The 104,190-nt window shown below is 40.8% G+C and overlaps 6 protein-coding genes and 1 long non-coding RNA gene across 13 annotated transcripts; 3 read left to right on the forward strand and 4 right to left on the reverse strand.

Annotated features, from left to right (window-relative positions):
• The first annotated feature begins 9,953 nt into the window (after positions 1-9,953).
• On the forward strand, positions 9,954-14,008 carry LOC121911320 (homeodomain-interacting protein kinase 2-like). Of its 2 annotated transcripts, XM_042432679.1 has the most exons (10): positions 9,954-10,315; positions 10,853-11,043; positions 11,151-11,336; positions 11,478-11,659; positions 11,891-12,014; positions 12,124-12,243; positions 12,348-12,440; positions 12,558-12,721; positions 12,858-13,042; positions 13,208-14,008. In XM_042432679.1, the coding sequence occupies exons 1-10, from the start codon at positions 10,252-10,254 to the stop codon at positions 13,948-13,950; spliced, it is 2,052 nt and encodes a 683-aa protein (XP_042288613.1). In that variant the 5' UTR covers positions 9,954-10,251; the 3' UTR covers positions 13,951-14,008. The 2 variants fall into 2 exon arrangements, with proteins under 2 accessions (XP_042288613.1, XP_042288612.1); XM_042432678.1 differs by having other exon boundaries at positions 9,966-10,315; positions 12,858-14,008.
• A 1,684-nt stretch (positions 14,009-15,692) lies between these two features.
• Positions 15,693-18,907, forward strand: prop1 (PROP paired-like homeobox 1). The gene is made up of 3 exons (XM_042432680.1): positions 15,693-15,786; positions 16,713-16,942; positions 18,120-18,907. Exons 1-3 carry the CDS (start codon positions 15,693-15,695, stop codon positions 18,486-18,488), a joined length of 693 nt encoding a protein of 230 aa, XP_042288614.1. The 3' UTR covers positions 18,489-18,907.
• Positions 18,908-19,006: 99 nt separating this feature from the next.
• On the reverse strand, positions 19,007-23,643 carry mcfd2 (multiple coagulation factor deficiency 2, ER cargo receptor complex subunit). Of its 3 annotated transcripts, none has more exons than XM_042434020.1 (4): positions 23,539-23,643; positions 22,415-22,591; positions 22,081-22,240; positions 19,007-20,651 (listed from the first exon to the last, which is right to left on the reverse strand). In XM_042434020.1, the coding sequence occupies exons 2-4, from the start codon at positions 22,588-22,590 to the stop codon at positions 20,520-20,522; spliced, it is 468 nt and encodes a 155-aa protein (XP_042289954.1). In that variant the 5' UTR covers position 22,591; positions 23,539-23,643; the 3' UTR covers positions 19,007-20,519. The 3 variants fall into 3 exon arrangements, with proteins under 3 accessions (XP_042289954.1, XP_042289956.1, XP_042289955.1); XM_042434022.1 differs by having other exon boundaries at positions 23,562-23,628; XM_042434021.1 differs by having other exon boundaries at positions 23,535-23,620.
• Positions 23,644-23,669: 26 nt separating this feature from the next.
• ttc7a (tetratricopeptide repeat domain 7A) lies at positions 23,670-81,420 on the forward strand. 4 transcript variants are annotated; one of them, XM_042434017.1, is made up of 21 exons: positions 23,670-24,018; positions 25,498-25,684; positions 28,836-28,999; positions 29,209-29,377; positions 35,372-35,502; positions 36,079-36,203; positions 37,384-37,462; positions 37,819-37,988; positions 39,783-39,846; positions 40,035-40,172; positions 42,876-42,959; positions 43,846-43,950; positions 46,911-47,028; positions 47,784-47,841; positions 48,258-48,330; positions 48,413-48,573; positions 55,121-55,237; positions 56,846-56,958; positions 57,586-57,720; positions 61,217-61,419; positions 79,929-81,420. In XM_042434017.1, exons 2-21 carry the CDS (start codon positions 25,555-25,557, stop codon positions 80,145-80,147), a joined length of 2,556 nt encoding a protein of 851 aa, XP_042289951.1. In that variant the 5' UTR covers positions 23,670-24,018; positions 25,498-25,554; the 3' UTR covers positions 80,148-81,420. The 4 variants fall into 4 exon arrangements, with proteins under 4 accessions (XP_042289951.1, XP_042289949.1, XP_042289952.1 ...); XM_042434015.1 differs by lacking the exon at positions 23,670-24,018 and adding an exon at positions 24,211-24,394; XM_042434018.1 differs by lacking the exons at positions 23,670-24,018; positions 25,498-25,684; positions 28,836-28,999; ... (2 more) ...; positions 36,079-36,203; positions 37,384-37,462 and having other exon boundaries at positions 37,878-37,988; positions 39,995-40,172.
• On the reverse strand, positions 35,331-39,811 carry LOC121912007. Its single transcript, XR_006099997.1, has 3 exons — positions 39,759-39,811; positions 37,406-37,467; positions 35,331-35,418 (listed from the first exon to the last, which is right to left on the reverse strand). It is a non-coding gene; the product is annotated as an uncharacterized LOC121912007 (long non-coding RNA).
• Positions 81,421-88,243: 6,823 nt separating the features above from the next.
• Positions 88,244-97,453, reverse strand: stpg4 (sperm-tail PG-rich repeat containing 4). The gene is made up of 7 exons (XM_042433861.1): positions 97,203-97,453; positions 96,972-97,028; positions 95,850-96,104; positions 94,722-94,786; positions 94,374-94,419; positions 91,173-91,277; positions 88,244-88,583 (listed from the first exon to the last, which is right to left on the reverse strand). Exons 1-7 carry the CDS (start codon positions 97,290-97,292, stop codon positions 88,473-88,475), a joined length of 729 nt encoding a protein of 242 aa, XP_042289795.1. The 5' UTR covers positions 97,293-97,453; the 3' UTR covers positions 88,244-88,472.
• A 1,750-nt stretch (positions 97,454-99,203) lies between these two features.
• calm2a (calmodulin 2a (phosphorylase kinase, delta)) lies at positions 99,204-103,011 on the reverse strand. Its single transcript, XM_042433862.1, has 6 exons — positions 102,907-103,011; positions 101,938-101,968; positions 100,394-100,537; positions 100,192-100,298; positions 99,978-100,113; positions 99,204-99,864 (listed from the first exon to the last, which is right to left on the reverse strand). Exons 1-6 carry the CDS (start codon positions 102,907-102,909, stop codon positions 99,836-99,838), a joined length of 450 nt encoding a protein of 149 aa, XP_042289796.1. The 5' UTR covers positions 102,910-103,011; the 3' UTR covers positions 99,204-99,835.
• Positions 103,012-104,190: the final 1,179 nt, after the last annotated feature.

A 104,190-nucleotide genomic window follows, 5' to 3' on the forward strand; every position in this document is an offset into this window, starting at 1 on the left:
GTAACAGCAGTAGAAATCCTATACTAGTCTAGAGGTCATGCAGTGTGCATGCAAGTGCTGATCTGAGCTGAGAACGCGCACACATGAGTTTGCAGGGCAAAATATAGCCAACATGTGTGTTAAGTCGGCAAGCATGCATGTATACATAAGTATAAGTATGTGCTTGTGTGGTCTTACAGTATATGATTGGCTGCTGATGAATAGGAATCTGCTCAGCGAGGCTAGTGTAGCATGCCAGGGGTCAGAGCAGGGCTTAGCGCCGATGACCATGATATAACACACAACAGTGTAACACAGACAGCAGAGGCAGCAAGCAGCACTTTCAGACCAGCTGCCATCACCATGGTTACAACCACCAAGATGCTGACACACCCTGCCTATGAAAAGTAAGTTGTTGCACAAGAGGAAGTGCTTAACAATCAATGCAAATAGATGCACATAAACAGGGTTACACAAGCAAAAAAGACATAACCATGAGGGTTGTGGAGGAATCTCGTTTAGGGGGTGGAGAGTCCAAAACAATCTTATCAGTAACATAAAGATCATTTTAATCAAAGATCAGATCAGATCAAAGATCATTTTAATGAATCAAGTCATTTATTCTATATCCCAATTCAGATATCAGGTGATCATTTCAGCCCAGTAACCCTCAGCATTACTAACCTGACCCGCCAGATGATTTGATACACTGAACTGTGATCTTGTGAATCCAGCTGCCTTGTAGGTAAAGGAATTATTATTATATTATTATATTGGGCGCATTCGCAACTTACAATTCACATCTAGTGCCAACATTCTGTGCTAATGTAGTGGTTTGCTCTTTAAGTAGCAAGGTGGATTGTATGTGTGTGGAGTTCGGTGTAGTGAAAGAATGTGTACATCTTCGTGTCTGATCACAGACCTGAAAATGCTTAATGCTTACCTTTTTATTAACCGTAATGATCTTTCTCTGACTTTAAAGCAATAGTTTACCATTTTGAGAAATACATTTATCAGTTGTCTTGCCAAGAGTGAGATGAGAAGATATATACCACTGTGGGAGGGTGGTGTCCATCTTCTCATCTAATTGTCTGCAATACAATGGATTACCCAAAATGTCAAACTCTTCCTTTAACAAAGTGTTTTAGTTGCTAATCATAATCATCGTTAATCATATTTTATTTGCCATAACCTTGATCTTTCTCTAACCATAACCATACCGTGGTTTTGCGTGCACAGAATTTTAAAATGCTGTTGTTACATTTTCTTGGTTTTGCAGAATCGTCCAACATGGCTGTTCTTGTCTGGTGATAGTGTTGAGCACTCTTAGCCGCTATTTTCGGGAACTACGTCTAATTATAGCAGCAGCTGAGTAATAATGTCCTGTCAATCAGTCATTGCTTTCATTTGTCCACAGATAATTTGATACAAGCTACATCTTTGCCATAGCCTAGAGTTTAGTGAGTTGATGACCCTATTAAGTATACAGACCCTGTTGAAGGTGTGAAGTTGAGCCAGATAGCTATCATGAAAGGTGTCGTGAGGAAACCAAAGTGAAGAAAGAGATGTACAAAGAAGATAATGATACTGTGCCACTTTCTAGCCCCTCTATGCCATTTCCTCCCCTGTGGCAACAGATAAGGGCAGGGGTGAGGTGGCAGGGTTGGGGGCAGAGTATCATGTTAGAGTTCGGGGAGTGCCTTTGAGGACCACAGGAGGCCCGCAGAGCCAATAAAAGGCCATTGGGGGGTGGGGGTGGGGGGGGACATCACCAAGGGAGTCTGGAGCAGAAAGAGGCATCCAGACATCAGCTCTGCAAATCCACTGGCCCTCCCTGCCAAACAGCTGAACCTCGAAAACCTCACTCAGGGCAGGCTGCCACACGCCACCATTATTTCAATCGCTCTACAATAAAGCTGACAGTTTAATGGAAGTACGACAGAAACAGCAAATTTTTATTTGTAGAATTACATTTAAAGCTACTTTCAAAAAAGGACTTCATTTTTGCAATATTTGTGGTTATAGAATCAAACCTGCATTGTATAACTTGCTGAATGGGACATTTTTGCAGGACAACCTGTCCAGTTGAAACTTGACATTCTTGGCTTTTATATCTGTAGCTTGGAAAGATGAGATTCCCACGGCGCAGGCTAATATGACGGCCTAGATGAGTTAAATGTCATTAGAGAACACAGCGTACTGCTGCAGGCACATGGGCAGTGAGAGGGTGGTGCTGCATACCGCACCATCTGCTGAGTCATAAGGGCCGCAATGGTTCTCACTTGACCCTGCAGACTGGCCCAGTGGTCAGAGAGACAGACCTATAACCAGAATGATTCAGGTTCAAACTGCATCATGATTAACGGCCACATTGTGCTTCAATAACCACGTGTACCGTCCAAGTGTAATAAACTGTAAATCAGTCTGAACAAAATGGAAAGTTATGACAGTTTAAGCTGAAACGCTTTCAAAGAAGACTAAAAGCAGGCTACTAAAAAGCCTACACTAAGAAGGCTGTAATGATCCGAAAACAAAACTGAGAGACTTCGCTACACTAAGATACCACTTGGGAGGCAAAAACATTCTAAAGTTTGGCCTGAGGGTGGTGCCAAACTGAAAGGCCATGTTGTTACCTATATACCTTAATCAGATCAGCTGTATTTTGTCTGTATTGCATTGGTGTTGTGGGATGAAGGGCAGTGATGATAAGGACTCCCATGACAAGCATTCACAGCACCGGACACCTCAAAATGACCAGTATTACAAATGAGTGTAACACTCTCAACGGTTATCTGGTTGGTTATATGGCAGTAAAAAAGTACATTTCAATCTGAATCAATGGTATTTTTGGCCATCTGGGAGCTTTTAAACTGATATATTTATGAGGTGATATATAAATACCTTTAGACTCGCTGAGGCAAACTTCTTAGCAAACAATAGCCAGTTTAGACATCCAGCAGACGCAGAGCATCATTAGCATTTATTTGGAGTCATGTTTTGTCTACCTTGCAAATGTAAGTCCAATATTCACTCTGCTTTTAGTTACTGTATATTTTGGTCTCCACCAACACTGGAGAAAAATATCTAATCTTTTTAGCTGCCAAATGCTCTCCTGTGTTCACCAGCCAGTCGCTAACTTTGTCTGCCGCGGTTTAACAGAGCTTTTACGCTGCTGCAGCTTGGAAACGACACTGATGAGAGTGGTGAGAGCGAACCTAAACAGTAAAGTTGTGGGCTGTGATACCAAAACAATGAGCTAAAAGATGGTAAAACACTCCTTACAGCTGAGGGAAACAGCAGAGCCAGGTGGTAATTTTCTGTGATCTTGTCACTACAAGCAACCCCTTTCACATTATAACTAGCATAGTCATTAAGTTAATATAAAAATATCGATTAGAGCAGCTTTAAATATTAATTTCCAGTTCAAAAGTGAATTTCTTGCTGCAGAGATGCAAGCCGAGAATGAATAGTTACCGTGCATTAAGCTATGACAGGCAGAGTCGAGCGTGTTGGTAAAAATAGTGTCTGTTTATTAGATTATCTTTACATTAGGGTATAGTTTCATCATTTAAGGCTAATTAAAGCTTGTAGTAGTAATTACTTCTTGGATGATGCTGTCAGAGGTATTTACAACTTAACTGGTTTATAGAATCACTTTCATTGGATGTAAACACATCATTAGGCTTTAACATTAGCTTTGTTTTGAGCTTAATATTAATATTAACATTCTGTAATTGTTTCTGCTGTAGTTTATTGTTGTTATGGAGTTGTTGTGGAGTTATGGATGATTATGTGGTTGCTTATGTTTCTGTTGTTTCTACTGCGTCTTGTTATTACTTTCATATTACACTTTGTCCGTTCTTAATGTCGTTTTTGCTGTTGTTGTGACACATATCGGTCTTAGTTATATTGTTGTTGTTGCATGCACAGTGAGAAATTTCATGAATTGGTAAGAGATAAAAGACAACATCCTGCTCACCCTATATTTCTCTCTTTTCCTCTCTGTCCTCACACAGCTGGGCCAGCAGACTGCTAGATGGAGGGGAGGGGGGGAGGAGGGGGGGTGTTTGGGGTGAGGCGGAGGGAGTTGAGTTACATTCCTTCCATCGGGGCTGTGTGTCTGCCAACCAGGTCACTCCCAGTTCAGTCCCGGGAAATTGGGAGGGAAGAATTTCCTCAATGTGTCCATACTGGACACGGCCACAACCACATAGAGGGCTGTGTGCACCCGGGGCACGTGTGTGTGTGTGTGTGTGTGTGTGTGTGTGTGTGTGTGTGTGTTTGTGTGTGTGTATGTGTGTGTGTGAGATGATTGAAACTGAGCACCCAGTGTTGTATGACTTGCATGCTATTTGCTCATGAGAACATTGTAGGAGAAGTCGGGGGTTGTATGTGGTGTGTAAGTGTGTGCATACTGTATCTCACTATGAGGGCATACGTGCACATTACTGCTGATGTATGTGTGTACATGTAAGTGAGACAGAGAGTGAAACTGAGATGGAGAGCCACAATGCAGAAAGCCTCCAGAGTTCTTGAACTCAATGTACAATATGTTGGGCATTTGTAGTGACACTTATGCAAATCGATTCACAAAGTGCAAGAAGATATTCAGACAATTCAATGGGACATGCTGGCTGCTACAATGATCAAACCTGTGACCTCTAGTGGTCCCTGTAATCACTAGAACTCTTTGTGTCAGTGAAGAAACCAAGACAAATTGCTGCATACTGTATTTATTGCACTTTGTTGTAGCAGTGGTTTAGCCTTCCCCCAGATATCCCTGCATCTCCTGTCGTGTCCAGCACAGCAACACACTGATGATAGATGCTTCCAGAAGATTCCAGGTCCTCTGGCCCTCGCTGCAGCCTAATAATAGACAGATACACTTAAGGGAGCAGAAAAGGGGTGAAGTTTATTCTTTGTGTGCTGTTGGTTGTACTACATTACACATATGTGACTATAGATAGCTCAGTGTGTGCATCCCTAGGGTTAAGATGGCAGTATATTGGCTGTGGAAATGTTTGCAGATAAAATAAGCTGCATTAGCGTCTTAAGTGTGCACTAGTTTCTAACCAAAACAGGCAAATAATTTCATAAACATGACTCTAAATACTGATCATCTGCACCTGCTTTACAATGTACGCGACTGTGTCGCCTTTTCGAAGCGCTGTCGAATTTTCCAACATTTTATGTATGCCTCAGTGCCATCAACAGTTCTCGTATGCTCCAAAGTAATGCCCACTGAGGATATTTGCATTGCACCTCTGTGGCTGATCAAGCAGGGATTTTAAAGAAAGTGGCATAAGTGGTATAAAGTGCTTGGTGTGAAATATCCAAGAAATGAGGTGTAGATGATCCTGATTTATGCAAGACCACTTAAAGAAATCTACACACAGTTTGTGAAAACCAACTGATGGGTAAGTGTGAAGATATACAGATGGGTGACAAATTTTAAAAAGAAAACCTGAATAAATGGGAACAAGGAGTCACTGAATAATTTGTTGAGAATGAAAATGATGTGAATCATGTGCTATGGTCACCAGATCTTAGCCCAGATTTTCAGCTGTCAACATCTTACTAAGACACTTAAATTTGATGGCAACGTCTGTTTATTGCTCACTCAGTCCACCACTTTGGTCCAGACTGAAATATCTCAACAACTCGGATGGATTGCCATGAAATTTGGTGCAGACGCTTATATCCCCTTGAAGATGAATTATAATAGCTTTGGTGATCACCTCACTTTTCATCTGGCGCCATCATCAGGTCAAAATTATATTCTTTCCCAATAGACTACTTTGGTTTATGATCAAATGCCTATAAAACAAATGACATTCCCATCAGCCTCACCTGCACTTAGTGCTGATTAGCAATGCTAGCATGCAAAAGTAAAATGGTGAACAAGGTAAACATTCTTTCTGAACATCACCATGTTAGCATTGTCAAGCATGTTAGCATGGTGATGTTAGCATTTAGGTCACAGCGGTGCTGTGCCTAAGTACAGCTGAGTTGCTAGCTGAGCTGCTAGCATCCATATGTAGGCTGTCATGAAATGTCCATCTGTCAGTTATAAAAAGTTTCAGTGAGAGAACAATTCAGAGCTGGAGAAAATATTCCTGAATTTATATTGTAGTATGTGGCAATGAGTTTGTGGTTTAAGTGGTCATTTAAGTTTGTCTTTGTTGTAAGGACACCGTGACCTTTAAGGAATCAATGCAATCACTGTTTTAAAGGAACTTTGGATTCAACTGGCTTTTTGAAGTTCACACTTCACATACTTCCATGTAAGTGCTGGTACTTCTGTTCTCAGAAGTACCAGCAAACAAATGAAGAGACGGGCAGGTGCAATGCTAAATTCTATTCTTGACAAGTCAATTAAAGTAAACGTGTGTAGCATTTTAACATCAATAAATCACTACCAGGTTAATTTAGAGACTGAAAGGTCATTGTAAGTACTGTTGCATGACAAAGAAGAATCACTTTATGGCACGGACACAGAAATGTGTTTTCCCAGCAACACTGATGGTAAATGCTTGTTTTATGCTTTTTGTGCTTTGAACCAAATTCCTGTGGACCAACATCAGGAGCAGAGACAAGGACATATGGTAACATACCCTTTGAGACAGGATGTCTGGGGTTTCTGGAAAATATGGTCTTGATTTTGAGATGTACAAGTTCAATACACTGAACCGACCTAGCAGCTCATTTTTTCTCAGACAAGTGCAAAAATCTTCCAGTTAAATTTCACAATCCTTCCAAACTGTTACTGAATCAAAATCAGAATCAAGCTTTAATATTATACAAAAAATATATAAGAAGATAATAAATTGTAGAACTGATAAGACTAAATGACTGACTTTTAGACAGACATTGTATTTATTAGGGAGACAAACTGGAGAAGAGGTGCAGACAGCAAACTCAGACAGACTCAGTGTGCTTTGCTGGGGGGAGGAGGGGGGGTTGTGGCTAAGTTGTTGTCTGAGACAGGAAACATGTGAGCTGAGTATGGGATCCGTGGAGGACTTGGCAGCCACGCACAAATACACACACACACACAATGCAGGGAAGTTCGAAGCTCTTCCAGGACACACAGGACTTGGCCCTCGCGGACGACATGTCACAAGGAATCAAATTAGATGTTGCTGTGCAGAGAGCCCAGAACAAGGCGAGGGACTTTCTCAAGGAATCTACAATAAATTGGTTCAATCTCAAGTGTAACTTATCAGTTCAAGCAGAGAATTCATGTAAAAGACGATCCTGTAGGCCTGCTTATCCAGCAGGTCATTCAATCACTGCATTTTGTGCAATACACTTTCTTGGCAAGCACACTGGAGCGAAGGAGGGAGGGGGGAGGGGGGGTACAATCTACTGTATCAGTATGACACATCACCAGTCTGCGTTTGAACTTCTGATTTACTGGTTCCTGGGAGTCACATGTATCACCCGGGTCAAATGGCTTATGACTGACATGTTATACAAGAGGGAGAGGGAATACTCAGAATTGAGCACTATCAAACACACATCTACTATAAGAAATTCTCTGCTACTAATCTGATATAGCAACTTGCCTTGCATAAACTGCCCAACACATGTAGTTTTCCAAGCACACATTACTGCCACTATATGGATATATATACACCCACACACACACACACACACACACACGCACACACACACGCACACACACACACACACACACACACACACACACACACACACAAGCAAATAACATTGTTCAACAAATATAGTCCATGATGAATTGCTGTCTTGTTCGAGCCCTGATAAAAAGCCAGCTGCTGCTCTCCAATAAGGGAGCTGCCTTCCATGCTGTCCTGTCATGACTCAGTGCTGAGTGGGACATTAGCGGGTCTCTTCCTAGTATCCAGCGTGGTCAGTGTGAGAGGGCCATTCCTCTGCGCTTGCCCTGGACTGAGTTTAGCATCATGGGAACTGCTGATAGCAGCTGGGGTCCCAGGAGGTTACACAGGAGTTCAACTGAGTTAATCCAGCCGGCGGGTTGCCCTGTCAGTCAAGTCACAGAGAACCAAAATACAGGAGTTGACCCAAGAGAGGTTTGTGTTTTTGGAAGACTGGGGAGTGCACTCTTAACCCGCACCCTCTGTATCAGTACAAATCCTTCTGCATATACAAGTTTTTTGTCATTCAGTTTCTATTCTGTCCCTGACATGACAGGGCCACCTGGTGGTCACATAGGCAGCTGCAACCAACTCCAACCAAATAAAGATAGTACAGTACAAATGATATACAAAACAATCTGCCAACTGATCAAAAAAAAATATATAAATACATAACTATTTTCACTCATCATCCTTTTCCCTTAAAGATCAGTTTAGAAAACTTTATTAATCCCCAGAGGGGAAACCTGGTCACTAAATTAACAAACAATATATTAACAAAATCCATCATTTAATTTTAAAAAAGAGCTGACCATGTGTGTGATTCACCTAAAAATCAATAAATATGAAATTAAACCTTAGAAATTAATAAAGGCCAATACAATATATATAACACAAGACCTTACAAATGATGTTAAAACACAACCCAGATCTCAAGAAACAAGCAAGTATAATTCGTCATTCAAAAGTTTCACAACTGTGACATAACCGCCCTAGCCAACTGCGGGGAGAAATATGTTATTAAAAAATATCTTTAAAAAATTACATTTTAACTGTGATAACTGCTGAAAAGAAGTTTAAAATGCTGTAGCTGCTGCCGGCTCCACCCGTCAATGGACACTTCAGCTGTGTTTAGACTAACTCCTTGACTGCTAACATTGACCGAAAATTGCCCCATTCACCAGTAACAGCAGATTATCCGAAGTGAATCCCGGTTGTGTCTGACGAAAGTGTGTAAAACTACCCAGTGTAAAAATAGTAACAATGAGTATGTGCACTCTAGTGTTTATGTAGTGGGGGAGGGTCACCCCTCTACGTCATAGAGCCACCATTTCAGGCCCGCCCAAAAAATCCTGAACACAGAAATAGTGAAAAACAGTTTAACACTGTAACTCCACAATTTAGTACTACATAGTTCACAGACTTCTCACGTTTTCAGGAATTATTTTCTGACGTATAATGTGTTTAAAAAGAAATCACTGATTTTCCTTTACACAGACTTTAAGTGCACTACGCTGTCTAATCACTATAGTTAATAGCACTGATCTTTGTATTAATGTGGTCAAGCAGGGATGTGTTGAGATGAAAAACTGTAAAACTCAAACTTCAAAAACTGTAAGGCGAGAGGAAAGAGCTTTGTGATGAAAAGTGGCATTATGAAACAGGCATTGAGAAAAAATGTTGCCATGAAATAAAAAGTGCTGGAATCAGGATGAAATAACATTTCATTATAATGAGCTTTACTTCTAAAATATAATGTACTATTTCACAAATTTAATGGTTAAATTAAATACAGTATTTTTATAACATAATGAAATCACAGTAAACACCGACATGCAGCAAAATACAAAAAAAATAGTCCTGAAACAATCAATTCAATGATTAATTTAGGGACAGAAAATTAATTGACAACATTTCTGATAACTCATTAATTATTTAAGTTTCACTGCCATTAGAAAGCACAAAATATTCACTGGTTTAAACTTCTTAAATGTGAGGATTTGTTTATTTTCTCTGTTTCATATGTTTATATGTGATGCTGGAAGTTTTGGGGTTTTGGACAGTTCAGTTGGTTTGACACGAAAGGCAATTTGGGAAGAAAAAAAAAGTCTTCTGGGAAATTGTGATGTGCTTTTTTTTTTTTATTTTCTGAAAGTGTAAAGACTAAAGAATAACTTACTTATTATTAGTTACTGGAAAAAAATCCTGAAAAAGTAATTCATGATGGCAATAATCATTATCTGAGCTGAAGCAGGGCTAAATGTTTTACTTATTTATTGGCATGTATGGCGGGATAAGTGACTTTACTTTTAGTCAAAATCACATTGATTTTCTTCCTGAAGAGGAAGTAGCACAGAGCCCCAACCAAACTCTGTATGCTTCAGTCTGTATGTGTTTCTCTTGTTTTCAGATAAACTTGTTGTTTTTTTATCACAGAACATTCTGACATTCCAGAAAATGACAGAGTTCTTCTACAGTATAACATCATAGAGCTGCATTCTATCAGAACAGGCTTATGAGTGAGAACTTCAGCCAGAAATCATTTCAGTATCATCTGTTCAGACAGGAGACACGAGAAACATAAAGTCAATCTGCGCTACGCTTCCTTTGAATTAGCAAAACTTGACATAGAAACATGCGAAAGCATAGAAACAGAAAACGGTCGTCAGCGACCTCAAGAAGAGAGGAAAAGAAAAGAGGTGAGAGACTAAACACACCAACATGTTCTCATATTAAACACTGGAAAAAGTCATGATACTACTGAATATGTTGACATATGGTGTCACATCTGTTTTTCAGGTATTATTTGTAATGAGGTTAATATTAAATTATATTAGTTGGTAAAAATCTCACAGTTAAGTGTAAATTTAAAGGAGCAGACCACATGCTCTGTTTTCATCTAAATTAGACCAAATACAGTTGTATAAGAAAGAAATCTACTTTTGAGCTTGATGTCAAAAGAGAAATTTTACTTTTACAAAAATGTACAATTCAGTGAAAACTGCAGAAAGGACTTGTGACCATTTATAACACAATATTAACACATTGATGATGTGCTGTGATTACAGAGTTGGTTTTGTACTCAGTTTAATGCTCTTAACTAATCTGTCATTCTTTGAGGAGGCTCGTCATTTAAATGGTCTGGAACTCGTCCTCTCCAGATAGTATAGTTGTGTGTTCGTACGTGATGTGTTGACTGAACGTAGTGATTTACATTTTCTCTCCATGTTTTGAAGCACCTGTTAACTCAGAGCTACAACCCAATGACGTGCTGAGAAGCAGTTGGAGTGAATACCTGCTTCAGCACTTCATGTTTGACGGGTTCTTCAGCAGAGTCGCTCGGTGTCAAGACAAAAACACCAAAGACACTGTGGCCCTCAAGATCTTCAAGAAGAGGAGCGATGACTCCCAGGAGCCCAACAGAGAGGTGGATCATCTGAGTCTTTCTGAGTCTTTGAGCAGCACATTACATTACATATTTAGCATTAACTGTTCGCTGTATCAACTGTCTAATTTCTCCTTGTTTCTCTCCAGCTGGCCATGCTGAAAATGATCCGTGGTCTTGATCCGCTCAACGTCGTTCGATTCTGTGAGAGTTTCGAACACATGGGGAAGATGTGTCTTGCATTTGAAATGCTGGACAAGAATCTCCACGAGCTGCTGAAGGAGAGACGCGGCAACCCGCTCTCTCTTCAGCAAATCAGATCTATCACAGAACAGGTGTGTGGCTCTGATCCTTCTCTCAAAAAGCAGTGATATATGTGCATCAATGGAAGCAGCGCACCAGCTTTTGAACAACAACTTTCAGAACCTTGCAGACTTCCAACTATGGCGTCTTTATTTCTTCTTCTGTCCCTTCAGCTGGTCTCTGCACTCGGAGCTTTGAAGACTGTTGGTGTGATTCATACAAATATCACACCACAAAACATCATGCTGGTTAACCAGAAAGAAACTCCCTTCAGAGTCAAACTCATTGACTTTAGTTCAGCCATCAAAGCTGCTGAAGTCAAGCGTGGCGTCATCATGCAGCCTGTCGCATACAGGTGAGATACAGATTTGTCTTTCTGATGGTTTACATCATTCTTTCATGACTGTAACTGATATATTTAATGTGACTGAACAATCACACTCATGTTACTTTACATACTTTGCATTATTTTAGTATCTTCTCATTAAGTTGTAACATCACAAACATGATTACTGCTGACTTGTCAAACTGTGCAGGAATTGTTTATAACATGTTCTAAAATGTGCTTCTCTTCTTCCTCCCTCAGGTCTCCTGAAGTGATTCTGGGTCTTCCCATCTCAGAGGCTGCAGATATGTGGTCTCTGGGTGGTGTTCTGGCAACCCTGTACCTTGGCAGTGTGCCGTTCCCTCAGCGGTGCCAGTATTACCTGGTGCGTAATCTAATACACCTGGATTTATTTGTGTGGCTCCATGTCCAAAAACTAACAGAAATATGGTGTATCTTGTTGGCTTATGTGATTTCATATATTCTTTCTCCAGATGAAGACTATGGTGCAGACACTGGGTCAGCCGGAGAACCAGGTCCTAGATGACGGCACCCACACGCTGCTCTATTTCAGCCAGAACCAGGACTCCACAAAGCCAGCATGGAGGCTAAAGGTATGAAAGTCTGTCCTGCAGCACTTAAAGCAGGTTGGATATTGTTCCCCTGATTTGGTATAAACTATGAAAAAGTACCTCACATATATTCTTTGTTGTTTTAGACGGCTGATGAGCACAAGGCTGTGACTGGCTTCCCGCCCCAAAATCACAGAGGCAGCTCAGCAAGGTTCAGCAGCCTGGATGACCTTGTGATGGTAGGTGGTCCTCACGTTACTGTACAAGTACAAATAAAATAAATACTGAATTAACAGCAATACTCTGGGAGTTATGAAGTTCATCTGAGCAACCAATGACTTTGTTTCCAAATGCAGCTGTACCCAGAGGGAGAGAAGATTGAGGAAAGGACAGAGTTTGTTTGCCTGCTGAAGCAGATGCTGTGTCTGAATCCTCACAAGAGAATAACCCCAAGTCAAGCTCTGGGTCACCTGTTTATAACCATGAGCCTACGGGGTGACGATGATGATGCCATCTCTCAGTAAGTGATTATGTGTTTGAGTTAATACAGTTACTAGATGAAATGTAATGTTGGATAGAAAATTTAGTGGATGGATTGATGGTAAATTGATTGAAGGATTCATTCATTCATTCCTTTGTCATCATGCTTCATCCAGTGAGACGGCCTCACCTGCTCTTACAAGTCATCAAGAGCCACAAGATGATGGTGGCTCAGCAGCAGTGGACACAGTTGCCATCCCGACTACAAGAGATGGAGACTCTGCTGTGACTGAATCAAGAGATAAAGATTCAGCTGAAAGTCGCTCAAATGGTAGAGATCCAGATGATGAGCCCTCAGATGGTGCAGCTGATGAAGCTGCAGTCACCTCTGCCTCCACAGATGAAGCATCTACTGCACCTGTACTGACTGACCTGTATGACGCTGGTTCAGCTGACAAAGGTCCAGTCACCACAACTCCTGGAGTTTCGACTGCATCTCCAACAGATGACTCTGTTGCTGCTGCTGGTGCAGCTGATGAAGCCTCAGTCACCTCTGTCTCTATTGATGAAGCTTCAACAGCATCTCTCAAGACTGACCTGTATGACACTGTTTCAGCTGACAAAGGTCCAGTCACTCCATCTGCAGCTGAAGAGGTTTCAGCTTCACCTCTGACTGCTGACTTGAATGACGCTGATTCAAGTGAAGAAGATTCAGCTGAAAGTCGCTCAAATGGTAGAGATCCAGATGATGAGCCCTCAGATGGCGCCGCTGGTGCAGCTGATGAAGCTGAAATCACCTCTGCCTCCACAGATGAAGTATCTATTGCACCTGTACCGACTGACCTGTATGACGCTGTTTCAGCTGACGAAGGTCCAGTCACCACATCTGCAAGTGATGGAGCTTTAACTGCACCTCCAAGAAATGACTCTGATGCTGCTGCTGGTGCAGCAGATGAAGCTGCAGTCAACTCTACCTCTATTGATGAAGCTTCAACAGCATCTCTCAAGACTGACCTGTATGACGCTGTTTCAGCCGACGAAGGTCCAGTCACTGCATCCTCAGCTGATGAAGCCTCAGCTACACTTCCAGAGACTGACAAAGATGAAGCTGGTCCAGCTGATAAACGTACAGTCATGGACTCTGATGGAGTCTCAGCCACCAGCTCTAGAAACATTCAGAGGAAGCCGCTTAAAAGGATCAAGAGATTCTTCGGCAGGATGTTTAGAGCCCTGTGCTGCTGTTGTTGCTCTGTACATGTTGAGGAATAATTCTATGTAACTTCATTTTCTGTGTAATTTGTCATTAAAACATAAATGCATAAACATATCATTTGAATTGAATCTGTGAGCTGTATGTAAGCAACTACAAGAGCCATCATAGTAGCAGCCACAGCAGTGGTCTCAATGGCAGCAGGAGCAGTGATGGTAGTAGCTAGTAACAGTAGTACTATAGTAGTAGTTTTATTAGCAATGATAGTGTACCACAAGGATAACATATTCTATAATCTATATAAATATTCCATAACATTGTATAAAGTTGATCAAGGTCCAAGGCTGGATGTTGCAGTAATGTGTTACTGCAACATCCAGCCTATAATGGATAATGATCTTTTACTAGTGCACAGACTGGGAGAACCTATATTAATGAATCATTAGATAATGATTAGTTCATGAACATCTGTGAATTGATCATACTGACCACTTTCCTCATGAGTAGCTCCTGATTAACTCTGAACCAGCTGCTGAGTGGCACAAAACTAGTAATGACTCATTCATTACTGATTAATTCAACATTAGTTACTCTGTTTGTGCACACAAAGTGGACACAAAGGACCTTCTAAATTCTTCTGTAGTGCATCTCGACATCCTAAACTATCACTCAACACACTTTTAGACAACACCTTTAAACTAAGGTCTGAACTCTTCTTCTTCTCCTTTCCTCCAAAATCATCTCTAATGAATCAGGAGTCAAACTAGATATAGAACCACCAACCATTTTAATTTAAAAGCTTGTTAATCCTGTTCCTATCGATGGCAGCAGTGCTGTTACCCCAGCATATGACAGCAGAAAACAAGGTGCTGGCCACAAAACTCTAATAGAAAAAAATATTGTACTGCACAAATACCACACTTCCACACTAACTGTATACAGTATGTCAGTGCAAACTCAGACATGTTCAGTACATACACATGCTTATAAATTCACATACAATTTAGCCGCCACTGTTGTTTTTAGCCTAAATCTGTTTTGTTTCTTAAAATGTTTAAACTGGATTTCAAAGCCTAACCAGGGACAGGGGATGTAACTTTATCCCTGTTAAACAAACAAACAATCACATAAATGAATAAATAAGATGTTTATATGTATATCTATATAATTAAACAGAGACAGTCTACTTTTAAATACCTGCTTACAGTATCTGACCTGCTCTTGAAGTGAATATCTACCCTAAAAGACTTTTTTAAAAGCAACTATTGATTATGTTTGGATCTACTATGTCACATGATATTTTTATTATGTTAAATGGAGAAAACAAAGATACAAGGCAAATAAAACATCCAAGTAAAGTCTCTCATAAAAAAAATAAGGGATGTTTTTTATGCCCATACTTACAAATTTTGTCTCTTCTCTGGGAGTTTTTCAAAACTTTTTAGAAATGTAGGAAATCTACTAAAGCAGATGTAAATTTAGGAAAAGTGCATTTGTAGTAAAAAATGATGTCAAATCTCAAAATAAGTTGTCAAATTAATTAAACTTAATAGCATGAAGATAAAGTATCACGTGATCAGACAGTGGAAGTCTCCTAATTGCCAATTTGTAAAGACAGAGGTAGCAAAGGTATAGTTAGGTGTTTGACCCTCAGAAATATGCAGTGCTTGTCACAGTCTGATGCACACCCACACAGGTAAAGGTAAACCAGATGGGTGGGACATGTGACTTTATAGTTAGGTATGTCTGTATGGGTGATCAGACAGCGCAGATTGTCCTGTTAGTGAGCAGAGCTGCAGTGATGGCCCAGGTAAAGGTAGTAGGAGACACAGTGAGGAGCCACCAGGACTGTGCAGATGTTTACTCTGACATGGCTACTGTCAGCTCCAGTGCAGGTGAGTCTGCAAAGCCTAGTTTATATGAAAATTTATATTCTTATATTTACTGTCATCAGACACCGATCGTCTCCAATGATGTAGATTCTTCTGTAACTGCAGTAACAGAATGACGATCAATGAAATTTTGGTTTCCTGCCAATTTTTATAAATCTTTTAGTCATGTTTCCTGTAAATTGTTTATTCAATGCAAGGACAGTTTCTTGCAATTCAACAAATAGAGTTATAATGTTAAGTGGTGGTATAAAAGTTGTTTAAGAGGGTTAAACAATAACAAAATGATCAAATTTTGGCTAAAAACCTATTTAGGGCTGATTGATCTGATCCTAATAGCATGTTTGTTGCTAAGGTGCAAGTTAGTAATATAAAATATTTATTTTATTCATAGTATGCAAAGCTTAATTGTTTTTTTACTATGTATTCCCATTAAATTCTTGTTTTTTTAGACACAGTTTGAATCAAGATAGCATGCTAAAATGGTAAGAAGAATTAGCAATAATACTATTTCAATATCATTTATCAAATCCGCCTCTTCTGACTCTCCTCCAGTACCCATAATGTGACAGGACAAGCTCAGCTCAGTCCACCAATTTGACAGATTAGTCACTTTGTTAGTGACTGTGGTAATAATCTTGGTCAAATCCCCCAGTTTCTGGTATCTCTTTCTCACGAGCTTGGGTTTGGCAGGTAAAGCTCTTTGGCTCTCAGGTTGCTTTAAGGCAGTGGGAACCGTAAAGTCAGTGTAATCCCTCTTTTTTCAGCTAGTCGTTGGTGAAATGCACCTTTACAAGCGTAGACCCCTTTTTTGTAAGATGCCAACCTGGGAAACACAAGGAAGTCAAGAAACAGGAGCTGGAAAATTGTCTCCAAAAAAAGTCAAGTTTCCACGCAAAGCCTCGAACTCTTTTTCTTTATTCTGAAAACAGATATTGGGGATTCAGTGGGGAAGGGGCCATTGTGTGAGACCTCCATGGCAGTTGGTCTTGGCCGGCGGAGCAGAGTCTACCCCTCTCCAGCCAGGAGACGCCACCGCACCACCTTCAGCCACAAGCAGCTGGAACAGCTGGAAGTGGCCTTTGGGCAAAACCAATATCCTGACATCTACTACAGAGAGGAGCTGGCCCGCATCACCAAGCTCAATGAGGCTCGCATACAGGTGGGACAGCCTCATAAACAACCTGCTCACAGCTGTGATGTGCAGCAAGAAGGACTTTATACTAAATAGAGGGGAGTCAGTCAGTTTCTGGACAATTTAACTTCATTCTGATATTCACAGAGATACAACACTACTCACTACATTTAATTGGTCATTTTCATATTTGGCAAAAGAAGTTATAAAACAATATCATATATCATATTATTAGTTTTTAAACAGTGTAGTTCACATCTTGCATTTGTTGTCAATGAAGGGACCCTTAAAGTGCTAGCACACTGACAATATGATGCAATCCATTGTACTGAAATTACTCAAGAATTAGTCAATCATCAAAAAATTAATTGTTCAATAGTTGAATTTAACCATTGTTTTTTGGTTAAATAATGTTTTAACATTATTTGCAACAAGAATAAGAGTCTACAGCCATGCTAGCAGCTCTGTGAGGTTGTACTTAGACATAGTGGCACTTTGAGCTAAATGCTAACAGCATGCTAACATGAATGCAATGACAATTCTAACATGCTGATGTCTAGCAGGTATAATTCACCATGTTCACCACTGTAATTTAGCATGTTAACATGCTAACATTCGCTAATTAGCACTAAACATAAAGTACAACTGAGGCTGATGGGAATGTCATTAGTTTTGCAGATATTTGTTCATAAACCAAAGTATTGGACATATTCAAATTTTGACCTGATTATTGCACTTCAATATTTTCCTTCCATTTTATAAATTAAACATTTAAATGGAAAAATTATTGATAGACTAATCGTTAATAAAAACGATTGTTAGTTGGAGTTTAACAGTCAAGAACGACAGCCTTGCAACAAAAAGTGCCTTTGTGTATCTTGTAATGTTCAGTTTTAGTGGAGACTTCAGGATGGTGTTGATTCAGACTCATTTTGGTGGCCATGGTGTCCACCCTCCCACCCTGTATCACCTTTACCAAAGATGCATTTGTCTTTCTGAATTATACAGATGATTGCTTTTCTTATTACTTTACTTGTCTTTTTAGATATTCAGTCTAATCTGATAGTAAAATCTTTCTTTCTAAAACTGATCAGACTGTGTGTAAAGCCATGGGGAGGTTTTTGTCTCATAAGTGCTCTTCATTACAACTAAGATGGTCTTGTGTATTTGTCCTCAGTTGTCTGACCTGTCCTTGTCTCAGCAGGTGTGGTTTCAGAACAGAAGAGCCAAACAGCGGAAGCAGGAGCGGGCCGCACAGAAAGTGCTCCCAGTAGGTGTGATGCCAGGCCACAGGGCTCTGCTGGGTGGCATGCGCGTCCAACCATCCATGGCTCGGCAATACTACACCCAGCCCCTGGCACACATTCCCCACCTCTCCCCCATGCTGCCCTCTGGAGTGTACCCCCGCCACCCAGGCCCGGTCAGCCAATGCCCCTGCCCCAGTGCCCCGCCACAGCCGGCCTCCCAGCGCCAGCATGAAGACTGGTACAGCCCACTGAGGGGAAACCTGACCTCACCCATGTTCTCACTGGCCCCTATGCAGCCCCTGGACCCCACGTCTCACTGGAACTAAGAAGTAACCAGGGAAATATATCTAATATTTTGAAATAAATTAGAATATAAATGTTTTTTTAAATATCTACTTTGCTGTGGAAAATCGAGGGATCATGCATGCCATATTTTCATCTATATCTTGTTCTTCACTTTCACAGTGAGTTTGCTATTTCACCCCTGCATTTACCTAAAAAGTCTGTAGATTCAAATTTGCAACTTTGTTGTAACAAATCTGCATCTGCTGTAACCTCTAAAGTACCACTGAAATACTTCATAGTTTGACATAAAATTCCTAACTCAAGGTCCCCTTACTAGATTTCGTCTGGAGCTTTCAGACAAATTTTGTGACCTTCATCAGCAGAGTTTTACACCCAGTAACATAAATACTTCTAAAATCTGGCAGTTTGTTACTTATTTTACTTTATTTCAAATGAAGCTATGTGGTCAGAATAAATAAATGAATAAAGTTTTTTTTGTGATGACTTCATTTTTGGTTTTAAAAATAAATAAATAAATAAAACATCACAAGACAAAGTCTGTAGATTACATATTTTAATATTTCACATTCCAGAGACAACACAGTTGCATCTGTTATGCTATTAAGTTTTTTTTTTTAAATATTTCCATTCAACAACCTGAATTGATTGAAGAATCAATACTGGATGGCAAAAAAATAGAGAATTCATCCATAAGAAATCGTACATTAGAAGAAATCACAGATGGATTCAACAAACTTTGATGCACAGAGACCTGACATTTCTTATCCAGATCTGTTTTAAAGGCAGCTAATATCTGAAGCAAACATTTGTTAATAAGAGTAAGTGCATTACTGGAAGTCAGCTTTTAAAAAACTTCAGCGTCAACCAGTATGCTTCAAGTCTAGCTTATCCAGTGATAACGAGTCAGCATCGCACAGTATGGGGCCGTTTTACATTCATTCTGTGACGACAGAGGCTGCCCGACTACAGTGAAGATCATGGTGATTGGCTCATGTAGGTTTAAACATCTTCATTAAGACGACAGCAAATATAGAAGAAGCAGGATGTGCCACTCTAACATGCTTCATGGAGCCTCTGCTGGCAGCATTCATTACTATGTGCATCTGCTTGCTTCTTGCCTTAACTTCAAAGTATTCTACTCTCTACAAACACTACATCATAGGCTATATATTGTACATCTGAGCAAATCAAGGCCACTTTCTGATGTCATGTCATGAGATCAAACTGTTTGTCTCAAAACAGCAAATGAAATGGATTCACAGAAGGAATCATTTGGTCCACATTTGGTGTGCTAGATAATGTTAATGACCAGCATGTACGCTGTTCAGAGTCTGCAATGGAAACTGTCGTCCATTTAAAGTGATGACGTTCAGTTTAGATGCTACCAGAGAGAATGACGTGTGGCACCACTCAAAGCAGAACACACAGTATAGTAATCCTGCTCTGAAAAAGGGTCAGTTTATCCAAATTACAAAAAACACATTCACCCACACACCCCTGCTGCTATCCAGCTGTGCAGACAGTTCTGGTTCATGTACAAGGCTGGTGGAATAAGTTTCCACAGAAGAGATCTCTAAACCTTGATAGAATAGAATTGAAAGTATGCCGTATGGCCATGATTAGATGCTACTAACTGCTAAGATGAGTTTGTCAGTGATTTGGATGAACTGGCCCTTAAAAAAAAAATGGCACAATTTCAATGAACCTACAAGAACAGACGGTGCAGATGTGTCCCTCAGCGAGGTGCAAGCATACACCAGAGTCAAGCAAAAAAAGAAGGGCAATTATTTATCGTCCTTTTGTTGTTATTTTAACTACTGCATAACCAGTTTTGCAGCTACCAGCTTGGAAAAAAAGATGTTCATCAATCATTTCACAAACTACATGTATTACCTACAACCCTGACTGAGAGAGAAGGTAAAGATTAAACTTCCAGACTATGGTGTCACTTTGACTCCATGTGCGCACTCACTGATGTTCTCTGCAGGTTTCTTTCTGTGGTGTTGTCAGACATGAGGAAACGAGGTCAGCGTTGGGCCGGGGGTGACACTCTACTCCAGTGATTTGGCGAACTCTGCGTAATCTATGTAACCGTCATTGTTTTTGTCATCGTCCTTCAGAACATCATCAATGAGACTAATAAGATCCTCCTCTCTCATTGGCTGGCTGTTTTCTCCTCTCTCCTAAAAAAAAAGGAGATAATTAAAGGAAAATTGTTAGACATGCATGTGGATGTATTATGTATTCCCATGTACAGATGTTGTTCATCTGACTTTATTTAAAGATGCACTATTTATATATTCATGCAGGTGTGTTACACCACAAACAGCAGAACATCATAGATTGGTAAACATGACCATGTGTGTAGTTTGCTGATGACATATTTATGTTTAAATTTTTCAGCCTGTTATCATCAGCTACACAGCTGCCAAATGCTGCTTTAAAGAAAGTCAAAAAAATCAAGTTTCTAACTGAGTTAACTGCTTCAGTGCTTCCTTTAAGAAAAGAGAAACTGCTATCTTACAATTCCTGACATTCTGTGTAAAAATGCATTCTGAGGTTTATCTGACACTAATATGAGTCAGTCAGTATTTTCCAAGTTTATTGTCTTTTTAGTGCAAAATTCCCCCTTTCTGTTTCCCCGGACAACGCTTCCTTGCTGAGCAGCTGGAATTTTGCACTAAAAAGACTCATTTTGAAAAATATGCAGCTATCTTTAATAGGTTGATTTAGCCAGTCTGATATTAGCTTCAGCTAAACTTTAGGATGCATTTTCACAATGAACCAGGACTTGTGTTTTGTCCCCCATCACTTACATTTGAATCATGTTAGAAAGGGATTTCCTCACAGCCAGAATGGAGAAGAGGAAATGATTACTGCAACCAATAACTCCTTAAATGTGCATATTGTCATGTGAGTACTTTATTATGATTAGGTTGAAAAAATGTGAACATATCCTTTAAGGTGAAGGTGAAGACAAATGTTTGGAAAAGAAAAAAAAAGTGACACTCTCAGACAATTTGGACCAATCATTGTTTTGGAAAGCATCTTGCCTCTGTAATGTGACCCAACCTTGACTCAAACAAGACGTCATATGTGAGTCATAACACAATGTGAGTCAATTCAACTGTGAAACACTTCTTGCAAAATCTTAAACTTTCTCAAATCTTGGATTCTCCAAAGTGAAGGAATTCCTGCTTCTGGAAATCGAACGTGGTATTTAAGGGAATGAAAAGAGGCTTTTGAGGAGTGACCACACAAAGATCTGTGTTGCAACTCATGTTACTGTGTAAATGTGCAGTTTCCGTTTACATGAGGACAGGGGCAGGAAGGATTTCTCAAAGAATCATGTGATCACATCAAAAGCAGAAATTTCAGGTGTGCAACTAAAATGTACTTTCCAGGAAGGTAAAAGCAATTCATTTGTGATAGAAAAAATATAAGTGGATAAAAGCATTTACTGTCATAAACTAATACATTAAACACACATGAGCTCTACACTCCATCCTTTAGCAGTCAGTAGCAAATGTTTACGGGTGCTTTAGATAAACAGGCATTATGTTCACACCTAAGAGAACAACAACAAACATATTCACAACCACACACCCCTACCTCTCTGTGTACATGTGAGATCGCTGTGGCTAGCTCCAGCCCGTCCAGCAGGTTGTTGCCGTCGTAATCGTGCATCTTGAAATAGTGAAGCTGAAGCTCCTGCGGTGACATGTCGTTCTCTGGTTTGTCGATCACTCCCTCCAAATGCTCCATGATGTGGCTGCAAGATAACACAGAAGTCCAAAACTACAGCTTTTGATTATATGTTGAGTGGGAACACTGCTGCTGACTGAGTTCAAAGATCACTAGTATGTGCAAATAAGGCCTGAATCATGACTCATGCTTCTGCAGTGCTGGTGTAGAGCACATTTTGAATGTATAAGGAATCACTCACTCTTTGTCCTGGATCATGTTTTTGTCAAGGCGACCATGGCCCGTTATGTGAGCTGCACTTTCTACGACAGGTGGCTGCTGCTGCTGCTGCTGCTGCTGCTGCGGATCCACATGAGAGTGAACACTCAGCAGACAGCAGGACAGGAGGAGGAGCACACCACACCTGCTGATCCTCATTCTGCAGGTGATAGACAAAGAGAAGCAGGCAGGCAAAGTTAGATTCAAGATTCAAAATTATTATTGTCACTCCGATTATAAGTAAATAAATAAGTAAAATCATGTAAAATACTATGGCTGGGAGGCCATTACAGAAAAACAGTAAATAAATATATATAAAAAGACAAAAAATATAATAACAAAATATAAAAAGCAATACATATGACGACATATAAAATGAAAAATATATACATTTTAAAAATATATATATAAAAAGAGACAGAATCAAGGCACAAAAAGGTTGCATATACAATCATTGGCATATGGTATATGCAAATTCAATACTTGTGTCCTGTATTCTATAAATCTATGATGGACATCACATTTAAGTATCCTATTTATATACATAAAGTTAAAATACATGATTATACTTTTCAACATTCTGTAATTCAGTTCTCACTCGCACTTTTCATTCATATTTCCAAGTGTTGAGCTCAAATAAGCATTAATAGATTCTTAATTCTAGGGGGCTCTACTGTCTGATTAGAGGCACAACAGCTTTAGACAAGACTTCAGAGAGCTGGCTCTATCAGACAACTACATCATGTTGCTAAAAAAAGAAGAAAAAATACCATAAAGTCACTACTGTGAATCACACTTGTGCACCATACGTTTAAAGGCATGTAAACATTGATAAGAGGAAAAGAAATTCAAAAAAACATCACACAAGCAATGCTTGTCTATGGGCTGTGAAAATATCAGATTGGACTAGTTATAAACGTTATGCAACTAATATGATGATAACTAGAGAGCAGAAGTGAAACATGCATTAACGTTAGCCACAGACAGCTGGTTCACAGCCCCAAGCTTCATTTAACACTACGTTGAAATGACAAAGCCCGTTCAGAGCGCAAACTACTGCATGGCTTACTGTGATATGAACTTAAAAAAGGCTATTTCCGTACCTACTTCAGAATAGTTTGTGTCTTCACCTGACTCCGTGGACAGTTGTGTTGTTTGCTGGCAACAATGAGCGGTGTCAGATTTTCGGACCAAGTGGCTCGCCGTAGTCCGACTTGGACACGACAGCTCATTACGATTGGTCAGAAGGATCAGAGAGTGCACAAGTGAGGCGAGAGGATTCCCTCTTTCACCGTCCATAAACTACAGGGTCACATTTAGCTTTCAACGACGGGGTTACATTTTTATTACACATTTACACATGTTTCAATATGTTGTTTAAGGTTATAGGAAGATTTTGATACTGCTACAACATTTAGAAATGTCTTCAATTAGGTGACAAATGCTTCCTTTTTTGTGCATGTGTCGCAGCTACAGGATGGATGGGCCGAAGGAACCATTATTGAAATTATCGCGAGATGTAACCCGAAATCTACCCGTAACCTCGCGAGAGTTCGTCCCCCCCGGCCCATCCAACCTTAAACAGAGGTTTGTATTGCACGTTGGGAAGTTGTGAAGTTTCTTGAGTAAATTATTATATGTTATTATCAAAAGCTAACATTTATCTGACAATATACTGAAATATGTGTTCACACTTTACGTGTGGCACTTTCCAACGGACAACGTATTTGACGACGTGAACTATCTTGACGGAGGAAACACCTTTGAGGTGACTCTATCACTGCGTCAGCAGGGGGAGTGAAGCACCAGCTGCTCAGCTGTCAAATCCACACCACAGACAGGAGCACGCTGTGTGTCTGTATGTGTGGTCTGCTGCGCCGGGGAAGCGTCGTTTTATGACAAGCAAATGTCAAGTTTCCAGAGAGAAAATGACGCTGCTAAATCTCTATTCAGAAGGCTTGAGGTTTCATTTTATGTCATAAAGTAGCTGCCCTTAGTAAAACCCCTCAGTAGCCAGTGACCCCTGTCTCCTTGTTCTAACCCTGTTGTGATTTAGAGCAAATGCAAATCTTTGTTTTTAATTGTAGTTTAATTTGTGTGAAAGTCTCCTTCTTCCCTCAGTTCAACAGTCTTTCCCAGATAAGGGCGCTGCACTATGTTAGTTTGTACCTTTTACTGTTGATACAGTGCAATAGCTGACAGATGTATCATTTTGTAACTGAGCCAGGAGGAAGTTAGCCAATGCTGCTGCAGCTGAACGCCCAGATCAGGGAGCAAGCCAAGCAATTAGGAATTGAATTTTTTTTCAATGAACTCATTAATGAAATGAACACTGAACGCAACAGCACCGTATATGCATGCATCCTGCCTTCTTTTGAGTGACACACACTATAGGAGATGCAGCTTTCTTTGCATTGCTGTTTCTTAAGCTCCACCTGATCCAGTTAAAGTGTTAACGGAAAAGATTAAGGACATGGATGTTAAGAAGAGGACGCCCTCCCTTTAACTTCCAACAGCTACAGATCAAGCCCTTTCAAAATGCCACACTCATTTCAAGCAAAACCCTCTACTGACAGAAGTCACTAATGCATACAGTAGACTGACCAAATGCCAAAAAAATGCCATTTATGCATAATAGTGTGCTCTGTATTAAATATGCATAGTAAAGTGCTGCAAGATGACACCAAAGACATAACAGAAGTTGAAGTTCACGGTGTAAAGGACGAGTTTGCTTTCTGAATACTGCAGAACCTTGTTAAATGGAAAAAAGACTCACAGTGGGCATACTGTCAAAAACAAATTAATGTTACAATAAAAGTAAACATGTTCCCACGTTGAAAAGCAAAAACAAACAAAAAAACAAAACAAAAACAAGACCTGTATATCAGAATATCTATATGATAAACAACTAATTATTTTTATGTATTTGTTGTTTGATCTGTTTTTTACATATCTGTTTAACTTGTGCGTTGTGGATTTTGTGTTTTATGACCTGTGTTTGTAGAAACCCACACCCCACCCCCACCGCTCCGCACTCAAAGATTACATATTTATTTCTCCTGGTAGTCTGCAGTTACTCCTATCGTGTCCGGGGAGTACAGTCACCACCGGGACAGAGCGACGATGGCATCCCGCGTCTCCTTCACTCAGCTCCGGCTGGAAGCGGAGCTGGAGCGATGCCGGGCCGAGTGCCAGTGGGATAAGATGCCGAATATCATCGACCAGATGCAGGCAGCGCGGATCCACGAGGACGGTGAGTGGTCTGGTCAACACCTGGAGGGTTTTAGTGGAGATGTCTCCTACTGCTTCCTGACTGTTTTCCCTGTTCACTGATCTGCACACTGCAAAAAAAAAAAAAAAAATATCAGCGCAAACATAAAAGTCAGACTGTCCCATATGAGTTTGGGAATCTTGTATCCTCTAGTGAGAGACGGATTCTGCCAAGAGTTAATTCCACTTGTTTTCATGGAAGTTTGACTTGTGGCAGGAAATTTTGACAAGAGTAAGGGTCAGAGTTTGTTCCAAGAAAATGCTGTATAGAAGAAATACTTTCAAACAAGTGTATTTGCACTGGGGACATGGAGATGTAATGTATCTCAACCCATATGAAGATTTTAAAAATTTGTGGAAAAACAGGATTTTAAGACTCAGTTAGAATTTAAAGAGTTTGTACAGGATGGTTATTTTTTGCAGTGCAGAGACTGCACTGTCCTACACAAGTTGGACTTTGGACTCTCAACAACATATAGTAGGTAGCAGTACTGCTGAGTGTACTTAAAAGTTTCATCAGCAAATGTATTCTACTAAAAAATAAGTTGCTTACATCTGTACCAGTGGGTCAGAACAGGGGTCACAGAGGGGTTAGTGGATGGCTCCAACAATAAAATGTCAACCCTGGAAGTTTACAGTGCACACAATGAGAGAGTCTGTACATGAATGACTGTTGAGATCAAAGAACTCTCCAAAACAGCCCACATACAGGATTGACAACTATATTTTATGCAAACCAAGACTGTCCAGTGGACTATTCACTGGCTGTCTTTGTCCTTGAAATCCTTCCACACTGAACATGTGCCCAAAGAAACGCAAACACACTTATCATCATCTGCCTCATAAAGCATTACTTTGGTAAGTCACTAATGCACCTGCCCCCATGTCTCACTGTAGCAGAGTAAATATGAGTTCAGGTGACTTGACTGAACCACACTGCAAGTCTGCTCTTATTGTGCCCATAACTGGCTGACAGTGCAGACCAGCTGTTTCTCCCTGCTTGCACATGCACTGAAGTGTTAAATCAATGCGGTATTATTGTGTGCACGCATGGTTCACATTTGCTGACAGTGAGTGTACATGGAAGGCGCGGTGCACGAGGAGAGTTAGATTTTGATTAGAGATAGAGGAACCTCATGACAGGTAAACAAGGAAGCACTTAAACTTGTGTATAAAATCCACCATAAACGGGTTAAAGGCAACCATTGGTGGTGTTCTCTGCAATCTTGTCCGTAGTGTGATTTGCAGTTTTACTTTGGATGATTATCCAAAGTTAGATAATGTTTTCATTTGGATGTAATAGTCAAATTTGATGTTGGTTAGACGGAAAGAGCAAAGATTACAGAATTTTGCCATTTTGTCACCAAAATCCAGCAACATAACAGTGAGAATTCAAAGGTAGAGGAGGCTAATATGATTCAGGCCTGTGGCTACCATTAAGGATATATGGGGTCATATCTGTTGTATTTCCTCTGGGAATTTAGGGGTTTTAGCAACTTTCTGGGAAAACATTTTACAATTAGAATACATGGTGGGTATTTCATAGGCTGATTCCAGTATTTTTAGACTCAGTATATTTAAAGATACTCTATGGCATTTTCTTGAAAAGTGTTTTCAGTGTTTCTCACCAAAAAGCATTGTGTGTGAGACCTGACAAACATGTTGAATACATTTCCTCCCTCATAAAACATTTGCAAAGCCTTTTTTTTTCATATTTTGAAAGCAGTGTAGTTAACTTCCTTATTTGCACAGTAGCTAGCAGTCTTCCTCCTCACTGCTTTTTATAGGCACATTGCTAACTTTCTTGGCGTCATTCTGCCACCAGCTGTCAATCAAAGTAATAGCCTGACACTGGCTGCTGGAAAGTGTTTTGCATCAACACGCATTTGTGTTCACAAGATACTAATAATTCAGGGACCGGCTTGCAAAAACATTGCTCCATTGTGCTACGAGTGGCGATAGTGGTGAAAAACTCCACAGGGTAGCTTTAAATTTGAAACAGAATTTAGGCCTTCATGTTGGTAAATAAAATGTATGTAAAAGATTATTGAACAGTTAAGTAAAAACATAACATAAAAAGCCCAAATAATTATGAGGGTTTTTTTTCTTTTGGTATCTGGTCTCATTTTCCGGAGGGTAGGGAACACTGTACAGTATGTGGTCAAACAGTAAATGTGTGTGTTTTGTATTTTGGTTAAAGGGCGTTTAACTTTATCTGGACTGTACATCTGCTCTCAACCATCATGATCGCTTTAATCCACCTTCACATTCAGTAAAATCCATCGCTAAGAGCAAGAAGTTCCTGCCTATTTTCTTCAAACATAATTCTGGGGAATTGAGGAAATCACCAGCTGAAGGCAGACCTAATAAGATTAGAGAAAATGTGTACACCAAAAAGTAAAATGACAACGATAATCACAAAATGACTCCTGGAGCACAATGAGATTGTTTTAGTCAAACTCAGGGATGGATTTTCTTTCATCACTTTATGAAGCCAAACATATTTCTTTTATTGAAGAACACTATCACCGCTTTCCAAAGACTAGGCTCCAACTTGTGTGAAATCATTAAATAGCTCTTGCTGTGGTTTTGGGCTGAGACATGTCCTGCTGTTTTTCCCTCACCTTCCCCCTCATTGATAGCTTTAGCCTTGGCTATGCTGATAAAACGAACTGGCAAACATGTCAAGTGTATCAGGACATAAACACTGCTCACAGAGCTGGCGTCAGAACACACACACACACGGAGGATGAAAAAGTTAAACAGGAAGGCTTTAATCGAGTGTGTGTGTACACAAAAACTGAGCTTTACTACAGAGTCAGTTTACTGTATGTGTAAACTTTAATCCGTAATTCATCATTTGATTCAGTGTAGGTAGACGTGGAGTGCTTATCATATGATTATGGTGTTACAGCTATTTATGGGGAGTATCAGGGAAATGGAAACTGTAGCTTTTAAATAGACTGCAGGCATATTTGAACTGCTCTCCTCAAGCCGGTGGGAAAAGCTGTTTTTAATGGACTGAGTGAGGTTTGCTTTGGCTACAGAAACAAATGACCTGTGACCCTGTGCTCAAACCTTTTCCAAAAAACTTTGTTCACTTTTAACTTTTTCAATCCCGCCCCCCCCCACAGATGATTACGGGACATTGCTGATGGCTGAGGTGCTGCTGGAGGAGTGCCTGCAGGAAAACATCGACCTATTACGGAGCTCCACACCTTTGATAGACAAGACACAGCCCAGACTGTGCCGGGCCAAAGGTCACCTCAACACCATCCTGAGCCGAGGCCGTCTCACAGTCAGTCACAGGGTTATTCAGGGTTCCTCCCATAATTATAGATTCCTCTCTGTCTCTGTGAAGTTTATTTTCTTTAATAAACTCTGTTAAACCAAATAAAGGAAGTGTTAAACCATCATGGCACAGAGCACAGGAAGCTTTTTACACAAATCTCTTCCTCTGTTTTGCTCCAGTTATTTCCAACCATTTGATTCCTTCTTGTCCTTCAGCCCAGGTACTTGAACGAGGCTCTGCTGCTGATGGCCAAAGTGAACTATGTGCAGGGTCGGTACCGGGATGCCCAGGGAATGTGTGCCAGGGTGGGACTGGAGGAGCTGACACAGGACGACCAACCGATCTACCACCTCCGACTGCTGGCTGAGGCTTTTGTCATTAAAGGTACCTGAGGTCTCTCAAAACTTAAAGGGAAAGCCAGGTTTCATAAAAATTTATTTTGATATCTTTGGCCATCATTCTTACTGGAAATGATGACATTATACTCAAGTTAATTGTTGAAGTCTGGGAATGCAACATCCCTAAAAGGAAGTCTGATGGGAAAGTAATAAAAGAGAAATAGAGGGTGAATGCTTAAATTACTGCCCAACCTGTCTGGCCCAGACTGCTCGTTTTTTTGTGATGTCTCTCCAGATCTCAGCAGTTACTTTGGTGAGAACGATGTTAAGAAAAAGACTTAAAAATGATTTCTTTCTATTTTAAAGTGGCGTCAATCAATATTTTTATTGTGTATGTATCAAATGTCAGAGGTGTCACTCATAGCGATGAACCTACATAAAACTATAACCCAACACTCTTTTAGGCCTTCAAGAACTTTATAGCAAGTTTACCGTTCATTGTTTACCTGTCTGGCCCACAACTTTACTGTTTTGGTTCATTCTCACTGCTTTTGTCGTCTGCAGCCAGTCAACTGTTTTCAGAGAAAAAGCTCTAAAAGCCCACTTTACACTACCTGCTCATATGTTAGTGTTGTGTTTGCAGTTTGTTTACATTGTCCACAACTGGCCAAAAAAGAGAGAGAGGGGTATGACATGCAATGAAGAGGTATACCACATAATCGTGGATGTTGCAGTTGCATCTGAGAAAAGCACAAGATCATTATAAGACTGTAAAAAAAGATAGTTAGCAATATTAACCAAGAAACTAGAATTTTCCTTTAAAGATGCTGCATGAATCAGTTTAACTTCCAAGTCATTATCACCTTTACAGACTTCATAATGATAACTATAACCAGATCAACTGACACTGACATTTACAGCTTTAAGAGGGTATTATATTCCAGCACCAATGGAGCTCAAGGTTTTAAAAGTAATTCAAATGTATCGATTAGGACAAAAACTGCTACGGCACTGCTCTCTATTAATTGAAACTTCCAAGCATTTTTCATGTCTAGCCACACACCAATCAATGATATGACATATTTTGCTATTCACATTTAAAGGAACATACTTGCTATGACATCACTAATTGAGTAGTGGCCAGAAGTTAAAATGCTTTGTAACAAATTGCCAAAACAGTGCAGCAGCAGTTATTAAATCTGTGAAATTCTGTGTTGTCACCCTGTAAAAGTGTTTTATGTTTGTAGATGGTGTAAGGCCAATGGAAAAAAAAGTGTAACGTGGTTGTTGGTTGTTCTGAATAAAGTCACGTACTCCCAGCGCCAGAGAGGGAGATAGGGCAGAGTTGCAATGACAGCAAGCAGTGGTGTTCATGGGAAGTGCAGTTTTAACCCTTAAGACCGCATGGCTGTTTGCCAAACATTCCTACATACCTCAAGTCGATTTATTGTTTATGGGACTCAGACTGTACTACAAATCAAAAAATATTGCTTGTAAACTTTTCAGAACATAGTATTAACAATAATCCCAGCTGTGATGTGACGGTGTTTATATCAAACAGCCCCCGCTGCACTCAGACACGGAGCTGAGCAGATTGCTGTTTGCTTGTTTATTTAAAGTTAATTAAACGTGTCACGTGCCCAAACAACTTCACACTTGACACTGCACTTCCCTGGGTCCTCAGCAGTACACCCGCCAAGTGTGAAGTCGAGTCACAACCCAGAAGCCCCGCCCCGCTGTGATGTGACAGTGTTTGTATCAAACACCCCCCGCTGCACTCAGACACAAAGCTGAGCGGCTTGCTGCGTTCAAAGTGTATTAATATTAAACATGTCTTTGTTTATTTGTGCTTTAGAATGTAACCGCCGTGAAACAATCAGAAAATAACGTTATATTTCTGTCATTCACAGGCTTTCTGTCTCTCAGAGAAAGCTTTCTTTCTCTCTGTCGCTCGCTTGCCCTCTCAGCTCACTCGCCTTCTCTCTCTTTTTCTCTTGTCTTTTTTAAAATTAGTCAAGAACCCGACAACAAAGCCAAACTTGTAACATTATCAAACGAAGAGAGATGCCGTCGACCATAGCAGAGCACAGAAGCCCTGCTGTTCACCTGTTTATTCCAAGTTTATTAATATTAAATGTGTCGTGTGTCCAAATTGCACCAAATTTTGACAATGCACTCCCTTGTATCCCCAACATTACACCCGCCAAGTGTGAAGTAGATCGGATGAACGGTTCTTGAGATATGCGAAGGACAAACATACAGACAGACAGACAAAGATTCCTTGCTTTATGTAGAGAGATAGTAATAACAAATCACAGAAACAGCTAAGCTGCTACCTATAGCTCAGGTATTTTAACATCTTAAAACCTTTTGGATTGAAATAGAATAACAATAAATTTCAACAATTTTGACCTTTTGACATCAGAAATTGTTAAAAATAAATAGTTTGAAAAATAGCAGGGACATGAGCGCTTAATTGCATAAAATGTATGAATTAGACGGGATGCAATATGTTCCCGATATGTTTAAGAGTTCATTTTGAGAAACACTAGCATAAACAACATCTCCAGTGTAAATAAAAATGAACTCATCTTTGGAATACTACATTAGACCAGAGTGTATCAGGTTGACAATGAAACTTGCTTGTATCTCGTACTCTAGTAGCACAATCACAATTTGTATCCACAAGCACGCTGGTGATGTGATCCACATTCCTGGTTTCACACTGTTCCACTGTCTGACAGATAGTGATGGTAGAAACGTAGCATTGAGCCAACAAAAGGCAGGGAAGAAGAACAATGTTAGCCAAGAAATATGGATGTTACCAGTTTCAAAATATTTTTAAAATATCTGCTCTCCAAGCATTTTATGAGGAAGGAAATTCAACATAGACCTCAAGGATACACAGAATATGTTCTGTTGAGAAACACTGAATGTAAACATAATTGTATTACAAAATTAGACAAAATTATGACAATAGAAGCTAACAAGCTTATTTACATTGTGTATGAAGAGTCTGGGTATAAATTGATTAATTGATTGACCATCAAAAATTCTTGATAAATCTACAGTATGTCAGCTGGATCATTGTGTTTCCTGTCACTGTGATTTTAGACTCTTTGGACATCCACTATAGTGCTGCACAGTTCACATTTATAGCAGATCTACCTGTCAGCCTTGGCCTTAAAGCAGAGGCTGCACTGAGGACTGGCATGTTTCCTTGAAAAACATCAAAGGCAGGATTGAACAGCTCCCCGCATACATTTCCTTGATGATTCCATTCCTAATCCCCGCAGAAGGACTTATTACAGCCCTAAAATCACAATGACCTTGTATGGGGTTTGGAAGTAGAAATGAGAGGGAGGGGCCTGGCTGGTGAAATCCAATCTGTGGAAATGAATGTAACACGGCTGGAAAACATCAGCTTGATTGGACAGATAGTTATGTCAGTAACCTCTGTGTATGTGTGTTTGTCTGGGCCTGAACCTCAGCTTATGATGACACTGATGATGTGAAATTTGGCCGCATAGTTTTGCTCAACAAAGACGACCTTTGTGTTTTCTCTCTCGCTGCCTGTCTTGAAGACACCTTTGGGAGTAATATGTGTAAAATGGAATAAATTGAGAGGAAAGTAATGCCTTAAGCTCTTCTGGGAACAGATTTACTGACAGATTTTTATACAGATGCTCTTTTGAAAACCTGATGATTGTGAGTCATAAAGAAAACATTTCCCATTAGTCATAGTCAGACATGCACACAAGCTGTCTAAAATCTAAAAAAACAATCTCGCTATAGCAGATTATTTTGGGGGTAACTATAAAAATAAACGCTTTATTCTGTAAGATCCAATCTTTGAGTATTTCTGCTTATTTTGACACATTGTATGTCAGCATTGTGAAAGGTCAAAGGTCACATCCACAGAACATTACACTGTCCATCGTCCTCAGAGCGCTGGGTAATCTTGTTACACTCATCATCATCATGATCATCATCATGTCATTACACTCCCGGTTTCCTGATAGTCGGACATGACCTCATGCTCATGAAAAGAGAATTATATTACAATAGCTGTCAGATTTTGATTCCACTTGATTGTTTTGAAATGATATTTACGGTAGATTATGATATCATGTCAAAGGCTACATGAGAAAGTAGACCAGATCCTGTGGGGGTTGCGTAGCTCCTTCCCATGGTTTTTTGTGGACATGGTGCATATTGTGGTGGGAATGAAGTCAGATCTGAATATTTGGTTGGTGATGTCTTCTCTATTGGCAGCTGTCTGTTTATTTGATTAGGCCTGGCGTCTGGCCTGAGGTTGCTGTCCGTCACAGGCTTCCTGTAGTCTTGAAAAGTTCCTGCTCTCTCTCGCTTATTTGTTCCAATAAGTCAACTAACGGACATCAGACCAGGCGTCTGGACCAGGACTGCCCTGCTCACTGCTTCCTCTGTATTCATGCATTGGCTGTGCATCTACCACTACTGCACAATACCAGAAAATGGGGAAAAGCGCATTAAAGAAATTTAGAACAAATTCAGACTCTGTTAGTGTGAAATTAATTCCTTTATTTGCATATGAAAATTAATTCACTTAAGAAAAGCTTTGAACTATCTTTAAAAAACAGATTGTTTCCTCTTTTCTGCTTTTTTCCCTCATTTATGCACTTTGACAATGAGGTGAGGGAGTCACTGTTTTGTTTTTTTGCTATGAAACCAAAATAAATATATTTATTTTCATATGATTATGTATGCAAACAACTAAAATAGCAGAGATTAAAACACGGAAGTATGTGGAGCCAAAACTTTTAAAAAAAAACACTACAGAGGAACTAACTAACTGAAGCAGCCATCTTATAATTTGTTTTTGTTTATTTGTTTCAGTTTTGACTTTTTTGCCCTCGTGAAGCTTATCTGTGTTTTTGCTCTTTTTTCAAGTGACTGAACTGTACTAATACTTTGTTTTATTTACGGGTTCACATTTTTTCAGGTCTTCTGTCTTAAAACAACAATCAGGAGCCCAAATGAACATTGAAACATGTTTTTCTTGCTGTAATCATCCCTCCTCTTCATATTGATATTAGAAGTTCCCTTCATAATGCACTTACAATGTAAGTGATGGGGGACAAAATCCACAGTCTGTGTTTTGGTACAGTCCTTTTTAGAGTCGTCTGCGGTGACAGAAAATGACATTGAAACTGAACCGATACAGTAAAGTCGCAGAGCGGAAAACCAAACCAATAAGCTTGAAGCTGTAGACTCTGTAGAGAGGGGAACTGCAGAGTCAGGTGTTAAGTTAACTGTTTGTGGGTTTCTCACTGAGCACCCTCTTTTACATAAGTCATTTGGTCCATTGTTATTACAAATATATGGATAGTTGCTTTAATTTCATATTTAAAATGTTACAATTCCAAGAAAAGCCTCTTTACAAAAGAGGTCCAACATAACCAAAAGAGCCCAGTAGTTGCAGAAGAAACATTTATTAATACACAATAAATGTGAGCATAAACCAACAACAAACAACAGAAGGCTGATGGGCCAGCCAACCCACAGTGGGTCATGGGATCTGGGTTCTTCCCTATAACCTAAGACAACATTAGAACTAAACCTAAAAGAAATAAAGCCGCAAAAACAGAACTGCTGGACCCATCAAAATACAAAGAACCAACAAAAGCAGAAATCTAAATCAAGTCGGTCACAAACACAAACTGCTGCTGCTGAGGCCAGAAGGTGAACAGACACTGAACCAAGGTTCCTGCCCCCTCTTTATTAGTTTTCCCTCAATCAGACCGGACCAGATACACTTGAAGGAAGAGCAGAAGGCATCATGAGTCGAAATCATACGCACATCATAACCAGCAGGGGGAGCATGTAACAAAAAAACTGTATGTTACATTGTACATAAGATTTTCTGCACTTGATGTTTTCACTGTTCAGCTTTACATTTGACAGGAAGAATGAGAAACAGCAATACACCAGTGTCATGTTGGTGGATGGTAATAGTTAGTGGTCAAATTCATTCCCATTGTCTCTCCTTGTGTTCTAGGTCTGTCTCTGGACCACCAGATAGTTTCTGCGGTGTCTCGTGTCCGCCTGTCAGAGAGAGAGGAGGAGAGTCTGTCCTGTTACCTCAGGGCCTGTGATGCAGCTCTGTCCTACCTGCAGGAGCTGGATAAGGTGGGCGTTTAAGCATGTATGCATGATATATGTGTGTTCGTGTGAGTCTTGTGTTTCTGCACTGTCACTATTTGAATATGAAAATCAATCTGTGTGTTTGCATGAGTTTAAGTACGGGGTATTATCAGAGGAGATTGCCTTTGTTCTCCCTGCTTCTGGGTCAGAGTCTACAATTAATCCAGTTTTGGTTTGTTTTTATTATTTATATTCACTGGTTTTCAGCAAGTATACGGTTTATTTTAGTATACATTTATTTTAGTTATTTAACATTTTCCAACTCTAATGTGTAGCAATTATTAGTTAGGGACAGTTTTTTTGTGATCCTGCACATATACTGAGTGGTTCTGTATTACTTATATACCATAACATACTGATTTTATCTCATTCATTCTGAGGGGACTGCTTTGCTGCTCCATTGACAAGATACTAAAGAAATGGTTAAAGCAAAGATGAAAATCAAAAGCATTAAAGGCTGACAATTTAATCATCATTAATTTACTTTTAGATTTTTTAATAATGGGTACCCTTGAGATTTTAATTTAGTGCATATTAACCTTGTTGTGGCTGCATTTTCAGATAGTAACAACGCCCCACAGCAAGACAGCCAAAGCCAGTCTGCTTCCTCCACCTGCGGACATCGACCTGGGATACTTCCTACAGGCTGCTTTACAGAGCGCGTACTTATGTCTGCTGCAGAGAGGGTGAGTCTACCAAACTTGCACACACACACCTAGCGTCTCCCCTCTGTTGTGTATATTCAAGTCCTTTGTTGCTCTCTAGAGTGCTCTTAAATATACTTGACCTTCGATCAAGTGTTAAAGTGAGACTATGTATCTTTTGCCAAACAGTGGCCACAAGTGCAAATATGGGATAATCCTAAATACTAAAACCTACTTTAACAGTAGCACGAGTGGAAAAGAGTCATAAAGTCAGTTAACTGACTCAGTAAAGTCAGTTATACAGCAATATTTACTTAAAGTTTAGCTGCCATAAGCTACTGGTCACACCACACCAAGTAAGGCTGTAGCAGCAAAACCCCAGAGTGTGTTGAAGTGAACAAAGTTGTGTTTTATTGCATTGCATTATTGCATTATTGCATTATTGCATTATTGCATTATTGCATTTTTCATGTGTAAAAGAAAGAATGTGTTATGTCTTTAAAAAGCCACATGGCCTCACTTATAAGAATGGTAATCAACAAAAAGCACTCACCTCTTAGCTGGAAAACCTATGACTCACATTAGCTGGAGAAGGTCAGCTGATTCAAGTCTAACAACTGTTACTGTTTTAAGAACCAGGGTCATTAAAAGAAATGCCTCTTAATCTAAGTGATCTTTGTTATATTTTTGGCCATAGTTTATTCAGCTGCACTGATATTACGTCACTGGTTATGCAGTATATTTAATGGCTGCCGTCTTTGCTGATTCATCCTTCCCTGTGATGGAGGGAACCTTGGACTTATTCAACTAGTTTTATTTTAGAAAGTGAGGAGGAGAAGAAATCAAAGAAAACGCTTTTAGCACCACTTGACCTCAGTGCAGCAGGGATGTTTTAAAATGTTTGACCAGCAGGTGTCAGTATTGCTCTTGGGATCACAAAAGCAGAGTAGTGTTGGAAAAACTGGGGGTGTCACATATTGCTTCAGTGGTTGCTGAACTTCTCTATGTGCTGTGACCCTGAGTTTGTGAATCAATGTGTGCTATGTGCTATGGTTCTACTGTACCACAGTGAGCATTATGAAGAACTGTGTGTTATTTGCTCTCTTTTCACTATCATCATTATATCGTTTCTTCATCTTCCTCTGCCTATTTATTTTTTCCATAAAACACCTTCGCAACGCATACATATTACTGATATACATCTGCTCTTTATGTGTGTTAGTCATCTGGCGCAGGGTGCTCACCAGTTGCGTAGGGTGCTCAGGGTGGTGGAGTCACGAGGGTCTCAGAGCTTCAGGAAGGTGAGCTGCCACACACACACACACACACACACACACACACACACACACACATACACACAATATACAAGGATAGACACCAAAGTTAGTCACTAAAAGTATTTCAGTAAGATCAATAGCTGCATGCCGCACTTTATCCAAGTTAACTATCTTACAGAGATTTTTTTGAATAAAGGATATTGGAAAAATAATACTGAGGACCAACTTCCTCGCTGATGGGGAAGTCTTAATTGCTAGAAATCATTAATCAGCTCTGTTAATATTTCTGCTCTATGATTAGTTAAAACAGTAATGTTGTATTACTTATAATGTAGATACTAGGGTTTAAAATATACAATTAATGATGTGATGGATCCTAGTCTGCAGCAAGGAAGCTAGCAGAGGTGCTGCTGAGCTCAGTGAGTGAGGACGGTTACTGGCCTCCACTGGGCCCCCCACCTTCAGCCTGGCTCCACAGAGAGGGAGCCGCCGCCTCCAAAGACGCCATCTACCCCACTGTTAAACCACCGCAACGTTACAGCACTGAGAGGTTTGGATTCTCTTAGTTTAATTTTCTTGTTGTAGTTGTCTTTTGTTTCTTTCTGCCTCTTTTCTCTCATCCATTCTACCAGCGTACTGAGTGCAACTGCTTTACCCAAGCTCGACATTTAAGAGCGGCACTGCTTCTTTCGATTTTGTTTTGTTACTTCATTGTGTGAGCTCATTATAGTGCAAATAGCTGTTATCTCTAGGTGTCAGTTTCCTTTGTCAAAGTTGTACTTTCAGCCCATGAGGTGTCAGTTATGTCCAAGATACTATCTTACCAGCGACTGTGGCACTTGGCAGTTGGTGCTAGTTCTCTTTGTCCAAGAATTTTTCTCTACTAAAGACCATGAGTCATCATTACCGAGGCGTGAATCTAAGCTATGTCTGTACAAAACACAAATACGGTCTTTCTTATGTAAAACCATGTAGTAATATGTAACAGACCTTCCAGGAGAGTGATCATAGGCTACCAGTTTGTACTGGGTCATTTAAGGTGAGGAATCCCACAGCACGGCCAAGTTATTTTACACACCTCTCCTTATCATTGTGGTCTAGAGCTGTATATAGAACTGCACACCAAAAATACCCAACAGGCACATGATTATGTAGCATTGAATGTTTACACTGATAAAAATGTTTTTTTCTAGGGGTTCAGCATTATTATGTGGTGATCCTCTGAATCACCTCTTTGGAGTTGAGCAACTTAGCATGCAGCTGTGTTTAAAACTCCAGAAAGTTCTGGTTTAGCTGAATCCTTTCTTACCCGCAGCTAAGATAAGTGACACAGCAACAGCTGTTTTATGTTGAAACTGGAAAACATGACATAACATGACAACATAACAAAATGACATAACACAATATAACATGACATGACATGAAATGATATGACATCACAACACAACAACACAACATGCCATAACCTGACATGACATGACAACATACCGTAACATAACAGCATAAAACATAACATAAGCTGACATAACTTGACATGACATAACAACATAAGATAACATGATATAATGTAATTTGACATATAATGATATAACATAACAACATGAAATGACATGAAATAATATAACATGATATAAGATGATATAACATGCAGTGACATATTCACAAGGGATGTAAATGCACTGCACAGTCCTGACATGACGAGTTGATTATCTGCATCAGTACACAAAATTGTATCACTGTTTGGATGCCTCGTCTCTGCTTTTCCCTCTTTGCAGGGATCCTGCGCTCGTTGCTCAGGCCCTGCGAGCCATACTTAGTCACTGCCACATGACTAATCCTGCCCACACTATCATAAGTGAAGATCTAAATCCATGTCTGAGATTAGAAGAAGAGGAGGAACAGAAGATTTCACCCTGAGGAATAGCTGTACTTTAGTATTGTTCATGGCTTTTGTCATCAGTTGCCTCTTTTGAAAAGGCCACGATGGCGTCTGGTAAATGTGTCCTTTAATAGGACACGGAACCGACCAGAGAGAGGCAAAGAAAGTGATGAATGAGGGAGATAGGAGAGGTGGAGATGGAAGAAATGAAGGTGTGTGTGTGTGTGTGTGTGTGAAAGAGAGAGAGAGAGAGACATGTGAGATGTGCAGTGTAGTGATACTCCTAGGGTGGTCCGTGTTGTGTTACAACACCAGGTGAGACAGAAACTGGACACTCCTGGCAATGTGGCAGACTGTGTGTGTGTATGTGTGTGTGTGTGTGTATGCGTGTGTGTGTGTGTGTCTGTGTGTGAAGGAGAGACTTCCTGTTATCTATATTACTTCCTGTTTCCTGTGTCCCTGCAGTTGCTTCTGTCCCCAGGACGTGGTGGAAGAGGCTGTGCTGCTGCTGCTCATCACAGAGTCAATGGTGAGACACACACACACACACACACACACACACACTCTGTCCTCTTTCGTGCTCCCTTTTCTCAGCCTCTTGGCTTTCAAAACACAAGTAAGGAATAGACTCTTCCTGCTGCTGAGACCATCAGTCCCACCACCTTTCTCTCCCTCAGTCTTCCTCCTCTTCCTCATTCAGAATCTCTGTTCATCCAGGCCAGCGGGGAGGCGGTGATCGGTCGTCTGCCAGACCAGACCGAGGCTCGCCAGGCCAGCCTGCAGGATGCCACCTCCGTCTACGACCTGCTCACCATCGGCATGGCCAGGAGGGGGCAGTACGCCATGCTGTCTGAGGTCTGCTGACACACACACGCACACACACACTCACACACACACACACACACTCACACACACCATTATGCTGGAGGTCTGAAGGGAGGAGAGCAAAAGAGTGAGAGATGAGATGTGTTAGTGAGAGCTTTGCCTTTGCCAAACTTTTTAATGAATGTCCTTATCACTTTGAGCAAAGGGGATTATGTGTCTTTTTCTCTCACTGTCTCTCAGTCTCCCCTCAGCATCCACCTCGCTGTCTGTCTTTTTCTGCTTCTTCCTCTGACACTCTCCTCTGCTTTTATCACTTTCACTTTATCCCCTCCCGCCCACTTACAGCCCCCATGCTCCCTTTTCTCCTGCTCCAAATCTCTCGCTTTTTTACGAGCTCAGTTACCCCTCTAATGTGACCTCTGCTCAGGTGTAGGAAGTTGGGGAGGCGGGGGTTGGAGGGGTCATCTCAAATTAGGTTTGTCCACCTGTCTGACTGACACATCACCAGCATCAGTCATCTTATAAAGGAGGACCACACACGCTGATGCAGTTCCAGCTAGACCAGTTGGCTGATATATGAGGCCAGTATGAGCCATTTATTAAAAATTAGATGTCAGCCAGTCAGTGCCATATATCTCTGATGTGATGAATAAGATTCACTTTGATTGATTACATACTTATTATAGCATTAATCAATCCACGAGGTGTCCTCTATTATCACATTTGATTACATAATACATAAGCATATCAAATATCATTACAATTCTGGATTTTGCAGATGAGTTCCTGTCCTTTGAAGAATAAAATTCAAGGGAATTACAGATTCAAAAGTATTAACAGCCTGTAGTTAAGTCAAAGTAGCAATACCGCTATTTAAAAATACTCCATCCTGAATGCAAAAATGTACTGAATTAAAAGTGCAAAAGTGTTATGAGCTGAATGTGCCTAACACATGAATGTGCCTGTCAAAAGTCTTGTATTATTATATATGTTATATTATTGGATTATTATTACCGGTGCATGAAATTGTAAGATTTTAAATTTGTTATGGACATTCATGATCCCCACAGGATGAATTAATATGTAATGTATTTAATAATGTAATTATTTTGGTGAGTGATCATCAGATCAGAATTTTGATACATTGAATATTTATGACTTAATGCATGTCAAATCCATGCTTGTTTATGTTCATTGGACTTAAAATACATAAAGGAGTCTGAACCGCAGAGTTTGAATGTATTAATTATCCTATATGTTTACACAAGTATAACCGTCATCGCTGCCAGCAGTTGCAGCACCAATAAACATCCGCTGCCTGTTTATTCAACCACTGACAGCACATTCGGGTTAAGTATATTAGCATTTGGATTGTTGTTTATTTGTATTTTGGAACTCAAGATGCTTCACAGAGGTGGGAGGGTTTTTTTTCTTTCTCTCTCAGGGACCTCAGTGTCTCGCTCCCATTTCATCTGTGACTGTTTTTTAAGGGGATGAGAGGAGACATGTGATTGGTCATTAGTGAAGCTCGCCCTGACTCCACCTGCTGATTCTGTATTCCTCTTGATAATAATGTATTCAGCCTCTCGTCCATATTGTGCTGAACTGCATCTGGCTGTGCTAAAATATGCTGGTCACACCCATGTGTGTCTGCGCCTGGAGATGGGCCTGTAGTCATGTTAACTATGTCTGCTGGGTAGTTATCTATAAAAATGATGAATAAGATGATCAGGTAAAGTCTTAATCAATATAATAATTAATAAGCAATATAATTATATCAAATCGAATAAATAAATGCAGTGGAGTAAAAAGTATAATATTTCCCTCTGAAATGTAGTGAGGTAGAAGTATAAATGAATATTATATGGAAATATTAGAAATAGTACTTAACTACAGTAGTTAATCTAGTGCACTTACTCAGTTTCAACCTCTGGCTGTTGGCTGTTTTCTCTCTCCTGCATTCCAGTTTGGCAGAACCGCATGTTAACCCCTTTAACGAGAGGTTAAATTGGGTTTTGTTATGGGTGGGGCAGGATTTAGCAAGGTTAATAAGGGTCAGCACTGTAATGTAGCAGCAACAGTGACAGTTGCAGCTTCATATACAATATAAGAGACTTAACAAGTGTTACATAATCATTTTAATTCATACACAGCTTAGTTCAGTAATTTAAGAAATATCCCAATTCAGTACTACAATCAGCTGCGGTCTACACTCTCAGTTTATCAGATCCCACAGAGGTTAATACTACATGTTGAGCTCTGTACAGCAGGATGTCTTTGTCTGCATGTGAAATGGTCAGTGAAGTTTCTGGTAAGTTTACATTATTTAATCAGAATATCAGGCAGGCCTTTTTTCCTGGTTTAGCTCACTTCTGTATGACTGACAACATCTGACTGAGCAGCTCTCCACGCCACCCTCTGCTCGTCCACACACACATCAATCACATCATTATGTACTGAAACAGCGCAAAGTGGGTGGTGAGTGGTGACTGACAGTCATTTCAAACTAGAAAATTGTAGCTAAGAAGAGTGGCAATTCACTTCAGTGACTATGTAAATGAGAAAAAAATTTGTGAATACATTGAATGCTTCTAACCACGGCTGTCCCGACTTCAAAATTTGACGCGTGAACACACATTTTTCATTTGGTTTTACCTGACCAGACTCTCTGCCTGAACCTGTATCTACATATCCTGCGCTAAAATATTTGTGCGTCTGCGTTTCTCCTCGCAGTGTCTGGAACGAGCCATGAAGTTTTCATTTAACGAGTTCCACCTCTGGCACCAGCTGGGCCTGTCACTCATGGCGGCCGGGAAGGTGAGCTCATTTCTCCTTATATACCAGCAGCAGCTCCTCACACATACCACGCCACACCCACAGGAGACATCCATCTTCTGCCATGCCTCTGTCCTGTAAACTGCAGCGCTCCCTCCTCACCCCCATGTCCAGACGTGCAACAAATAGTGTTCACAGATAAGTGATAAGTCTGCATGGAGTGCCAGTTGGTGAGTTATTAATTGCAAAAAATGACACTAAATACATCTTCAAATACCTGACGTGTCTAAACCATCTGGTAGGGAATGTATTATCCCACAAGGCAAACTCATTAATTAATACTATAGATTCTATTTTCTGCTAAATGAAGCTGAATATGATTGTTTTTCTGGAATAAACATTAATGTTTAAAAACTGGGCATTCTTCAAATGGGAGTCCTCAGAAGGAGCTGGAATAGCTTACATTTCCCTCTCTCTCTCTCTCTCCTTATGTCTCCCTCTATCCCTCTGAGTGTGTGTGTGCGCCCATGTGTGTGACAGAAAAATTGATCTGGGTTGCAGGATAAAGTGACACTGCAGATCAATGGAGAGCTCTAGAAATAGGCTGCTCCCTAGAAGGAGAAGGGGCCGCCTCAGTGTCGTCAGATCCGCTTCTATTTAGGGCCAGCAGGGTGTGTGCATGTGTGTGAGCGCATGTGCGCGTGCACAAGCACGTGGTCCATTAATGATTGACCTACATGTATTAAGTGACTGTGTGTCTAAATGGGTCTATTAGGGCTTTGCAAGGACAGTTGATGTGTGTTTGATACACTTGTTTAAAAGCGATCCATGTCATCTGTGGTTGCATGATAACTGGCTGCTGCATTCACATGAATCACAATTTGTCATTGACATTTGTTTTGTGTGTTTGTGTGTGTGTATGTTCCAGGATGTTGGTGCTGTATCTGTATTTAAAGAGTGTGCCAGGATGAGACCAGAGGATCCTTCATTGCCCCTGTTGGCTGCTAAAGTCTGCATTGGTCAACTGCACTGGGTGAATACAAACACAACATTCACATACACTTATATACAGCATAATACACACACATGCACATGGACTCAAACACACACATATGCAGAGTCAGACCTGTGAGTCAAGGCATTTACAGCTATTAAGAGTATCTTTTTTGTCTATAAATCTTTTTTGCTGTTAGTGCTCTTGCTTTGATGTTTTTGAACTGCATTTCCCAGAGATACTTGTTGCTGTGATGTTTCACAGTTTGGTATGGATAAGTTTCTGTAGGTGGAGCTGTTTTCCTTGTCTGTTCAGCCATGTTGTGGCTTTTACTGCTCTTGCTCACTCCTCTATTCAGTGAGCAGATAGCAGCAGATCTGTACATCAGTGGTTCACAACTCGGAGGTTCTATAATAGAAAAATATGTTAATTTTTCAAACCTTTCTCGAATTAGCCACACAAGCAGCATGGCTCTGTGTCTGGCAATGATGGTCGCAAAGACAGTTGATCCACCACTTTGGTCCAGACTGAAATACTTCAACAAGTATAGGATGACTTGCCATAAAACTCTCCAGAGGATTAATCCTAATGACTTGATCCCTTGAATTTTGTTTTACCATCAGGTTGACATTTGTGGTTTTGAGTGGAATGTCTCAACAACTATTAGATGGATTGCCATTTAAGGTTCCCTACAGGGTGAATTGTAAAAAGGTTTGGTGATCCCTAGATGATTCAGGTCTACATTTTACTTTGTCCAAAACTTTGGTTTATGGCTAAATACCTGAAAAACTTCCATTCCTGTCAGCCTCAGCTGTACTTTGTGTTTTGTGATGATAAGTGAATGTTAATATGCTAACATGCTAAACTAAGATTGTGAATATGGTAAACATATACCTGCTAACCATCAGCATGTCACTGCATGTTAGCATGCTAATGTTAGCATTTAGCTTGAAGCACTGCTTTGCCTATGAACAGCCTCACAGAGCAGCTAGCGTGGCTTTAGACTCTCAGTAATGCTCCTTGTTAAATACTTTATAGTTTTACCTCTTCAGGTCACCTCACAGTCTATGAGGGGAAAATCACTCATCAGGACATCAAACTGTGACAGGGGGTTAAAAGTAGACATATTAAGTATTAAGAGGTCACAAGCAAAACAGGTTGGGGACCACTAAAGTAACCACCCAGTCAATATCAACTGAATATAGACTCATCAAATTCAAACAGCAATATATCATAGTGTATCTCACAGGATTACAGGAATAGTAGCAAGGATCCATTTCCATCTGGCACAAATGAGATATTCCAAATATGCAGGGGAATCACATATCATGTACAATCAGTCCACACATGTTCATTTTCATGTCCCTCCCAGCTTAATACGTTGATAAGTAAAAAGGTCATAGCATTTTAAACTTCATGGACAGTAGCTTTAAAGAATATTCAGTGTACATGGTGGGGCTATGAATGTGTGTATGTAGCGAGTGTGCACAGAGAGAGTCATAACACACCATCACTGTGTCGCTAATGTTTTCGGATTGACACTCGGGTCACTCACATCGTCATGAAGCCCAGCCAGCTTGGATAGTCCTGCTGTTCATGATCTGGGCAAGAGGGAGAAAGTCACATCAACAGTGGTATTTAGGGTGAGCGAGGGTGAGGGTGAGTTAGACAGAGAGCGAGAGAAAGGGGTCAGAGATTAGAAAAGAGGAGCTAACAGGGGCGAATGGAGAGAGCACATCTGTCAGTGGCTGGAGATCATGGCAGGCCGGAGAAACTAAGGAGCTTACAGCCTTAATCACAATGGGACACTATGGCCATAGAGCAGTGGGGCATTACATAAATGGGCCACCATTATCCACCATCAGCTCCACTGGACAGTCTGGATTGTTATCCAGCCAGCAACATTTTTTTTTTTTTTTTTTCTTTTTACAGTACTTTTGTCTGCTGTTGATGCTCACTGGAGAGGCCCACTAGCCTACAGATCAAACCAAAACTGATGATAATTTCCTTGTTGCTTTAAAAAAATTTAGCTTTTTTTTATAGTGCTCACATAGATTAAACTGTAAAGGATCTTAAGGCATATGAAACCCTCACCAAACCCATGACATCACCATAAACTGCCAACCGGCGATCTGAAAGCAAAGCTGCTTTTCTAAATTCCTGAAGAGCAGTTTTTGCAGATGCAAGGTTTTCACCCGACAACAGCGACATGTTCTTCTTTCACACTATTCAAGGGAGAAAGAGGGAAAAAAAAAACTTAATCCTCCTAAGATGTGCATGGATGGGCTGTGTGTTTAAATGACTGGCTATTGTGTGCAGGCTTTGAACTTGCAAGGACTAGATTCAGAGAGAGAGAGAGAGAGAGAGAGAGAACAGAGGAGGAGGATGAAGGGAGGAAGAGGAGGAGGAGGAGGATGAAGGGTGTCAAAGCAGTTGGCTTGCTAGTGCGCTGGCGTGCCGTCAAAGGCATTACCCCCCGCCATCACCTACCCACCTGCCCGCCCGCCACCAGCCATACCTCACACACACACTTGTGTAGTGACACACTTTCTCTTCGGCTCAGAGCACCTCAGCTCGGCACAGCTACGCACCGCCCGCAGTCTACTGCCGTGTGTGTGGGCGAACGTGTGTGTATGTGTGTGTGTGTGTCCTTCAGCAAACTCTGCGCTGTCCTTCAGCTGAATCTACTTGGACTGTCCTCGCATTAAACTCACACCAGCCACAACCATCAACACTCCATTCCCTGCCACACACCAACCACATTTGGGTCTTAGTGCAACAAAGGCTTTTTCTTGCATATACTCTCTCACACAACAGCATGTTGCAGGTCCTCATAATGCTCCGAAGACGTTTATTTTTTTCATATTATAGGTTACTTGCCTCATGATCTAATCTGATTTGTGTTTAATATCAGATTAATTCAGTATCTCTGCTTCTCTTTTAAGCAAACATCCTTAAGAGGCTAATAATTGAGTGTGTGTTTATGTGTGTATGTCCAGTTCAAAGAGGCTGAGGCTCTGTCCCATACTGTGGTGTCTATGGGGGAGGAAGCTGGAGAATTTCTGCCCAGGGCCTACCTGGCTGTGGGACTCTGCTGTAGTCTACAGGCCTCTGATGGTAAGGATGCACAAACCAATAACAAATCCACAGAGACTGTCCTCACCAGAAAACTGACAGCATGGGTCATTTGTTCAAATGCTTAAAACGACCTATGTTTACATTTTCCCGACAATCAGCCACTAGTGGTCATGTGATTAATGACTGTTGTCTCTCAGAAGCAAAGACTGAAAGCCACAAAACCTCTTAAGGAGGAGTTAATGGGGTGGTTGGGTGTACAAAGTGTCTGATTCAACTCTGGAGACCACACTTTGCATCCTGTCTCCTACCACCAATCAGTGTTGGTTTATTTTAACTATGACCGCAATCTTTCCATTACCTTACACAAGCAGTTGTATAAAGCTAACCAGACCTTAAAGGAATAGTTTGACATTTTGGGAAACATGTTAATTTGCTTTTTTGCCAAGACTTAGATTAGATTAATACCACTCTCATATGTGCCTGGTAAATAAGAAGCTGTGTCCAGTCTTTATGCTATGCTAAGCTAACTGTCTCATGGCTATAGCTTTATATTTACTGTACAGACAGCAAATAAGCATATTTCCAAAACCATTTCTTTAACCATAAGGGCTAGAGATCAGAAAACCTCTGTGGTTATGGGTCACATGGATCATTTTAGAAGGGAACAATTAGTTATAAGGACTTGTTGAACCCTCATTGCTCACACTTTATACAACATATACCATTTAAAGTGAGAAATATAGCAAAGCTGAAATTAAACCGAGTAAACTTTTGTTTCTATCCTCTTTTTGCAGCCACTCTGAAAGCAGATCGGAATGAATTCAACAAAAAGGCGCTACAAGCTCTGAGCAGGTAGATCCCAGTTCTTCCATCCTCTACTACACGTTTCTCAGTTTTTTGTTGTAGTTTACATCATAAATTATTTTTAGCCAAGCTAGCCATGGAATTTGGTACAGACATCCATGTTTCCTTCATGATGAATTGTAACAACTTTGGTGACCCCTTACATTTTCATTTAGCCCCACCATCAGGTCAAACGAATACTGACCAAATACACGCAAAACTAAAAACACTCCCATCATCATCAGCTGTATTTTGTGTTTAGTGCTAATTAGCGAATGTTAGCATGCTAACATGCTAAACTAAGATGGTGAACACAGTAAACATTATGCCTTCTAAACATCAGCATGTTAGCATTTAGCTCAAAGCACACCTGGCATTCTAACCTTCTCTGACACAAATATGAACTGTCTCTGTCTCCTCCACAGGGCTCATTCATTAGACCCCCAGGATTCTCAGATTGCTATGTACCTGTCTCTACAGCTGGCTCTTGTGCGCCAGGTATAAGCAAACAAATGGGAAATCTATTATGTGTTTTGTTAATTGACAACAGACATTATTAGAACTGATGTGTGTCTTCCAGGTATCGGCAGCCATGGAGCCCCTCCAGGTGGCTTTGTCTCTCCATGGAGATGACTTGCACTGCCTCCACCTGCTGATCCTGCTGCTCAGTGCTCAGAAACACCACCGCCATGCCCTGGACACCCTGAGCCTGGCCCTCAGCCAGCACCCCGACAACTTCAAGTAAATCCCACTATACCATCCCACACACACACGCAACAGAAAATGTTGGTGGAAGTGTAGAGGGTAGGGCATCAATCGATTGCTGTACGGGTGGACTTTTAAGACTTTGTATGATGTTTTTTTTAATGTGCGTGTGTGTGTGTGAGAAAGAAACTCCAGTGAGTGGTGCAGCACTAACACTAGTCCTCTCCGTAGGGATAGGGTGTCTCTGCTTCACTGTGTTGGAGGCCAAGCACACACACACACACTGCCTTATTTAGACGTGCCAGAGTAGAGGCCTGCATTGCGGTACCTATGCCCCTCATACACCCTTACCCTTTTAACACTGCAGCTCTGACCCGAGCCCTAATGCTGCTTTCTCGGCAGAACCGTCGTCCTGACATAGTAACTATCACAAGTTACTGTAATTTCTTATTTTGACATTGTATTATCTTGAATATTGATTATTTGTATTTAATTTTATAGCAAAATATCACAAGGATTATAATGGTTCAGTTTTTTCCCCAGAATTTTGTTCTTGTTTAAGGTGAAAAGTTTGAAAGAAGTAATGTCATATATCACCAAATAAGAATCCATCTCAAAATGAAATTGTTTAGCAGCAGTATAGGCAAAAAACTGTGGTTTAGGATCCTCCCATTATCTCACAGAAATGGTTCCAGTCAGACACCCTGAACGAAAATATTAAAAGATTAAAAAGATATTCATTAGCTGTGGAGGAGGCTCTATCACATCAGATGTGGACACCATTAACTGTCCAAGCCAATTATTTCACACGAACCATAATATGGAAGCATGTTGCATCATCTTTCTGATGTGTTTTCTCTCCGTTTCAAAGCACAGTAAAGCATTTCATAATACAGCCATTTGGGGTCAGTGTTGGCCTCCACGGTCCCAGCACAGACAGATGGGGTACATCCATACATCAGGAGGGAGAGGAAGAGAGATGAAATGCAGAAAAACAAGAAAATTGATGAAACAATGAAAGGAAGGACGGACATAAGAGTGGGACAGGAAGAAAACACAGAGACAGAGTGGGCGGACTGAGGAAAGATGATGGTTTTATGATTACAAGAGCTCTGTGCTGTATGTACAATTGGAAGATGAAATCTGTTCTTTCTCTGTCTAGATGCACAATCACACACATAGAGACACACACACACCTCCTCCGTAGAGACACTTGACTGCTTTGACCCATTTAAGTGCTCTTTTCCGGGCTCAGCCAATCACATCGCTCTCTGCGCCAGGAATCCCCATCGCCCCGGTAACCATGAGGTCATATGGGTAGAGCAGGCAGCATCAGTTGTTGTTCCCAAACTGTTGTTATGGAGCGAGAGAGAGACATCGAGTCAGAGAGAAAGAGAGAGAGATACCCACAAATCTGTATATCAGTAGTTTACTGAATGGAACAGCTGAATCCAAATGAATTGCTATTGAATGTTCATTAACCGTGTTATTATCTCTAAGATTTATTGAGCTGTAACTAATAATGTGTTGATGTCTAGACTACCTCATTTAATTTGACTGCTTTGGCAGTCATTTGTTTGTCATGCCAGTAAAGCATGTTTGAGAGAGAGATAGGCAGAGTAGTGTTCTGTACAGGCATTCATTTAGGCTCAAGCTATAATATAATATAATATAATATAATATAATATAATATAATATAATATAATATAATATAATATAATATAATATAACAATGCTGAAGAGTAAACTGGTTTGTGTGTAGCAGGTCTAGTCTGCTTTTAAAGCAGCCTGTCTAACATGGACAGGAGTAATGTTAAACAGTCGCCCTAAAATCTGTCATAACAAAGAAGTTATGAGTAATATCTTAAAGCTGCACTCATCAATATTTTTTTTATGAACAGTGTATCAAATAACATATGTCTAAGATGTAAAATTATAACCTGACTCTGCAGTTCTCCTTAGCTCTACGGAGCGTTTTAACCTCTTTCAGCTCCTTGTTTTGGTTTTACAACCCTCACCTGTTTCGCTTTTGTTCAGTCTCCTTTTTCCACATAGTGAAGCATTAAGCAGCTAAAGAGCCAAATATTTCCCTCAACCCAAAACAAGAGCAAAAAGGAGAGAGAATATTGGACCTTAATTCACCAGGTAGCCAGAAACATGACTCCAAATGAAAGCTAATGTTGCTTCAAATCTGAAACAGGCAAATGCCCATTCGCATCCCTCAGAAATCTCTACAGCATTTCATGTGGCTGTGTGTCAAACAAGCTGATTAGTTCATCAGACTTCCTGCTAGGAGTTTGAAACGGCCATGTTAACATTATACCCAAAACACAAACTATTATGAACTGTCATGCGATCATCTCCAAAATTACACCTGTGCATGTTTGATTACATGAAGATGGAGAAGAATGGCTCAAACAAGAAAAGGAGATTATCAATACACATTGTAAATAATGTATCCCTATAACTGAAATAGTGAAAGCAATTCTTGATATAACTCAAACCTGCAGTATGCTCATGTAAATGGGTCCAAACCCGAATAGAATTTATCGGTATCCTCGGGCTCTGTTGAGCTAGTAAGGCCGAGTTGCAGACCTCAGAGTCAGAATCAGAGAGATCGAGACAGATCGAGAGATAGATGTGGAAAGAGAGAAAGCGAGATACTGAAAGAGGGTGTTTTCCCTGTAACAAGCTCATTGAATATCATTTGCTTGGGATGTGTGAGCGAGCATCCGAGATCAAAGCTTGTATCGTGTGCGGTGTTGGGCATTCCACAACAGTTGCGTGTGTGTGTGTGTGTGTGTGTGTGTGTGTGTGTGTGTATGTGTGTGTGTGTATTTGTGTGAGGTAGGGATGGGAAGGAAGTGGGGGTGCATGTGTCTACAAGATCGTAATCTTGCACATGCATGTTTGTGTGTCACTGTGTGTGTGCATGCATGTGTGTGATCCTTGTTAGCCACTGCCTCTGCACCACAGCAAACTGTCAGCTCGCTGTAGCATACCGAATTTCTCCTTCCTCCTTTTCTCCCACATCCTCTACCCCCGGCTTCTGTCTCTTTCTCTCTCCTTCTCTATCTCTTCCTCGCTTTCTTTCTCACCCTCTCTTTCTCTCCTTGCCTCTCATCTTTTTTATCTCTCTCGTCTCCGATTCTGCCTTTTCTTTGAAATTTTAATCACCCAGTAAACAGGCATGCATTTCAATGTGAAATGGGATTCTGCTACAGATTGAGAGAGCTGAGGCAAGAGAGGGAGAAAGGAAGAGAGGGAGAGAGAGGGGGGAGGGTTGTATGTGTGTGGAAGAGAGAGAGAGAAGGAGAGAGAGAGTGATTGTGGTCTCACAGTTTGTACTAAAGAGAATGATTAATCCCAGCCTTTGATTCTGCATTCATCTAACGGGATGTTACAGCATGAGCGAGTGTGTGTGTGCGTGCATCTGTACGAGTGTGTGTATTGGCATGCACATGCATGCCAGGCTTATGCTCTACTACACAAAGCAAACATGTCCGCACAGGCTTGTGTGTGTTAATCTCTATGCATGTACTGTACATATACAGTATATATATACTTGGGTATATATGTGTGTGTGCACTTGTGTGCCTGCGTGCACCCATGTGCCTGTAGAGAATACACACTCTGATCTGTGGGAGTGCAGAATGAGTAATACTGTAGATGTACCACTTTTTCAAGGGAACATTATTAGCTATTTTTATATGGCGTTTACGCTGACACTCACTGCTCTTAGCTGGCTACCACCAAGCGTTTGCACTGAGCTACACTGCTCGCTGCCATCCGTCCTCCGACACAACGCTCTGTATACAACCGGTTCATTCCCAGGAGGCTGGAAATGACAGCCTTTGTAATCTGATGTGTAGTTTTGAGTGGTGTAATCTTGATGAAATCTATCTTTTTGCTGGAGCTGTGAGGGAACACTAGCTGCGATCAAGTGGTGTATAACAAGATGGAATAGACTCTATCCTCGGATGACTTAGATTTGATACTACTTACTATGATGTGCACAATGAATTCATGTTGTAAAGACTCATGGTGGCTTACAATGTGAGTAAATTGCAGACGTAGGTGTAAATAATAGTGCCCTCACAGAGAAAGCCAGGCCTTTATCTGAAGCAGGCTTATATCAGTGACAGGCCTTTACTCCTGATTCTTCCTGTTTTTATAGGTGTATTATATTTTACAAAGACATTTCTCTGTTTTCTAATCTTCTCCCACTGTTTTAATCTGCTGTTCATATTGTTAATTCAAATCTTTCTCAATGTTTCTTCATAATAGGTTCTACTTTTGATCCATGTTAAGATACTGTCAATGAATCTTAAAACTTCCTGCACAGATGTTTCAAATTAAAAGCCATCCAGAGGCTCTAAGGGCATAAACCCTCCCTCTCCTTATAGGCTTTTAATGTGAAGAGGGTAGACAGAGTGCACATCCAACCCCAGTTGGGTACAGGTGCATGAAAAAAACATAATACAAAGTGAAAAGAAGACTTTGTCCACACACTGAAATTTCCAAGTTTCAAAAAAGAACAATGTACTGATTCGACCTATATAGGTTCTATATACAGAAAGAAAAATGACAATTCCACCTTCAATTCGAAGATCATGTGATACAAAATACCACCCATTTTACTCAAACACTTACACATTACTATATATTATAAAAAAAAATACAACGTCCTAAAAGTAAGGAACGTAGCTCATACCTGACTTATACATATGTGATCCACATTTTTTGACATTCTTTGTAACATACTGTACATTTTTAGAATGAGCAAACATCTGCATTTTTTTCCTCTAATCAGTGACATTTTGGGGGAGCTTTCACATTTCAGTGCGCAGAAAACATCTTTTCAGTTGTAGTCTTTTAATGTGAAACATCTGCAGGAAGTGTTGAGTTTCACTGATGGGAAATTAACACATATAGAAAAAAGAGCTAAGTATAGGCAATTTGAATTAATTTGTGAATGAGAGCGGTATTTGTATTCAACTACAGATATTATTTTAAACTCTGCCATTTGAATAGTTTTGAATAGTAGTTTTATTTGAGAATTTGCAGTAAACTCAGTTTATGTGCTTTAACATAAAACATGATACACACCCACACACATACACCTTGTCACATTTCAACACTAGGATGGATTTACATCATAGAAATGCATCTAAACGCTTTGCCACACTGGTAATGGGGAGCCAAGAGACGCATGCAATCACACGCACACACTCCAGTGGACCCTTACTGGCAGGTGTATCCTTAACACAAGGTCCCTTGGCAGAACTTGTCATCCACACGTCAGAAAATCCAACCCCCTTCCTCCCACACACACTTTCTTTTTTTTTCTTTTCCAACATCCTTCCATCTTCTCCCCACACCCTCCACACACACGCACCCTTCCCCAATCGTCCAGCGACAAGTGAGTCGGTAACGAGGCGCATTTCACCGAGAGTTTTCTCCCCTGACACGAGCTTGTCTCGCTCTGTTATTGATCCTCACCCTTCCTCCACCCTTTCATCCACCTTTCCGTCCTTCCCTTCCTCCTTCCCTATCTCCCTCCCTCCCTCCCTTTCTCTCTCCTCCCCCCTCCTCATCCTCTGACAGGAGAGTACAGAATAATTGGAGGAGCCTTCAACAACAGGGAGGCAGTGGACAGCTAGGCAGGCTGGCGTCAGATGTGGTGAACACCATAGTCTCTCTGTCTCTTTCTCTTTCTCTCCCTCTCCCTCTCTCCTCACACTCATGGATGAGTGATGCCCATGACAGACTGCATCCTCTGAGAGCCCCTTCTGGCAATTACTACACACACACACACATACACACACACACATGATCACACAAACACACACGCGTTCACATCAGAGACTCCCACATCACTTAACCAGTTGTCTTCAACTAAAAGGGCTGAGCGGAAACACTCCATGGCTTCTACTCATCAACCTCTCAACACACCGCAACACACACACACACCCGCACACACGTGCACACACACTTGAAGCTTGTTGTTGACAACCAGCTTTACCCCCTGTATGTTTCCTATTGATCCACATGTGCCTCTGTCCGCATGCATCAGTGAGATGTTGATGGGTCCTAAGCACTTACACAGCTACTGTAGAAGCTCAAACACTTACACGTAGACATAACTGTGAACATGTATGCAGATTTATACGCTCCTTTATTTTTATAACCAAATAAGCAGCTGTCGGCAGCATGAGAAAATATCAGCTACTTTCCAGCTCTCTTCAGCAGAACAGGTTTCAAGTTAGATGTGCTGTTTCAGTAGGGGACACTGACAACTATTAATGTGTTTTTTGAAAATGATGTTTTGTGTTCATAGCTAATGTGATCAGTAACAATAAGAACAAGTTTGACTGGGTTTTGGCTCAACCAAACCTTCCTTCAGGTTAATTTACTTAGTTTATAGTTTGATTTCCGTAGGGGTACAAACACAACACATATTGTGCATCAGGTCCATTGCACTGTGTTTTAAGTGTACATACTGTAAGAACATGATGTGGGAATAAAACAATGAAAAGCAGCATAAGATTAAACAAACATGCCTGTGTGTTTTTTGGTCTAGTTTGCTGTTCACAAAGGTTAAGCTTGAAGAGGCCCTGTTTGGCCCAGCTGCAGCCCTGCAGACCTGTGAGGAAATGCTGCAACGCTGGCAAAGCCGCTATGATGTCAGCCGGTCCAAGTGAGTGTGCATATGTGCTTCTTTGTTTATCATATACAGTAGCATGTGCAATACCTCACTGCTCATGCGTGTTTTACTGCTACGCATGATGAGGCTGGGAGAGGGAAGCTTTTGCTGCTGTGGTATTGATTACCCATAGTGCGTGTGTCTATGTTTATGCCTATGTGTATTCATGCATTTCTGATATATCGTGACCTTGGAATTATAAGGATCTATCTGCAATCTGATTGGTTTTGAGATAGTGAGCTACAAAGTTTGCACATCATAGCAAAACTGATATGCAGTAAAATTCTTTATTATTCATCATAATGACAGAAACCCTAAAGGTAGTATGAATATATAATATCAAGGTCCTCACATTTTCAGTATTTTTATAGGAACAGGTGGATTGCAGATACTGTGGAACCTTTCACAGGAATTATAATATTTCTATCTGCAAAGGCATAACAAAAAGTCTTTCTTGAAAAAATGTACTCTTACTTTGTTGCTCTACACAAAAATCAATGCAGGGAGTTAGGATAGAAAATACATGAGTGCATATCACATCAAATCAAACATTTTCACGGACAAATTAGAAACAATAATACAGTTAATCAATTTCTGCTGATGCTTTCTCTTCTTGTTCTGTTCTTATCTTTCTTTTTCTTTGCTTTTACTGTCAAGCCTGTAGAATCCTGTAGATAGTCATCATTGTATACAAGTTATAAACAGACACCATCAAACAGCATCAGATCACTGAAATGAGGGAGCTAGCTGTTTAGCACAGTGGCTGACTGTAAAAATCTTTAAAAAAAAAAAAAAAAAAAAAAAGAAACAAGATAAAAAATGACTAATGTTTCTGAACTTAGTTGGCAGTTTTGACAGTGTAATTTATGATGTCTGATAAAATCATCAATTTTGAGGTTTCAGAACTTGTGATTGCGCACAATTTCAAGCTCTTTTCAGCTCCTTTGACCTCAGTCACAGAGCAGTGAAAGGGCTTTAAGTGCAAGTTCGACATTGTACAGAGCAAGGCTATTATTTCCAATTCTGCGCTAGCTAACACAATGTGCACTACACTGATTTTCTGCCGGGTTTAGCGGCTTAAGTATCACTAAACTGAACTTTAACCTGATATTTGCTGATCTCCACAATACACATCAAGAGGAATTAGGTCATTGACATGAGACAGAAGAGACAGCAATAATTTTATTATAAAATTTATGGTTAAATTTTGGAAAAATTTATTTTTTTCATCTTTAAATTCACGCATTTATGTATGACTTGTGTAAATAATCTCAAGCACTGTTGAAAACATGCTATTGTAGTGTGTAACATCCTTGTTAGCTGCTTTGTAAGAAAATGAAGTGTGCAAACACAGTAAAGCGCCAGAACTTGATTGGTCCTCCTGTGCACAATCCGGGCCCTGATTGGCTTTACAGAACAGAGAACCAAGTCAGAGAATAAGTTTGGAATATTTTTCAAATGACTTGGCCATTAATGGATAAATCCAAAATAACTTGTCAGAGAATAGTTTGATGAATAATTCAGAAAGCTTATAATTCTGATTTGTTCACATATGTTTGTACTGTACTGTACATGTGAATGTTGTGTGCATGTGTGTTGCAGTGAGACAGATGACAGCAGCAGTATACCGGTGGCTGAGAGGCCAGAAGTCAGCCCTGGAGCCAGGAAACCCTCCATCCACCTCACCCTGCCTGACTTCCAAGACGTCTCCACTGGTCTGCACTCTCGCTAGTTAAAATCTGTTTTATAGGGGACTGTCACTGTAGATATTTGAAATGATTATTTTAAATCAAACCCATCCTGCTTTCCCTCTGGTGGTAGGTAAATAGCAGACAGAAAGGTGAATGTATAGGTCAGTCCAAGTCCCCCAACATTTGACCTATTCTGGACTAAAACTGTTTGACTGTTTGCAACCCAGTTTTGGAGAGCAGATGTGCTCTGTAAATATCAACGATCTGACGAACCACCACACCTGTGTTTCTAGCAGGATCAGGGGGGTCATTCAGTCACAGGAAATCTATTGATGTTCTGAAAATGAACTCAGAATGAATGTTTGTTTTTCTCAGCAGCTGTCTATTCTGTCATTTTGTTATTTGGGAAATGAACAAATGATATCTGTTTCATGATCAGCCTTGTCATATTTGAAGGGTTTTGAATTGAATATAGTTTCCATGTGTTTATTATTCGGTATCTCCAACATATGTCAAAGTATTCACTCTGTTAAACTGTAATCAATTAGCCAAGCAGGATTTAGTTTCCTGCTGTCTCCTAAAAAGGAACCACAATTTTTCAATTTGTGCTATCATTCTAACAGTTTGTATTTCCTGTCCTTTCACTGTTAGGTTCGCTGAACCCTTCCTCAATTGCAGTGTCTCGTTTGGAAGCAGCACTCTCTGAAGTGTCAGACATCAGCTCCTCCCGTCGCCAAGGACCCACCTACATCTGGACGACCCTGGAACGCATTTGGCTGCAGGCTGGTATGATAGCAGCATACATGACTTATACATTTTTAAATACCTTGGAAAATTGGATTTGATACTCTTTGTATTAACAGAAACTTTCTTTTCATCCTTGATTGGGGCGCAGGGTCAGTAACCATGCAATCATATAGTATATGTCAGTTTATTTGCTGTTGAACTGAGAGGACAGAGAAACTCTGCCGTTGTATTTATTTACAATAAGCTGAAATACTTTTATGAGGAAACTTTTGGCAATCGACAGTAATCAGTTTCCATGGTTTTGTTTTTCCTAGTGAATAATAATCCCACTGGCAATTGCAAAATGAACAAGACATTGACTTCAGCCATTGAAAGGCTGTCTGCTCTGTAACTTTCATCAAAAAGACTACAGCCATAAATGTATAAAAACGATACTTAGAGAATGGTTGCGTCCACATCCATGTGTCATTTAGTTTGTTAACTCTGTTAACTCTGTCTAGTCTATTTGTTTGTCTTTTGACAATTTCTTTGGATACCCTCCGACTGGATCTGTTCTTGATTATCTTCATACATCTTCTTTTTGGCTGCTACTGAAAGAACATGGCCTTGATCCCTTTTCACAAAAAAGTAGACCAATCTTGCAATTATTTCTCGCATGACAAAAATTCTGCAGAAGGTAGTTTTGCAAGAAAATTTTAATGAAAAAAAAACAGCTCTTAGAGTTACCAACCAGTTACTGAAGTCTCATAACAGGTGATTCAGGAGAGTGCTCCATACTGATCTTGTATAACCTTGTTGTGGTATTTGACACTGGTAATCTCACCACTCTCATCTGTTCAGTGGCTTCAGTGGATTTTTGTCCTCCCAAACAGGAAAGTTATGATTTAATCTCGTCAACCAGAGAGGGAACATGTGGTGTACCTCAAGGATCAATTCTTGGACCACATGTGCCTTCAGTTAAGCATATTACTCAAATATACCTCAATAGTTAACGGTCTCAGCAGGGATAGAAACCCTCTCTCACCACAGACCCTTTTATGCTGCTATAGAGGAAATGATGCATCTAAACTAATCCAGATCAACTAAAAGGTAAATTAGAATATCTGATGGCATTCTTTGAATGAAAATCCTCCCCACACAGACTGTCCTATGCAGATGCTACTATAAAAACTGTGCAGCCTGACTATCTCACACAGCTTACTGACCTGCTTACAAGCTCAGCTGAGCTTCAGTTTCTCCGGGGAATGAAAACATTGTTTATGCACTTGGTGCAGCGTGAGCACACATTTATTCACGTTTTGAATGCTGCCGTCACAGGAATTAATGTGTGGAAAACCCTGTGATATAAGGATATCCAGTAGTTATACAACAAAACCATTTCCGCTGGAGATGATCTATTTGTAACCTTCTTTGTGTTTAATACTACATAATTGAACGTGATTACCGCAGCCATTTTCTGCTATCTCTGCCTTCACAAACAAGAGAGATTTTAACAATTTATTGGATAGAACCATTTCTGTCCAGCTGAATACTGCATACCTTATGTGGGAGTGCACACCGTACCTGCATACATGCGGCCACTGCTCTATTAAGGGCAGAATGGCAGTGATGCATACCGCTATTACTTCCACCCCTTCAGCCTTCAGTCTGCCTGTAGAAGTTCACAGGAGAGCAGAGCATTAGCAGGGAATGAAGGGAGAGGAGTATAGAGATGCTCCGCACAAACAACCCCACATCCATCCACTCAGCTGGAGTGGATGAAGCACGAGAATGGGAACAGGAATTCACACAGCAGCCAAGAGAGACTCGGAGAGAGCAATGATGCAACCAGCAGCATACCAGTGTGTTACAGTACGCTAGCTGGCTGCTGGGGATGGGATGGGTGGAGGGGCCGTGCATGGGGGTCACGTCCCCTGTGGCCTGCTGTAATTTGAAGGTTATTTTCTACGTCCAACCTTTGAACCCTACTATTCCTCTGCTGAGAACAGACAAAATAGAACATGCTTGCTGCTGATTTGAACTAAACTATATGTGTGCATTTGTGTGTGTGTGTGTGTGTGCATATGTGTATGTGTGCGTGCGTGTACATGTGAGACCAGGGGCGGCCGAGCCCCGGTCCCCTCTCCTTCCCAGCATTCCTCTTCTCATCGGTCACTTCCTCTCTCAATCTCACATCCTGATCAGCCACATAGGAAAAAGCATTTACACACGAGGCTCTTTACAAGGGATACACTTAGCCATATGCAACCTCGCAAACACACACACATACCTGCAAACATATAAAGGGACTGTATACATGCATGCACTGATCTAATAGTTTTTTTTCTGAGCTCAGGTGAAGAGCAGGGAAAGGCCTTACATAACTATAGCCGGCATTCACTGAATCCTTTTTCCCCGAAATGAAGCTATGAAAGCAAACCCTGAGGCTGGGAAATGGCTCTTTTTCATCTCACAGAGGTAGCATGCATGCAAGTATTTCCCATCTGTGCATCTATGAGACACAGGTAAACAAACAAAACATCCGCTACCAAACACACACATGGGTTCACACGGCGTTCAGGAGCAGACGGTGCATACAATGTATTTGCACAACTCAGTTTACTGTCTTTCTGTAATATACACACACTCAGTGGTATAAGTGTTTAGAGCTGAAGGCTTTCTTTCTCAGGGTTTCTCTGGGTGTTGACCCAGCGTCCGCTCATGAGAATGACTGACAGCCTCCTGCGCAGGCATCCTGTCCACACATTGGTTTGCTCCAGCCTCAGGGGAGGGTTCTCTAATCAGCTCTTTGTCTGAGGTCTTATTGGACAGTGTAGTGCTTGTAGGCGTGATTCTATGTGTGAGTGTGTGTGTGTGTGTGTGTGTGTGTGTGTGTGTGTGTGTGTGTGTGTGTCTGGGGTTTGTCCTCATCTTCCCAGCAGCAGCAGAGAAAGGAGGCAGGCAGCTTTAGTATGCGATGGCCATATTTAGGCAAGAGTTTCATGACTTCCCAGGAACTACATCGCTCCCACTCTTACTTTCGTGCTGTCCTTATGTGTGTGTGTGTGTGAGAGTGTGTGTGTGTGTGTGTGTGTGTGTGTGTGTGTGTGTGTGTGTGTGTGTGTGTGTGTGTGTGCGTGTGTGTGGATGTCCGTCCAAGTGTAGTTTTTTGTGTATTTCAGCACTGCACAGTTTACATTTTAACATGATGCTGGTGAACTCACAGTGAGGTCATCTCTCTCACTTTCACCAGTTTTTGTTGGGATTAATACACTTCTCTCCTCCTTTCTCTCTTTCCCCTGATGATCCTTTTCTCCATCTTTCCTTCATTCCTCCTTTTCTTACTCTTTTTTCCCCTTACCCCCTTCCCTTCTCCTCTTTTGCTCTTTGTCCTTTCTCCCTTTGCCCCATCTTCCCTCCGTTACTATTTTCCTTTTTCTCTCCTGTACCCCCCCCCCCCTTCTTTTTCTCCATCTTCTAACCTCTCTTACTTCCTTTCCCTCCTTTCTAAATCCCTACCTCCTACTCTCCTTTCTCTCTCCATCTCGACCTGTAGGGGAGTTGTTCATGGTGGATGGCCGGCTAAAGGAGGCCCAGTTTTGCATAGCTGAGGCCAGCTCGCTCTTCCCCAACTCACACTCAGTGCGACTGCAGCAGGGCCGCCTAGCCGAGCTCCGGGGCCAACTGGACGAAGCCAAAAGCCTGTATGACGAGGCCCTGGCCATCCATCCCACAGGAGAGCACATACTGGTCCACATGGTGAGAGCTATACAGGCTGCTAAATCAAATTAGGATTTATGTAACATTCTGCTCTGTCACACACACACACAGTCAGTGGTCAGTACACACATACAGACACACACGACATGCATAGATACACTAATATAGTTTAAGTGCTTTAATGGAGTCTATTAAATTACCATTGACGTAAGATGCGGTTCAAACATGTGCACGCACACTCGTGTGCGTGTGTGTGTATGTGTGCAGTTGTATGCTGGGGTGCATACAACTGCACACACACATCCATGCACACATTTTAAATGCTTTACTTGAGTTCACTCAATTACATTACAGTGTATGTTACGCAAGAACTTCAAAATCAAGTCAGAGTCACGCAAGCAGTCATGTACTAATACACACAAACTCCCACACATAAGAAATGTTTTTCTCAAATCCACTAAATTAAATTAAAACTTACACAAAACTCAATTCTGTCAGTTCTCCTCAACCTGCCCCCAGCACACCACACACTCCAGCCAGTTGGCTAAGAACATGTAGTTACACATATATGTCATCATACAAGATCTTTACATACCAAGCTATTGCGTCTCAAAGTGTTAATATCTGGTGTCTTATGAAAATGATGACACTTCACTGTTATGTGGAGGGCAGTAATACAGTGCTATAATGTTGGATAATAATACAACAACGGAAGAGAGAAGTGGTCTTTGCAGCATTAGTCTTTGTCTACATCACACGGAAAATGGTTGCTCCAAGTTCTGAACGAATTACAACATTGATAATGAATGTTTTTCATTATTCACAGAATTTTAACCTGTTATGATGCTATAACTTGGTGTGTAAAGATCTTGTGTAATGACACACACTGGAAACAGTACATTTTGTAGTCAACTAGCTTGCAATACACTCACATAGTATATTTACACCAATACACAGTGTGTGTTCACACATATATTTTACATGTATTTTATAGATTTTCTAAAGTACTCCAAAATGTCTGAGATTGAACTGTCATCTCTTTCTCACCAACATACCCACATACACACATTTACAGAGATATACTGTGTAAACATACTGCACATGCTGAGACACATTACACATATGCACGCACACATTTTACCGTAAATGTGTTTTTTGACACCATTTTAATATCCATTTCACTTAAAGATATTAAAGTCTGTCAGACCAAACAGCAATCACATACAGTACAGACACTCAGGAATTAAGTTTGTCTGATGGGTTCCAGGCTGGACAACACATGACTGTATACTTGGAGACATGCACATCAGAAAGACAAAAGCATTCACAAACACACACGCACACGCACACACACTAACTGTGCAGACATTCAGCTGTGTAAGCAATGATAAATGTAATGGTAAAGATATGGCAACTTCAACATAGAACCTATTAAGGGACAACTTAAATAAAATAGAATTAACCACTTTTTATACTTTTTATACAGTTTTGTGATTTACTTATTAATTTACAAACAAATAATATTCATCGGAAGATTCATATTCATACAACCACATCATACACTGAATAAATTGACAACTGTATGAGTATTTCATACAGATGACAACATTTTTGCTTTGGAAGGATGCATTAATCAATATCAGGTGGAATATCTGTGATTCCTCTCACAGTGTTAATGTGTCCTGGCATGCTTAATCAATATTTAATCAATACCTCATTAAGCTGAATCAGATGTGCTGGTGGTGGAACTGAACAAATTCCTCCCATTATTACTTTAAAAAGTCTGTTGTTAGTCTTATATAATCAAGTATACTGTATGTAGTATTAAGTGTAATCTCTTTCTGAGAAGGCACATTAATGTTAACTGAGGACATTTGTGTTTTTGTTGAGTAATTGCTGAAAAACAGAAATTATGAGGCTAGTAAGCTATCAGCTGCTAATATTAGCTCGCTAGCTGGCAGTAGTGATAGCAGCTGCTCATAATCATGACTGTTTTCCTCCTGTGAGCAGTGCTGTACTATGTCACTGTCATTTTAGCTCATTTCCTTTATGCTGCAACTTAACCAGGCACAAGATTTTGTCATTATAGTCTAAATTATAACATTATAGCACAGTTATATTCTGAGATGTTTTAATTATTTCTAGGCAAACGTCAAATTTCAGAAAATAGAAACAATCTTTAGTCCATAACCAACAAATGACAAATAGAGCTGTCAGAGATTTGCTTTCTCTTTCCTGATTCGTTCCGTTTCTTTCATCCGAGCAGATCCGAATTCAGATTTTTCAAATTCGAAATTTGCTTTATTGGCATGAATGTCACAACAACAATATTGCCAAAGCATCAAGAATCAGTGAAACAAAATACATACATTTCATAATTTAATATATTCATAAATAAAGTATTATGTATATATGTATTTATATTATTATATTATTATATCTCATTCTACCACACTATAAATATCCTCTCTCGCCCACTTCTGCCCACTCTCTCACTCAGTCTCTCTCCTAGTCTGTCTTCCAGATGATCCACTGGATTAACCACAGTTGCTCTGACCTTTGAACTCTCTCTGTTGTCATGGTGAACGGACCAGGGAGGGATATTCCTCAAATCCAAGACTCGTACTGCTTGTAGCGCTCTCACACACACGCACGTAATGCTTGTGGTCTCCATAGTGACCATAGATGTGCAGGTTGATATCTCTTTGACTAAATTACTGGGCACCTTGTTACCACATAAGGCTAATGCTTTTGCTCCTGTGCACTTTGGTGTGTGTGAGAGTGTGTGTGTGTGTGTGTGCGTGTGTGTGCGTGTGTAGAAGTGCAGTCCCGTTGGGGTAGACAGAGGTACGCGTCTCTTCCATATTTGGCCTGTGGGAGAACCAATCCCAAGGGGTGAAAAGTTGAAACAAAGCCAGCTGGCAGTGTCCTACTCTGGGTCTCTTACAGGGCAGATGTGTTCTCAGTGTGTGTGCGCATGTGCATGTGTTAAGGCATGATTGTGTGTGTGTGTGTGTGTGTGTGTGTGTGTGTGCCTTCTTTCCTCCATGGATTTGACACGTGTGGACGTTTTTTGACTATACTGTATTTGTGTGTACGTGGATTAAAGCTCAGGCGCTAGTAGGCCAAAATATAAAAATGTTGCTATATAGAACACTGTATATTTTGGATTATGTATTAGACATGCTAATGGATCAGTATGGTAAATAGTTGCATCCTTGCATTGTGATGTAGCCTAAGTGGGACAGTGTGTGGGACATTTTATTTGGAGCGCTTCCCATATTTCTGGCTTGCATCAGCCTGCTAGAATATATCCTACAGTTGCTGCTTCTCTGTGGCTCTAGCTTCATGCATTTATTTTTATACTGTATCTGCTGTGGACACTTTGTGTGCCAGTGGCCCATTTATTCTGCTGTGCCTTAAGGGGAATTCTGATTATATTCTTGGTTGATATTCTTACACTTGAGCTATTATTCTGCAAAAGTACATACTGTACTTTCCTTGAATGTCCTTAAGATCTTTTTTTATTAGGGCTACAGATAAAAGAAGATGTACTCCTGCTGTGGCTTCACAATGAAGTTCCTCTAAATTGATATGGACACACAGTCTCATCATGAAGCAGTACCTTCTACCAATGTGAAGCCTCTAGAGATTAAAAAAAAATGTAGATGCTATTTAGATTATTTTCTGGCCATTTTCCCTTAATAGGACAGCTTATAGTGTAGGAAATATAGGGAGAGAGAGAGGGGCATGACATGCAAAATTTGAATCGGGGGCAGTGTAGCTACATTACATCATATCCATCTTAACCACTAGGCCACCAGACCCCTCCCCTGCCCCTCCCCACAAAAGTGACGTTTTTACATGAACTTGAATGCAATGGTGATTTCAGCATTTGATCTTAATGTTGTATTTTCCCTATTATTTTATTTGTTTTGTTACTTTAACATATATGGTTTAGTTTTACACATTTAATTAAGTTTTCAGTAAAACTGTGTAATAACTTTAACATTAATAATAATAACTACATTTATATAGCACCTTTTAAAAACAGAGTTTACAAAGTGCTTTGACAGACAAAGCAAAAGCAGGATACTCAAAAGGCAATATAACAGAAAGCCAAACAAAAGCAAGGCAAAATTAAGGTAAAGTTAAAACAAGAAGACAAAAGAAGCAGAAACACAGCAGAGAGAAGACAAAATTATGATGAAAGATAAAGATGGTAAAAGAGATTTAAAAAAAATACTAATAAAAAGAATAAAAGCAAGAAAAAGACAACATCACATAAAAGCAAGTCTATAAAAATGGGTTTTAAGAAGTGATTTAAAGGTAGTCACTGATTCTCCGAGCCTTATCTCCTCAGACAGGTCATTCCAAAGCCAAGGGGCCCTGAAGGCAAAAGCACAGTCACCTTTAGATTTAGGCCTCGACTTTGGAATGGCCAGAAGGGCCCCACTTGAGGATCTAAGGCTGCCAACTAGCTCATATGGGATCAACATTTCTGTTATGTAGCTAGCTTGGGGCCAGACCCAAAGATGGTTTAAAAGTGATTAGTACAATTTTAAAAAAATCAATTCTAAATCGAACAGGGAGCCAGTGGAGAGAAGCCAGGATTGGGTTGACGTGATGTTGTCTGTTCAAACCAGTAAGAAATCTAGCTGCTGCATTCTGAACTAGTTGGAGGCGAGACAGTGACTTTTGGTTTATGCCAGAAAGGAGGGAGCTACAGCAGTCAAGTCTAGAGATAATAAAGGCATGAATGACTTTCCCAGGTCAGAGTGTGAGAGCATTAGTTTAATTCTGGAGATTGTTCTTATTTTAAGGAAGCAGGACTGGACAACTTTTTTGATCTGTGGTTCAAAGCTTAAATCTGAATCAATTTGTACTCCACTCTCAATGAGACTGATAGGGTTTGGGGGACTGAACAATATAATTTCAGATTTTTAGTTATTGAGTTGAAGAAAGTTTTGTGCCATCCAACAGTTGACATCACTGAGAAAATCTGTAACAGCAGGTAGGCTTTTTGTGTCACCAGGTTTCGGGGGAAGATATATCTGTGTGTCGTCTGCATAGCAATGAAAAGATTGGATGATTTGGCCAAGTGGAAGAATGTAGATAGAAAATAAAATTGAACCTAAAATTGAACCTTGTGGTACACCACAGGTAATGTGAGTTGTAGAAGATGAGTAATTAGTTGGTGACAGAGTTCTTTCTAAAAGGTAAGAATAAAACCAACTGATTGCAGTGTCCTTTGTGCCAACCAAGGTTTGAACACTGTCAATTAAAATATCATGATCTACTGTGTCAAAAGCTGCACTTAGGTCTATAAAGAATTAAAATTGAGCTCTCCCCCCTGTTAAAGAGTTCAAAACATGGCAACAGACAGGTGTGTTGTGATTAATAGATAGTTGGGATAAAACCACACTGAATAAAGCTGCTTTGTGATCAAACACTCAGAGATCCCTATTCTCAAAGTTGTCAGGGTTGAGACCACTAGACAGAACTAGGTCAAGGGTGTGGCCCTGAGAATGTGTGGGTTCTTGTATTGCCTGACTGTAAATATGTAGCAACCATTAGTCAGTATTGGAAACCCCCTGTGCATAAAATCACAACAGCATATAAGTGCTACAGTTATATACACTTTTTGTACACTTATGAGTGAATTTTAACTGTATTTGAATCAGAATCATTAACATGTTTTTAATGTGGAAAGTGGTCCTGCCAAATTGAACACAATTCTTTTTAATGTCTACAGCTGTTGATTTTTCATTCAAAATCTCTGTTCCCCTTAAAGGAATGTTTTCAACATTTTGGGAAATGCACTTATTCACCTTCTTGCTAAAAGTTACACGAGAAGACCAATACCACCCTAATATCTGTGTGTTCAATGAGGAGCTAGAGCCAGCTGGTGATTAGCTTAGTTTAAGGTAGTGCAAAGACAGGAAGCAGAGCTAAACAGCCATCCTGGCTCTCGTACACAAACAGAAGTATAAACACGACAATTTGTAGTTTTACAGGGAGTCTTGAAGTTTTGAACAGAGCCAGGCTAGTTGTTTCCCCCTGGTTCCAGTCTTTATGTTAAGCTAAGCTAACCACTGCCAGGCTTCTGCTCCAAATTTAACACACAGACATGAGTGGTATCAATCTTCTCATCTAACCTTTGGATAACTTACCATACCTACCACACTGTATGACAGTATTACATATGTTCTGTATCTGCTTGTTCAATTGAATTCTTCTTTGGGGCCGTAAGCACTGCTTGCACAGAGTGGACTATTCAAAGACAAGGCGCTATGTTTTTGTGGCTGCTCCGTGACATCAAATAGAAATATTCTAAATGTTTTGTCCATTTTTACAGACATTTCCCCAAAAGAGGTTAAACTCCACATTTGGCTTCAGCATTCATGCGGCTATATTCTTGTAATACAGTAGGAACATTGTTGTGACTGTCATTAACCAAATTTTCAAAGTACATGTGACTGACGTGAACAATTAAATTGCCTTTTCCAAAGGCAGAACAAGCACTGGTAGTACATGAGGACTTTTTGGAGGTTTCAGACAGCATTGCGTAGCTTCACCCGGGCCAACCAGAGTGGAGTGAATTCTCTCCACAGTAGCCGCAGTAAATGGGAAAAAGGGAAATGTGAGTAAGGGAAACCCATAACTGGAAGCCACACAGAAGCTCACCAGCCCCTGCGGTGTGGTGTGTAATAACACACAACCGCCATCTTCCCTTATTCACCGCACGCCACTTTATTCACCCCAGCTCTACATATTAGCATCAACCATGTCCACATGGCTTTTCGAGCGTGCATGTGTGTGTGTGTGTGTGTGTGTGTGTGTGTGTGTGTGTGTGTGTGTGTGTGTGTGTGTGTGTGTGTGTGTGTGTGTGTGTGTTTGTGTAAGAGAGAGAGGCAAATGCAGAGATCAGACAGTGACTCACAGCTCTGGTCAGCTGCTGGTATTTTTGGATTGATGAGGGTGTGGTAGTGAGGAAAAACTGTATAGGACTATGGTATGCTGTGTGTGTTTTTAAGTGTGAGTGTGCGCTAACAGTTAACTGCAGATATCTAGTTTAATTTCTCTGTCATTACAGCCCACAGGCTAAATCTAAGCTTCTATTTGTTCCTCTATCATGTTATTAGCCATGTCAGCTTTTACACATTTGGCTGTCTCCGGTGTTAACCTCATTATGGTAAGTGTTTGGCTGACGTGTGTGTATGCGTGGCATGTGGTGCATGTGTGTGCGTTCTGATGGGTAGCTGATCCTGAAACACGGCCCAGCCTTGCTTCCGGCAATGGTATGAAATGAATCTGACCCACTCCCAACATCCTCCACATCTCATCCCTCCTGCTCTCTAGTGGAGCATGTTCTGAGTCAACCACACACACAAACACCCTTAACACACACACATTTTACTTTTCCTCCTCTCCAACAGAAGCATATTCATACACAGCTTCACATATGCATGCATACTCTCAAGGACGAGGACTTGTGCTCATTGAATTAATCGCGTTCCAATTATCAAATGCCCCCCATCTCTCTCTCTCTCTCTCTGTCTCTGTCTGTCTGTCTCTCTCTCTCTCCTCTCTATGTGGATGGGGGTGGTTGTCAGCTGATTAGATAATGCAAATACATTATTTATAACACTTTGCTCATTCTCGCCGCTTTATGGGATTGCCTAGCAACCAGGGAAATATATTCTATTGAGCAAGACCTCTGATAACCAGAGAGAGAGAGATAGGGAGAGAAGGAGAGTGTGAGAGAGGAAGAAAGGAATCGGGGGGGCAAACAGAAAGACGATTGGGAGTTGGCTGGTGCCTCCGTTGCTATGTATGGCTCATCTGGGCTCACTTATTTTTTCCTTTTTCTTTGACGCCTCTCTCTTTTTTTTCACTCTATCTCTCTCTCGTTATTCATTGTTCCCAGTTTAGCTCTTCCTTGCTCGCTCACACTCTCTTCCTTCCTTCTTGTATTCTTTTTCCTTTCCTCTACGGCTCCTGTATCATCTCTTTCAGTCATTCCTTCTCTTTTCCCTTCCTGTTGCCATCTTTCCATGTGAGTGTGTATATGCAAGTGTGTGTGCGCCATGCTGACTTTTATACTGTATATGTTTATACTGTATATCTCCTCTAATCTGTAGAGAGGTAAGAATGGACTCTAGACCTATTGTAAATCTTCAATATGATATCACACCAACAAAAACTAAACTGTAAACACTGTAAAACTGAAAGGGTTGAGGTTTTAACCTCTTAAACTCCACTAAAACCTGCCAGTAGCCCAGTCACCTTATGTTGAATTCTAGTGAAGTTTCCAAAAAATATCTATTCCATTAGATGTAATGATGAAGACTAAAAAACATGGAATCTTGGGTTTCAATCTTTGACTCAGTGTACACATCATATAGCTTCAATAATAGGTTGTTACATAATACATATGATCATATCAGACAGTATGGAATAAGGTGCTTTTTAAAGCCACATAAAGCCACATAAATTTACTTTCTTGCCAAGAGTTAAATGAGAAGTCACGCAAAATATGAAGCTACATCCAGCAGCCGGTTAGCTAAACTTAGCATACAAACTGGAAACAGCGGGGAGACCCTTAGCCTGGCGCTGTCCAGTGGTAACAAAATCCACCTACCAGAACCTCTAAAGCTCACAAATTAACATGTTATATCTTGCTTGTCTAATTAGTACAAAAATAGAAGTGTAAAAATGGCAAGTTGGGCTTTTATGGGGGGATTATAGCTGTTTCTAGTCTTTATGCTAAACTGAGCTAACTGGCTGTTGACTGCAGCTTTAAGTTTAACTAACTTATAAGAGTGGTATTGATCCTCTCATTTAACTCTTGGCAAGAAAGCAAATAAGAAAATTTGCCAATATGTCAAACTACTCCTTTAAGAAAAAATAAAGGGGGAAAACTGTATGTTGAGGCATGAATGAGTCTGAAAGTTCAAGCCAACATGACTGAGGTAAATACAGCTGCCAGGGCTCACCTCACTTCTCCCTGCCTGCCCAGATTTAACCACTGACAGGATTAAAGGTTCAGGTAGAGCCTCCCTTCCTGGTTCAATGGCAGGGCATTAGGCCACTGGGTTACGCTGTGTGGATGTGTGTAGTAGATGTTCCCTAACAGGGGTTCAACAGATGGTTATTGAGTAACATAACAAGCCCTTTGGCAGTCATATCATTATGAACCTGAACTATGTCATGCTGATACTTAATCATCTCTAAATTAAAACTTCAACATAACAATTTCTAACCTTATACCTAAATCTGACTATTTATAATGTTATTCTATTTTTCTAGTTTGTCTGGTCAGTCAGAGCTCTTCAGCTCTGTAAGCAATATGGCTGGCAACAGCAGATTGCAAGTCTAAATTTAGAGTTCAGCTGTCTGTACACTGTCTAGAAGACATGAATTTATGTGCTGTTTTTTACTGGGAACTAATCCATATGACCATTTTGTCACTCATTTTGATTTTGTTTATGTCATGTATGAATGTAGTTAGCTAGCCATCTGTCTATTAGTATGTGGTCAGCTCAGTTTGGATCTACATCTAATCACGAATTGGTTTAAAGCCTATAGTTTCTAATCAGTGTGTGGCTTTATACATTAGATGAATTTGAATCCAAGTATTGGATGCAAACTATGATGCAATGAAAAGTTTCAATACTCGCTTGAGGCAGAGAAAGTTTCTGTTAATAAAGAAGCTATCCAATAATTACTATTTCCATAAATAAATCTCTGTGATGGCTGTGGTTGGTACGTTAGAATATTACAAAGTGGATTCATTTCTGTTTTTGCACAGTAGTAGTATGAATAATATCAACTGACACCCAAGAACAAAAAACTAATTTCCTCAATGCTAATCAATTCCATAATCAAATCTCTGTTGAGTGTGTTTGTGATATTCTTGATGCTGACGGAAATACACTTAATTAAATCTTGTGTATTGTTTGCAGCATTTCAAGTTTGCTTAAATTTAGCTTGAAAGACAGATGAAAACAAAAATGCCCACTTGCTCAGTTTGGCTCAGCTCAGTTTAGTTGTGCTTTAATGGCACGACAAGAAACAAACCTGCGCTGCCAAGCTCGATGGGATCAGCTGAGGTAAAACTGCAGACAGATGGCTGAGAGTAATTAAAGCAAAACCAATAGATACCAGTTTTATCAGTGTAATGCCAGAAAGGCTTGGTAGCAATCTAAATGTTCTTGAACGCATTTGTTCACTCTCCTAATACCTCCTAACTCCTAACTCTCAATACCATTTTATTCCTCATTGTGTCATACTTGTTCATTTGTCATACTGACTGAAAATCTCTTTTACTTTGCCCGGAAATCTGTCCTGTTGATCTTTCCTTGAATCATGTCCTTATTCTCCATCAAGTGATACTTAATCACAGGAGTTCAGCATTTTGCCAAGACACTTAATCACTTCCTTTCAGACAGTGAGATGAGAAGATTGAGATCAATCTCATGTCTGAGCGTTAAGTATAGCATCAGGACATTGTTAGCTAAGGTTATCTTAAAATTGTAGTATATAGTACCATTCACTTACACTGATGTGATGAAGCTACTGATGTGGAGGTGGAGTAAGACGAGGTGTGCCTCATCCAGTTGAGCTCAGAGTGCATGTAATGCAGTAAGAGTGTCTTCAATAGACCATGAGCTCATGCAGTTAAAGTCAAGTCTCTGGATATTCATCATATTTATCAAGTCTTCTGGTCATATGAAACTATAACATGGTGTCAGAAGTTGTTCCAGGTCGTCATTTTGCCACAGTCGAGGGACACCAAAGTTTTTACTAGCTGAAATCTAAGCTAAGCCACTCTTGATGACCAATCACAAGCTTATATGATATGAGCTTTGTAGTCCCAGAAAATAAAGACAAGAAGAAATTACGGGTTTGCTTGGACCCCAGTGATTTGAACGGAGCAATTTTAAGACAGCGTCACTCCATTCCTACAATGGATGAAGTTTTGAGTAAATTTGGTGGTAAGAAGATATTCACAGTGCTAAATGAAAAAGATGGCTATTGGCAAATAAAGCTAGACAAGGAGTCATTGCTACTGTGCACATTTAACACACCATGGGGAAGATATTGGTTCAAACGCCTACCATTTGGAATCAAGTCAGCAAGTGAAGTTTTCCAGCAACACAACTGTGAAACATTTTGAGACATCCAAGGAGTTCACATCATAGCTGACAACATGATCATCGTCACATCTACAGAGGGAGAATGATGAGATAATACAGACGGTGGTGGCCAGAGCAAAAGAAGCCAATGTGAAATTCAACAAAGAGAAAATACAGTATAAGGTGAGCAGTGTAAACTACATGGGCCACATTGTCATCTCAGAGGGTGTTAAGGCAGATGAGGCAAAAGTCAAGGCCTATGCATCAAGGGCACTGACAGTGACCAAAAAGTCTTCTCTGTCAAAAGATTCCATCAATATGTATATGGGATGAGGGTTAATGTTCAGTCAGACCACAAACCATTGGAAAACATCCTGAGAAAGCCACTGGGAACAGCTTCTTCCAGACTGCGGAAAATGCTGCTTCAGCTACAGCAATATGACTTAAATGTCACCTGCACACCAGGTAAAGATCTGCTGATCACTGACACACTCTCATGAGCTGTCATACCAGAACATCACACGGCAGTAGGTGACATTATGGACGAAAAAGTTGTCTATGCTTTGGAGCCAACAGATGCCTTGAGTACAGAGACTCTAGAGCAGCTCAAGGGTGAAACAAAGAAAGACGACAAAGAAAGAAATACTGTAGCTGTTGCAAGACATACACAGACATGGTTGGCCCGGTCACGAGAAGCAGGTGGACCCAAGACTGACACAATATTGGCCTATGAGACACAAAATGGCAGTGAGAGAGGGAGTAATGTTCACAGGAGACAGGATAATCCTACCAAGCACAATGGGAACAGAAATGTTACAAAAAGCTATGCACAGAAAAGACATCACACACTGTTATCATCAAAATGAAATTGGTATTCTCTAGAATAGGAATACCAAAAGAGTTAGTGTGTGACCTTGTTCCATTTGCAAGCCAGGACATGAGAAACTTTGCAATGTCATGGGGCATAAAACTCACTCATTCCAGTCTGGGTTATACACAGTCAAACAGACTAGCTGAGAGAACAGTGAGAACTGTAAACGTGCTGAAGAAAGCGCAACAAACAAACACAGACCCTCATCTTGCACTTACCCTGAGGAACACACCTGTAACAGACAAGGAGTACTACCCAGCACAAATGCTCATGGGCAGAGTCCTCAGAAGCACTCTACCCAGCTCTAGCACTGTTCTGCAGCCTGCAGTGCCCAAGGATGTACACTCAACTCTTCAAAATCTACAAAAAAGACAGCAACAGAGGAGCAAAGCAGCTTCCAGAACTGCACCCAGGTAGTACTGTTCACATGGAAACAGCACAAGGTTGGTGTCCGGCTGTGGTCAGCACATAGAGAGATGAACCACGGTCCTATGACATAGTGACATCATCTGGTCAGCACTACAGACGCAACAGAGGCCATCTGAGGAAGACACCACAAAGCACCAGATGTACTCAGAAACAGACCTAGTAGATGATGAGCAGAGACCTGCTGTACCTGCATCTGCCCATCAGACACAGGTTCAGCAGAGAGTGCTGACATCAAGTTCTCATCCTCATTGAGGCCAGCTCAAACCACAAGTTATTTGACCACCTGAGAGTTACAAAGGATGCAGTATGTAGTGCCATGCACTTATACTGATGTGATGAAGTTACTGATGTGGAGGTAGAGTAACACAAAGTGTGCTTAGTTGAGCTCAGAGTGTATGCAATACAGTGTGATATACAATAAATGTTCAGTTCATGCAGTTAAAGTCAAGTCTCTGGATATTCATCATATATATCAAGTCTTACGGTCATATGAAACTATAACAAAAATCAAAGTACAGGTGGAGACAGCTAGCCTGGCTGGCTCTGTCAAAACATACCTACCAACACCTCTAAAACTAACTCAATAACATGTTACATCTTGTTTTGTTTGACCTTGTGCATGAACAGAAATCTAAAAATGACAATTTGTAGTTTCATGGGGAGTTACGTCCTTGAAATATTTGTTGGTGAACAGTGACTGTGCACAGCTTCCCAAAGACCAAAACCTGTGTTCACAACTTTATCTAGCAATTGGCCTCAGCCAACATGTAACTTCCCTATCACATATTGTCATTTTTACATCTCTGTTCATGTACAGGTTAAACTATCAAGATACATTGTATACATTAGACAGCTATAGAGGTAGCTAGGCTAATGTCCTGTATTCAGCTCTGTACTTAATGCACAGATGTGAGATTGACATACGTATTTCCTCTCATTTCACTCTCAGAAAGAAAACACATTATTAAACAACACTTATTTCCTAAAATGTTGACGTGTTTTACTGGCAACCATTTTTCCAGTGTGTCTACTGTTGTGTTTGTGCTTTTCTGCCAGCTTGTCTTGCTCAGCCTCTCCTGTGTTTACATCACACCACTGTAGTGTTTATTTGATTGAGCTGCTGACCTAGAAGGATCAACTTTTCCATGGTTACAACTTACAAGCATAACTGACATGTGGCACAAATGGAAGGGGTCCAGGTATTCCTCACGTTGTGGGGACTTAACTCTGTTTACACAGTCATGTTGTGGGGACTCACCATATCCTCCTTATGGAGACAAAAAGCAAGTCCCCTTAACATAAATCTTTAATTTTAAAGTTTAAAGTTAAGGTAAGATTAGGGTTATTTTAGGGTTAGGCATGTGGTGGTTATGGTTAAGGTTAGGATAAGTCTCCAGGAAGTGAATGTAAGTTAATGTAATGTCCTTTGAAGCGATGGAAACTCAAATTTTATTTGAAGACAACTGGTTAAGTGATGTGGGAGTCTCTGATGTGTGTGTGTGTATGTGTGTGTGTGTGTGTGTGTGTGTGTGTGTGTGTGTGTGTTAGCCCAGTAGTTGACTGTGTTGATGCTAGAAACGTTGGAACGATATAACCCTTATGTGTCTGGAGACAAGTACAGACAGTAAGATGTGAAAGCTAGTGGCCAAACCAGCAGCAAGAAATACATTATACACCTCGAGCATACACCCACACACACACTCACTCAAGCATTCATACACACACTCATGTCATGTAGGCGCACACACAAGCTTGTAAGCCTGTGTGTACATCCTGTGACAGGCTTTCTCCGCACCCAAGAGTTTCAATCTTCCTCTGTGTTTTCCTCAGAGCAGCAGTGAGGAAAAGGAGGAAAGGAGGAAGAGTGTGTATGCGTGTGTGTATGTGTGTGTGTGTGTGTGTGTGTGTGTGTGTGTGTGTGTGTGTGTGTGTGTGTGTGTGTGTGTGTGTGTGCGTGCTCTTATTGAAAGTTGCATCAGAGCCCCTAGACAGCTATGTGAATTTCAGCCCAATTAATCTGGAGCTTGCGAGCAGAGACTGCATAACAAGACTCGTCTGTCTGACCTCAGGCCAGCTCTGTGTGTGCGTGTGTGTTTGTGTGTGTAACAGATAGTCAAAGTAAGGGAGGGAATGATATTGTGCAAGAGTGGCTGTCTGTTGTCACCTTGAGTGTGCATGTGACACTGTAGCTTGTGTGTGTGCGCCTGCACAATATGTTTGTGTGTTAGACAGATTTGACTCCATGCTGTTTGTCAGTTGCGTGACGCCCTTTTCTACTGGGCTCTCAAACACACCGCACCCCAACTGGGCCGAGCATCGATGAGACAGAGCACAGACAAACACTCACACAAAGTTCTGCATGACCTTTCACATGGTGACAACAGACATCATACATAATATCCTTCTCTTGCTCGCATATATTCTCTTTTCAAACACACACTGACAGCGTACACGTATTTTCCATACATCAGCCTTAGCAACCATTTATTAAATTCATGTATCCATACAGTTTTGCATGAAATATCAGTAATATACTTCTCGATCCTGCCTTCCTCAGTCCTTTGTTGCCACACACACATATACAGTATATGTTCATACAATATAAAACCAGTGAGTGCAGAGATTGCATGCTTACCCACCACTCTTCTTGGCAGAGCCCTGGGCGGTAGCCACCCAGCACGCCACCGCAAATTAACTTTGGACTAGTATGTTCTTTAAAGGAACATACCAATAATACATTATTACAGTACAATGTACTGTAATGTAAATACATTACAGTAATGTTATTAGTTGTTTTTTTTTTCAGTAATGAGTAGCGCATAGGGATTACAATTTGATATTCAGTAATTACATTACATTTACTTATCCTAGTAATACTCAATTTGGTGGTTGTTTGTTTGCTATCTTACCGTAACCTTAAAAGAGGGTTGATATCAGTTTGGTCTTTCTGCATTCAGAGGACAGTAGCTTAATGCAGTGGCTGGAGGTTTTGGGGGAGGCAGTTGGCCTCCATTAAAGAAGAGAAATGTGCCTCCTGGTACCTCCAAAGTTGTCTTATTTACACGTTGTGGCTTCTTAGCTGGCTTGCTAATGTTAGCTGGTAAGCCTATATTCAAGATTCAGCAGTTTTTTTGTTCAGAGTTGGTGGATGTCTGAACCTTGCAGCTTCACTATGAGGACGGAACTTTTAGAGTGCTGTTGCATGTAGTCACAATGGCTGACGTTAAGTTAGCTGATGATGGTCAGTAAATACCGCCAAAACATAGGCTGCCTGCTTAACCTTAATATCTTGTTTTCTATTTCTACATATGTTAAACAAAGAATATGGGACATGTGGGTGTGGAGGCCTTGGAGTTGTTGGAAGGCATCTTTAATCGAGCTGAGCTAAGTAAGGACAGTAATGTGTAGTTGAGATATTAGTCAAGTAATATAATAACATTTTCAATGAGTAATAATTAATTGATTACATTTTTCAAGCAACCAACACTGCTGATGAGTGACTTTTTCTACCAAACTTAAAGGAAAACTGGTTTATTACAACTTGGGTTTTAGCTTTCTACCTTGGGCTGTTGATGATCACATTATACTCCCTAAGTTAATTGCCGAGATCTGGGAATACAGCGACATTGCCAAAAATAGGTCCAACAGGGAAACAAGCATGAGCAATCAGACAATCATACAGGTTGAAAACAAACCCTCAGGTTAGCCAAACTTATTCGGAAGAGAAAACAAAGGCAAATGGTAAAATTACAACCAAAACAGCAGGAAGCTTCATGTCTTTTCCATGACATTCATGTTTCCTTATTTGCCGTCAGGGTTTGTTTTTCTGGTACTATAACTTGTAAATGCATTGCTTTTTGGCAGCAGGTTCTCAGATCTCAGACTCGTAACTAGATTACAGTGCAACAACAAAATAACTAACAAAAATACAATGCACTGTGATGGACACTGTGTCACTGTTGATTAACTGTCATTCTGTATTTACATGTACTGGAACCAGTTGAGCTCATAGGACTTGATTTTACAATCCAGTATTGTAATCTGCAATTACTCCTTGGGTGGGGTAGGGGGTAAACGCTTCACTGGAATCATCAGGTGGGCACCCTCTTTCCTTACTGTTTCGTTGATAGGCCCACACAACAACAGAATTTCAACAGGATCAGTCGAGTCCAGGTTTCTTCTGTCAGTGATTCAGACCTGTTTGTGCAGACTGTAAATCATAACCAGCAGTGGGGGTAGGGGTAGAAGCTTCAGTGGGGTCATCAGGTGGGCACCCTCCTTCCTTTGTGTTTCATTTATTGGCCCACGACACCTCCAGAGGGTTCAATGGTGACACCTGGTGTCCCAGGTTCACCCCCCTCCACTTTTACTCCTCCCTCTGGCTGATGGTCATCTTGCCACCCAGTTCTTGTCCTTTCTTTTCAGCCAGAGTAAGTTCCTGCTATGCTCGGCAGCTCTGCCAGTGACTTGATAGCCTGTTGGAGGGCCTGTCCTCGGACTCTCATCCTTTGCAGCAGTCTGGTGTTTGACATGGCCACAAAACCCCTGCAGCTGACCTCCACAGGGAATACTTGTGTTCTCCAGGCATTTTGTTATGCTTCAGTTGCTAGATCGGAATACTTCAGCTTTTTACATTTGTACGCTTCACCAGCTGCATCCTCCCATGGCACCGTCAGTTCTATGATGAACAGGGCCTTTTGTGAGGCTGACCACAAGATCAGATCCAGCCTGAGACTAGTTTTAATGATCTCCAATGAGAAGATGAGCCTCTGGTCTAGATCAACCTTCATCTTCCAATCCCAGGCTGTATCCAGTATGCTTGATCCTTTTCTTGCAGTTGACTTCTTTCACACCTTTCCTGCTGGTACAAAGGCCATGGTGTTTGAGAAGCCAGGGGTTGGAGGAGGGAGGGCATTGTTGTTAGTCCTCCTAACTTCCAGCACTAGTGCCAGTTGCCAAAGGACCCAGTTGTGCCTCCAGGTGTAGCCTTGGGTGAGGCAGGTCTTGCACCTGGTAAGTATGTGCCGTAGGGTTGCTGGTGTTTGGTAAAGGGGACATGATGGGTCCTCCCCACGCCACTGGTTCAGGTTCTTGGGACTGGGAAGAACATCGTAGATGGCTCTGATGATGAAGCTCAATCTGCCTCCTTCCATTTCCCAAAGATTCACAAGGTTTTCCAATCTTGTCCACTGGCCTTGTTTTGCCTGTGAGACTACCTTTTCACTTTGCACATTCCACCTGCTTTTACCACCAACTATCTCTTCTGGGCAGGTCCTGCTCTGTGCCATTTGGGTCTGCTTGTGCCTAGCTCAAAGCCACCTCTTCCATGCTGCTTCCATGCTTCCATGTGTGTGTGTGTGTGTGTGTGTGTGTGTGTGTGGCAAAGGGTTGCTCCTAATCTCATGATTTGTGGATTTTCTCCCTTTAGTTGTACAATTCTAGTTGAATATGACTGTAGTAAAATGTAGTACAGTTTGTCATTGTTGGTGTTTTGTTTTTTGTCATCCTAAACTAGACCACAGGACAGCAGGCATTATAATCCAAGATTTGGATTTTTTTGTAAAAAGCCACCATCTGTTTGCTTGATCTTATCATGCTATGAAAAATGCTTTAATGGTTGATATTTAGGATAAAAAATATTATTAAGGATGAGGAAGAGAAATTAAATGTGTAATCACCATTCTGCATTGTGAAAACGAGAGCATGCCATAGGTCAACTTCCAGCCTGTAACTCACATCAGAAGTGGGGTTAATTCAGTTTTAACACAGCAAATTCAGCAGAAAAAACAAAGATAAAAAACACTGTGTCCCACTTAAACTGCTGTATAATTGTTTTTTTATTCCCAAAATATCAACTTTTCATGACCTACAAAAATCCTTTTAACCACAACATACTTTTAAGTTACTGTATATACGTTAGAGTTTTAAAATGTTCCAGAAGATTAAATAGAAACATTGATGCAACATATTTCTGTCTTAGGTGTCCTCTACACTTGTGTTTTGAACATGACTTGATGAACCCGACATTAGTATACATATTGTACACTGTATATCAATGCAGATTTTATCATTTTCCTTATTTTCTTTTATCCCATCTGTCCATCCAGGGCCGGTTGCTGGTGAAAACCGGGCGTGTCCATCTCGGCGAGAAGGTCCTGCGTGATGCAGTTCAGGTCCACAGCACATCCCACGAGGCATGGAGCGGCCTGGGCGAGGCCCTGCAGTCTCGGGGCTCCAGCCAGGCCCCCGACTGCTTCTTGACCGCCCTGGAGCTGGAGGCGTCCTGCCCCGTCCGGCCCTTCACCATCATCCCCAGGGAGCTCTGAGGGGCTTGGGCTGAGGTGGAGGTCTTTGGTCAGGGTTAAGGAATTGGCCTGTTGCTGGATGATTATACACTGATGCAAATACAGTCAAAAGCAGTGCTGGATGGAAAAATTTAATTTAATGGGAATGGGCATTTTGGGTAACAGGCTTATTCGCTTTCTTACTGAAAGTTAGATGAGAAGATTGATACTGCACCGCTCTGAGAGAGTGGTATCAATCTTCTCATCTGACTCATGGCAAGAAAGTGAATAAGTATATTTCCTAAAATGTCAAACTGTTCCTTTAATACATACTTTTTCACTTCCAGTGATAATGACTGCTAATGATGACGAGTCGTGACTTTCATTGTCATTGTCTTAAATATCAGTCTAATATTTTCAAAATGACTACACTGTATCTGAACATTCCAAGCCTCAATTTTGAATATGCTCTCTCAAATGAAAAATAGCAAGTCATTTTATTTTCCCCTGGTGTTGAATGAAAACAGAGACAAGAATATTGGTTATCGAATATAACAGGGGTGAAAAGTAAAAATGATTGTAAGTATTGTAACAACTGTGAGCACATCTCCTATGGAGTACAGCAGTAATATAACAAATGACGAGCAATATTTTTATTAATCAGAATCACTGGGTCAATTCAAAGCTAAATCTATCTTTTGAGTATAAAGCACTCATTTTGTAAAGGGAGTGTTATGTTCATTCTCAAAAGATAGACTTTGGGTTGTATTGACCCATTTATATCCATTTAATTATTCATAATTTGCTAAGATGTGCTGGTTACATCTTGTGATAGAATGTATGTTGTTGTGTTATAATGTGGAAATGCAGATTCATAGATTATGTATAGGCTGTCAGTCACAACAGCAGCTCATCTTTATTTTAACCTTTGATGTATTTTTGATGATCATGTTGATTGACACAGCTTTTATGTACACGCACACACACATACTCACACACACACACACACACACCCTAACACTCCCGCCCTCTCATCTTCAAATGAGAGCTCATGTATTTTCTAAGAGGGGCATTCACATATCATTCCACATGTCATTATTGTGTATGTGTGTGTCTATGTGCATGTGTTTTCGTACAGTATGTCTTTACATTACGTGTGTTAGTTTTAAATGATCCATCTGGGGTGTTATCAGTCCCTGTTCTGTTTGTACGATACAGTAGGCGATTCATCCATGTGTGCATTGTGTTCTCTCTTTTTTTTGACTCATCTGTTCGTAATGCTCTCCATTATAAACAACAACAGCTTTTAAAATCACTGCTGGATGCCGCGTCTTCACCTGCCTTGTCACTTGTGACTAATGGACATCACTTCCGAGTGCCTAACCACATTAATGTGAGCAGTGGGACTGGGCTGCCGGCTTATGTAATACTGCCAGCACAGTTTTCTGCCTCCAAACTCCCTCCTCCTCCTCCTCCTCTTCCTATCTCTCTCTCTCTCCATCTCTACTGTATCTCTCTGTGTGTGTGTCTCTCTCTCCCAGCTTGCCTGATGTGATGTGATGTGGCTTGGTTGCCTAGCAGCCATCCCCTTGTTTGAGTAACTGGGGAAAGCGAAGAGATATCTTGTCTGCTGAACAACACACACACAGGCCCTGCACACACACACGCGCACATACATACACACACACACACACAGCGAGAGGCAGATAATGCCCCCGTTGTGTGGTTTTGCAGGCTTGACAGTGTCTGTTTGATGTCTGCTGTTACCATGTGAGGTATGAGCCAACTGTAATCAATTTCTCAGGCTAGCGTAAATTGATTTGTGTTATAAGAGGAGTACCTGCCTTTGCTCTCAGCAAACCCCCATTTCTTAACCCTTCCCCTCCCTGTAGGGCTACCAGTGCTAATCCCTGCCTTCTTTTTTTTTTTTAAAGCTCTACAATCGCCCACACTCCCATCGCTCCCAGGATGAAAATCCCTCATTCATCAATACTTCGATTTGCGCAGGAATTATCGATCACTGTCGCCTCTTCTCTGCTGTCCGAAAACAAAAAATCTATTTTTACTTTTTCCCTCCTCGCTCGCCGGCTCTCCCTTGTTCCATCCTCTCCTCATTAGTGCGATGTGTGACACCTACACAGGAGCTTCGGGAGATGAATGGTCTAATCCCTGTGGGTAAGGAGTGAAATATTACATGGTGTGCTCACACATTCACAAACACACACATGTGTGGTCACTGGCATGCAGACGCACACATTGACAAAGAGAGGCACATGCACACATTGTGTGGCACAGTAAGTACGCACATGCTACACACTTGCGCTCACACACACGCAGTGGTCCTGACAGCTCTGGTAAAAGGAGACAGATTAATGGGGGAAGCGGCCCGCTGCAAAGCCTCTCAGAATGACAAGGGGCAGATGAAGCTCTATTCACTAGACCAAGTGTCACCACACACACACACACACACACACACATAAATATATATACAGTACATATACCTGGGATAAATGAGTAGTATGCATAAGATCGAGTATGTGCACCTGTGTCATTGTGATGTCAGAGCACCCAGGCGTGTCACTCTGGTTAAGCTCTCACTTCCACACCTGAGTTTCACAAGACTGTCACACACTCTGTATGTGTATCTGTGATATGACGTTGGGGTGGTGGGCAGCAACAGGTATCAAGTGTTTAGGTGCACTTACTGCACATTTACACACAACCATCCTGCATACATATCATGAAGTAATTAACTAGTTGTAACTGACAACAGCCACACTGGAATTGGTGAACAAAGGTAATAACCACATTGAGGAGTGAGGTGTGTATGTGCGTGTGGGCCCGGTATTCAGGTCATGGGGGTGTGTGTGCATATTTGTGTGTGTTGGTGCCACGTGGAGGGCATTGACTGGGTGGTGTTGGTGCACAGCGCCAAAAGAGAAACCATAAACCATCATTGTGATGTCCAAACAAGGATGGGGGGTCATGGATGGGTGAGGGTAGTGATGGAGGTAATAAGGATGAGATGTGGTTCCATAATCTCATTTATAAATAAAATGACTGCTACAGTAGACGTAAACAGAGTTCATTCCCAAGGGGCAAATGTGTTCCAGCAGTGTTCAATACAAGAATGCTTCCAATGTTCACATGTTGACATGAGCATGTTTTCAAAATGTTGTAAAGAAAAATTGCCCAAAGGTGATAAATACAAACACTTAGGCAAACAAACATTTCTTCTTTTAAAGATTTATAGTCTCACATGAGTTGAGCATTTCCCAAAGATTTTACAGTTTAAACCCTGAATATATTTCAGACCTACTTCATATCTGCTGTGTTTTCATCTACTTTAATTAATGTAGGCTATAATACTAATGCATTGTCATAAAAATCCATTAATTTACTTTTCACAGTAAATTAATGGATCACAGGAATGGTTAAAGGACTAGTTAGACATTTTGGGAAATAGCTTTGCTATCTTTCTGAGTTAGATACGGAGATTAACACCACTCTAACGTCCGTACAGTATATATGAATCTACAGCCAGCAGCCAGTCAGCTTAACTAAAGGAATCCACCTACCAGAACCTTGAAAGCTCACTGACAAACACACTATATGTTCTGTCTTTTTCCATACATGAACCAAAGTGTAAAAAGGACATGTTGTGGAAGTCACTGCGCTTAGCCAAAAAATAGTGTGGTACAAAGCCCTCCGCAACTTGTCATTTTTACATTTCACTAGTTTTTGCACGCATTAAACAAACAAGAGGTAAGGTGTTAAGTTAGCTTTACAGGTGCCTGTAGACAGATTTTGTTAATATTGGACTTAGCCATGCTAGCTATTTGCCACTGTTTCTCCTGTTGTATTTAAGCTAAGCTAAGGTAACAGCTACTGGCTGTAGCTTCATATTTACTATAAGCTACAGACATGAGAGTTATATCAATCTTTTTATCTGACTCTCTGCAAGAAAGTGAATAGGTTTATTTCCCAGAATGTCAAAAACTTTTCAACTCCTGTATATAAGACCATATGGCTGTGAATAAGAGAAAATGTGTGCGAGGGCAAAAGGTCATGAGATACTTTCAAATGCACAATAAACTCCTGAGCCACCAGCAGCCATGCTAAACCTGTTTAATGATATTAAGTAAGCACTGGATTGTTCTCACATTGTTGCCACACAGCCATCAGCCTCATTTTTAGATATGCTCTGATGCTTATTTATGAGGGTATGGGGAATTGTCAAGCACCAAGCGCAACAGCAGCACAGTAAAAGGCAGCTTGGCCAGCCATGTGTTCTCTTCCATCAATCACTCCCCCGCTCACCTGATCACCCTCCAGGCGCTCTTGGTCCACGTCCACACACGCCGCGACGGGTGCCAGCGCCATTACCCACTTAAACAATGACCCCCTTGTTCGCTAACAGTCTCCCATTGGAGCTGATTAAACTTTTAAATGTCATTTAATAGAAGCGTAATGTTGCTCCAATGTGTCTGTCAGCAGCTTGAGGGGGGGGTAAAAGGATACCTGTTCACCCTCCTGGTGTGTCACACTGCCTGCTAAATTCCTCAGCCGACTACTCATCGGCCTCAGTGTGGGATGTGGTGATGAGAGTGAATGTGACCTGGACTTAAAGGGGACACAAGGGAGCAGAACCTCTGAACTTGCCACCTCTTTGTTTGACCCTCTTACTGCAGGCTGGAGTTTCTCAAGGAGCTCATGTTATACAGTGGGGGAGAAAGACAGACAGAGCCAGCCTGGTTGTGTGATACTGGGAGGCCATTTTAGTTCAGCACAATGTCATTGAGCGAACAATAGCTGCTCTGTTTGGGGTTTGTTTGTTTGGCGACCTTTAGCTGGGACTCAGCAACTGATAATGGCATTTGTCCCGCAACAGTATTGGATTATGGGTATTTTTGAGCAACCTCGCATTCTTAGGAAATTCCAGCGGCATGGCTTCGTCATTGTTCCACACTAATGTCACATTTTCTCAGCATGTTGTCCTGACTTAGCTGTTAATTTGACATCCTTGACTCCGGCTCAGCTGCACCACTGGGTAGCAGGGTCAGCTCCTTTTGTAAGCTGCCAAAAACACAGATTTATTCCAGACCCCACTGATGTGCTGCACTGCTTCCTGAATGTTGACCGGATCTCATTAAGCTGTCCCCGGAAACCAAAGTTGATGTTTGTACTACCTGTGTGACCTTCCCTGACACCAGATGTTCTCAGGACCTTTAAATGATATAATTCCTCTGTGCCAGCATAACTTGCATCTTAAATCACACTTAAATCGCCTTGTCACCACTCTTGACAGGAAATAGCACAGATGAAAAGATTGTGTTTATGGTTGGTTTTGTGCAGTGCATGCTGTGCACGGTAGTTTCTACTGTGGTGCGTGCTTTGCCTAGCGTCCTGATCATTTTCCTTGCAAAGTGCAGATGCAAGGCCCACATTCATCTTTCAGAGGTTTTATTTATTTATATAAAAATGTTCGTACTAGTTATTAAAGACCTTTATATAAAATGATTGATAAATATTGTATATTTTTAAAGAATGTTGTGATCACTAGCACACAGAACCTTTGAGAAATGAGAATGTGTGAGCATGTGTTTGCAGGTTCATGCATACCAATTTTGGGGTTTTTAAAAAGCAAAGGATCACAAGTGCATGCACACGTGTGTGCTTTCATTTCATTGTGTGCCCGCGTGCGCACTCTTTGAAGCAATGTATGTCTACGAGGGAGACCTTGCTTGACAGTGAAAGAGCGGGTGCCTGGTCGTGCCTGTGGTCGAGGCAGGCTGTGGGAGATGGAGGGTGTTAAGTCGTCAGTATGAGGCATATGTCAGAGATCAGTGCTGGACCGTGGAGATCACTGAGATGAGAAGGGAGGAAGGGCTCCGGGGGTTGAGAGACACAGAGATTACTGGGGGCTTGGTGCCTTGACCACAGGCAGAATGGCTGCTCATCACTTGCAAACACACACACATTCACATCTCTCTCATTGCGTCCTCCTCACATGCCCAGCCCTCCAGAGGCTGCGTGCAAAGCCCCGTGTTAATAAGATTGTCTTCCTCTTCGGGTGGAAGTGTGCACTCCTTTGTCTCCAGAATAATGACATGGGGAATAAGAGCCCAGCTCTTGAACCTCTTCAAGCTCTTAAGTGTCGGCAACTGAAGGAAAACAGAGTGGTGAGGATTAAAGTCTAGGCAAAGTAGATGTGCCGTGATAAAGCTCTGGACGGCTCGCCTGACTGTTGTCCCGATCAAAACACTTCACTGATGTCAATACATGTAGACGAGTCAATCCAATGCCTAATTATGTACGGTATCTCACAAGTTGCAAAACTCCCTCAGGTCCTCTCTTATCAAAAATTGTTCTCGAAATAAGCCTCTACACTCAGTCTTTTATGTCTGTGTTCACCCTGCTGAAGCGCCCTTGAGCAAGATACTGCGTCCCCACCAGCTCCAGGGATGTTGCTCTGTCAGAAGTCAAGGTTGAAATGTTTTGTGAATATGAACAATACACCAAAATAAGAATACAGTTAGCCCCATCTGTGACCTCAGCACATTACTCTGTGATTGGATCACAGAATTCCCAACTCAAACCTGGGAAATCAAAACATTATTTTCAATGTAAACAGAACATTGATTTTTTATCACCTAATGAAGTTGTGGTGGCTAACCAGTTAAGAAGCAGTTACATATTTACACATGCACCAGACAGAGTACCATTAGCTTTTATTTGACTCGTGTCTCTGGTCAGCTGACAAATGCAAGTCTCATTGTCACTTTCCTTTAAGCTCTGTTTTGGTCTTCACCAGCTATAAGGTAAAATATCTGTTTCTTTAGTTGCTAAATGTTCCAGTGTCACTCTCCAGTTGCTAACTTTGTCCTGCTGGGTGAGACTGATTATTTAGATTGAACCAAAACAAGACGCTGAAAGACGCTAAAACGCTCTGTAGAGCTGAGGGAAATTGCAGAGTGGTTGATGACTCATGGTTGGTTTTGAATGACCCCTTTTACATTACACCTAGTCACTTGATCCATTGTTAATATAAAAATATTGATTATTGCAGCTTTAATGTACATCCAACATGGAAGAAGAGACAAGTGGAACCAAGTTTGTTCTTATTTTATTGGGAAACTGTGGTCACAGACGTGGCGCTGCTTTATTGATGGAAACATACAAAGACTGATCATATAACTGAGTGGCTACTTCCAAAACAGCTTAAAAATAAAATCGACTCTTCCATGAAAGCCAAGTGTCCCATTTGCTATTAATGAAAGAGGTAGATTATTGTTTGTTAATGGCATTATAAAGACTCCAGGCTGTATTGGTGGCCATGGGTGATTACTCATGCTCATAAATCAATACAGAACTAAAATAAAGCTTAATAAAGTGGGCTTTAATTACTGTTCAACATGTTTTCATCCTTGGATTCGACAGCAGAATCTGGGTGGGCAGAATGGATGAATATAACTCTCCACTCCCTCAACAACTGTCTAACTGGCCGTAGCACAAAATTCTGCTGCTTTTAGGCGTGACTATCTAGCTCTATGAATGTGAAGCAGTGCTGACAAAGTGCATGCATGCTCAGCAAAACCCTGCTCTGAATAAATACATGATCAAAAAAAAACCCCTGACCAGGATCACGCTAATAACAATTCTGCAATGTGTTTGTTTTTATTTTTGTACCCACTCCCTGTCGCGCTGTAATCTACGCCACCATTATTTTCCATGCGGAGGTGATTCCTATCGCTGCTGTGTCCCGACATTATTGGCCGTGTTTGTTTGGTTCGTCGATAGAAAGAGAGTATGCGGAGTAGGTAGCGATAAGAATAGCTGTTTTATTGTGTGCCACTGCCTTGGCCCCTAATACTGAATGTGTTATCTGAGGGTGCAGCATGCCACATTAAGCTATGTGCATGTGACGCATGGCTGAGCAGCATTCCTCCTCCTGAGTGCATCGCAGGGCAGAGATAGTAGGAAGGCAAAGCAGCCTGACTGCCAACAGAGAGGGAGAGAGAGGAGCGAGCGCAGGAGAGATGAAGGGGGAGAGCAATACCGGGAACATGTAGTTAAGTGGAATGAAGTACTCTTTGTTGCAGATAAGATCATTCTGCTTCCCTAGCCGGCGTCACTAAAGCAATTTGAGCACAACGAATGTAGCTTGTTATGTTGTTGGCAGACCACAAAATTCCTCACTGACATGCAGATAAACATTAGTCCAAGTAATGAGAGACTTGCTTTTGTACATTCATGATGTTATTTTTATTTTATCAATAAGGCAGGGTCAGGTGTGATCTGCTAGTAAGCTGACAGGATTGGGGAGACATTGGTGGAATCAGGGCATTGTGGGAAATCAAGTCCAAGCTAGGGAATGTTACGGAAGAAGAGGCTAAATGACGGGTCCATCGTGGTCTCTGTGCTCAGCCGGTCATCCAACTTCCAGCAAGGTTCATAGGCGCCTGGTCCTGGGGTCTCCTGTGGTATGCAAAACAATACCCACATACACGCACATACTATGTTCATTATGATGTCAAAAAGAAAGTTACTTAGCCAAAAGAGAAACATGGTAGTTTTTCTAGTTTTTCATTTATTTTCTTCATCTTGTTGGTTAAGAAACTTTAATCAATTAGACAAGGATAAGGAGGAGAGGGAGCTCATGTTATACAGTGGGGGAGAAAGACAGACAAAGCTAGGTTATATTGAATAAAATGCATAGGGAGTCAGAGTGTGCGACACTGTTTTCCTACTTTCATATCTACTTCCAGTGATCAGCACCTCACTACAGCCCTTGGTGTGTGTTACTTTTCCATTATATCTGTCTTCTGTATCCTGCAACCAAAAGTAAAAGAGCTCCAAGATGTCTACTATACAGTCAACACAACTGTTAGATCCTGACCAGACCAGGATCATTTGAATTCTGCCAACACCAAAGAGAAGGTATCATCCACAGACCAGTCACTGCCACAGTCTACAGAGGTCTCCAATGAACTGTTCAACCTTTCCAGACACTGGGTCAAAACCCACCTACACGTAATTACTTTGAGTGATTACAGCAGACAAGGAGTCATTCCCCGAGGTCTTAGATGGCAGAAGGAACCCATGCTGGGCAAAAAAACAGAAAAATTCTGTGAACGCCAGTGTGCCATCTTGAATAAGTGTGCTTTTGACCTGACGACTCTGCTTGTTGACCAACTTAAGAAAGACCTGGATGAATTGGGCAAATCAATTGATGAGAAAAATCTGTCTCTATCCCAAGCAATCAGACATGAAGAAAAATTCCTTGACCTTCTTAAGGCTAACCAAGACATGCAGGAGAAGCTCTCTAGAGAAATGAAAATCAAAAAAATTCAACAGAGACAAAAAAGGTGCAAGTGGGGGCAACATCTTTTTCTGTAGGAACCTCGAATGGAGCCCCAAAAGATGGCCTGCAGGACGTTAACTAACTGATTGGCTCTCCTCTGTTCAGCTCTCACCAACAATTAACTTTTAACCTTTTCTAACTTATATATGGGCTTGTTTGAAGAGAAGTTTATTTACTCTAACGATGACTTCACAAGAATATATTCTTATGGAAGAGCTACTAGGATGATGTGTTTTGTTTGTTTAAAGTGTCCAAAACCCATCATGTTCTGATTCCTGCCATTTACTATGGATTATGACTACAAACACATCAGATTTCTAGATTTATGGATCATGAGAGAGAATAATTACTTGTATACAAATCTGTTCAGAAAACCTACTCCTAGAAATACTTTACTAAGGGCAGACTCTGATCATCCCTTACCGTTTGCAGATTAAAACGAATTTTCCAGAAAACTGATGATTTTGACAGGAACATGAGTGAAATGAAAAACAACTTTCAGCAAAGAGGATACAACAAAATCTATCCTAAATGATGCTGCCACTAAAATACATGACAGATCTATGTGTGATCTCTGAAAAAATAAACCTACAGTGAAATCATTAGAGTACTCTAAGGGTTCAGAACAGATAAAGGGAATAATAACAAAACACTGGCTTATACTTGAATCTGATTGTCAACTCAATGATGTATTCAAAGAGGTAAAAACCTGAGAGACCACCTAGTACACTCATATTTACCTCCTCTTCAATCAGTAACAGCCCAAGCCACTTTAATACCTATCCCTGAGGGCAATTGCCGCTGCGGTTGTTGTAGTCAGTGTAACTAAACTTACCATTGTAACAGTTTTAAACATCCTCACACAGGTAAAGAGATGTCTATAAAAGGAGTTATTTCATATCACACTAAGTTGGTCATTTATCTTATCATTTGCCCTTGTGGTAAGTCATATGTTGGAAAGACGAGTAGAGCACTGAAAACTCATATTGCTAAACATAGGAGCACTCTTAGATACAAAAACATGAATTATCCAGTAGCAGCACATTTTGTTGAATTTAATCTTCCTATTTCCTCTCTAAGATATATTGCTATTCAGAAGGTATCTCTCCCCTCGAGAGGAGGTAACTTGGATTTTTTACTTTCCAGGAGGAAACACTATCGGATCCACCATCTAAGAGCCTTGTTACCTCATGGATTGAATATAGAATATGACTTGAAGTGCTTTCTGTAATGTACCTCTTTTTATTTGATATTTAGATTAAGTTGTTTGTGATGTTCATCTAGAGCTGAGGTTTAACTTTTTCTGTATGTCTATTAGAAATCTTTGCAAAATAAATGTATTATTTTAAACATCTTGAATAAACTTAACCAAAGAATTGTAAAATTTAAATCACTATATGTGATATGAGACATAATGGTTCTTGTCACTTTGTTTGAAGTAATTTGATTGGTCCCATTTTATTTACACATATTACTCCAATGAGATCTAATATGTTACAAATGTGTTTGTTTTCTACCAAAACCATGATAAAATCATTACTGAATCAAATCAAAACATAAATATATTGCATTTTACTAAAAAACTTCCAATGCCATAATGCAGCTGAGAGGTTCTAAAACTAAAAAGTTTTATAGTCACACTTTTAATAATGTACTGTTGTTCATGAAGAATAGTGAAGTGTAAGAGTGAAGTATGAACTCACTGAGTGCACATAGTGGAGCCGCGGCAATGTGGATTTGAAGCAGGAGGTGATGCCTTTTGCTGGTCTAGTCTGTGGATTGTAGTGGCATGGAGCAGGTCCCTCCTTCTGAGGTGGTCAGAGATAGTAGTTAGTATTGATTGATTGATCGATAGAAAGTGTGATAAAACTTCAGTATGCAGCAGACCAAGCCTAGCATGTGATCATTAGCATGTGAGCACACACGATTTCTCATCTTGGTTCAGGTGAAAAAATAACCTTGTGAGGAAGTTTTCTTTGTTGTGTTTTTGCCAGTAATGGCTTGTTTTTCTCCATTATTTTTACTGAAAATGTAAGTTAGCACTAGCTTAAAGTTAAAACCAACCGGATTGTAGTTCTGTTGGCTTCAGCTATACTTCAACCATAATACGTAAATGCAAATCCTGCATAGTATACCTTTAAATACACAGAGAGAAACAGCTAACTATGAGCCGATGACCAGGCTTTAGCTGGTAGCTCCTATGAAGAATGGAGGTTCTCTCAGAAGAGAACTTAGACCTTTATTTCTAAGGTGCCATCTGAATTGAAATGGCATTGCTCTTAACCAGCCAAACACAAATTTAATTTAATTGATCCACTGAACATCATGACCTCTGACATTTTAGAGCCAAATGAGAGATTAATTCCTTCATCCTTGGATCTAAGCTCATGAAAACCTATTGTTATACCACACTGATACTTCAGTCATCTAAAGGACGCACTAACAATATTCACCACACCTATTTTGAGGTCCCAGTCTGATAGTTTTAAGAGCTATGACGAATCATTTGACTCATGTCTTTATGGTCTTTGCCAGTAGATCTGTGGTTTAGGTATGTTTAAGGTTAGTCTCTGTCAAAAGTCAGTCCATCTCTCTCCCTCTCTCTTGCCTTTCACTTCTCCTTTCCTCTTACCCACTAACACACATACTGGTCATCACCAGCGGCGTGCCATGCAGAAATAGCATCACCCTCCCTCCACCCTCCTTCTCAGACATAAAACTGTCTCCCTGTCCCTGAACACAGGACCAGCCCTTCATTTTCAGCCACTCTCTGATTCTGACCTAGGGAGAGAGGAAGGTGTCTTTTCCTCTCTTCTGCTCCTTGGAGGGACGGCTGCTACCATTACGTGCCATTTGATCCCACTTGCCAGTTCACTTGATCCTCGGCAACTGGCCTGCTGGCCCTGCAAGCCTGCATGATGCTCCCAGAGGTGCTAATGCAGGTGTATTTCACAGGAGCTGGCGGGCAGGACGAGAAGAGTGAAACTGTCTTACTGCCATTATGAAACCTCACTGTGTGTGTGTGTGTGTGTGTGTGTGTGTGTCAGTGTGTTTGAGCCAAAGCACCTGGCCTACTTTTCTACTGTGGCACAGCACGTTTGAAACATTTTCCTGTGTGGCGTAGGTAACTGGCACATGCTGCGAATGTCTGTGAAACTTTTAAACTTTGACCTATTTTTGAGCCAAGACCTTGCTGTACAGCACTCCTTAAATCAACTGGAAAACTCCTTTCTGAAATAAAATATTATACAACATATTCTTGCTTTTCTTGATTTGGAAAAAGTTAATGGTGTGGCTATTTTTGCTTCCATAAATGACATCCATCCATGTACTCCAAAGGGCTTTGGAGGGGACAATAGATGTCTGTCCTATAGGGTGCCTTGTGTGATGTTTGAAAGTTTATAAGTAGTGGTTTTTCAACTCATGTGGGGCTTTGATTCAGCATAATGTGTGGTAAACCTCAGGCCACCAGCATAAATTCGATGAGGTTGAGGTGCTTCTTCATTTGACAATGGATGTCTGTACCAAATTTCATGGCAATCCATCCAGTAATTATCAAGATATTTCAGTCAAAACAATTGTTAACCTCATGGTGGTTCAAGAGGAAAGGTCAAGGGATCACCAAAGTCATTAGGATACATCCTCTTAGAACCATGAATATCTGTACAAAATATTGTGCCAGTCCATCTAGTAGATGTTAAGATATTTCACTGGATAAGTGAAAACTTTAAGCTGCTGGTGGCACTAGATTAAAAAACAGAAGATTACCATCTTTAGGAATCATCCTGTGGGAACCATGAATGTCTGTATACAATTTCATGGCAATCCATCCAATAGATGTTGAGATATTGGACCAAAGTGGTGGAACGATTGACAGACCAACATCGATAGAGCCATGCCGCTAGCAGGTGTTTAGAGTAGCAGGTTCTTATGCAGTAGTTAAAAGTTGAATCACTCCTTAGCTACAGCAATAGGACATTTATTCATATGAAAATGTCTGGGATTATGAGTTTAATTCAAACAGGCTTGAATCTCAAGGGAGGATTTGTTCCTTCCGAGCAGCACGTGCAGTCGATTTTGCAAAAAAGCACAACATGTAAATCTAGGACACACAGTGGCCTCAGGATGGAGAAATTAAGTCAAAATCAGAAAAAAAGAGAATATATATCTTTCTTGTTGTGCTCCCAAACATCTTCAGTTCACTGGAGGTTTCTCTCTGTATGTGAGGAAATCAATTTCATTTTACTCCTAGCTGAGAGGCATGGCTCAGAAAAATCTGAAATTCTTACCCCCCATCTCAGGATGGACCTAGAGTTCCCAGTATAAACCATTAAACCTCAACTTTGATCTGCTAATATCTGTGTACCTCCGACAGGTCATCCATCTGAATGATCTGTGCTTTCTGTAACTTCACTGCAGGATTTGTGTAACTGCTTAACCTTTGACAACAAACTTGTCTTAGAGTCGCTGTGACACCACTAACAGCAGAAAACTGCTCCCAAGTCTGCAGTAATAACACCCTCGGGATTTCTTAGCACCTTTCCTTCTCTGTCAACACTCAGCAGCTGCCAGCACGGCTCAAATATCCATCAGCTACCAGCATGGACACACTGCTAAGGCTGCAACACTGCAATATGAGCCAAAGCTGACTGGTCAGCCAGTGCAGTGCCATAACAGGCCCTCAAATGGGGCAAATGATACAATCAGACAGGCTGTGGGATTGGTTTTCTTTGACCCTAGTGGTTGTCATAACTAGCTCATGTACAGCACATACCAGATACACACTACAGTAGGTCACAGTTTGTAACCAGAACCTATTGAAAGTGTATTGTAATGAAGCCTTTTTGTGGGCAATGGAAAGACTGAATGGTCCTAATAACCAGCCTTGGTGACTAGATACTTACAGGCGGAAAGCTGATCCGTTGCACAGTCGACCGAAACATCACATGCCTGCAAGGAGAGGAGAGAAGAAAGAGGGGGGTGGCTGTCATAATAATAAAAAAAAAGAAAAGACAGAAGAACAGTGAGGGGAAGAGTGAGAGAAGAAAAGAATAAGGCCGTGCATGATCAGAGGCAGAGAAAATGAGAGAGCAGGTTGGTGATTGCTCCTCCATCTTTGTGCTGTGAGGAGATGAGAGAGCAAAGCAGAAGTTGTGTGAAGAGGAAGGATTCAGCGATCAAGGGATGATTCATAGGTTGTCTGCTCTGCTGTGATCTGAGAGTTAAAGAGAGGCTGTTTGTCGAGTGCTTACTTGCAGGGAATCTTCTCCACTGGTTTGGCTGTCACAGTGTAGTCACACGGTGAAGTGTTTATATGCTGGCAGAGGGAATAAAGATAAAGTGTTTAGATATATATGACAGTTGAACCATGGGTTTGTTTTGTGTCTGCTGTGTTACATCGCCAACAACACGCTTCTCTTTCCAACATATCCTCTGTTTTCAGTTAGTCTGCTGCAGGAGCTTTTTTAAGAGCACCTACTAGGACTGAGTGATACAGACAAAATCAAATATCACAATATTACCTCAATGTCGATATTGCGACAATATTGTGGGGATGACTATTGGTGCTTAAACAAAATATTTACAAATAATCATCAGTAATATATAAAAAGGATATAAAATGATATATTGACTAAGTAGGTAAAGGAAAATAATAGAACAGCTAGAACAGTCTGGTAAGTTCAGAAAATGACATCACTTTACTGTAATGCAGCCTTTAAAACCGGGAAAAGACAACACTTATGCCATATCACGATATTACCATATCCAAAATCTAAGACAATATCAAGTCTCATATCACAATATTGAAAAAATCTTGATATATTGTTCAGCCCTAGCACCTGCTGTATTTTTAAGCCAGGTACTGTGATGATGAGTAGACGCCGCTGCCAAGTAGACTATCAAACAGAGCAACTGATAAATACTGCTTAAGTAAGTGACACCCTTGGGATAAGAAATATATACTACAATCAAGGTGGTGTAGTGGCATAGATCCTACCAATAATCACTCTTGAAATCATATCTAATGTTATTGGTAAAATATATAGATTACCATTATGCTTATTTTAGAGCAGCATACAAAACATCAAGATATTTGATCAAAATCTAAGATATATACTCCCTTTATTCTTGTTACTTGCAAATTGATGCCAGTCTGCACTGTAATAACCAATAAGAAATGGTAAAAACACACTTATACTATATTTCAAACCTTATGGCATTAGAGGTATTACATTTTGGCTTTTCTGTTTGTAGATTTATTACATATATACATTACATATAAGTTAGTTAAAAGTGTTTTCCCCCATATATTCAACTATTCCTTAAACGTGTCCCATATGCCAGCAGCAGGAAGGATAAAGGTCATGCCTGAACCGCACCTTGTCCCTGATGCCCAGGGTGATGATGTCAGGCCGTGGGCAGTTTTTGAAAGAGTAGGAAGCCTGGTGCATCAGGATCTCCTGGGTAGCGTCGGTGTATTCGTACGCCCCAGGCAGCAGCAGATCCCCCTTGCGCACGCCCACAGTCTGGGCTTTCCTGCCCAAGCCTTTAAACCCGTAGGTCTTCCTCACCGGGTTCAGTTCAGCTTCCTCAATGAAATCCCGGATGTGATAGAAACCTGGGATGGGTGTGTCCTAGAATAAAGTGAGAGGAGAGAAGCTTAGATAATGTAAGACCACATCGCTTTGTGCTAGGGTTGTACACTTAACTGTATTGCTGCCATGTTGCAGCCACCACTGGATCATTGTATAATAACTTTGAAAAGGAACATAGGAAATAAAGATAAATGATGGTATGAAGGTCAGTATGAATGTTGAGTTTTCAAATACGATTAAGAAGAGGAAGCTTTTAACTTCAGGCCTATTCACCTACAAATGCTGACTGGCGTCCTAGCCAAACAATAATCTAAATTTAGACGTTTCAAAATGAAATGCCTATTTGTACAAGCAGAGTATATACAGTAAATGCACAGCAAACAAGCTATGTTTGCTGCACTAACACTAAGCCGCCTGGCCTATTGTCAGCTGTATAGGATACATTCACAGACAGAAGAAGGCAGCTGATTAACAATGGAGCCTGGGAGCTGGGTTCACATTAAAATAAACTGATAATTAATTAGGTCTAAGTGTCATTACCATTAATGTACTGTTAAGCACTTAGGGACTGGACTCACTGCAGTGTAAGTGTTTGAATTTATTTCTACCAGACTGCACACTTTGGACAGAAACACTGGGATAGTGCTGTCCATTAAAAGCTATTAACTGACAGTTAATAGAACATGATATGTCAGTGAGGGAGTGCGGTATCTCGCTGAAATCACAGCTGTTGGAAGCTACCTGAAGGTAATATGTACCAGTGCTGCTATAGTTGTGCATGAGCTAATGAGCCACTTTGAAATGGCAAACCAGTGACAAGTGTTTTGGCCCGCACAGGCGACAGCATAGCAGCCTCCGCTCCAAAGACAGGCTATGAAACCATACTGCAGTATGACAGACACCTACTTTCAGTGTTCCCAGCCACCAGCGCCCCCGGCCACACAGGTCCACCTTGTCATCACCCTGCAGATAAAAACAGGACATAAGCCACGAGATGGTAGAGACTGTTTCTGCTATGATGACTTTGCTATGCCAACAATGTGTTGATGAGTCTCCCACATGTATCATCCTGTGCTTTACCAGTTCTGCTTGTTCTAATTAACCACACACAGTTACAAGGGCTTTAAAGAGCCTTACCTTATCTGTTCTATTACCACCCCTGGACATGTCACTGACTTTAGAGGCAGCTTTGTTTTTCCGTGTGGCCGTACCCTGCACTGTACTCATTGTCGTTCACTATCTGGTTGACTGGAGATCCAGTGACACCTGACCACCATTAAAACTGTGACTGTTACTATAGCAGCGACTCCACTATCGATCAATTTTTCAACAAGCTGGCCTGGTGGAGGAGAGCTAAATTTAGACTCACCGACCAGTTTGTTTGTGAGTAAGTCCGTGTCCTAACTGAAAGCTATGCGAGGTACATACTGTACATGCTGCAGTTAGTCCTCTTAATATTATCCCTGTGATATTTGGAGTGATACTGTCATATTGATTAGAAGATACCGATCAAAACTTGTTATCACAGTGCTAATTGCAATCCAGTACAGGACAAAACAGGAATTCGTGTATCTTTCTTTCCAGTGTGGGTCTTGATATGCAACAGTTTTGGGAGCACAACAGGTTTCTTCTCTCTTTATGAAGTTTGAAGTACCTTACCTCTTGTGGCATACTGGGCAGGAGTGTGATGTCATGCACACACACACAGCACAGCATAACTAAAGACCATCACCTGAAGTTAAAATCTCACTCTGGGAGCAAAGGCTACATGGAACGCATGGTTCAAATAAGCCAAGAAATCATGTTTACACTGCCTGTCAAGGAAGTCTCATGTGACCTGAGAGTACATGTGGAGATGAAGGCTACACACACATTAAAAACACACTGAGGCTGTTCTGGCATATATGTCCCTTTTCATCATAGTACCTCATGTACATTCAGTTTTCTGTTTTGGACAATGCATGAATGCAGAGGAGTGCCGAGACTAGTGTTACATGTGCAGTGTAATTAACAGCTTTTTATAAGTAGACTGCGACAACACTTCGACTGTGAGAGTTTTTTAAGACTTGTGATAATTGGTTTTGACAAGATGAGAGCCACTTGTGTCATCGATTCACACCTGAAATTGCTGTGGGTAGTGGTGTTCCTTTTTGTTCTGTCTTGGAAATTTAGTTGATAATAAACTTTTTATAGCAGCACACATGACAAGACTTAGAAAAATCAAATGAGGTGAGTAAATTACCTCTTTACATTATAGACCTTGTTAGAGTATGGCTTGTTACTTAAGTGCATTTTGTGCTAAATGCTTGAATATGCATCTACAGAGACTCATGAATAATATGTACATCTGACCAAGCGACAATCTGCTGCCCCCTTACTACTCAACACAGTCAAAACCATCACATAACACCTTCATTTTTTTCTACTTTAGCGTTATGGAAGTGTTAATTCAGTCACTGCACAGGATCAGAGGCATAAACTAGAAGCAGCTTGCATAAAATTGACACAGGAGGCAGAGCAGAGGTCCACAATAGAGCTTTATTTTGTCATTCATCAAAATAACAAACTTAGTATCTCTGCAAGCTACTGTAACAAACTCAATAATCAGAAATTAACAAAAAAAAAAACAAAAAAAAAAAAAAACAGGTACACCTCTATTTACACCATGGTTTCTGATGTACTCTCGATCACCTGCACCTCGTGATTGGGGGCAAATGCCAAGTAAGACATGAGTTAGTCAGCTTCTACATGGTGCTGTGCCAACAGCAGCAGACAACACATGGCCTATGTAGTCAGTAAGGGAGCTGGACAGTACAAGGCTAATCTAATGTCGAGTACCACTGTGGGCACTTCAAGATAGAAGCCTTTGATCCCACTCAGTGCTTTTATTTAATGACAATACAGATTTGATCTGAGCTTATCTGAACATTAAGAGGCATTGGCTGATGCTCCTCAGTGCTTTTGGGAATTAACAGGGGACACTTAAAATGGTAAACATTTCATGTGTATTCTAAGCAACAAGAAAAAAAAATCCTATCAAAAATGGAGCATCCTGTCCTCAATACAAAAATGGGAATTATTACAGGGTATACAAACTCAAGGATCCATTATAACTGAGAAAACAAGACAATTTTCAAATCCGGGTAGATTGTAAATTTTATTGGAAAACAAAAATATACAACTTGGAATGGATTATTTGAGGCATGACCAGAGGCCATAAAAAAAAAGAAAGAAAGAAAAGCAAAAGTAGTGAGTAAAACATTAAAAAGCATGGTAAGATTAGTCGTTTTCTGGTATATAGAACAGCAGATACAAAAAGAGTTTGTACGAGTACCTAGGAGATACACCCGTGTCATTTTTTTGCAGTAGTGCAATGCTGAGAGATTTTCCATATATACTTTGTCCGTAGTCCATGCAGAGTTTAACTCCTCTACATTGTTTCCATGCCAACAGTGTTGCCAAGTGACAACCAGCTGACAGGTTTCCAATGTCGCCATGCGTGGAGGGGCCCCGAGCACAAGACAGGAAGATTCGAAGTTCTCTGGCTCCCAGGGGCCTCCACGGGCATCTGGTTGTATGACCGTTCCGTCACTCCAAAACACCATGACAGCAAAAGAAAGGGACATGGGGACAAGAGCCTATGCAGTTTACATGCAGTTCCTTTGGACAGCAGAAGGGGCAGGGACGAAGGGGGGCTATTAAGATTTTACAGATAAATTACACAAAGAAAAAAAGGCAAATTATTTATATACGAAATCTGTACAAGGCCTTCACTTCGCCGTCATCATTTGTACGAACTCTGCAGGAAAAAAAAGGAGGGAGAAACAAAAATGTTGAGACTCAGTGTCAAATGAGTAAAACAATCATATTTATTTAAAAAAAACAAAAACATAAAATCCAACATCTACCAACCTTCATAGTTGACCTGTCCATCTCCGTCAATGTCTGCTTCTCTGATCATCTCATCCACTTCTTCATCAGTCAGCTTCTCTCCGAGGTTTGTCATCACATGGCGCAGCTCAGCAGCACTGATGTATCCATTGCCATCCTGAAAATTAGATCAGTTAGTAAGCAAATTTTTTTTTTATGTTATACATACATGTGTGGGAGTGCAGACAGTATTTACCTTGTCAAAGACACGGAATGCTTCTCTGATCTCCTCCTCGCTGTCTGTGTCCTTCATCTTCCTTGCCATCATGGTCAGGAACTCCGGGAAGTCTATCGTTCCATTTCCTGAAGACATAAAAACAGACATGGTGAGGGATTTCCATCCAGCGAATCTACAGTATGTGTGGTTAGCAGGTTTTGAAGCCAAATTGAGTTCTCACCATCAGCATCCACTTCATTGATCATGTCCTGCAGCTCTGCCTCTGTGGGGTTCTGGCCCAGAGAACGCATGACTGTGCCCAGCTCTTTGGTGGTGATGGTGCCATCTCCATCCTTGTCAAAGAGCGAAAATGCCTCCTTGAACTCTGTTAGTAAGAAAAAGTACATGGGCTTGTTTAGTACAGCAGATGTCACACCAAAAGCAAGACATACACAACAGAACTGGCAAGACAGTATGACAGTGGGTGTAAAATACCAACACTGCAGAATCTGAATCTATAGCAGAAAATATAGAAAATCCATGTAAAGGCTTTCAGGCAACCTTGCATAACCAAGTCTTCATCTTATCCTCAAGTCTGCCAATCACACTGACCCAAACCCTGAATTAGCTCAAGACTCAAAAGGGCATTACATCACTCATGTTTCAGTTATAAACTGGCTACAGCATACTGATGAGCCCTTCTGTTTTGAGTTCCAGCTGCAGTCGTTTCTGGCTAAACAAGGATAGCGACCACGAGACCAAGCAGAAGGGCAGAGTCAGCAGCGAATGACAGCCTGTGTGGTTTGGTGGAGCCGTGAGGGATGACGAACAATGACACACTCATCAAGTGTGATGAGGCCAATGGGCAATGTGTAGTGGCATGCAGCAGCTTGTCAGCATCATAAAAACTACAACCTGCCCTGCCATTTGCAGGGTCAAACACACAAGGCAACACCCTTTGTTATGAGGGAAGGCCTACAATCTGCATCAACTGCAGGAAATGTAAGGGAAATCCAATGATATGGATTGCTAGAAGCCCACATCACTGCAGGTGCTTAACATTACTGTTGACTTCCACATCAACAGAGGCATGCTGGTGCATGATCTCTTGTTGTTCAAAGAAACTGACAATTTAGAAACTGCCATGTGTCAGCAAAACATCAAGGAAGTTGTTAACGCACTAAAGGCTTATTCCATATGATCAGGATATTGTGAAACATGAGACCTAGACTGAGTCAAGTCAACGGAAGCAGATTAACAAGATATAAAACCAGCATTACAATTGTACCATGCCACATTTTAGACATGAAAAGCATGATAAAAAACGAGCAACTGGCAACAATGCCTCAGGGGACACTCCTACTGCATGCCTTATGACAAGACCTAGATTTAAACTTACAACATCAGGACGCTAAGCCCAAGTTACTACTGTAATGTAAGCATTCCGTCTGATGAGAACACACCCAGGGCAAAGGACACATCATGCACAGCATGTAAAAAGGTGACTGCCAACACCTCACCAGAATGCACACCCCTTCCAGATTACATCATTTATTACACAGCAACCATGAAAATGCAAAGTTTTCCATGAGGGAGTCCTTCTGTGCTCCAAAGCCAGCAAGCAACAGCCGTTTCATTCATTCCTGTTTTATGACCAGTAGGCTGCCCTGTGGAACGCCTTAAAAGGCAAAAGTATAAATCCACTGCAAGGGATGCAAGGATCCATAACGAAGGCCATTTTGCAGGATATGAGGAAAGCAGAAGATCAATGCAGCGATGTCTTACCAGCAATCTGCTCTTCTGTAAGCTGATCAGCCTGAAAAGAAGCAAATGAAGCAATTAATAATGTGCCAAAAAAAGAAAATATTCACAACAAGCTTTTCCATCCTAATGGAAATTAGGATGGAAAAAGAAGATTTTAATAGCCATCCCAAATCTTAATGAATGACCTCAAAGTCAGGGCAATCCATTTACTAAAAAGCTAACTTACAAACACATCTTTTTACACTGGAGGTTGCAGTAACTATGCGAGCAGCTGTACAACTACACAAAAACAGAGGCAAATTTCATGCGGTTGGCTAACAATCTTTTATGTGATCTTAGGAGAAAGAAACAATGCCGAAAAAATGTCAGATCACATTTAGTACGCGCCCATTTAACGTTAGATCCATCTCCGTTAGAACGATGGATGACGCTAACTTTGCCCAGACAATGAACAACATACAATTTGGCGGTAAATGTTAGCTAGAGGAGCTAAAGTTAGCAAGCTACCATCATGTGCCGGCTCACAGTTACAGCCCTTTCAGACAAACACCAACGTTACTCAACATTTAGCAGAATGACTGACTAATACAGCTAGTCGTCACAAGCAAGGCACCGGTTGGCAAATAGTCACACATTTGTGAATCAGCGCCGACCACCGTCATAATTTAACGAGTCTTACATTAGTTTGAATACTGTTGGTTTGAATAAAAAGCTTTGTTAGGGAACGCTGATACACAGTTTCAAGAGTAACTACGGTTTAGTTACGTTAGGCACACGAGTGTTAACGTTACTGCATTTATTCAGGCCATTGCGGCTTTAGTTTACGTTAGCTATACGGCAACTGCATCGCATCGTTTTAATGTTGGCTTCAGCTTAGCCACGGATGACTTTACGTTTTCATGACATTTCCTTCAAACATTGAAAAAGTTGCTACGGGGCTCTCAGACGATTATAGACTGGAGAGAGAAAACATAATCTTGTTTTTCTTACCATTTCGACGTAGATGCAGCGGCTGGTTCACAACAAAATCCGTAAGAAAGCCAAAGCCGACACGAAACTGACAGTCTCTATGAACACAGTGAGGAAGAGCCAACTGGACTCGCCTTTAACGGCTATCCTAAACTCCTCCTCTTTTCAATATCACTCCGCCAACTTCCCCCTTTTCCTCAGTTACTAAATTAATTAAAATCATATTTGTAGAAATCATTATCTACACAGTAAAATCAAGAAACAATTGTAACACCCATGTATGACGTTTGTGAAAGTTTTAACGTCGATATTTGGAATGATATTGCGTACCGCTGGCAGTCTACATAACGGCGTATGAATACTTTCTGCTACTCTGTGATGGGGCACAAGACGTAGCTGAAAGAAATCGCGCTCTCTGATTGGTGTGTTTGTACCTGCAATGCGTCACTCCCATGGTCTGCGCTGCCGCTGCATCTTATCCATAGACATCCCAGTCAGTGCCACAGGCATGGCAGACAAGCTTGTTGCATAGTGTGTATACATATGGGCATCATCTTTAGGGAGACCCAATAAGACAGTTTTGATAAGTAATTAGCTACCAGGAACATAGTTTATCATTTGTAACTAGGGCTTTACTGACCCAATTTGTACTTCCATGAGCTTCTCTTATTTCCTGTTGCTGCACTTGGCTCATTTCTGATTACATTACTTGTATTTTCAGTTGCATATTGATACCCATGCTGTTTTCAGATTGTTGTTTACAAGGTTTACAAGGTTACAACAGACTGTGATGTAGTTCAGTGTGGCTCTTAAGTAAAGTTCCTCCTGTCTGCTGCATCTTATGCATAATGAGATGCAGTGTCAGGGCTGAGGTGTTTTGGGTTTAATAGTTTGTAATAGATAATAGTTTGTGCATCTGTGTAGTGTCTGCATGCATGCGCATTTAGATGTGTGATATGTGACTGGGTCTGTCGCAGGCATTGCTGTCAGATGACTGTGGGTTCTCAGGTCTAATTATGCTGCTGGTGTGGATGGAGTATCTGATAGCCTGATTGCTTATGCCTGGCTGCTCTCCTGTCTCCCAGTGACCACCTGTCTCTGGCCTGGTCCCATGGGAGATGCTGTGGAGGAGGTGGAGGAAGGTAGACAGAGATGTGCGAGAAGAAGGATTTGAGGAACCACACAGAGAATGCACTAGAATCTCTACAGTATGTCCCAAAACAGCCGCTCTAACTCCCAATTCTACTGCCTCTCTTATTATTAGATACAGATGTCACACTGTATGTAGAGAGCTGGGATTGTGAA

The sequence above is a fragment of the Thunnus maccoyii genome, chromosome 14, assembly GCF_910596095.1.
Source record: "Thunnus maccoyii chromosome 14, fThuMac1.1, whole genome shotgun sequence".
NCBI classification, from domain to species: domain Eukaryota; kingdom Metazoa; phylum Chordata; class Actinopteri; order Scombriformes; family Scombridae; genus Thunnus; species Thunnus maccoyii.

What these genes read in the sequence shown, in the direction of transcription:
- prop1 (XM_042432680.1), top strand. Translation starts at nt 15,693, where the DNA reads ATGGCCCAGGTAAAGGTAGTAGGAGACACAGTGAGGAGCCACCAGGAC. An exon ending in TACTGTCAGCTCCAGTGCAG is followed by an intron (nt 15,787 to 16,712) that starts GTGAGTCTGCAA and finishes TTCTGAAAACAG; the next exon opens with ATATTGGGGATTCAGTGGGG. An exon ending in TCAATGAGGCTCGCATACAG is followed by an intron (nt 16,943 to 18,119) that starts GTGGGACAGCCT and finishes TTGTCTCAGCAG; the next exon opens with GTGTGGTTTCAGAACAGAAG.
- calm2a (XM_042433862.1), bottom strand. An exon ending in CAATGAAGTGGATGCTGATG is followed by an intron (nt 100,299 to 100,393) that starts GTGAGAACTCAA and finishes TTATGTCTTCAG; the next exon opens with GAAATGGAACGATAGACTTC. An exon ending in CATTCCGTGTCTTTGACAAG is followed by an intron (nt 100,114 to 100,191) that starts GTAAATACTGTC and finishes TCTAATTTTCAG; the next exon opens with GATGGCAATGGATACATCAG.
- mcfd2 (XM_042434020.1), bottom strand. Translation starts at nt 22,590, where the DNA reads ATGAGGATCAGCAGGTGTGGTGTGCTCCTCCTCCTGTCCTGCTGTCTG. An exon ending in AACATGATCCAGGACAAAGA is followed by an intron (nt 22,241 to 22,414) that starts GTGAGTGATTCC and finishes GTTATCTTGCAG; the next exon opens with CCACATCATGGAGCATTTGG. An exon ending in TCTCACATGTACACAGAGAG is followed by an intron (nt 20,652 to 22,080) that starts GTAGGGGTGTGT and finishes CTTTTTTTTTAG; the next exon opens with GAGAGAGGAGAAAACAGCCA.
- stpg4 (XM_042433861.1), bottom strand. Translation starts at nt 97,292, where the DNA reads ATGAGTACAGTGCAGGGTACGGCCACACGGAAAAACAAAGCTGCCTCT. An exon ending in GTGGTAATAGAACAGATAAG is followed by an intron (nt 97,029 to 97,202) that starts GTAAGGCTCTTT and finishes TTTTATCTGCAG; the next exon opens with GGTGATGACAAGGTGGACCT. An exon ending in CCCTGGGCATCAGGGACAAG is followed by an intron (nt 94,787 to 95,849) that starts GTGCGGTTCAGG and finishes TCCCTCTGCCAG; the next exon opens with CATATAAACACTTCACCGTG.
- ttc7a (XM_042434015.1), top strand. Translation starts at nt 24,338, where the DNA reads ATGTCAAGTTTCCAGAGAGAAAATGACGCTGCTAAATCTCTATTCAGA. An exon ending in CAGCACCCCGACAACTTCAA is followed by an intron (nt 48,574 to 55,120) that starts GTAAATCCCACT and finishes TTTTTGGTCTAG; the next exon opens with TTTGCTGTTCACAAAGGTTA. An exon ending in TATGATGTCAGCCGGTCCAA is followed by an intron (nt 55,238 to 56,845) that starts GTGAGTGTGCAT and finishes TGTGTGTTGCAG; the next exon opens with TGAGACAGATGACAGCAGCA.
- LOC121911320 (XM_042432678.1), top strand. Translation starts at nt 10,252, where the DNA reads ATGCGAAAGCATAGAAACAGAAAACGGTCGTCAGCGACCTCAAGAAGA. An exon ending in ATGCAGCCTGTCGCATACAG is followed by an intron (nt 11,660 to 11,890) that starts GTGAGATACAGA and finishes TTCCTCCCTCAG; the next exon opens with GTCTCCTGAAGTGATTCTGG. An exon ending in GATGATGATGCCATCTCTCA is followed by an intron (nt 12,722 to 12,857) that starts GTAAGTGATTAT and finishes TGCTTCATCCAG; the next exon opens with TGAGACGGCCTCACCTGCTC.